This window comes from Budorcas taxicolor, chromosome 7 (genome assembly GCF_023091745.1).
Source record: "Budorcas taxicolor isolate Tak-1 chromosome 7, Takin1.1, whole genome shotgun sequence".
NCBI lineage: Eukaryota > Metazoa > Chordata > Mammalia > Artiodactyla > Bovidae > Budorcas > Budorcas taxicolor.
Window position 1 is genome coordinate 17,998,592 of NC_068916.1, and position 136,439 is coordinate 18,135,030.

General features: G+C 52.0%; 11 protein-coding genes across 14 annotated transcripts in view; 7 read left to right on the forward strand and 4 right to left on the reverse strand.

Moving 5' to 3' along the window:
- Nucleotides 1–19,868: 19,868 nt before the first annotated feature.
- On the reverse strand, nt 19,869–22,419 carry TNFSF9 (TNF superfamily member 9). The gene is made up of 3 exons (XM_052644390.1): nt 22,156–22,419; nt 21,461–21,497; nt 19,869–20,326 (listed from the first exon to the last, which is right to left on the reverse strand). The coding sequence occupies exons 1-3, from the start codon at nt 22,417–22,419 to the stop codon at nt 19,869–19,871; spliced, it is 759 nt and encodes a 252-aa protein (XP_052500350.1).
- A 15,836-nt stretch (nt 22,420–38,255) lies between these two features.
- TUBB4A (tubulin beta 4A class IVa) lies at nt 38,256–43,374 on the forward strand. Its single transcript, XM_052643097.1, has 4 exons — nt 38,256–38,363; nt 38,883–38,991; nt 39,101–39,211; nt 41,781–43,374. Exons 1-4 carry the CDS (start codon nt 38,307–38,309, stop codon nt 42,836–42,838), a joined length of 1,335 nt encoding a protein of 444 aa, XP_052499057.1. The 5' UTR covers nt 38,256–38,306; the 3' UTR covers nt 42,839–43,374.
- Nucleotides 43,375–51,946: 8,572 nt separating this feature from the next.
- On the forward strand, nt 51,947–61,484 carry DENND1C (DENN domain containing 1C). The gene is made up of 23 exons (XM_052643653.1): nt 51,947–51,963; nt 52,813–52,877; nt 52,978–53,021; nt 53,174–53,223; nt 53,838–53,957; nt 54,039–54,108; nt 54,294–54,374; nt 54,470–54,535; nt 54,638–54,691; nt 54,804–54,914; nt 56,044–56,144; nt 56,251–56,296; nt 56,403–56,504; nt 56,594–56,719; nt 57,690–57,794; nt 58,562–58,652; nt 58,753–58,793; nt 59,264–59,335; nt 59,936–59,980; nt 60,051–60,158; nt 60,351–60,430; nt 60,573–60,780; nt 60,891–61,484. The coding sequence occupies exons 1-23, from the start codon at nt 51,947–51,949 to the stop codon at nt 61,482–61,484; spliced, it is 2,397 nt and encodes a 798-aa protein (XP_052499613.1).
- Nucleotides 61,485–61,991: 507 nt separating this feature from the next.
- On the reverse strand, nt 61,992–64,102 carry CRB3 (crumbs cell polarity complex component 3). The gene is made up of 4 exons (XM_052644301.1): nt 64,021–64,102; nt 63,054–63,130; nt 62,402–62,545; nt 61,992–62,063 (listed from the first exon to the last, which is right to left on the reverse strand). Exons 1-4 carry the CDS (start codon nt 64,100–64,102, stop codon nt 61,992–61,994), a joined length of 375 nt encoding a protein of 124 aa, XP_052500261.1.
- A 2,803-nt stretch (nt 64,103–66,905) lies between these two features.
- On the forward strand, nt 66,906–80,671 carry SLC25A23 (solute carrier family 25 member 23). Of its 4 annotated transcripts, none has more exons than XM_052642535.1 (11): nt 66,906–67,161; nt 68,225–68,351; nt 68,914–69,001; nt 69,290–69,401; nt 70,469–70,627; nt 70,717–70,869; nt 71,060–71,167; nt 72,474–72,641; nt 77,583–77,733; nt 78,741–78,921; nt 79,485–80,671. In XM_052642535.1, the coding sequence occupies exons 1-11, from the start codon at nt 67,006–67,008 to the stop codon at nt 79,696–79,698; spliced, it is 1,617 nt and encodes a 538-aa protein (XP_052498495.1). In that variant the 5' UTR covers nt 66,906–67,005; the 3' UTR covers nt 79,699–80,671. The 4 variants fall into 4 exon arrangements, with proteins under 4 accessions (XP_052498495.1, XP_052498499.1, XP_052498497.1 ...); XM_052642539.1 differs by having other exon boundaries at nt 79,590–80,671; XM_052642537.1 differs by having other exon boundaries at nt 68,297–68,351.
- A 2,477-nt stretch (nt 80,672–83,148) lies between these two features.
- On the forward strand, nt 83,149–90,716 carry SLC25A41 (solute carrier family 25 member 41). Its single transcript, XM_052643581.1, has 7 exons — nt 83,149–83,349; nt 83,599–83,754; nt 84,275–84,427; nt 84,964–85,071; nt 88,832–88,999; nt 89,083–89,230; nt 90,305–90,716. Exons 1-7 carry the CDS (start codon nt 83,149–83,151, stop codon nt 90,475–90,477), a joined length of 1,107 nt encoding a protein of 368 aa, XP_052499541.1. The 3' UTR covers nt 90,478–90,716.
- A 1,405-nt stretch (nt 90,717–92,121) lies between these two features.
- Nucleotides 92,122–103,594, forward strand: KHSRP (KH-type splicing regulatory protein). The gene is made up of 19 exons (XM_052642643.1): nt 92,122–92,394; nt 94,234–94,330; nt 94,906–94,944; nt 95,291–95,330; nt 96,213–96,262; nt 96,836–96,907; nt 97,637–97,694; nt 97,983–98,157; nt 98,339–98,437; nt 98,777–98,875; nt 98,996–99,098; nt 99,673–99,773; nt 99,868–100,012; nt 100,091–100,251; nt 100,339–100,448; nt 100,864–100,952; nt 101,035–101,235; nt 101,341–101,418; nt 101,497–103,594. The coding sequence occupies exons 1-19, from the start codon at nt 92,137–92,139 to the stop codon at nt 101,772–101,774; spliced, it is 2,253 nt and encodes a 750-aa protein (XP_052498603.1). The 5' UTR covers nt 92,122–92,136; the 3' UTR covers nt 101,775–103,594.
- Nucleotides 103,595–119,112: 15,518 nt separating this feature from the next.
- GTF2F1 (general transcription factor IIF subunit 1) lies at nt 119,113–125,528 on the forward strand. The gene is made up of 12 exons (XM_052642842.1): nt 119,113–119,218; nt 119,306–119,352; nt 119,837–119,909; nt 121,103–121,296; nt 122,113–122,283; nt 122,763–122,947; nt 123,507–123,660; nt 123,746–123,927; nt 124,023–124,096; nt 124,183–124,321; nt 124,503–124,620; nt 124,716–125,528. Exons 1-12 carry the CDS (start codon nt 119,207–119,209, stop codon nt 124,918–124,920), a joined length of 1,554 nt encoding a protein of 517 aa, XP_052498802.1. The 5' UTR covers nt 119,113–119,206; the 3' UTR covers nt 124,921–125,528.
- Nucleotides 125,529–128,389: 2,861 nt separating this feature from the next.
- On the forward strand, nt 128,390–128,936 carry PSPN (persephin). Its single transcript, XM_052644358.1, is given in 2 exon segments — nt 128,390–128,620; nt 128,622–128,936. Coding segments are annotated over 2 exon segments (546 nt in total).
- A 257-nt stretch (nt 128,937–129,193) lies between these two features.
- Nucleotides 129,194–130,840, reverse strand: ALKBH7 (alkB homolog 7). Its single transcript, XM_052643913.1, has 4 exons — nt 130,621–130,840; nt 129,831–130,004; nt 129,619–129,743; nt 129,194–129,450 (listed from the first exon to the last, which is right to left on the reverse strand). Exons 1-4 carry the CDS (start codon nt 130,822–130,824, stop codon nt 129,288–129,290), a joined length of 666 nt encoding a protein of 221 aa, XP_052499873.1. The 5' UTR covers nt 130,825–130,840; the 3' UTR covers nt 129,194–129,287.
- Nucleotides 130,841–134,837: 3,997 nt separating this feature from the next.
- CLPP (caseinolytic mitochondrial matrix peptidase proteolytic subunit) overlaps nt 134,838–136,439 on the reverse strand; it is a 5,185-nt gene continuing 3,583 nt past the window's right edge. Inside the window, exon 6 of the mRNA XM_052643618.1 lies at nt 134,838–135,185. Within this exon, the coding sequence (XP_052499578.1) occupies nt 135,016–135,185 (170 nt within the window). The 3' untranslated portion in view covers nt 134,838–135,015. The remainder of the gene's footprint in view (nt 135,186–136,439) is intronic.

Genomic DNA, 136,439 nt, shown 5'->3' on the forward strand with positions numbered 1-136,439 from the left:
GGCAGAACATTCTCTGACAAAAATCACAACAAGATCTTTTATGACCCACCTCCAGGAGTAATGGGAAAAAAAAGAGACCTAATTAAACTTAAAAGCTTTTGCACTGCAGAGGAAACCACAACAAAAATGAAAAGACAACACTCCGAATGGGAGAAAATATTTGCAACTGATGCAACAGACAAAGGGTTAATCTCCAAAATATACAAGCAGCTCATGTAGCTTAATATCAAAAATTAAACAGCCCAATCTGAAAACGGGCAGAAGAACTAAACAGACATTTCTCCAAAGAAGACACACAGAGATACATGAAGCACTAATTATTGAAGAAAGGCAAAACTACAATGAGGTATCACCTCACAAGGTTCAGAATGGCCATCACCAAAAAATCTACAAACAAAAAATGATGGAGAGGATGTGGAGGAAAGGAACCCTCTTGTTCTGTTGGTGGGAGTGTAAATTGATACAGCCAGCATGGAGAACAGTGTGGAGGTTCCTTCAAACACTAGAAATAGAGCTAACATCTCACCTAGCAATTCAACTACTGGGCTTATACCCTGAGAAAACCATAATTCAAAAAGACACGTGTACCCCTATGTTCACTGCAGCACTATTTACCATAACCAGGATATGGAAACAACTTAAGTGTCCAACAACAGATAAATGGATAAAGATGTGGTACACATATACAATGGAATACCGCTGCTGCTGCTAAGTCGCTTTAGTCGTGTCCGACTCGGTGCGACCCCAGAGACGGCAGCCCACCAGGCTCCCCCGTCCCTGGGATTCTCCACACGAGAACACTGGAGTGGGTTGCCATTTCCTTCTCCAATGCATGAAAGTGAAAAGTGAAAGTGAAGTTGCTCAGTCGTGTCCAACTCTTAGTGACCCCATGGACTGCAGCCTACCAAGCTCCTCCGTCCATGGGATTTTCCAGGCAAGAGTACTGGAGTGGGGTGCCATTGCCTTCTCTGCAATGAAATACTGCTAAGGCATAAAAAGAAATGAAACTGGGTCATTTGTAGCAATGTGGATGGACTAGAGTCTGTCATACAGAGTGAAATAAATTAGAAAGAGAAAAATAAATGTCATACATTAACGCATGTATATGGAATCTAGAAAAATGGTACTGATGAATCTAGTTTCAGGTCAGAAATAGAGACACAGACATAGAGAACAGACCTATGGACATGAGAGGGGAAAGAGGGGGGATGAAATGGGAAATTAGGCTTGCTATAAATTATAATATGTAATTTATATGAATTGTAATAGATAACGAGTGGTAACTTGCCGTTTAGCACAGGGAGCTCAGCTTGGGGCTCTGTGATGACCTAGATGAGTGGGATGGAGGGTGAGGTGGAGGGATGTCCAAGAGGGAGGGGGTATAAGTATACGTATAGCTGATTCACTTCGTTGTACAGCAGAAACCAACACAACATTGTAAAGCAATTATACTCCAATAAAAATATTTTTTTTTAAAGATGTGACTTCCAGTAGAACTTGAGCCTCACTATACACTCATTGTAACACATTAGCATGCAAATGACACACTCACTAGAATTATGACAGTTGACAATTGCATGACAATCTGAAAAGCCCATATGAGGACCAAGAAGGAATTCAGGCTAAGACCCAGCACTGGTCCCGGCAACCAATTCAATAACGAAAGGAATGTGGGGGCTTCCCTGGTGGCTCAGTGGTAAAGAATCCACCTGCCAATGCAGGAGACACAGGTTCAATCCCTGCTCCACAAAGATCCCGCATACTGTGGAGCAATTAAGCGGGTTCACCACAACTATTTTGCCTGTGCAAAACCCAGGAGCTACAACAACTCAGCCCACATGCCTTAGAGCCACGCTCCACAACAAAAGAAGCTACTTCAATGAGAAACCTGTGCACCGTAATAGAGAGTATCTCCCTCTCACCATGACTGGAGAACAACTATGAGCAGCAGCAAAGACCCAGAACAGCCAAAATTAAATACATAAATAAATGTTACTAAAAAAGTATTTGCTAGGCAATTTGTAGATCTCCTTCGGGTCAATTGCTGAAAAATTATCGTATCCCTTTAGTGGTGTCTGTGGGTTAGTCTCTCAGTTGTGTCCATCTCTATGCGACCCCATGGACTGTAGCCCTCCAGGCTCCTCTGTCCGTGGGATTTCCCAGGCATGAATACTGGAGTGGGCTGCCATGCCCTTCTCCAGCTTAGTGGTGCTTAGTTGTCTTCAGTTTTCATGTTCCTTGAAATCTTGCTTTGCTGTTCACATTTGAAGAAGTCACTTCCTCCAGTCTTTACTCCCTGGCTTTGGGAGGGAAAGGGCTTCCCAGGTGGTGCTAGTGGTAAAGAACCTGCCTGCCAATGCAGGAGATGTAAAGATGCAGGTTTGATCCCTGGGTCGGGAAGACCCCCTGGGGAAGGAAATGGCAACCCACTCCAGTATTCTTGCCTGAAGAATCCCACGGATGGAGCAGCCTGGCAGGATACAGTCCACTGGGTCCAAAAGAATTGGACATGACTCAAGCACCTTAACACACGCTATTGAGAGAGAAAAACCTTCACCAGCCAGCCCAGTCAGGATTCTGGAGCTGTCTCAGACCTTTTCCATGAATGCACTCCCTTCACACTTCTTGTTCCCTCTTGTGGGGGATTCTTAAGATTGGATTGTTTGTCGTTCAGTCGCTAAGTCATGTCCGATTCTTTGCCACCCCCCGAACTGCAGCACTCCAGGCTCCTCTGTCCACCACTATTTTCCGGAGTTTGCTCATGTCCATTGAGTCAGTGATGCTATTTAATCATCCAGTCTTCTGTTGTCCCCTGCTCCTCCTGCCCTCAATCTTTCTCAGCATCAGGATCTTTTCCAATGAGTCAGCTCTTCACATTAGGTAGCCAAAATATTGGAGTTTTTCACCTTCAGGGTCAGTCCTTCCAATGAATATTCAGGGTTGGTTTCCTTTAGGATTGACAGGTTTGATTTCCTTGCAGTCCAAGGGACTCTCAAGTGTCCTCTCCAGCACAGTTCAAAAGCATCAGTTCTTCGCCGTTAAGCCTTCCTTATGGTCCAACTCTCACATCCGTACATGCCTGCTGGAAAAACCATAGTTTTGAATAGATGGACCTTTATCGGCAAAGTGATGTCTCTCTTTTTTAATATGCTTTGTAATATGACCCATAGGTTGCTCGTAGCTTTCCTTCCAAGGACTGGATATCTTTTCTTAATCCTGCAAAGCTAAGCTAAGAACTGAAAGCCTCTCGTTTGCTTTCCCTCAGGTGTATGTGTACTAAGAGGCTAAGAGGTGTCCAGCTATTTGCTACCCCATGGACTGTGGTCCGCCAGGCTTCTCTGTCTATGGGGTTCCCCAGGCAAGAATACTGGAGTGAGTTGCCATGCTCTCCTCCAGGGGATCTTTCTAACCCAGAAACTGAACCCAGATCTCTTACATCTCCTACATTGGCAGGCAGGTTCCTTACCACTAGCTCCCTCTGGGAAGCCCTAGAGTGGTTCCCTGAAATGCCTGAGTTTATGTGCTTTCTCCTTACTCCCCATATTTATTGAAAACCTGCTCAATATTGAGCACTGTCGTTGAGGCCTGGGATTCATCAGTGAACTTCGGTGAACAGAAACTCTTGCCTTCATGGACCTTAGCATCTAGCAGGTCAAGAGTCAGTCTTGGCATTTTGATTCCACTTGTTTGGCTTAGTATAAACAGAATGCTAGATTTCTAATTTAAAAGAAATAGATATGCAACAAAGGTTATTGTATAGTCCAGGGAGATATAGTCAATATCTTGTAATTTTCTATAATGGAAAATAATTTCAAAAGTAATGTATGCATGTATGTATAACTGAATTACAAAAAGAGAATTCTACTTTTTGAAATTTAGTAATGTTTATTTTTTTGCCAATTTTTCTAAATGCCCTATAGACATGTAATAAGAATGTATGAGATACAAAATTTTAAATATATTTGTGTAGGGTATAAAGATTAATATAAATAGAAATCTATTATATTTAAATTATTGTTGACATCATTCAAGATGCTCCTATTCTTACTTTTCCTGCCCTTGATAAAATATTCTCAGAAAAATGTTAATATGTCTTACTATGATTATATATTTCTTCTTTTCCCTTATATTTCTTTTGATTTTTGCTTTATGTATCTTTGTTTCTTTGTTGTTAGGCATCCCATGGCTTATGATGTCTGTCTTCTTTGTGAATAGTACCTTTTATCATGAAAAACATTCATCTTTGTTTCATTTAAAATTAAATAAATGAGTAAATTTAATAAGAGTTGGTCTTGGGACTTCCCTGGTGATCCAGCAGTTAAAACTCCACACTCCCAATACAGGAGACCTGGTTCAACCCCTGGTTAGGGAACTAGATCCTGCCTGCCACAGCGAAGACCCCAAGTACCACAAATAAGATCTGGGGCAGCCAAATAAATTTAAAAACATAATAATAAAATGTATTTTTTTTAAAAAGTGGGTCCTTCTAGTCTGTACTTCATCCTACATACTTCATTGTCCCCCTTCCCTGGAGCTAGAAGTCTTCTCTAGGTACTGAAGATGCTTCATATTATTAAATCCTCCCCACAAACCCTCAAGGTAGAATGGCAGATGGTATGTCTCAAAGATGACTGCCATAGCAACTCCCATACCAGTGGGCCTTTCTGCAAGTGGAACTTGCCCCTCCAAAGTCAGTTTCTCTACCTCTTTGGACCTGGGTGGACCCTCAGGAAGATTAGCCCAATGGCAGGTGACAAAGTGACTCTCAGGTGTAGTGTTGAACTATCCTGGAAGCCTCTACTTCCTGCCTCTTGGCATCCATCTGTGAGCCTGCCATGCCATGAGAAGCGATAGAGAAGACAAGGGCAGGTACATCATTTGATAGTGCTATCTGAGCTGAGCTTTCCCACCATCCATCGAAGGTGAAGCACCTATGAGGGAACAAGCTTCCAGATGGTTCCAACTTCTAGTTATTCAAGTCACCTCCACCTCCAACCCTTTGAGTTTTCCCAGCTGGACACTAGACATTGTAGAGAAGAAAATAAGTTGTTCCCAGTGTACCCTGCCCTGATTCCTGACCCACTGAATTCATGAGCATAAGAAAATGCTTGCTGTTTTGTGCCAAACCCTTAAAGCTACACATGCTGCTGCTGCTGCTAAGTCGCTTCAGTCGTCTCCGACTCTGTGCGACCCCACAGACGGCAGCCCACACGAGGCCCTCATAATGTCACCAACATCATCACTCCCCAGTGCTGTCCACCACACTGGTCTTTCTGGACCTCAAATATATCTGACTTGTTTCTAGGATGTATGCACTTGCTGTCTCCTCTACCTGGAATGTTTTTCCTCAGATATTCCCGTGTCTTGAATTCCCATCACTTGAACCCCAACTCATCTGTTATCTTCTAGAGGCCCTGGTGGTCCAGTGGTTGACTCCGTGCTCTGGATGTAGGGAGCCTGGGATTGATCCTTAGTCAGGGAACTAGATCCCACATGCTGAAACTAAAAATTCACATGTTGCCCCTAAAAGATCTGACATGCTACAACTAATCCTGCATGTTGCAACTAAAGATCACACATCCCACAGTTAAAGAAACCACATGCTGCAATGAGGGCTGCCCAGGTGGCGCTAGTAGTAAAGAATTGCCTCCCAACGCAGAGATGCAAGAGATGTGGATTCAATCCTTGGGTAAGGAAGATCCCCTAGAGTAGGACGTGGCGCCCCACTGCAGTATTCTTTCTGGAAAATTCCATGGGCAGAAGGGCCTGGGGGACTACAGTCCATGGAGCAGCAAAGAATTGGACGTGACTGAGCACTAAGCTAACTAATGCCTGCAATGAAGATTGAAGATCCCACTTGCTGCAACTGAGACCCGGTGCAGCCAATTAAATAAATAACATTTTTTAAAAATAGCCCTGGCCATCATCATCATCATTTGTTTGGTGCTGCCAAACAAATTAATTAATTTAAAAACACTTCACTGGGGTTCTGATTTTTTTACTTTGCTTTTCTGTTTGGAGTGTCACTGTAACTACTGAATTGTAAGTGATGGGAAATAGTTGCATATGTTATTTTGGGGTGTGTTATTTGCATCATCATCATCAAAGTTTCATTCTCTGAAACATCCCCTATATATGTTTTTTCATAACATTTGTGTTAGCTAATTTTATGTCAACTTGGCTAGGCCACAGGATGCAGATACTTGGTCAAATATCAATCTAAATGTTTCTGGGAAGGTGTTTTTTATACGCAATTAATATTTAAATAATTAGACTTTGAATAAGCAGATTACTCTCCATAATGTAGGTGGGCCTTGTTCAATCAGTTGAAAGCCTGAAGAGAACCAGACTGAGGTTCCCCCAAAGGAAGAAGTAATTCTGCCTCCAGACTTCCCTTGGATTTGAGACTACCTCAGTTCTTCCCTGGCTCTCCACCCTGCTGGCTTGCCCTCTAAATTTCAGACTTGCAAAATTCTATAGTAGTATAAGTCAGTTCCTTAAAATAAATCTCTATATTCATACATATCTTGCTGGTTCTGGAGAACTCATTAATATGCATTCATACAATATAAAATTATTGTATTGGGGGTTATCTAGAACACAGATCAGCAACCTTTTCTGTAAAGGTCCAGCTCCCTGATAGTTCAGATGGTAAAGAATCTGCCTGCGATGCAAGAGGCCTGGATTCAATCCCTGGATCAGGAAGATCCCCAGGAGAAGGGAATGGCAATTCACTCCGGTATTCTTGCCTAAAGAATTGCATGAACAGAGGAGCCTGGAGGTTTACAGTCCATGGGGTCACAAAGAATGAGACACGATTGACTAACACTTCCTTACTAAGTATTTTAGGCTTCACAGACCATACAATTTCTGTCACAGCTACTCAACTCTACTTTGAAGCATGAAATCAACTAAAAAAAAACACATAAAAAAGGATCATGGCCACATTCCAATAAAAATTTCACTTGCCTGGTGGTCCAGTGGCTAAGACTCCATGCTCCGAATGCAAGGGTCCCAGGTTCGATTTCTGGTCAAGTAACTAGATCCCACATGTCACAACTAAGACCTGGTGCTGCCAAACAAATTAATTAATTTAAAAAAACTTCACTGGGGTTCTGATTTTTTTACTTTGCTTTTCTGTTTGGAGTGTCACTGTAACTACTGAATTGTAAGTGATGGGAAATAGTTGCATATGTTATTTTGGGGTGTGTTATTTGCATCAGTGTTTTATCTCTATTAATGTTAGTTTTCATTCCAATCCCAAAGAATGCTCAAACTACCTCACAATTGCACTCATCTCACATGCTAGTAAAGTAATGCTCAAAATTCTCCAAGCCAGGCTTCAGCAATATGTGAACTGTAAACTTTCAGATGTTCAAGCTTTAGAAAAGGCAGAGGAACTAGAGATCAAATTGCCAACATCCTCTGGATCATCAAAAAAGCAAGAGAGTTCCAGAAAAACATCTATTTCTGCTTTATTGACTATGCTGAAGCCTTTGACTGTGTGGATCACAATAAACGGTAGAAAATTCTGAAAGAGATGGGAATACCAGAGCACCTGACCTGCCTCTTGAGAAACCTGTATGCAGGTCAGGAATCAACAGTTAGAACTGGATATGGAACAACAGACTGGTTCCAAATAGGAAAAGGAGTATGTCAAGGCTATATATTGTCACCCTGCTTATTTAACTTCTATGCAGAGTACATCATGAGAAACACTGGGCTGGAAGAAGCACAAGCTGGAATCAAGATTACCAGGAGAAATATCAATAACCTCAGATATGAAAATGACACTACCCTTATGGCAGAAAGTGAAGAGGAACTAAAGAGCCTCTTGATGAAAGTGAAAGAGGAGAGTGAAAACGTTGGCTTAAAGCTCAACATTCAGAAAACGAAGATCATGGCATCCGGTCCCATCACTTCATGGGAAATAGATGGGGAAACAGTGGAAACAGTGTCAGACTTTATTTTTCTGGGCTCCAAAATCACTGCAGATGGTGACTGCAGCCATGAAATAAAAAGACGCTTACTCCTTGGAAGGAAAGTTATGACCAACCTAGATAGCATATTCAAAAGCAGAGACATTATTTTGCCAACAAACGTCCATCTAGTCAAGGTTATGGTTTTTCCAGTGGTCATGTATGGATGTGAGATTTGGACTGTGAAGAAAGCTGAGTGCCGAAGAATGGATGCTTTTGAACTGTGGTGTTGGAGAAGACTCTTGAGAGTCCCTTGGACTGCAAGGAGATCCAACCAGTCCATTCTGAAGGAGATCAGTCCTGGGTGATCTTTGGAAGGAATGATGCTAAAGCTGAAACTCCAATACTTTGGCCACCTCAGGCAGAGTTGACTCATTGGAAAAGACTCTGATGCTGGGAGGGACTGGGGTCAGGAGGAGAAGGGGACGACAGAGGATGAGATGGCTGGATGGCATCACCGACTCAATGGACGTGAGTTTGAGTGAACTCTGGGAGTTGGTGATGGACAGGGAGGCCTGGTGTGCTGCGATTCATGGGGTCGCAAAGAGTTGGACACGACTGAGCAACTGAACTGAACTGAACTGAATGTTAGTGCTCATCACTGCATATAAAAAAACTTGGATGTATTGATGAAACACATTTTTATTTTTATACTGGCATTGTAGACACTTAAGAAAGCTGTTTCTTACAGTCTTGATTTATTTTTTTTCCTTAAAAATCTGGAATATAATCTTATATCATTTACTGGAATAAGCAGGACAAAACATTTGAGTGTAAAGCTCTCCCAGTGTTTTGGATTTATACCATTTCTTTGATAAATGAACTGCATACCACTAGTACAGATTTAGTATAGCTCTGACAATAAGTTAATCGTGGATAAACTTTTCTTTATTCCATTAATACAAACAGTGGTTTATTTAATAATCATCAATGAAATAAATGTGCCTGATATTCATTTTAATAATTACAGTGATAAATTATAAAATAAAAACCAGCAGTACAATTTTTAGTGAAGGACTTAATTTTCCACACAAGTTTCAGTGTTTTTAGTAGTCAATTCTATGTATTTTATATAAATAGAAATACATATATATATATTACACATAAAAAAAGCTTCTCAGGTGGTTGAGTGGGTAAAGAATCTTCCTGCAATGCAGGAGATGCAGGAGATGTGAGTTTGGTCTCTGGGTCGGGTAGATGCCATGGAGGAGGTCATGGCAACGCATTCCAGTATTCTCACCTGGAGAATCCTCATGGACAGAGGAGCCTGGCAGGCTACAGTCCATGGGGTTGCAAAGAGTTGGCTATGACCGAGTGGCTAACACTTTCACACGTAAGAAGAGTTGCCTAAGATTAACTTAAAAGATTATTTACAGATGGAAAAGTGATTGAGTAACTATTTAAGTAAACTTACTGCCCTGCACAGCTTTCTAATTTTATTTATCTGGTCCAGCAGTTTGCTGGTATCTGCTCACTTGTTGCAGAAGAATCAGGGCTGGCAGTGGATGTTGCAGAAATCCCAAGTGCAAAAGATTGACTGATGTTTGTACCAGGTACAAAACCGGCAGTTTTCTTTTTGTTCAGGGCTGTGTCTACTACCCTGGAACATCATATTTTCTGTATTTCAGTTCCAAGACTGAGATGTCTTGTTAAATTGACATTGAATGATAGAATTCAATGTTTTCATAATATAACAGTCCTTTTTTATAAAGGTGTACCTGAGTTAAGTACACTGCTATTAACTGATTCTAATCATGGGCTTTTTAAAGAGGAAAAAAAATCCAAGAATCTGCAGAAGTCTAAATTTAGCCTATTGTCAAAAGAATCTGGATTTATAACCTCTTTATAACCATTTTCACCAGTTTCCTTTCATTTTAATTTTTTTGAAAATAAACCACTGCATGACTTCCAAGCTGAAAATTTGCATGTATGAGATACAAAAATTTAAATATATTTGTGTAGGATATAAGATTAATGTAAATTAATATAAATAGAAATCTATTATATTTAAATTATTAATAACACCATTCAAGATGCTCCTATTGGTTTTTTTTCTGTACTTGATAAAATATTCTGAGAAATGTTAATATGTCTCACTATGATTATATACTTTTTTCTTTTCCTTTATATTTATTCTGATTTTTGCTTTATGTATCTTTGTTTCTTTGTTGTTAGGTGTCTAGTGGTTTATGGTGTCTATCTTCTTTGTGAATTGTATCTTTTATCACTGAAAATATTCATGTTTCTTTTATAAAAAATAAATTAAAAAAAAATTTTTAATGAAAGAAAAATTGCATACTACTTTAATTTACAAATTGTTTTTCAATCAAATATCCTGATATTTTGTTTCTTTTCCTTCAGGGTGTTTAACTATATTACTGCAGTAGCAAAAGTTCTTCATTTAAAAAATCTCTACTACTAATTTTAAAGTTGATTTGTGTTAAGTAAAAATTAAATCATACACTGCAAGTTGTAGGAAGACTTGTTTTAAAGCATCCAATGATAGAGATTTGACTACTAAGTTTGATCTGTTCACTGTTTAACAATTTTAGACTTGTGGCTTTCTTTCTTTGGTTTGTTTGCTTTTGCTTTTGCTTCTGTGCTGTGCTAGTTTGCCATGTCACAACTGCACTGTGCAATATTACGGTAAGGGCTGAGAAAATCTTTATGGATGCAATATGATTTGTGATATACTTCTCTCAAGTTCTCAGTGATTTAAATGTAATCAAGCCTTCTGCATTTTGAAACAAAAAGCAGGTTTTCCAGGTGACTATTTTGATAAGTATCAAAATAATAATTTATGGTGTATTCTTGTCGATTCACTTTGAATTTATTTATATATATATATATATATATATATATATATATATATATATATATACTGCAAAAAAGGAAACTTCACTTACAAAAACAGTTAATGAACATATTAACTGTTAATTAGAACATAAGCTACCTGAGAGAGAACCCATGTCTGTTTTCTTTCCCCAGGAATCCCTAGCACCTAGTACATTTAAAACTTTCAGTAAATATTTGTTGAACAAACAAATGAGAGAATGAAAAAGTATTCTTTAATCTCACTTTGGTAGGTCAATCCCTTTGCACTTTAGTATCTTTGAACTTCAAAGACAATGGCATTTAATCTTTAAACTTTCATCTTTCTGGGAGCTTAACTCAAATTCGAGGGCATATCCTTTAAGATTTTAATATTGGAGAATTTAAACGTCATTTAATCTGAAAAGATATTTCTAGGGAAATGACTTTAGCTTGTCTGGAGTCTTAGTTGTTCTATCAGCTCTATTTCTTCAGGTGCCGATTCTTTTCTGATTTGCAGAGTTTAAAATGTTTCTTTCACAATGTTGACCTTGGTCATATGCCTGGCGATTCTTAGTTCTCTGCTCATCTTTTGTTTGACAATTTCAGGGACTTCCCTGGTGGTCCAGTAGTAAAGAATCCACCTGCCAATACAAGGGACATGGGTTTGATCTCTGGTCTGGGAAGATTCCACATGCTGCAGCTACTGAATCTCATATTCATCTAGAGCCCATGCTCCACAACAGGAAAAGACACCACAATGAGAAGCCAGCACTCCACAACAGAGTGGCCCCTACTCATGACCACTAGACAAAGCCCAAGTGCAGCAACAAAAACCAGGCACAGCCAAAAATAAAATAAAGAAATGAATACAATGCTGGGAAAGACTGAAGGCAAAAGGAGAAGGGAATGGCAAGGATGAGATAGCATCACCGACTCAACGGCCATGAATTTGAGCAACCTCTGGGAGACAGTAGAAGAAAGAGGAGCCTGGCATGCTGCAGTCCATGGGGTCGCAAAAAGTCAGACATGACTTATTGACTCAACAACAACAAAATGTTTTGTTTTATTAAGTAATTTTAAAAAAAAGAAGAAGAAGAATGTTCCACTGCCTGTTCTATTTGTTATAAGGTGACTCAGAAAAGGAGTCAAGTTGTAACATATTGGATATATTTTATTCACTGATTTGGCCAAGGGGTAAATTATATCAGTTGGATCTGCTTAGAACATGTTGCTGTTATCTAGTTTGACTCTTTGCAGCCCTATGGACTGTAGCCCTCCAGGGTCCTCTGTCTATGGGGTTCTACAGGTAAGAATACTGGAGTGGGTTGTCATTTCCTTCTCTAGGGGATCTTCTCAGTCCAGGGATTAAACACACATCTCCTGCATTGGCTGGCGGATTCTTTACCATTGAACCACCTGGGAAGCACACTTAGGACATGGGCCAAAGAATGAGTACAGCTAATGTAGCTTTACCCATGTTTCTTTCTCTGTGATCACCTTGATAAATGCCCCCAAACTTCCTCCCATTTCTTAAATCCACACACACTACCTTTGGGAAATTTCTAGAACTGTCCCAGCCTCTGAGGATGCGGTTTCCACCACCTGTTCTGTTTCTTAATAATCCTGATCTCCTCTGACTCATCCTTAAATGAATACATCCAACTTACATTCACAATATGGCAGGGGGAAGCAAGGAGAGAAAGCAAATGACAAAGCAATAGGGGCCAAATATGAACAGTGAGTGAATCTGGGTAAAGGTAATGTTGGTCCTTTTGTTATTTTCTTTAAATCTGAAATTATTTCCAAATACTAAATTTTTTCAGGACAGTATCTCTTGAGACAATCCCAAATTCTTCACTTGTTACTAATTTCAAGCCACTCTGATTCAACTTGATTCGATCACACCCCTAAATATAGTCACCAGTGAATCTGATGATTCAAAAGCTGGTAAACATTTTCAGTTCTCATCTTAACTGACAGCAGTATCAAACACCACTGACCACTACTTCCTTCTAGAAAGAGATTCCTTGGAATCCTCATTTTCCTCTCTCCTCTTTGGCTGCTCCTTTTCAGACTTCTGTGCAACCTGGCTTCCCACTGAAGCAGATTATCTATTGGATAATAGGGTTCCTCAGCCCTTGATCTTAAATATTTGTTTGTTTACTTATTTATTTGGCTACACTGTGTCTTAGTTGTGTCGTAAGGGATCTTTCCTTGCTTTGAGCGGGCTCAGTAGCTGTGGTACATGGACTCAGTTGTCTTGTGGCCACGTGGGATCTTAGTTCCCCAGTTGAGTTCAGTTCAGTTCACTCACTCAGTCTTGTCTGACTCTTCGCGATCCCATGGACTGCAGCACGCCAGGCTTCCCTGTCCATCACCAACTCCCGAAGCTTGCTCAAACTCATGTCCATCAAGTAGGTGATGCCATCCAACCATCTCATCCTCTGTTGTCCCCTTCTCCTCCTGTCTTCAATCTTTCCCAGAATCAGGTCTTTCCCAGTGAGTCATTTCTTCGCATCAGGTGGCCAAAGTATTGGAGTTTCAGCGTCAGCATCAGTCCTTCCAGTGAATATTCAGAACTGATTTCCTTTAGGATGGACTGGTTGGATCTCCTTGCAGTCCAACCAGGGTATCAAACCCACATCTCCAGCATTGCAAGGTGGATTCTTAACCACTGGACCACCAGGGAAGTCTCAGCCCTCAATCTTAGAACTTCTTCCCTGCCACGTCTTTACTTTTCTTTCTGAAAGAGCCCGTGCTCCTCCACAAGAGAAGTCACTGCAATGAGAAGCCCATGTACCACACCAAAGTGTAGCCCTCACTCCTCACAACTAGAGAAAGCCCGTGCGTAGCAACAAAGACCCCGTGCAGTCAAAAATCAAGAAAACTTTTAAATTAAAAAAGAAAGACATGGGGGACACAGAAGGGCTTCTGTGCCCAGGAGCCCCACATAGTCCTGCTTGGTTCCAGGATCTAACCAGCTAATCTGAAATGTTGTTGCTGTTGTTCAGTTGCTAAGTCATGTCCAACTCTTTGCCATCACGTGGACTGCAGCACAACAGGCTTCCCTTTCCTTCACTGTCTCCTGGAGTTTGCTCAAATTCATGGCCACTGAATTTGAGGCCATCCAACCATTTCGTGCTCTCTTTCCTCCTTCTCCTCCTCCTGCCCTCGATCTTACCCAGTATCAGGGTCTTTTCCAGGGTCTGACCTCTGTCTTCATAATCCTTTGCCCACAGGATAAAGCTTTGGGCTGTTGTCATCCGCAAGCTTGGATGATCTGACCCCTCAGTCTCCTACTTCTGACCTTTTATACGTGCTGTTCTTCCTACCAGGAATTCACTTCACCTGAGACACTTTGAACCTTAGTTACCATCTCTCCGTGACCCAACTGATGTGATAATCACAACAGCTTCTACATATTGAGTCAAATACCAGGCACCATGCCATTAAACCCATTAACTGACTTAATACTCCTAGGAGCCCATGAGATACAAAACTTTTTCCATGAAGACACTGAGCCCAGAGAGGTGAAGGAACTTGCCCAAGGATGCACAGCTTAGCTAGCACTGCTTGAACTCAGCTCTGTGTGACACTAAAATGCCTGTGCTGTGTGATCCAGCAATCCCACTTCTGTCTACAGATCCTGAAAGATTGAAATCAGAATCCCAAAGAAATAATTTGTACTTTCAGCCTCACTGTAGCATTATTCACCACAGCCAAAAAAGGGAAGCAACCTAAGTGTTCATGGTCAGATGGATAAAGAAAATGAGGCCCATTCATACAATGGCAGATAATTCAGCCTTAAAAAGAAAGGAAATTCCACTGTATGTCACAATATGTTTGAACCCAAAAGACCTTATGCTCAGTGAAATAAGTCAGACCAAGAGGGGACACGTGCTGCCTGATTCCACTTCTATGAGAAATCTAAGAGTCAATTTATAGAAACAGAAAGTAGAATGATGGTTGCCAGAGACCAGCAAGAGGGGGAAATGGGGTGTTGTTGTTCAATGGGTATTAAGTTTCAGTTACACAAATTGAATTTGTTTTGGAGATCTGCTGTACAGTATTACCACTATAGTTAATAATACTCTGTAGTGCACTTAAATTTTTGTTGAGGGTAGATCTTATGTTATAATCTTAACACAATTTCTTTCTTTTTTTTTTTTTTTAAGAATGCTCGGAACTTCCCTGGTGGTTCCAGTGGTTAAGAATCCTCCTTCTACTGCAGAAGCCATGAGTTCAACCTCTGGATGGGGAAATAGGATCCCACAGGCTGAGTGGCACAGCCAAAAAAAATGTTTAAGTAATAAAAAATAAAACATGCTCTGCAGACCCATCCCTGCTCCTGCCTCACTGTAGTTCTCCCAAAACACATACAATCAACGCGCAAAGTTGATGCAAGGCATTGGGCTTCTCCCCTCTGCCTTCTCCATGTCCCACCAGGACATGTCTCCTCCCTCCTGCTTTGGTGGGAGGGGCTATGGATCTCTACTTAGGGATCTCAGACTCATCCTCAACATAACAATATAACACTGGAATCCCAAAGCCACTAGGAAAGACAGAGAGAGCCTTGGGGGACTGCATCCTTGGAGACACTGTCTTCGAGGTCATTTGGCAGAATAGAACACACCCCAGAAGGAAATTCCTGGGAGCACACTCAAGTTTCTCCTGTCCCACCCACAAGAGAACACACTAGATGTTGAATAGTGTCCCCCCAAAATTTATGTGCTTCCTGTGAGTAGCCTAGCTGCAAGGCAAGGAAAAGACCCTGATGCTGGGAGAAGGCAAAAGGAGAAGAGGGCAACAGAGGATGAGATGGCTTATGGTGAACGATGTTAGAGTCGTGATCTCCAAAGAAAAAGATTTAGCTTTGGGATCAGGGACCAGGCTTGATCACTCAAGAGCTTTTGTGTAGAAGAGTTTTATTAAAGTATGAAAAGGACAGAGAAAGCTTCTGACATTGACATCAGGAGAGGGATGGAGAGTGCCCCCTTGCTAGTCTTATCAAGGCCTTATATACTTTTACCAGACCAACTCCCACAACATACATCTTAAATTTAAAAGATTAGAATTAACAATAGAAAGGTCTTACCAGAATCACTCCCATGTAAAATAACAAGATTAGCCAAAAGGTTCTTGTTAAAAAGGACAAACATGCCCTTGAGCAAGATATATTGTTGTTATATAATCCTTAGTATGGAGCTTAAGATGAGTTGTTTCTTGTGTAATCATCAGCTTTAGGCTTAAAGAAAATAACATCTTATGTGACAGACTAAAGAATGTAGGGGGAAAAAAAATTTGTCCTTTTTCTCCTCAAGAGCCCCAGACCCCTTTCTCCTCCTCGGGGACCCCAGACTTCTTATCAACCTACCTGAGAATTAACTCTCTCAGTTGGATGCCATCACCGACTCAGTGCCTTCCCTGATATCAAGCTCAGTTGGTAAAAAATCCACCTTCAATGCAGGAGACATGGGTTCAATCCCTGGATGGGGAAGATCCCCTGGAGAAGGGAATGGCTACCCACTCCGGTATTCTTGCCTAGAAAATTCCATGGACTGAGGAGCCTGGTGGGCTATAGTCCATGATGTCATAAAAGAGTCAGACAGGACTGAGGAACTGAGCAGGCACAAACAGAAACCGAGGCGGCTCCTCTGTGACACCAGGGTTTTGTGCTCTCGTTCACACATCCCCACCCATCTCTCTCTGCCCGTGGGCCCTTCCATGCCTCTCTCTCTCATACAGCTTCCAGTTCATGACTAATAAGAGCAGCAGGGGGCCAGGCATGCTGCATTCCTGCCAAAGAGATCTGATTGGCCCGCCTTGAGTCATGTACCCACACTGACCAATCAACTGTGCCAGAGAAGTGGCACCACATGGCACCAGAGATGATCGCTGAAATTGGAAACAGCCAGTGTAGCCAGGAGAAGGAAATGGCAACCCACTCCAGTACTCTTGCCTGGAAAATCCCATGGACAGAGGAGCCTGATAGGCCACAGTCCAAGGGGTGGCCAAGAGTCAGAGGCGACTGAGAGACTTTACTCACTCACTTCACTCAGTGTAGCCAGAGACTGACCAATCAGATTTGAAGTTGGCCCCTGGACTACACCCTTCCCCCACAAATCCCAGGGGTGCACTCGGTGTTAACACTTTGGATCCTGGGTTATCAGAGCCATCCTAGGGTCCAGAGGAAGCTTCCAACAAAGGAGTAGTTAGTAGTAGCTGTCGCTCAGTCGTGTCGGATTCTTTGCGACCCCGTGGACTGCAGCCTACCAGGCTCCTCCATCCACGGGATTTTCCAGGCAAGAGTACTGGAGTGGGGTGCCATTTCCTTCTCCAGGGGATCTTCCCGACCCAGGGATTGAACCCAGGTCTCCTGCATTCCAGGCAGACGCTTTAACCTCTGAGCCACCAGGGAGTAATAGGTATTTGCCAATTAGCATAGAGCTAGTTTCCAGGAAGCTAGGCTTCCCTGGTGGCTCAGACTAAATCGTCTGCCTGCAGTGTGGGAGACCTGGGTTCGATCCCTGGGTCGGGAAGATCCCCTGGAAAAGGAAATGGCAACCCACTCCAGTACTCTTGCCTGGAAAATTCCATGGACTGAGGAGCCTGGTAAGCTACAGTCCATGGGGTCACAAAGAGTCGGACACGACTGAGCAACTTTGCTACTTTCACTTTCACTACTAATTTAATGATGTGTGTGGGGGTGTGTGTTAGTCACTCAGTGCTGTCCAACTCTTTGTGACTCCATGGACTCCCTGGGTTCGATCCCTGGGTTGGGAAGATCCTCTGGAGAAGGAAATGGCACCCCACTCCAGTACTCTTGCCAGGAAAATCCCATGGATGGAGGAGCGTGGTAGGCTACAGTGCATGGGGTCGCAAACAGTCGGACACAATTGAGCAACTTCACTTCACTTTGATGGCTCAGAAGGTAAAGAATCTGCCTATAACGTGAGAGACCTGGGTTCAGTTCCTGGGTTGGGACGATCTCCTGGAGAAGGGAATGGCAAACCACTCTAGAATTCTTGCCTGGAGAATTCCATGGACAGAGGCTGCAGTCCATGACGTCACAAAGAGTTGAGCATGACTGAGCAGCTAACATTTTCACTTTCATGCCCATATTCACGGTTGTCAGTTCAATGTCAGTTCTGCTCACTCAGAAGGGATGTGGGGAATGGAAGGAACTCTTTGAGGAGTAGAGATGGGTCAGGCAATGAAATTCATCTTCACTGCCCATCACACACCCTCCTGGCTGTCTAGCACAGGCAAAGCTCTTCCCCTTCCTCCTTACCTCCACCCCTCCTTTTAAGTCCCCATCAAGGTCACCTGCTCTATGGAAACCTCCCTGTCCACCCCAGCCCCAGGAGCCAAGGTCCATCTGGTTTAAATGGGCCAAGGGGCAGATTTTCATGATGGGAAAATTAGCGGGGGTTGGGAGAACTGGTCAGGACAGTGGTGTGCTGGCAAATGTTTAACAACCAGCTCTCATGAAGTAGAAAACTGAGGAACTTCCCTAGTGGTCCAGTGGCTAAAACTCCACGCTCCTAATGCAGGGGGCCTGGGTTCAATCCCAGTCAAGAAACTAGATTCCACATGCCACAAATGAAGATCTCGCGTGCTCAAAGAAAGACCAAAAGATCGTCAAGTGCTGCAATTAAGTCTCAATGCAGCAAAATGAATAAAACAAAATTAAAATTTTTTAAAAGGAGAGAATTGAATCTGTATTTATTATAAATTTTATTGGCATAAATGTTTAGCAGGCAACCTCCAGCGATAAAATAAGATACTCCCCACTGCAAATTCCATACAGCCAAAACTGAGTGTCACAGAACGCCTTTCTCATTTTTTTTTCCACTTTTGTAACCCAAAGCCAATCTATGCTTGCAGGTGAGAAACAAGCAAATGGAGGTTGATATTTTCCTCTAGACACGGAGATGGAACGAAACAATCAAGATGTGTGTTCACACTTCACTTGCTTTTTGATGATGCTTGGAACTTCTTTGCTAAATCAGATAATGGTTTGACAGCACTATAGAAAGACTTCCTCGATTTTTTTGTGTGCTAGTCACAATATAACAGTTACAGGCAAAACCCACATAAATGTCATCTACATGGTGAACATCTGTTTTCCCAGCACTTTTGAGTGTAGGCAATCAACAAATAATACATCAAATCGGACTTGTAAGCTTTGTCGCTTCCCCTAGTGGAAATACTATCACCATGGTCCATTTTAAATTTCTAGTGTGGTGACACTGAACACAGAGCTGGCAAGCAATGTCCTGTGAAACGGAATTACACAGTATTTCCACTATCAGATACAGTAGAGGTGAACTATCTCAAGGGCATAGAAATAATATCACGAGAATAACAAAAATCCCATGCCTAAGGCACAGGGCAGTTTGAAGCCTCAAGATAACTCACATTGTCTAGTAAATGTACAGTACATAGCAGTCATAATATATAAAAATATTTTATTATCCAGCATCAGGTACCACCTCACACCCTCCCGTATGTCCCTGTTACATGGGGTCACACACAGTCATAGTGTAAAGCCAGCATATTAGACCATCAGCTTGGCAAAAGCTGGAGGTTTTTTCTTGTCTTGTTCCTGGCTGGATCCCCAACACCTAAAACAGTGCCTGATAAATTTTGCATGAGTGAATAAAGCTCACACAGCATAGATACTTGGACCCCCTCCCACAAGTTAGCCCCATGAGTCCCATGGAGTGGGGAGGAGAGGGGTTGGAAATGAGTCTCTATTTCGCACATATTAACATAAATAAGGATGGGGAGAGGGTCTATTTTATTTGCTCCTATTTCTCTAGCCCTGTACAGTGCCTGGCATGGAGCAGAAGCTCAATAAATATCAGTTGAATGGATTAATATAATGTACAGTGTCTGAGCTCAGCTCAGAATAAATACCGAGGGACCCAGAGGATCCTGGAGGAAGGGGGTCAGCAGCACTGACCCCCGGCCAGCCCAGTGAGGTAGAGGAGCTGGGTCCCATCACCTGGGGCCCCAACGAAGGAAGGGAAGATGCAGTCTTGTTCGAGGAGGTGACACCTAGGCCTCGGGTCACGTGAGCTTTGACAAGGGGAGTCCACTGGGAACTTGGGCGGCCACGCGGAAGAGGCCCCAGACCGTGGATTCGGCTGAGAGCTGCCAGGAGAGAGGCTCCTGGATCGTGGGGCGCAGGTGGACGCTCAAGCGCTGCCCCGCATCCAGGTGCAGCAAGCTGCTCCGGAAACCAGCTGCTGAGTTCCCCGAGGGTGGGGCTGGCAAGTCCAAGGTGAGGGTTAGGGCGGCCCCGGCTTGGTGAGGCTGCAGGTCCAGGGCCACGGAGACAGAGTCGGAGCTGTTGGGGCTGCCGGCCATCACGCGCTTCAGAGTCAAGTGCAAGAAAATATAGTAGACTCCGGCCTCGGGGACCACCAGCTCTTGGGTGCGCTTGTCGTAGCGCATGCCTGGCGCCAGAGTCACACCTGTCAACCCCGGCTCGCTACGCCACTGCACCGGCCCTTCGGTCAGTCGTGCTGTGGGAGGGGAAGGTGGGGTACACTGAGCAGGTGTGCATAGCTGGTGAGCGGGGAGCATACCCTGGGAAAGGAGGGGAGCGGCTCTAAGGGAGACGCAAAAGTGGGGAGGAGTGTGTGAGAAAGATAAGGGAGCTCAGGGAAGGAAGAGGGTCTCGAGGGAAGTGGGGCTTGAGGAGGGGAAAGAGGGGCTAAGAAGGGAGGAAAGGATTCGGGGGGAGGGGGGAGAGACTCAGAAAGCTGGAGACTGAGGAAGCGGAGAGGAGAGAGGGGGTGTTGGTGGAGGGAGAGAGACTTCCAGGAACCAGGAGCAGGAGGACATGTAATGCCAGAAAGGATGATGGAGGGGAAAGGGGGCTCCTAGGGATGGGAGGAAGGGGTTTGGAAAGAGAGGGGACAGGCAGAAAGGGGATAGAATGGAGGGACTCCGAGAAGGAGGCGGGACGAGAGGGAGAGGGCGGGGAAGGGAAGCTTGTCAGGAAGGAGCGAGGACCCTAGAGGAAAGCTAACGGGAGAGAGAAAGGGGTGGAGGGTGAAGAAGGAGGGAATTTCAAACAGAGGAGAGGATGGGGTGAAGGTCTCCTTAAAAGAGACGCGAGGAGGTTGCAGGAGAGTCCGGAAGGGGGAGGGAAAGGGCTGGGGGGAAGAGTCCCCAGAAGGCGGAGAGGAAAGGGCGACGGTCTGTAGAGGGAGGATGAGGAGGAGAGTCTGGGAGAGGGAGGGTCAGAGGGAACCGGGAAAGAGTCTCCCTAAGAGGGAGGAGGAGGGTCTCCGGAAGGGGGGAAGGGAAGTGAGTAGGAAACGGGGCTTCCAGAAGTGAGGGAGGGGAAACGGTTGGGGAGGAGGGGTCCGGATCTCCCAGAGTCCAGGAGAGGGAGCCGACCCCGCTGAGATTTGCGCGGATCCAGGCCCAGCCTTAAGGGGCCGGGGGTCTGAGGTGGGCACAAATGGAGGTCAGAGAAGGAGGAGACCCGGAGAGGGAGAGCCGAGGTTCTAAGAGGGTAGGGGGAGCTTTTCAGAGAAGGCAGGGAAAGAGGGTCAGACTGGGTCAGAGCGGGGGGCTTCCCTCTCCCGGAGTTCTCCCACTTAGTGCATCCTCCTCCCGCTCCCCCAGGTCTTTAGGGGGCCACTCACCTCCATCGGCCACCACCAGCTGCGCGAACACGCCCTGCTGAGAGAAAGGACAAACGCAAAGTGAATAAAGGTCCTTCTGCTCGCAGCACGCAGCCCCTTGGAAAGTGGGGTCCCCGGGATCTGCGCAGGCCTTGAGCCTACAGTCTTTATGGTCCCTTCCCTTCGCGTTCCAAAAGAACCATCCCGCGCGCGCGCGCGCGCGTACACACACGCGCTGCCCCAGCCCTGGCTGTCTGCAAGGAGAGGACCCCGAGGACTTAGGAGGGAAATGAGGAGACAGTCCCTCCAGGGGGCTTGATACTGCAGAGTCTTGAGAGGGAAAGGAAGGTACCCTAAGGGTCCGGGAGAAAACCGAGGTTCTTTGCGAGTTACGAAAGAAAAGGGAAACCCCGCGATGGTTGCAGACAGTGTCCCTCAGGGTGCGCATTGGTGAAACGGTCCCCATCTGAAGCCCGGGGTGCAGATGGGGTCTCACGGGGGGTTAGGATTAGAATGGTGCCCCCCTGGAGACCTGGATAAAGAATTAGTGACCTCAGAAATCCAAGAAGGACCGGGGGGGGGGGGGGGGGGTAGGTCTCTCCACCCTCGGCCTGGGACGCAGAAAAGACCTTGCGGGAGGCGGGGACGCGGATGGAGAAGGGGTCCTGGGGCTGGGTACGGGTCTCTCTCGGGGTCTAGATCGGGCAGTATCTCACCTGCGGAGAGTTGGGGAGGCTGGCGTGGGGGTCGGAAGTCTGCTCCAGTCCCACGGGGAGAATCGAGCTGGGCGCGGGACTGGAAACCGGCGAGGCAGGAGTCCCGGGGATGCCCCAGACCCGCACCACGCAGGTGGCGCAGGCAGCGGCAAGCAGCAGCAGCGCGGCGCTCAGAGCCCAGGGCAGCGGGTTGCAGACGCGACCCGGGGGCGCTGGCGACCGCTGGGCCTCAGGGTCCGGGGTGGCGAGGGTGCTGGAGTGCATGGCCAGCTGCGGGCGGCTGCGAGTCGGGTCCTGCGCACCGCCCTTTATAGCTAAGGCCGGCTTTCCGGGGAGTGGCCGGTGGGGATCCCAGCGACCCGCTGGGTAGGTTGGTTCCCGCCCGCCCCGCCCCTTGCGGCCCCGCCCCGCCCTCTCCACCTTCGGTCCAAACTTTCCCCAACTTTCTCTTCCCTGAATGTCTCTGTCTCCTTTTCTCTCTAGCTCTCCACGCTCTGCTCCATCAAATCCTCCTGACCCCCAGTTATCTCTCTTGCATCTCCCTGGTTATCTCTTCGCCTCTCTGCTTCTCTCTCTTGTCTCTTTCCCTGATTCCTTCTCCCTCCCTAGCGCCCCCCCAGCATTGGTGCCCCTCCAGGGCTCCCCTAAAATCAGCACTTCTTCGGAGGAGTCAAAAGAACAGCCAGGCCTCAGCCCGCTTGTCCTCTGGAGGATAAGTCCTCCCAACGGAACCCCGAGTGCCCTGCTCAGTCCTCTCTCTACTTCCCTCTCTTTTCCCGGGACCCCGGACCTTCCGTGGCCTGCCCCCACCCACCCACCTAGACGCTTCCCGTCAGGGACTCCCTGGACCCCACAAGCAAAAGGCTGGAGAGTCCAGGTGGAGAAATTCCCCTTGTAGGAAAGGGACAACCTTGAGTGAGGCGGAGGAAACTCAAATTTCCCGTTCGCGCTCCCGTGGTGTCCGCGGGGGCGGGAGGAGGAGCGGAGATGCGGCCAGAACTCTGCCTCAAAAGAGGAAGCAACCGTGGATTGACAGATGGCCAGCCCTAGAAAAGCCCTGGGCTCCCAGAGAAGCCCGGCTCACCCTAGACCAGCGGGGTGGACCTCGCCATCCTTCTTCAGGTCTCACTTCCCCTATAGCGCAAGGGAGAATGGACCCGGGAATTGATCTCACCCGTCCACCAGCGGCCCAGGAAATGGGGGGAGGGGTGTTTTGGTTAAACGGAACAAAGATCGGATACCGGCCCTGTATTCAACCTTGTATTATTAAGCCTCTCTGAGGAATTAAAAGGAGAAAACACTAATGATACTGGCTCTTGTTGACACCTAGGTGTAAAACGCTTCCGTTAATACTAGCGGTTTATAAAAAAGCGCTGTGCCCAAACCAGCATCACCTGGGGACTTGCTAGCTCTGCAGATTCTAGCACCTCAGCCAGACCTATTGACATTCTGGGAACTGAAGCCCTGCAGTCAGTGTCTGAAGGAGCCTTCAAGAACATTCTGACACTTGCCCAAGTTGAAGAACCCACTGCGTTGTACCAAGGTTGTTCCTTCGCATCTGCTGTCCCCTACACCTGGAATGTTCTTTCCCCCAGATCTGCGGTCAGCTGTCCTTCTGAGTAAAGAGGAAGAATTAAGGTCCAGCGCCTACTTTTACTGTCTCCCCAAATCTCACTGCAGCCATAGTTAAGGGACTGTTTTAAAACCTAAACCAAAACTTGTCAGCCATGGGGTGGAATGCCAAATACACATTCCCTAGCAAAATACCACCATCAACCACCGTGTCTCACGCCTCAGTTATTGGTGACCTCCTGCCAACTCCAAAAGAGATGTGGTGGGTGGCAACTAAAGTAGAAGCGTTGGTTGAAAGTAAATTCCCAAAAGAGATACCAGCTCTGCTCCCCAGTAGGGTGGAAACACAGCCATTTCTTGGTTGCTTTTTTTTCCCCTCCAGACCACGGAAATCTCAACATTTCTGGTGGGAGGAATGCAGTTGATAATAGAAGAATCATGATAGGATCATGCGTGAATCAAATGTGTGAACTTGAATGCAAGAGTTGAAACTGTCCCACCTTGACCCTCGCCCCCAACCCAGGAGCCAGGACCTGAAAGATGGGGATGGTGGGATCTTTTCTCTGAGGAATCTGACCAGCCAGGAAGATAGATACAAAGATTCTGAGGACAACGAGGTTTTACCAGATACTATCGCTCTGCCAAGAAGCTCACAGGCCACGGGCCGTCCAAGAAATTCACAGGCCACAGGCCGTTCTATTTATTATTAAACCCCACCCCAAGGCAGCTCACAGACAAGGTTTGCCTAAGCTGACGAAAAAGAGGAATTCAGAGAACTCCCAGGCACCGTTTCGGACAACCCAAATGAAAGTGTCTCTCTCTCAGGCCCCAGTTACATCACCCCTTGAAATTTCCTTACTAGCAGTTTCCACCACGTGAGATATTCTTGTTCGTTTGTTTACTTGCTCGTGGTTGTTTTCCCCCAAGAAACGGTTAAGTCCCAAAGAGGAGTATCTTCGCCTGCCTAGTTTCCATGCTACCTCCAGTACCTAGAAAATTATAGGCCTTGATAGTATTTACTGAATAAAGGAATGAATAAAGTATAATAGTTACCAGCATGGATTCTAGAGGTGGAAAACCTCAGTCCACTGACATTTTGTGTGTTTTCATTTTGAGGCAGCTGGGAAAATTCAAAATAAGACTCCTGACAGGTACAAATCATGTGTGAAATTCAAATTTCAGTGTCCACAAATAAAATTGTATCAGCACACAGCCACGCTCATTCGTTTCCATACAGTCTATGGTGATTTTTGCAATGTTCCAGCCAAATGGGGTAGTTACAACAGAGATTGTTTGGCCCACAAAGCCCCAAATGTTTACTCTCTCTGGTCTCTCAGTGGAAAGTTTGCTGCCCCCACTCTAACAGTCTTGCATTTCAGCCCTCCAGTTTCTTGCTGTGTGGTCTGGGGCAAGCTGCTTCAGCTCTCTGAGCCTCACTTTTCACATCTGCTAAATGGGAATAAGAGTAAACCTCAAAGGGTAGCTGAGAACTTGCTGTGAGCAGTGACAGGCCCATGGCAAAGCTCATTCCAGGTGAGCTGGATCACTGAGTTTTCTACAATTCCAATGGCTGGAGGAGTAAAAAAAACCTGAAACTCCAAAAGTCAAAGTCACAGTCAAGGACTTCCAGTGACTTCTGAATTCTAGATGCCAAGGGACTTAGCAGAATTCTGTACACCCCCTCTAGGGTAGGGGAACAAGGCCTGGCAGCCTGGGGAAGGCACAGGCCGCAGCCAGGGAGCACCATGACGCATTGTTGTGGTCGGCACATCTGACATAGACAGCCCCGCCCACCATGGAGCTCTCAGCATCAGTTGCCTCGCACCACATGGTTCAGTAGTCGCAGCTCTGTGCTCAGCTGTCTCCCCAGGGGAGAGTGGGCCCTGGTTTCCCTCCCCTCTGGGGGAAGGACCTGAATTCTCTCACCATTGCCATTCCAGGGCTCAAGGGAGGGATTGGGCAGGAAGTAGTTGGAGGGGGGAGGATCCTTCTCCCCTCTCAGAGGCCCAGCAAACAGGCACCTCCTCCAGGAAGTATGCCTTGATTTTTCCTAGCCAAACTCACCTCCTTCTGAGTTCCTGACTGCCTGCCATCCTGTATGAAGTCCATTGGCCTGGATCCTTCGAGTCCCCACAGGCAAAGCCTGAAAGAGATCTTTAGTGATTACTGGGTAAGTGCACAGTGAGAGAGCATGGGACCCAGTAGGGGGCTGTAAACCAAGAAAAGAAGAAAAATGAGAAGAAAAGAACTGAGTGAGATTGGTTTTGAGCTGAGGGAGTGTCCACATGTGTTGAAGGAGGAAATTGAAACTGAGAGAGGAATCACGTTCTCCAGGTTAGGTCTCTAGAAAAGCTGGGTCCGAGTCTCCTTGGTCCTGGGGAGGCCAGGGAAACACAGACCTGGCATGTGAATGCCTTTGCCATATTGTGTAAACATGGCAAGGCACGATGGTGCTTTTAGACTTCGTGGAGGTAGGGTGCTCACCCAGCTACTGTTGAACTGTGTGTTTCCAATGTAATGAGTGTTCAGGATAAGGAAAGTGGGAGTGAGGGGATGTGCCTACACGAGTGTTTCTAGTTGAGGGACAACAATGGCACATGATCCCATCTCTGAGCCTTGCTTTTCACACCAGCTCCAGGAGTTGGTGATGGACAGGGAGACTGGTGTGCTGCAGTCCATGGTGTCGCAAAGACACGACTGAGCGACTGAACTGAAATGAGAATAAGAGAAGGTCTTGGTGCATAGCTAGCTTTAAATCCCAATTCTGTCTCAAAGCAAATGGCTTCACCTCTCTGCCTCGAGGTTCCCATTGGGGAAGTATAGCTAATACAGGGACCACCTCCTAGGATTACTGTCCAGAATCGGAAGCCAGAATGGCACCTGGCATACAGCAAGTGCTCTCCGGCACGGTTGAGGCTGATGGTCTGGGGCCTCTGTGTGACTTGTAGGCGGGGATTTGATCCTGTAGGTGAAGCAGCAGAGTCCAGAAACGAGTGTGTATGTCTGGGCCAAAAGAGAGGCAGGAAGAATTCAGAATGGAAATAGTCAAAAGTGTCATCTAAAGAGAAATGGTCAGATTATCACTCATAGAATCAGTCCAGTAATCAAGCCATGGGGGAGGTTGAGTCATCTATTTGGGGCTCGATAGAGATCTCTAAGGGCTAAGAAAACAAAGAATGCGGATTTGGTTTCAGAGCAAAGACATTTGCATAGCACATATCTAGAAGGTTTATAAGAAGCTTAGTGGGGGGGGGGGGGGGGGGGGGCTTCCCTGTTAAGACTCTGCACTCCTAATGCAGGGGGCCTGGATTCGATCCCTGATCAGGGAACTAGATCCCACATGCTGCAACTAAGACCCAGGGCGGCCCAATAAATAAGTAAATTTAAAAAAAAAAAAAAAGGGAAGGAAGCTAGAGGTATTCAGGAGAATTATCTGCAAAAGAGATCATGAACCTTCCACTGTATAAGCTTCTGCCCACTTACATTTTCCACATTTGCTTTGTCTTGGTTTGTGTGTGTGTGTTACATACAGAATCGTGGTCAAGTATGAGTACATAGAGAAAGAAACCAGTGGCCACACACGCACAAATTTTAAGAGATAAAATTAAAAAGAGAAAGACCCGAGCTATTTGGAGGAAGGGAAAATTTTCACACCAGTGACATCAAAGGTAGGAAATGGTGTTTCCCTGCTAATGGCAGTGGATGAACACAGGGATGGGGAAGGCCCAAGCATACCAGGGCAGGCCCGGGGTACCCCTCAGAGGGCCCGGTCCCCGAGAAGCCAGCTCACTCTGCTGGGAAGCAAGCCAGCCTGTCCCAGGAAGGAGGCCCCAGCACGGCTAACACCTGGAAGGGACTCTCCAACTGACCCAGAAAGGCAGCCACCAGGCAGACACTTGTGTACAAGACATCCCGATTCAGGCAGTACACAAGTACACAAAGACAGACACACAAACACACCACACATACAAACACTGAGACACATAATCACAGATACACAAGAGTAACCACCAAAGCTAGCCACAGACACACACAGAGACACAACAGATACATATTCAGAGCATATACACCCAAGAATATAAGTACACACAATAGCAGACCCACAATCATAAGCATACCAAAACAGTGGTGGGGATACACCATACAGGCATACACACAGTCACACAGTAAGACATGCCTAGAGATGCAATACTAGACACACAGCTGCCCAAGCTAGCCACAAGAGCGCAAAAGGACAGATTCATGCCCAGAGTCACACACACCCACTAACATATAGCCTGAAAGAGTCTTGAAGGCTCTGGGATATGCATTCAAAGACACACAGTATCAGATGCCCAAAGACCACCAAAGGCACTTAAGTGACTGACACAGGCTGACCTGGAAAGACTGGAAAAGAACACAAATACAAGGGAGCACAACCAAGGAAACCTAGGTCCCGCCCCCAGGGAAGATCCAGGGTTTTTGAGCCACTAAAGATCCACCCCGCCAGGCTCTCCTTCTGGGGCCTATCCCTCCCTCCCTCCCTCAAGGAAACGCTGGGTCGCTTTCCTTGGCAGTGTGGGCCGCGGGCGACCCCTGGTGGACCCGGCGCCTCGGTCCAGGGCTTCACGGAATGGGCGGGTGGGAGGAGGGTGTCTAGGCTGAAAGGATGAAAAGATGCTTCGGCGTTTACTGAAAAACTTAGAGAAAGGAGCGTAGCAACAGGGAAAGGGAGACACCGGAGCCCGGCTGGAAACGGACCAGACAGGGTCTTGGACGCGGCAACAGGGCGTAGGAAGCTGGAGTGGGACTGAAGACCCTCACCCATCCCCACTCGGTGCAACCCCGGGTCCCCGCGGGGACGGTGCTCCGGGGACAGTAAAGACAGGGTAAGCCTGGAGGCGAATTCCCATTGGCCCGCGGCGGACCAATGAGGAGCGGCGAGGACTCCCGGCGTGGCGGAGAGGGACAGGGCAGCCGTTGATGGAGCTGGAAGGGTCCCACCTGCCCAACCAGGCTCTCAGCCGGAGAATGACCACCAGGGAATCGCCCAAGGTCTGCAATCGCCAGCACGGAGACGTCTCTCCCAGCAGGACTCTCGTCAACTCCGATATGACTTTGACCCGCGGGACCCTGAGAAAGGTGGGCTTGACCCTCGCAGTGCTGCCCCAGTCTCCCAAGCCCGGCCCACTCCCAAGCCCCACCACTTCCCCGTCAAACTCCGTAAGCCCTTTCCACTTCCCTTTCTCCCAGGCCCCGCCCACTCTCCCGCCCTCGGTATCCCAAGCCCTGCCCACTCATCAGCCCCTCCCACTTCCTTGTCATTCTCCCTAGGCCCCGCCCACTTCCTAGCCACCATTGTTCCCAAGCCCTGCCCACCCTCCAGTCTGCCCACTTTCCCGTAAGCTCTGCCCACTTCTTAGACCAACTTCTGAGGCCTTGCCCATTCTCCTGGCCCACTCACTTTTCTACTTTTCTCGGGCTAGCACTGCCCTCTCCCCAGGCTCCGCCCTTTTATTGTCTCCCTAGTCTGACTTTCCTGGAGACTCCGGTCTCTGAGTATTTTGTCCTGGGTTACACTTTTCCAGCTCTCTGCCCCATTCCCAGTCCAAGTCTTTGAACCATCCCCACTCCTAGTCTGACTTTCCTGGAGTCCTCTGGTCTCGGAGCATTTTGTCTGAGCACTTAGTCCCCACCGACTTTGTTCCTCTCCACCTTCTTCCAGACCCCACTCAAACTTTCGAGACCTTACCCCCAAATCAGTCAAGTCCCTGAATGGGATAGGACTCCCAACTAATGGAGTCAGGGAGGCCTCAGTTTCCTCCAACCCTTAGGCCATCCTCAGGAAGGTTCCACCCCCTTGGCCATTCTCGGGGTTGCCCTGCCCCCTTGGCCATCTAATTACTGGCCTGCAATGGGACCCCTCCCTGCCCACCTTGATCTTTACCATTCAAACCAGCCTCTCCCCCGCTGTGACCAGATCGCCTCTTGAGTTCTAATCCCAATCCGGGTGGGCATGCCAACCCCTTGGTTCCCCACAGGCAATCAACTTACCATATACCATCTTGGCCTTGCCTGAGTTGGTGGTCCGATACCAGTGCCTGTGGCCTGGAGACCCGCGCAGGACACCCCTGTTCCATCCGCTGCCACACTCCTGGACTGCCAAGCTGTTGGTGGCTTTGGACTTATTCTGTCTTATGCTGGGTGAGCCCCCTCCCTACCATCCTTGAGCGCCTGCCCCATGTGGACACCCAAGAAGCCTTGGAGGGAATTTGTCTTCCTGTGTGTCTTTATCTGAGGTTTGCTAGGCCTGGGGCTGGCTGCCTGCCCTAATGTATATACTTGGGACATTCGTGTCATCAGCATGTTTCTGGGATGTCTGGGTCAATGAGACTCTGCGCGAAGGGAGCAGAAAGGGACTCTCCACAAGAATGGATTTTGTGTGCTTACCTGTCATCCTGGATCTGGATGCTGGGGTCAACATCCAGCTGCTCATCTTTTTTTTTTCAGTCTTGCATGTGACTTTACGTGCTGTAAGTCTCCTTGAGTCGTGTATCTGAGTCTGTCTATGTGTCTGTGGTGGGAGGTTATGTTTGTACTATATATATATCTGTGTATGTTTTGACTATGTGTATGTTGTGTGCAAGCCCCATCTGTATGTCTGGGGCTGGTCTGTGTTGCACTCATATCCATGTGAATGCATAATTCTGTGTGTGTATGCACATGTGTGCATGTATGCGTGTGTCCCTTTGGATCCCTGAGTTGCATATTGTATTGCAGTGATGCCTGCTGTATTGGCTTGGTGGCGGGGCGCGGTTCACTGTGGGTGACTCCTATGCATGCACTTGATCTATGGGAGCCCGTGACTATGCATCTGGTGGTCCATCCAATGGTATTTGTGTAGCCAGCTTTGTGTCTGGGTCTATATGGGCCTATGTGTATTGTGGGTATACTGTTATATGTCTCTGTGTGTACATCTGAATCTGGGTGTCTGGGTCAGACTGTGTGGTTGAATAATTGTGTGTGTCAGATTCTGGGTGTGTGGGTACCCATGTGGCCTGGGCTTGCTTGGGGTCCAGATGTGTGGCTGGCATAGACCAGTGTACCCTCAACTCCCCAGTGGGTAGAACTAGTGACCAGAGCTCCTTTGCTGGGATGCGGAGGCCAGGCTGGGACACTAGTTTGGCCCTTCCAGCCCAGAGAGGGAGCTGGGGATGGTGAGAGGTCGGGTTCCAGCTGCCTGACTCCACTAGGCTTCAGTGGATGATAGAGTCAAGACAGGGAGGGAGGCCTGGTATAGGCTTGTAGAATGAGCAGGCCTACACCGGCTGGAGACAGGCCCCCTGGTCTGCCCGACTTCAGGATAGTAGTGTCAGGTGAGGGGCCCCAGATGCTGCTCACACACAACTTCGCTACCATTTTCTCCCAGCTCGATCAGCCACAGAACCATCCACATAGGCATGAAACACACACAGATACCAGACACAACCACACACACCAGCGCAACCCACACATCCGTGGATACGATGTATAATCTCTTTTTTTTCTGTCTCTCTCATACACACACACAGACATGTACTCATGAGCACCACAAACACCTATTCACACCACATACACATGACATAGACATAGCTATCCATCAGCACACATACACATTCACACACAAAGACACGCAGAGCCACAGTCATACACACGTACATGCATCCGTGAAGACACACACACATACGGAAAGAGTGAGCCCTTCCACCCTTATCCCTTCCATCATTATCCTTGCCCCTTACCCACCTGATTCCCAAGACCCCACCTGTTGAATGGGTCCCTGGGGCTCTGGCCTCCTCTGGCCTCCTGGCCAGACTGTATTCCCCGCCCATGTGCCCATGTCCCCATGTCCAGGCTGCTGGGAGGACAGACTGGCCAGAAGGCCTAAGGCGAGTCAACCTCAGGTGACCCGTCCATGAGTGGGGTCATCTCCACCCCCTGCAGTCAGCCTCCCCATTGTGCTGAGTGAGACCGGTTTGCTGGAACCCCACATCCAGGGCTTCTTTTGCAATGACACCACCATCCAATACCCCCGGATGGCCCATTACATCATCGAAGACTCGGTACTCATGAAGATGAGCTTCTTCATCTCCATCTTCACGGTAAGAGGCTGGCCACTTTCACCTCAAGCTGTGGTGACACGCTATGAGCGAGTTCACCCCTTTTTCTGGCACAATGGGAACCCCCATGGATTATAGATCTAAAGCAGGAGTAAATACAACTTCTTTTTCCTACTGAAATGGGACATTTCACTGCTCAATGGCATAAAACCCCTTTCCTTGAGGACAACGTAAGCCCCCACTTTTGACTTAGTATGGGGGAAAGAACCCCCTCTCTGCCTTAGGCATAGAACAGGAAGTTCAGCCCCACCTTCCCCCAGTAGACTGGGAAGCCCCAACCCTTTATGCAGAAGGCAGGAAGCAGCCCTGCCCCCTGGGAAGGTGGGAAACCTCCTCCTTTCAAACATGGAACATCTTGCTTCTTCCTCCTGGTGACAGGGGATGTTCCACAATTTTCCAGCATTTGGGTGGAAGCCCATCCTCTTTACCTGGTATAATAGGAAGTCCTGCCGTTTTCAGATATGAGACAGGAAATCCTGCCTATATATGACATAAATTAGGGAGATGTCCCACCTCTTTTCCTGGTATGACAGGAAGTCCTGCCCTTTTTACATATGGGACAGGAAATCCTGCCTATGTCTGACATAAACTAGGGAGATAATGTCCCACCTCTTCTCCTGGTGTAACAGGAAGTCCCACTCCTTTCAGATATAGGACAGGAAATCCAACCTATGTTTGACATAAGCTAGAGCCACGCCCTGCCTCTTTTCCTGGTATATTGAAATCCTACCCCTTTCAAATATGCCCCCCCCCCCACCTTTCCCTGGTGATAATGGGAAGCCATATTCCTTGGCTTAGGAGTCTTGCCCATTTCAGACACAGGGGTGGGAGAAGTCACCCATTTGTGTGTGTGTGATGGAATGAGAAGACCCACACTTTTGGCTGGTTTAGTGGGAAACAACAGCCTCCCTTCTATATGCGATAAAGCGTGGAGGATTTCCCTCCCTCCTTGCACCCTCTGCCCTCAGTAGTGACCCCCTCACCCATCCACTTCGGCCCCACAGATCAGCCTGGGAGAGCTGATTCGGGTCAGGGGCCTGCAGCTGAGCTCACCAGCCTTCATGAGCAGTGCTTACACGGCCATGATCTACAAGCAGCTGGGCGCCTTCATCTTTGGCGGCCTGGCCAGCTTCTCCCTGACCAGTATCACCAAGATAACCACAGGTCAACTGCGGCCCCACTTCCTGGCCACATGCCTGCCTGATCCAACCTCCTTCGACTGTGAGAACGGCTACATCACCAACTACAGCTGCACAGGGCATCCTGAAGATGTCCTCGATGCCAGGCGTGTGGGTGGGCAGGGAGGAGAACCCAGGAGGTGTTCCCACCCCACCCCACTCCACCCCCAGCTGATATCCATGCTCCCCCTGCCCATCCCCTAGGATGTCCTTCTATTCTGAGAATGCCTCCTTGGGGATGTATTGCATGGTGTATCTGGTGGTGAGTGTTGGTGGAAGGTGAGCTGCACACCCAGCAAGGCCAGAAAATGCTCCATTGTTCCCCCTACCCCCACCATCCCATGGTCAGTGCCCACAGTGCCAGGCACAGCTCCCACAGAGCTTGTGTGTTCCCCGAGTCAGAAGGGCAAGAGTGGGGTTGGCCCATCTCCTCTTAAGATTCATTCAGCGTCCTGGTCCCAGAATAGCAACTTGCAGAACCCTCTGTCCCCCCCCCCCCCCCGCCACCGGCCCCTGCCCTTGCAGCTGGAGAGGGCTCATGCCAGGCTGGGTCTGTGCCCAGGACTGGGCTCCACCAAGGACAGCAGAAAGGGAAATCACCCAAGACCCAGCTGAGGTGAAGATCTAATATTTAGGTAATAAAATGGCAGGAAGGGAAGGGGGGTGGTGGGAGTAGGGCGGAGGGAGTTGCCTCTGGGAAGGAGCCAACAACCCAGGAGCATAGATTTGGGTGGCAGAAGCAGATTAGAGCCAGCCCAAAGCACCCAAGCTCAGTGGTGGGCAGACAGAATGACACAGAGGCTCCAGCCACTGGGGCACGTGACGGTCACACAACTGCCTTTACACCAGCAATGTTTTCTCCCTGAAAGCGGATTCAGCTGCCAGCTCCCCCAAACCATCCCTGCCCCTTTGCATTTTAAGACAAAGTAATTACAGCTTCCTGTAGTGATAAAAGCGCAGGGTTTTGGAGGTGGATGTACATGCTGTATTCCCAGCCGCAACTTTGTGTGACACTAGGTGAGACCTTGAACCTCAGTTTCCTCATATGTTTGGAAATAGCACTTGCCTCCTAGAGGTGTGGTTTCATGAGTTAACACATAGATGAACTGATATCCTCAAAGGACTTAGAACAGGATCTGGCCTAAAGGTCACTATTAATCATTAATAACAAGCAAAACAGACTCCCTTCGTCCCCGGGATGGGGCGGTGGTTGGGGGACTGGGTGCACGCCAACATGCCAACGTGCACAGACAGACCACACACAACTCAGAGGCCGGCCTTGGTCTGATTTTTGTACGGAGTGGACAGTTTCATGAACAGAATATTCTGGATCTCGAGGAATTCCCCCACCTCTTAAGTGTCCCTCAAGTGCCCACAGTTGATCTCTCCCTGAAACACACAAGCACCACTGTCCCGTTCTTCTTGCTCATCTCAAGGAAGTAAATTTCACCTGATGGGATTTTTTGTTTTCTGTTTTCCATTTCAAAATCAAGAGCCCAAACTCTGCTCCTTGAGGGTTCGCTGATGAGGCCACCCTGCTTCGATTGGAGACCTGACGCAGGAAGTGGCAGTGCCCACTCACAGCTTGAGCCTACCCGGAGGGTCTCACCTGACTCTTAGGAAATCGTTCACCACCTAACAATTCTCCCAACGCTAGCATGTAGTTAAGAGCACACAGGTCTCTTACAGTGATGGACACAGCCCCTACCCTCTTTAGAAGCTGAAATACATTTCCATACAAAACTGGCAGGTTCAGATAGAAAACAAAGGTGGGCACAAAAATGCAGCCCCGGGGTGGAGTCCCTCTGATGACCCTCTCCCAGGGTTTCAAGGCACTGCCACCCGCCTTCCAGCTCTACATACAGGCCGGTTCCTGGGGACAGAAAATCTGGCTCTTACGGCCCACCATCCAGCTCCTTTTCTTGTCCCTGGCTCTGCTGACTGGCTACATCCGGGTCTTGGACCACTGGCACCACCCCTGCGATGCTTTCTTCGGCTTCTTTCAGGGAGCTTTGATGGCTTTCTGGGTAGTAAGTGATGCCATGGGACACCTGGGTACAGGGAGGGTCTGCTTGTCTGGGAGCCCCTGGCACTCCTCATCTCCCAGGAAGGGAGTGCAGGAGAGGCCAGACTGGAGTGGGGGGATGGCCATGGAATGAAGGTGATGTCAGCCCACCACAACCTCTCTCGGCTTCATCCCTGCAGGTTTTCTACATCTCAGGCAATGCCAAGTCCCAGAACCACCTATGCTCTGTGTGCCACGTTCCTCCCCACTTCCCCTCTCTGTATTCCTACCCCCCGGACCCTCAGGGAACCCAAGGCATGCCCTGATGCAGAGAAAGACAGAGGGCACCCTCTGCTTTCCAGGGCCTGTGCTCCCCAGGGGGGCTGTCCCTCCCCAGATGGGCTAGTCCAGGAAGCCCCACCTGTTTGGAGCTCAGTCCTGACCCCAGATCAGCCCTGCCCTGGAGGGGTGACACAGGAAGTCCCATTTTCCTGGGGCTGAACCCCAAATTAGCCCTTCCCAGCAGGGCCACTTCCACTTCATGCTTTTACGTTTTCTTGCTATATTAAAGAATGAAATGCCAACACCGGGTTTATGAATTCTTGAGAGATATTAACATGGATTGATAGACTTTGTATATCAATCCGGGAACCATGTCCCAGGGATCAATTGTAACGTCTGATAATCTCGAAACTCTCAGTCAGGTTTCTCGACTTTGGTTATTGCTGTTAGTTTTCAGGGCCAGATAATTCTTTGCTGCAGGGGCCATTTCAGTGCACTGTAGGCCAGTGAGCAGCCTCCATAGACTCCACCCACCGGGTGCCAATCACAACCCCAGGTTGTAGTGGAGGGGGAGTCAGTCCCAGCTGAGAATTTCTGGGTTAGGGGATTCTGTGGAGCTCCCTCAAGAGACCGCGCTCCATAATTATCTGACCGACTGAAGTCCCAGGATGCTACACATATTTAAATAACAGAAGAAGTAATTCACTGATCCTGGGGTGGGGGCAGGGGTCACATTTGTATGATCTGATCCATCAGGAATTTATTTTGATGTCTTCTTGTTGTTGTGTTAGTCATTCAGTCGTGACCGACTCTTGGCGACCCCATGTACTGTAGCCTGCCAGGCTCCTCTGCTCCTTTGAAAATTCCTTGCCTGGAATTTTCCAGGCAAGAATACTGGAATGGCTTGTCCTTTCCTTCTCCAGGGGATCTTCCCTAACCAGAGATCAAACCCCTGCAGTGCTCTGGTGTCTAGTGTGAACCTAAAGGTCCAACTCAATTTTGTTTTTTTCCTCAAATAATTAACACAGGATTTCTTAGCCTTGAACAGCAGTCCCCAACCTTTTTGGCACCAGGGACTGGTTTCGTAGAAGACAATTTTTCCATGGACCAGGGCGGGTTGGGGGAAGGTCTGGGGACGATTCAAGCACCTTACATTTCTTGTGCACTTTATTTCTATTACTATTACATCAGCTCCACCTAAGATCATCAGGCATTAGACCCTGGGGGTTGGGAACTGATCCCTGGCCTTGAGCCCTATTGATATTTGGACCAGATAATTCTTATAGTAGAGGGCGACTGTCCTGCCTGTGCACCCTAGAATGCTCAGCAACACCGACTTACCAGGTGCCAGTAGCACACCCACATACACACACACGCGCACGCAAACCATTTAGGCATAACTAAAAACGTCCCAGGACATTGCCAAGTGTCCCTGCCCTGTGGAAAACCACAAAATTGGAAGCCACTGGTGAGAACTGTGAGGTCCCAGCCCTTCCAAGGGCCTGGCCAAACCCACCCCTACCCCGAAGTAGCCAGAAGCCACAGAGGATGTGGAGGCTTCCTGGGATGTCAGAGCGGGAGGCTGCCAGCAGAAGCCGGCCCCAACAGGGGCAGCACAGGCAGTCTAGCCCAGTGTCACAATAATAATTGCAATACCAATAGCTACAACTTACTGTTCACTCTCCCGGGGGACCCTGGGGCGGGCTTTCAGGCCCTCCCAACTGCCTAGAGGGCAGGCATTCTTGATGGCTCCATCTTGCAAGAAATTCAGCAGGGGGAGGCCAAGTGACCTGTGCAAGGTCATGTACTAATCACAAATGCAAAGGCAGGGCGATGACTTGTAATAAATTGTAACAGTGGAACAGGAAGGTGCCGAGCTGGGGGGAGCAAGGCAGCCCCCCACCTCGGAGGGGCCCTCTATTCCCCTGCAATCTGTAATCCAGCTATAAGTTTTTTTTTTTTTAACTTTTTTAATTTTTGATAGAGAATGAAGTCGCTCAGTCGTGTCCAACTCTTTGCGACCCCATGGACTGTAGCCTACCAGGTTCCACCAACCATGGGATTTTCCAGGCAAGAATACTGGAGTGGGTTGCCATTTCCTTCTCCACAGCTATGTCTTAATCACTGATGTTCGACTCCAGGCAACGCTGAGGATGACCCCACCTGCGACAGACTCAGAGCCCAACAGAGGCGTCCGGGAGGAGTGCACAGTCCCCCCCCCCCCACCCCCGCGCGCACCCCAACACACACACACACCTCCGTCGGCTTCCAGAAGCATCCGCAGTCGAACATGGAAGGCAAATCGTGGTTTTACTTACTACGCAGCTTCAATAGAAGTCCAGCAGGAACCGACCGCCTCCCACCTCCCCAAACAGACGGCTCCTCTGGAGCGGCCAGTTCGGCCCCTACCATGAGCCCTCGTGGTTAAGGTGAGCATTTCTGGAGAACGACAAGGAAACGGAATGGGAAGGGAGGCTTGAGCCGGAGAAACTGAGGCAGCGTCGTTCGCGGCGGGGGCGGGAGCGGGGAGAGGCTGAATCTCCCCGCTGCGTGTTTACCGGGCTCTCTCCCTCCCTCTCGGCCACCCCACCCGCCTCCCCACCCAATCCCGGCAAATCCCAGGTTGCCAGGCCGGGCTGGCGGCGGGAGGGGTGGGACGCAAGAAGAGGGTACTGAGCGCGCCCGAGAGGCCTCGCCCCCACTGCCCGGAGCTGGGGGTAAAAGGGGGTCCAGCGCATCCCCATTCCCGGGAGGCCTCTAGGAGGCAGGGGAGGGATAGCCTTCCCTCCCTGCACCCTCCGTGCCGGGGCGGGACCAGGGGGCGGAGCGGGCCGGTGACCGGGCCGTGACGCGAGCCCCGCCTGCTCATATAGAGGCGCCCCCGGGGCGCAGGAACCGTGCTTCGCCGCCGCCTTCGCCGCCGCAGTTCGCAGCATCAGCACCAGCGCCGCCGCGTCCAGCATCAGCGCCACAGCCATGCGGGAGATTGTGCACCTGCAGGCCGGCCAGTGCGGCAACCAGATCGGAGCCAAGGTGCGCGGGGGGGCCGGGCCCTGGGAGGATGCCGAGCTTGGTCCACTGAGCCCCGCAGCGCTCCTCCACTGTGCGGGGGCCGGGTCCCCCAGGAAGCCAGCACCCCAGGGACGGTGGGGGAGGGGCGCGAAGGGCAGGGCCAAGCTGGGAAACAAAGAACTGATGGGGGTGGGGCCCGGCCTTCTGTCCGCTCGCCACAGCTGGCTTCACAGCTGGCCCGCTGGCCCCTCCACAGGCACAAAGAGACCCCGCCCTTGCCCACGGCAGCAGCCAGGGAGAGCTGCCCCCACTGGCCGTCTTGGCTGGGGTGTTGAATCTGCTTCACCCCGCCCCCACCTCTCCCTACTTGCTGCCTCATCCTCGCCTGCCCACCCTGCGACCCGGTCCCCCACTCACCTTGCTGGGGGACAGGTGGCAGCCAGGGAGGTGATTGGGGATCCTGAGCTCAGAAGACGGAGGTGGGGGAAGGCCTGGCCATTGACTCCCCCTTCTTGGTCCTTTCCACCTCCCCCTCTCTAGTTCTGGGAGGTGATCAGTGATGAGCATGGCATTGATCCCACGGGCACATACCACGGGGACAGTGACCTCCAGCTGGAGAGAATCAACGTGTACTACAATGAGGCCACTGGTAAGGGGGCAGAGGCACCTGGCCAGAGTGGGGGTGGAGAGGGCCTGGGAGGGGACTGGGTGCTGGTTTCTGGAGTTGACCAAGCTGCTGTCCATCTGCTTCCCTGCAGGAGGAAATTACGTGCCCAGAGCTGTCCTGGTGGACCTTGAGCCAGGCACCATGGACTCTGTCCGCTCTGGGCCCTTCGGCCAGATCTTTCGTCCTGACAATTTTGTGTTTGGTGAGTCACCATGAGGTACAGGCAGGGAAGCACCCCCCTCCCCCCAATTCTTTCACTTCCACATGCTTGGTGAAAATTCTCCACCTAGCATCTAGACTGAGGAACTCAGAGCCAAAGCGGATACACAGGCCACTGTGGGAATCCAGGGGAGGCCTCTGACACAACAGGCGAAGTGCAGGGTAGAGAAGGCTTCCCAGAGGAGGTGGCATTTTAATTTAACCGATGGACCTGAGCCAGGCTGCAGCATTCAGATCCCAGCTCTGCCACTTCATGCAGTCGACAAATACTTATTAAGTACCTACTGCATACCCCAGGCCCTACTGTACCCACCCTGGGAAAATAGCCAAGAACAAAACAAACAAAGCTCTGTCCACCCCTGCAGCTGACATCCTGCTGGAGGGAGCTGGAAAGATAAATAAATGGGAAGAGAAGGAAAAAAAAGTCAAACTCAATCACTGATTGGATCCACTGGGTGATTTTGGACAGGCCCTACAATCTTCCTGCGCCTCAGTCTCTTGATCTTTAGAACAGGGTTAATACAGAGACTTACTTTTCAAGACTGTGAGGCTTAAAGCCACTAATAAGGAACTCAGAACAATGCCTAGCACAGAGGAAAAAATACATAAGCATTTGATGTTTTGTTGTAGGTTTTGTTATCACTGTCATTCTTAATGATGTCTTCAGCCTAAAAGATAAGTGGGACTTGGGCTGACCAAAGGGCAGTGAAAAGAGGAAAGGTGTGCAAGACAGAGGGAACAGCGTAGGCGAAGACAGTGGACACACTTGCAGCCCTCAAGTTCAAGGGCATGCACACACTGAACAACCTTCTAGGAAAGCTTTCCTCATACTTCTCAGTCAAGCTTCCCAGGGACTTCCCAAGTGGCGCTAGGGGTGAAGAACCCACCTGCCAGTGCAGGAGACATGAGAGACCTGGGTTCCATCCCTGGGTCGAAAAGATCCCCTGGAAGAGGGCCTGGCAACCCACTCCAGTATTCTTGCCTGGAGAATCCTATGGACAGAGGAGCCTGGCAGGCTACAGTCCATAGGGTTGCAAAGAGTCAGACACGACTGAGGCAACTTAGCACATGCACTAGGTCAAGCTAAATACACACGCCCACGTGACTTCAGAGCCCGGGCTCTCCCTCCCCCAGCACCTCTCCTCCTCAGTACACAGTAGTTTAATCTGGAGCCTCGGGATTGACAGGACAAGCTATGTGACCTTGGACAAGTGACTTCCCCTCTCTGATTTGAGAAAGATTCAGGAAGATAAAGATGATTCTGTGTGGGTAGGGCTCACAATAAGTCCTCAGGAAATGGCTGTGGAGAGACTCCATGAGATTGGCCAAAGGCTGTGAGGGATTCTTGGGTGAGCAAGGGTGGCTCCAGTCGAGCCAAAAGATTCTGTGGCCTCTGAGAGATAAAGTAGGGGGAGGTGGTGGTAAAAGTGTGGACGCAGGAGCCAGACCAACACTTCAGACCCTTTTCTTTTGGAGGAGGTGACATTGGACAGAGACCTGAAGAGAGTTTCAGTCATGGGAATACCTGAGAGGGAGAGCATTCCAGGCAGCGGCAGCACGTGCAGTGGCCCTGGGGCAGGAACAGTGAGGAGGCCCATGTGACTGGAGCAGGGAGGAGGGGAGGACAGGGAGGGGATGGCGCAGGTTGTGTAGGACCTTGTGCGTTGCTGGGGAGACTGGTTTTTATCCCAGGGAGATGGGAGCAGGGAGAAGGGCAGCGGGCAGAGGAGGGGTGGCACCTGACGTGGGTTTTCACAGGCGCCCTCTAGTGGCTTCAGGGAGAACAGATTGTGGAGAGGCTGTAGGCTGCTGCTGGGGGAACCAGGGCAGAAGGCACTGTTCTGATCCGGATGGGTGATAAGGGGGCCGGTCCAGGTTGGAAGCAGAGAAGGGGGCAAGAAGAAATAACAGCTCACCGAAATAACAGCTCACAGAAATAACAGCTGATAGTCTAATCCTAATCCTTGTCCTCTGGAGCTTGCATTCCCCTGCAAGAGTACAGAAATAAGCATAATTAATAATTAAAAAAACGAGTTTATCAGCCCTGTGGAGAAAAATCAAGTATGGAAGAGGAATTAGAAATGGGGAGGATTTGCAGTTGTATAGATTCATCAGGCAGAGCCTCTAAGTCCTAAAGGAGGGAAAGGGGGAGGAGCCACGTATGTATCTGAGGGAACAGCACTCCAGGCAGAGAGTACAGCGATGCCAAGGCCCTTGGCAGGACCAGGCTCGGTGTGCTGGAGGAACAGCCAGGAAGCCTGTGTGTCTAGAGTGGAATGAGCGAGGGGGAGAGCGGGAGGAGGGAAGGATATTGGGGGGGCAGTGGACCACAGAAGTCATACAGGACCTTGTGGGACTAATTCTTTCCAAAAAAATGTCCTTCTAGCTGCTAGGTGAAGGGAAGCAAGGATGGAACCCCAAAGAACAATTCATAATGAATAGTAATAATAATAATTTTCTTATTACGATTTAACTACTAGATGACTGTGGGTGGGGTGGAGCGTGGGATTTCCCCGTATCAGCCTGGGTGTCCCCTCCCTTTCCTTCTTCAGGCCAGTCTGGAGCCGGCAACAACTGGGCCAAAGGCCACTACACAGAGGGCGCCGAACTGGTGGACGCCGTCCTGGACGTGGTTCGGAAGGAGGCTGAGAGCTGTGACTGTCTGCAGGGCTTCCAGCTGACCCACTCGCTGGGTGGGGGTACAGGGTCTGGAATGGGGACCCTCCTCATCAGCAAGATCCGCGAAGAGTTCCCCGACCGCATCATGAACACCTTCAGCGTGGTGCCCTCACCCAAGGTGTCGGACACGGTGGTGGAGCCCTACAACGCCACCCTGTCCGTGCACCAGCTGGTGGAGAACACGGACGAGACCTACTGCATCGACAATGAAGCGCTGTATGACATCTGCTTCCGCACCCTGAAACTGACCACCCCCACCTACGGGGACCTCAACCACCTGGTGTCGGCCACCATGAGCGGGGTCACCACCTGCCTGCGCTTCCCGGGCCAGCTCAACGCCGACCTGCGCAAGCTGGCCGTGAACATGGTGCCCTTCCCACGCCTGCACTTCTTCATGCCTGGCTTCGCCCCACTGACCAGCCGGGGCAGCCAGCAGTACAGGGCACTGACTGTCCCTGAGCTGACCCAGCAGATGTTCGATGCCAAGAACATGATGGCCGCGTGCGACCCGCGCCACGGCCGCTACCTGACCGTGGCCGCCGTCTTCCGGGGCCGCATGTCCATGAAGGAGGTGGACGAGCAGATGCTGAGCGTGCAGAGCAAGAACAGCAGCTACTTCGTGGAGTGGATCCCCAACAACGTGAAGACGGCCGTGTGCGACATCCCGCCCCGCGGGCTGAAGATGGCTGCCACCTTCATCGGCAACAGCACGGCCATCCAGGAGCTGTTCAAGCGCATCTCGGAGCAGTTCACGGCCATGTTCCGGCGCAAGGCCTTCCTGCACTGGTACACGGGCGAGGGCATGGACGAGATGGAGTTCACCGAGGCCGAGAGCAACATGAACGACCTGGTGTCCGAGTACCAGCAGTACCAGGACGCCACGGCTGAGGAGGGCGAGTTTGAGGAGGAGGCTGAGGAGGAGGTAGCTTAGGGCGCCTCTATCACTTCACCTCTGCACCCTACTAGGAGGCTAACCTTTGACCGCCGAGAATCCCCGCTTCACCTCCCAGCCTGACTCACCTCTGACCCTACAACCTTGCACCTCTTCCCCTGGCCAACTGTTGACCCTTGAGCCCCACTTTATCCCTGCCCTTGAGCTCTCCCATGTTGAACACCCCCCCCCCCATGAGCCCTGCTTTACCTCCAACCCCACAAGTCCCACCTTTAATTCCGTGATCCCTCCTTCACCCCTGACCTCTCTATCTTTGACCTCCCCTTAAGCCCCTCCAGCCCCCTTTACACCCACAGACCTATAAACCCTGATTTGCCCCCTCCCTCTGAGCCTCTCCTCTCTTCTCCCATGTGCCTCACCTTTTATCCCACAAGCCCCACCCACCCTCTAATCCCTGCTTCTCTTTGGATCCCCTGAGCCTCACTTCTCTAAATTGACTCCCCTCAGCTCCTGCCAACCTTGGCTTTTCAAGGGTGCTGCTGGGGAGAAAGAAGCCCTGGAGCATGTGGACAAGAGAGGCTGTTCCCTGACCTTCCCCACTGCCTCACTCTCAATAAAGTAATTGTCCTGCCATGTTTCTGCCAAGTGTATTTCTCATCGCCCCTCCTCTCCCTGCGGGATGGAGTTGGGAGCTGAAGGGACTTTTAATCTGGGGGTGGACAGTGATTTCAGAGTCAGACTGGGTTATGCTACCAACTCAGTCTCCAGTATTGAGCAAGATGCTTGCCTACTCTGAGCCTTGATTGCTTCACCTATAAAATGGGCTCATGTTTTCCCCCCATGCCACACCTCAAGGATTTTTGTAAGGACTCAGGGCATAGTACCTGGTACTGGGTGGGTGCTTAGTGATGGAGGTGCCACCACTCTCTGTGGGGCATCTTGCAAGTATGGAACATTGGAGGGGGAACCTCTAGGAAAGGGTGCCGGGGAGATGGCAGCCGTGGGTAGTGCCTCAGGGGCAGTCCCGCCAGGGTAATAGTCACAACACTGAAGCACTTTGATGGGCCTGATACATGTCTTATAACCCTCACACCAACCCTGTAAGATCTGGGCTTTTAGAAAATTCCCTGGTTCTGGATGCAGTTTCTACCAATGAACCTAAGCAGGCTTCCCTGGTAGCTCAGCTGGTAAAAAAATCTGCCTGCTATGCAGGAGACCCCGCTTCAATTCCTGGGTCAGGAAGATCCCCTGGAGGAGGGCATGGCAACCCACTCCAGTATTCTTGCCTGGAAACTCCTCATGGACAAAGCCTGGTGGGCTACAGTCCACGGGGTTGCAAAGAGTCGGACACGACTAAGCGACTAAGCACAGAGAGATAATGAACCTAATCACCTCTGGGTGATCCAGAGGTTAGGACTCCTTCCTTTCACTGCACAGGGCACAGGTTCAATCCCTGGCTGGGGAACTAAAATCCCACAAGCTGCGTGGCATGGCCAAAAAAAAAAAAAAAAATCTGAGCTTTTAGACAGTGTATCAGTTAGCTTTTGCTGAATACAAACTAACCGCCCAAAAAAATTTAGGGGCTTAAAGCAACAGCAATTTTTTATTTTGCTCCCAAATCTACAGTTTGGGCAGGGCTTGGAAAGGTAGCTTGTTGGTGCTCCCTGTGGCATCAGCTACAGAATCTTCTTTGAGGCTGAGAGGTCTCCTTTCAAGGTGACTGACTCACTCACCTAGCCACCAAGTGGATTCCTAGGGGCTCAGGAGGGTGTCTGGACCTCTCCATGATCTGCCGGGGCTGGGTTCCTCCAGCAGCAAACATCCCACTGCATTTTTCTAACAGCTTTAGAGGTCACTTGCTGTTCTGAGGACTCTAATTGAAGTGTTCACAAAGGCCTGTCCAGATTCCAGAGGATAGGTTGTAGACTCCAACTCCTGAGGGCTGAGTAGCAGGATTCTAGAAGAGCATGTGAAACAGAAGCTACAACTATGACCATCTTTAGAAATTACAATTTGCAGCAGTTTCTTGCCCACGATCCCTTGGTTATGAAGCAGTGACCTGGGATTCAAACTGATAGTTTAGGTCAAGAACTCTGATTGCACTTTATCAGCAGTGTTCAGTGTGGGAGACTCTAGGCATATTAAGCAGAAAGGGATTGGATACTCAGCAGGAGGGCCCTGCTGAGCCCCCAGGCATCCACTTGGCAGCTGTATGAGTCATTTAGAGTGAGGATTTAGGGGCTTACAGCATCTCTGGAGGGGCTCAGGGAGACAGCTGTAAGCCAGTGCTGCTTAAATTTGATGTGCAGCAGAGTCACAAGAGGACTTCCCAGGTGGCACTAGTGGTAAAGAACCTGCAGGAGACATAAAAGAAGTGGGTTCGATGCCTGGGTCCGGAAGATCCTCTGCAGGAGGGCAATGGCAACTCACTCCAGTATTCTTGCCTAGAATTCCATGGACAGAGGAGCCTGGCCGGCTACAGTCCACAAGATCGCATAGAGTCGGACATGACTGAGTGACTCAGCACAGTATAGCACAGAGTCACCAGGAAAGTTTTGCATGAACACAGCTTCCTGTGTTCCACCTTATAATCTCTGATTCAGTAAGGGGGAGGGGGAAGGGGGAAAGCTGCATTTTTAACAAGCTCCCAAGTGATGCTGATATTGCTGCCTATGAGGCCCTCTTCGGTGTAGCCCTAGAATAGGTTGGAACACCACCCTGGGAGCTGCTTCCTCTGCAGACTGGAGAATCAGAGGGCTGCCACCGGAAATAACTGAGTTAAAAAAACACCACCCTAACACCCACAAAGCCCCAGAGACAGGTCCACTAGGACACTGAACAAAATTAATTAAAATGAACTTAAAACTATTTTAAAATAATTAAACACACACACACTGTTCTGTCTCACTTCTACATTCCAGATCTCTCAGGAGCATGGCTCATGGGTAGAACCTAATCAGCATCCAGAGCCAGAGCTGCAAAGAACTCTGGGCAACGTAGTTTTTCCCCCAACTTCTGGTACACAGGAAGGCAAACCAGGAGGGAGAGAGACAGAAAGAAAGCGAGGGATGCTGAAACCCAACCAACTTTTCCCACCCAGCTCTTCCACCAGACCACCAGCTCCAGACGGGGCCCCAGCCCCGTCCCTGGGTCCCACTACAGCCAGGAAGAAGACAGCCTGGGAAATCCAGCCTGCAGCCACCCCCATCTCAGCAGGCTCAGCACATCACTGGATGGTGGAGCAGAAAGATGAACTAGGCAGCAAGCTTGGCTGTCTTTATTATCCTAAACATAACGTGGCCACAGAAAAACTCCTTATTGTTGTTGTCTAGGCACCAAGTCATGTCCCGCTCTTTGCAACCTCATGGACTGTAGCCCACCAGTCTCCTCTGTCCATGACATTTCCCAGGCAAGAATACTGGAGTGGGTTGTTGTGCCCTCCTCCAGGGGATCTTCCCGACCCATGGATCAAACCCACATCTCCCAAGTCTCCCGCACTGCAGGTGGATTCGTTACCACTGAGCCACCGGGGAAGCTCTTGTAAAGCAATTATTCTCCAATTAAAAATAAATTTTTAAAAAGTAAAAGATTAAAAAAAGAAGTTAGCCTTGATTCATGGTTTTCTAGACCCAAAACATTCTTCAGCTCTTTTGCTGAATCCAGTTGTCTCTGTCTCCAAAATGTGTCCTGAATTTGACCCCTCCTCTCCTCCCCAACCCACTCCAGTATTCTTGCCTGGAGAATCCCATGGATGGAGGAGCCTGGCAGGCTCCACGGGGTCACAAAGAGTCAGACACGACTGAGCAAGTTTACTCCGCCCATCTACACTCTGGTCTAAGCCGCCATTGTTGCTCACCCAGTCAATTCCCTTCATCACTTCCCTGGGCTGCTGCTGCCTGCCACCCCACCCCCACCCCCACCCCCACCCCCACCCCCACCTCCGCCCCCTCCCCCAGTGTGCAACCTCCTCCCACAGCAGTCAGAGCAGCCTTTGTATGCAAATAATAACCCTCCCACCCACAACTCCCATCTTACTCAGACTGAAACCCAGTCTTCTCACCTTGGCCTCTACTCTGATGATGACAACTTCATCACCTTCCCCCTCCCTCCTGAAGCTGAAAGTACAGTGGCCTTTCTGTGCTCAGCTCAGTGCAGCTTCAGCACCTTTTCACAAGCAGTTCCTGCTCCTTCTTCCCTCAGGTGTGCACATGGCTGGCTCCTCCTTCTCCACAGGTTTCAGGTCAAAGGACACCTCCTCAGAGCAGCCTGGCCCTGGCGACTCTAAATTATAGGTCGCTTTCCCTCCATTTTCTCCTATCAGGTGTTTCCCTGATAGCACCTATCACTAACGCAAATTATCTTGTCTATTTCTAGTTTCTTTTGTCTGTCCCCCTTCCCTCCCCACTGAAAGGTAAGCTTCAAGGAACCTTGTCTGCCTTGCTCACCACATGTGTAGACCAGTTTATGCAACTCAGACATTCAGTAATTATTTGCTGAACGAAGGAGCAAGCGAATCAATGAGACTTCACAACACAGTGTGAGGTGTATTCTTTTCCTCCTTTAAAAAAAAAAATTAAATAAAGATGTACGGGGCTTCCCTGGTGGCTTAATGGTAAAGAATCTGCTTGCCATTGCAGGAGACATGGGTTCGATCCCTAGTCCGAGACGATCCCACATCCCACAGAGCACCTAAGCCCAAAAGCCACAACTACTGAGCCTGTGCTCTAGAGCCCAGGAGCCACAACTATGGCAACTAGACAGTAGCTCCTGCTCGCCACAGCAACGAAGACCCAGCACAGTGAAAAATAAAGATGTATGAAGTGTATTCCTTTATTTATTGGCTGCACCATGTGGCTTGTGGGATCTTGGTCCCCGACCAGGGTTTGCACCCCTGCCCTCCACAGTGAAAGCACAGAGCTCTAACCACTGGAATGCCAGAGAATTCCCATGTTTTCTCACTTTCAAAGGAAGGAGACAGGGATGTCCCTGATGGTCCAGTCACTGGGACTCTGATTTTACTGCAGGTGTGAGGTTCCGTCCCTGGGCCTGAACTTCACCGCCTGGGCAGAAATTTAATCCCTGATCAGGAAACTAAAATCCCACTAACAACGTGGTGACCAAAAAAAAATTTTTTTTCATTTTTAAAATATTTATTTGGTTGTGTTGAATCTTAGTTGAGGCACGTGGGATTTTCACTGCGGTGCATAGACTCTCTTGATGTAGCTCTTGGGCTCAGTAGTTGTGGTGTGGGGACTTAGTTGCTCTGAGGCAGGTGGGATCTTGGTTCCAGACCAAGGATCAAACCTTCATCCCCTGCATTGCAAAATGGATTCTTAACCACTGGACCACCAGGGAAGTCCCTAAATTTTTTTTTTAAATTTTAAAGATTAAGCAAGAAAACAAAGACACAGGGAAGGTGGAAGGTGGCTTCTAAGATGACCCTCAATAATGCCTGTCTCCCTGTTCACGCCCTTGTGTTCTCCCCTCCCATTGAGCACAGGCTGGACCCGGAAATTTCTTCTGCTCAACAGGATATGACAAAGGAGATGGGATGCTCCTTCTCAAACTGGCTTACGAAAGCCTGTGATTTCTGCCTTCATGAGTTCTCTATTGCCTTTTCAGCTTGCTTGTTGTGGGGAAGCAAGAAGCAGGTTGGGAAGGTCCCCATGGCAAAAAAAAAAAAACAAAAAAAAACTGAGTGTAACCTCTGATCGACAGCCAAGCAAGGAACTGGGGTGCTCCGTCCACAATAAACTGACTCCTATCAACAGCCACCGTGAGCTTGGAGGCAGATCCTTTTTTGGTCTGAGGCATCAGAAGGGACCACAGCCCAACTGACACCTTATTACCGCATACAGAGCCCATAGTACAGGACCCAACTCAGCTGTGTCCAGAGCCCTGGCCCCCGTAGAAATTTTCAGATAAATGTGTGCTTTTTAAATATTTGTTATTTATTTGGCTGTGTCAGGTCAGGATCTTTGTAGCACATTCACTGTGGCAAGTGGGATCTTCAGCAGTGGCATGGGAATGCTTAGTTGCAGTATGCAGGATCTAGTTCCCCGACCAGGGATTGAACCCAGTCCCCCTGCATTGTGAGTGCAAAGTCTTAGCCACTGGACCACCAGGGAAGTCCGTAAATGTGTGTTCTTTTAAGCCACAAACTATAGGGTGATAGGTTACATAGCCAGACAAAACTAATTCAGAGAGGTCAAATGACCAGCCTAAGGTCTAAAAGATGTTAAAGACCTAAGTCAGGTCTTGAACCCAAGTATCTCTGACTCCAAAATTATTCTCTTAATCAATTTCCTGACCCATCTCCCCTAATCATGGACAGAACATACCAAAAGCTTGATTCAGATGTGACTTTGTACTAAATATATCACGTGAAATCTCTCACTGAACCTTCGTGGGATCTCTGAAACAAGCACCGTGTTTATTTATGATACAAATGCATAAATAGGGGAATTCTCTGGTGGTTCAGAGGTTAAAACTCCATGCTTCCACTGCACAGGGCACGGGTTCAGTCCCTGGTGGGGAGCTAAGATAATGCATGCTGCACAGCGCAGCCAAAAAAAGATGCAGAAACAAGGACAGATGGGGTCCCACTTTCTCAAAGGGGCATGAGCTCCTCTCTCATTCCCACCCCACGGGTCTGCCATTGGATTGCACTGGACTGAATTCCAGAAATGAAGAAAGATTTGAAATATCTCTGCAAAGGCTATGCCTTAGTTCATTCCAGCCATTAACAGAACACCATGGACTGAGTGGCTTATCAATAACAAACATTTCTTTCTCGCAGTTCTGGAAACTGGAAGTCCAAGATCAAGGTGCCAGAAGTTATGATGAGAGCCTGCCTCCTGGTTCACTGATGGCAGTCTTCTTGCCATGTCCTGACATGATGGCAGGGGTGACAGATCTCTCTGGCATCTCCTTTATGAGTTTGTTGGTGGTGGTGGTGTTCAGCTGCTAAGTCGTTTCTGATTCTTTGCAACCCCATGTTGCCCCCTTCTCCTCCTGCCCTCAACCTTTCCCTGCATCAGGGTCTTTTCCGGCAAGTCGGCTTTTCACATCTGGTGGCCAAAGTATTGGAACTTTCAGCTTCAGTCTTTCTAATGAATATTCAGGGTTAAGAGGAGACTAATCCAATTCATAGGATTCACCCTCATGATGTAATCATTTTTCCAAAGACCCACCCCCTACCTCCTAATACCATCACCTTAAGGGTTAAGATTTAGCATTGGGAGTTCCCTGGTTGTCCAGTGGTCAAGACTCTGAGCTTTCACTGCCATGGCCCTGGGTTCAATGCCTGGTCAGGAAACTAGGATCCATCAAGCCTGGCTCTTCACACCAAAAAAAAAAGAGAGAGATTCAGCATATAAATTCAAGGGGCCCCACAAATATGCACTCTATAGCAAGGCCTCAAAGGGTGAAGCAGAGAAGGATGGCCCGAGTATTTTGTATCCCTGATCCCCAGCCCTGGCTTAGATCCAGCTCCCCTTGGAGAGAAAGGGGGGATCAAGATGTGATCAGCCTCATCCATGCGCATCTTGGCTGGAGGCCTTGGAGGGCTGTGTCTGTATGTATATATCTGTGTGTGTGTTCATACGCTTATGCAGTAACTTACCCCCACCACCCAGAGTGGAAATACCCTTGTACCCACAGTCATGTGGACAGGCACAGAAGGAAAATCCCCAGTCATCCACATTCTCACGCAGCCTGATGGAGCAGACACAAATTCTACAAGCACACGGACACCATGTTCAACCCCAGATACCCCAGACCATACCAGGTCACATGCGGACTTGTGGAAATGCACGCCTCTATCCACACAGACATTCTCAATATCTTGCAGGGAGCCAAAGAGTCTTGAAAACTCTGCAGCATTTTGGCTTTGTGGAATTTTTTAAAAAATATTTATTCATTTCATTTGGCTGCACTGGGTCTTAATTGTGGCATGCAAACTCTTAGATGTGGTATGTGGGATCTAGTTCCTTGACCAGGGATTGAACTCAAGCCTTCTGCATTTGGGAGGGTGGACTCTTAGCCACTGGATCACTAGGGAAGTCCCTGTCTGTGGGATTTTGCATGTATGTGCATGACCATAAATGTCTCCTGCCTTGGTGCTTTCAGGTGTGTCTGCAGATCTCTGTTTTTCAACATGACATCTGTCCATCCAGGTGTCTGTCTGTTTCTGAGTCTGCAACACTGCTTGGGTGTGTCTCTGACACTATGTGTCTGTGACACGCAACACTGCTGCGTGTCTGCATGTGTGTGTGACTATGTCCAGCTATGAATCTGACTTGAGGCTGAGCCCTGACTGTGTCTGTCCCTTTGTTTCTGCGCTACATCTGTGCCCTCTGCATTTCGGTCTCTTGTCTGCCTCTGTTTCTCTGATATTCCATTTGTATTGACAACTGTGGTCACTGTGTGTGTGTCTGTTGTCTCTGTCTGGAACTGTTTGCTGGGTGCAGCCTGTGTGTTATCCCCCTGCACCTGTCATCTGGATGGACAAGGACTTCTTTATGTATGTGTTGTCCCTCTGTACTTGTCACTTCGTGTCTGTGACTATGTGTTGCCTTTACAGCTGGCTATCTCTCTGAGTCTGTCTGCAGTCTGTGACTGTTCTGGCCTGTGTGTGTTGGTCACTTCCTGGCCATTGTGTGTTGCCTGCGTTCTGTCTGCTGTCCATCCACCTTTCTGGTGCCCCCCTCTGTGTCCACTCTCCAATCCTGGCTCCCTCTGGTGGTCCCATGAGGAATGGCCAGTGCGGATGGACCAAAGGGAAAAGAGTTAAGGGAAGAGGAAGCATTTTAGGCAAACTGTGAGTCCTGAGCGGCTACACAGAAGGGAAGGCTTGGGTGTAATGGTGGGGTCCACACATGGCCCAGCCTGGCAGACCTGGGGGGCGGATCTGGCCTCTCAGCCTACAGACCTCTTGCCCACCCATCCTGCGGAAGGCTAGAAGGCAAGATGCCTGGGTCTCTCACAGTGGGTGGGGGCAAGAGCCTTCCTCTGGGGACGTCACCCGTTAAACTTCCTCTCTCAGCCACACAGGAAGCTGAGACGGCTCAGGGCCCAGCCCTGAGAAAGCACAGGCCCCCAGGACCCCTGGGGAAAGGGTCCCGCTGGGCCAGCCCTTCAGGGACCATGGGATCCACAGCTGAGTAAGCGCTGCCCCCTCTCCCATCCTCTGGACCAAGATTCCCAGACCAGGCCTGGGCTGGGGCTGAGGGGAGCAAGGCTGGGGCAGGCCGGGGAGGGACCGTGAGGCACAGGGGCAGGTGGCTGGAATCAGAGCAGGACTCAGCTGGCCTACAGTATGGACTCTGCTCTCAGGCACACTCAGGCCACTCTGGGACTTTCCCCAGTCTCTCTCTCCCTCTCCCTCTCTATGATTAAGTTTGTTGCTCTGAGCGTGTGCCTTTTGATACATCTCAGTGATGGGGAGTCTGGCTTCCGGGGTCAGCAGTGGGGGAAGGGGGACTCTGTGTGTCCATGTGTGTGTGTGATTGATTGTGTGGGATTTACGTCAGTGTGAGGATGAAGCTCAGCGTGAGGAGGTCCCCATGTCTGGGGCAGTGTGTCTGCACTCCCTCTCCATCCTTTCTCTCTGTCTCTCTCTCTCTGAGCCCAGTCCCCGAAGCCTCTGCACGGTGGCTGGGGGGAGAGGGCCAGGGGAGGAAGGCAGAGATTACAGCCTTTCCAGGAGGATCAGGGCACACTGCCCTCTTTCCTTGGATAGGAAACCTGGGGTCAGTCGCCAGGGCCCCATGAAGTCTTGGGGCAGGGCCTCGCACATATACCCAGTGACCCGACCAGCTATCCAAGAAAAGGGGGGGTGTACTGGCTCGGCTACACACACACAGTCTTACCTGGAGAGTCCGATCTTTTCAGTCAGACACTGTATAGAATCGTGCACACACACACATACACACACACACATAATCACGCACGTGTGCAGACACACACAGAAGCAAGTCCCTGGACCCAATAAACCCTTTTCTGTCCCACAGAGGGGGTCCCCCTGCCCTGTTTGATTGGTTCTTCGAAGCAGCCTACCCTGCCTCCCTGCAGGAAGGTGAGTCAGGGGCCATCGCTCGGGAGGTGGGGGGGTGGGGGGGAGGGGGAGATGAGGGTGGGCCTGGGACCCTGAACTTAGTGGCTCATTTTCCGTGCAGATCCCCCCATCCTGCGCCAGTTCCCCCCAGACTTCCAGGACCAGGTATGCAGGCTGGCTCCTTTCTTCCCCTGGGGCCAGGGCCTGTTCCCCTGGGGGAGGGAACCCAATGTCTCGGACCATGGACCACCCCCGGGAGCTCTGTGGTGGGGCCCAACCTGAGTGGCCAAGCAGTGTGTGCTTCTCTCCATCCCCAGGAGTCTATGCAGATGGTGCCTAAATTCTGCTTCCCTTTTGATGTGGAAAGGTATGGAAGGAAGCAGACACCTGAGGACGCAGGGATCCAGACCTCTCATGGACCCTCAGTACTCAAACACCCAGAGACTCAGACAGCAGAGCTCCTATGCCCAGGGGCCTAGGGACTCAGACACCCAGGGAATCTGACAAATAGTGACCTATACACAAAGGGACTCATTTACCCAGGGACTCAGGGTTCCAAAGGCCCAGGGATTCAGGGGCCCAGGGATCCAGGGGTCCAGGGACCCAGGGCCTCAGGGACCCAGGGACTCAGGGAACCATGGGCTCAGAGATTCAGGGATCCAGGAGCTCAGGGACCCAGGGCCTTAGGGATCTAAGGACTGAGGGGCTCCAGGGACTGAGGGACCCAGGGGCTCAGGGACCCAGAGGCTTTGGGATCCAGGGACTCAGAGAACCAGGAACTTGAGGGATCCAGGGACTCAGAGAATCAGGGACAGAGGGACCCAGGGACTCAGAGAACCAGGGGCCCTGTCAACTAGGGACTATGTGCCCAGGGCCCCAGACTGATGGACACAGTATGAGGAGCACTGACACGGGCGTGGAGGGGAGAGGCGTTCACACGGGTGGGATGCCCAGGTCTCTGAGAGCCTTTCCTGCTCCCAGGGAGCCCCCCAGCACCGCTGTACAGCATTTCACCTTCGCGCTCACGGATCTGACCGGCACCCGCAGGTTTGGTTTCTGCCGCCTGCGGGCTGGTGCTCTCAGCTGTCTCTGCATCCTCAGGTGTGGGAGATGGGAGTCTGGGGTGGGGGTTGGGGCCTCTGCCCAGGGGCACTCCATGGAAACTGTGTCCACTCTCCACAGCCACCTGCCTTGGTTTGAGGTATTCTACAAGCTGCTGAACACAGTGGGGGACCTCCTGGCTCAAGACCAAGTGAGACCAACCCTCCCTGTCATTTCTGCAGGAGTCCCAGCCGCGCCCCACCCCCCACCACCCAAGCCCTCAGCCTCCCAGGCCTGACCTGGGCCCCTTGACTCCTCCCAGACATACCCAGCCTGAGTCAAGACCCTCAGAGTCCCCAACCCACGTCGTGGCTCAGATATCCCACCCCCACCCAGGTCTCAGAGGTGGACGAACTTCTTCTAAATCTCCTGCAGCAGCCCCTTCCTGGGACCCAGGCCTCAGTAGGTCTGGACCTGGTGAGTACTCCTCACCCCTGGGCGGTGGCGGACCGCCGGTGGCAGGAGAGGCTGCACCCAGGCCCTGAGGAGTACGCCGTACATCTCTCCCCCAGGGCAGTGGAGTAAGGATTGCCAGTGCACAAGGCCTGCAGTCCCCTGTCCCTGGGAAGAACACGTCGGTGAGCAGGGATGGGGAACCCTGGAAGGTTGGGATCCACGTGACGACAATCCACTGACTGATCGGTCCTCTCCCTCCCCCCATTCCCCCAATCCCCCGCCAGCTTTCCTGCTTCGTGGCTCCCGACTCCGGCCGCCTGCCATCCATTCCTGAGAACGTGAGTGGAGACCCCGGGAGGGAGCTCTGGGGGAGGGTAGAGGTCCAGAAACCAGGAGGGGGCTGTGAGATACTATGGTCCCTTGTGTCCAGCGTGTCTCTCTGTTCTTCAGAGGAACCTAACGGAGCTGGTGGTGGCGGTGACCGACGAGAACATCGTGGGACTGTTCGCCGCCCTCCTGGCAGAGCGAAGGGTCCTGCTCACGTCTAGCAAACTGAGCACAGTGAGGCGGGGGTCGCAGGGCCAGGGAGGGACAGAGGCTTCGCTTGGCCTCTGGAGGCGGGACAACCAGGGCGGATTCCTAGCTCTAACCCCACTAGGCGAGACCAGAGGACAAAGTCCTGGCTCTGCGCCTTTGAAGGTCGTGGTTGCGTTGAACCCTGGTTCCACCTTCTTGGGGGAAATCCTAGGGGGATGCTGTGTAGTCTGGCTTTGGTGCGCTGAGTCCAGGCTCCACCCACTACGGGCCGGAACAAGACTGGCTCCACCCCACGAAGGGTGAGCGCTGCTGCTGCTGCTGCTAAGTCGCTTCAGTCGTGTCTGACTCTGTGCGACCCCAGAGACGGCAGCCCACCAGGCTCCCCCGTCCCTGGGATTCTCCAGGCAAGAACACTGGAGTGGGTTGCCATTTCCCTCTCCAATGCATGAAAGTGAAAAGGGAAAGTGAAGGCGCTCAGTCGTGTCCGACTCCTAGTGACCCCATGGACTGCAGCCTACCAGGCTCCTCTTCCCATGGGATTTGCCAGGCATCCGCCCCTACCACCAGGAGGAAGGACGGGGGAAATGGAGGCTGCATGCTGGCCCCACCCCTAGGGGCGGGACTAGGAAGGGACTGAATTCGAGCTCCACTTCTTTAGGGGTGAGGTCAATGGGGCTGAACCTTTGCTCCACCTCTAGAGGTGGGACCAGGGAGGGACTGAATTCTAGCTCCACCTCTTTAGGGGTGGGGTCAGTGAGGCTAACCGTTGCTCCACCTCTCGAGGCGGGACCAGGTCCGGCTCAATCCTAGTTCTGCTTCTTTCCGGATGGGGTTGGTGGGCTGGGTCCTACCCCTAAAGAGAGTGATCCGGAGAGTTGAATATTGGCTTCTCCCCCTAGAGAGGAAGAGACTAGCACGTGCCGAGTCCTGGCACCACCAGCCCCCAGCAGTGTAATTTGCAGAATTATTGGCCTTCACGTGAAAGTGTTTTGAGTTTTCACTTCTTACCCAGTATTCGCTGAGGAAGGGAGTGGAGGGGGACAGGAGACTGAGGACGTGAGAAATGAAGTCGGGGGAGCCACCGTCCCAGAGAGGAATCCTTGAAGCTGGGAGTCCAGGCTCTGACTCCAAGGTCCCCTCCACCCGTCCCCAGCTGACCTCCTGTGTCCACGCGTCCTGTGCTCTCCTGTATCCCATGCGCTGGGAGCACGTGCTGATCCCCACGCTGCCGCCGCATTTACTGGACTACTGCTGGTGAGGGGCGGGGCCTGGGGAGGGAGCAGGGCTTGGGGAAGAAGCCTGGGGTCCTAGGGACCCGGGGGCGGCGCCTGCGTGACCGGGCCCCCTCGGTCGTCCGCAGCGCGCCTATGCCCTACCTCATCGGAGTGCACGCCAGTCTCGCTGAGGTAAGCGGGAGCTGGCCTGGATGGCACGGGCGGGCGGAGTGTGTACCCTTCCCCGCCCGAGATACTCGGGCCCTGAGCGGCCACCCCCTCCGACTCCCCAATGCAGAGAGTGCGGGAGAAAGCCCTGGAGGACGTCGTGATGATGAACGTGGACTCCAATACCTTGGAGACACCCTTCGACGACGTGCAGGCGCTGCCCCCAGACGTGGTCAGTGTCGCCCGCTCCCCAGCCTCCTGCCTCATCCGGTAGGCTAGGCTCAGCGCCGGCCCGCTCAGCGCTGCCCCCTTGTCCCCCAGGTGTCTCTACTGAGGCTGCGGCTAAGGAAGGTCGCTCTGGCCCCTGGGGAAGGGGTGTCCCGTCTCTTCCTCAAAGCTCAGGCCCTGCTCTTCGGAGGGTACCGCGATGCGCTCGTCTGCAGCCCGGTAAGTAGCAGGAACGAGAAGGGAGCAGCCCCGTGGGTGCCTGCAGGATTCGGAATAATAATACCCATTTTGTAATGGAGTGCTTACTTTGAGCTTCCGTTTGAGTGCTAAGTCGCTTCAGTCGTGTCCGACTCTTTGCGACCCCATGGACAATAGCCCTCCAGGCTCCTCTGTCCATGGGATTCTCCAGGCAAGAATACTGGAGTGGGTTGCCATTTCCTTCTCTAGCGCTTCTGTTTGCTCATCTGTAAAATGGGACCACAACAGTACCCACCCAAAAAGGTCATATGTGTCTGAAATGCTCGGACAGTGCTTGGCACATTGCAATAGATAAACGCTAGGTTTACAGTTGCTGTTATTATCTCAATGCTCATAACAATACAATGAGAGGGATACTATTATGGTCCCAGTTTACATATGAAAAAACCAAGACTTGGAGAAAACCCACAGCAGGTGGGTGTTGAAGCCAGGGCTTTGATCTGCTGACTTTCAACCCTGACACCCTCCCCACCCCTACCCCCAGTTTCTCACAACTGTTCTATAAAAAGGTTGTCGGAGAATTCGATCATTTGAGAATCTGATGTTCTAGTCAGCTCTGCCGGAAACTGTCCATTTCTCCTCCTCCTCTGTCTCCGCTCCATTCTGGCCTCCCTTGTTTGTTTGTTGCCTGAATCAGCGCTCTCATCGAGTCACTGTAAGTTCCCTCTCCCGGTTCTCACCCCCGCGCTCCATAGTCTGACCTCCTCGCAACCGCCAGAGGTCACTTAGGAGTATGAGTCAGGTCCCATCTGCCACCCCGCTCCGGGTAAAAGCCCAGATCCTCCCTGCTGCCCATGAAGTCCTGCTGGAGTTCAAGCACACAGAGGCACTCCATCAATGTTCGCTGCACAGATGGACAGTAGAATAAGGAAGGCAGAATAAGGGATCCAAGACAGCCGCGAGGAGCTTAGAATTCGACTCCTTCTTCCAGGGCCAGCCTGTCACCTTCAGTGAAGAAGCCTTCTTGGCCCAGAAACCCGGGGCGCCGCTGCAGGCCTTCCACCGGCGGGCTGTGCACCTGCAGCTGTTCAAACAGGTGGGCCAGAGCCTTGGGGGCGGGGCTGAGGCCGAAGGGGCGGGGTTAGGGGCGCTGATGCGCTCACCCCAGAGGGCGGAGCCGGGGCTGGAGGGATGGACGCCTGGGTTCACTGGGCGGGGCGAGAGTTGGCCCTGCCGGATCCCCCACTCCAGGGTCTCCGGGGTGGGAGAGACATGAATTCTTGGGTCTCTGAAAATGGAAGCCCTTGACCTGAGTTCCTAGGGATAAGCTTTACTTCTAGGTCCCTGAGGAGATTGGGCTGGAACCAAATTATTGAGTCCTAACGCGGGGGCCTCCTGGATCGAGGATGGAGGTTCATGTCAGACTCCCTTTGCGGGGAGGGGAGGCAGGCCGGCCTTTTGGACCCCAGGGATGGGGGGAGGGGGAGGGGGAACCGGACATTTGGGTTCTGGGAAGAAAGTTGGATGAACTTCAGTGTCCTTCAGGGTGAACTGGCTTCTAGGGTCCCTGGAGGTGGAGTCGACCTCTTCCCAGGGTCATTGAGAGGAGGCAGGCATGTGTGGAGTGGCAGTCTTACTTCTCCGACCCTGTGAGCGAGAGTCTAGTGCCTGAAGACAGATCCTGACTTGGGGTGGAGAGGGGCGGACCTCTGACTTGCTGAGTTGGGCTCCAGACTCCTGGAGCCTCATGTTGGGGAAGGGTGGGGCCAAGGATGTCTTCTATGTCTTGTTGGGAGTAGATCCCTAGACCTCGAATTCTAATGTTTGGGGCACCCTGATTTCCTGTTTCTCCCACACGCCCAGTTCATCGAAGGCCGACTGGAGAAGCTAAACACGGGTGAAGGCTTCTCAGACCTCTTTGAGCAGGAGATCACTTGTAGTGGGGCCTCCTCAGGTAAGCTCTGCACCTGGCCTCAGAGGCCCCACCTCACCAGCACCCCCACCTAAGCCCACCCACCCTGAAGATGCTATGCTCTCTGCTCTCTTCTCTGCAGGGACACTCCGATCCTACCAGCTTTGGGCAGACAACCTGAAGGTAGTAATACCACTTTTAGTGTTTATCACAGGATTAAATTAAACCCATAGCCATCCTCACTATGCCCATGTATAGAAAGAGGTGAAAAAAATCAAGACTCAGGGAGAGGGACTTTCCTGGCAGTCCAGCAGTTAGGACTCTGCGCTTCCAATGCAGAGGGCAGGGGAGTTTGATCCCTGGTCAGAGAACTAAAATCCCACATACCACACACACACAAAAAAAACACACAACAAAAAACCTGTATGCCTATGGTGATAGTTATGCAACTACTGTAAACCTGCCAAAAGTCATTGAGTTGTGCAAGTAAGGCAAGTGACTTGTATGGTATGTAAATTATAACTCAGTTTTTTAATTTAATAAAAAAGAAAATTCAGAGAGGGAGAAAGGTTTTTCCAGCGACACACAACCCAGGTGGGCAGGTGGGGTCTGGGATATGCCTATGCCTCTCTGCCTTGGCTTTCTCTCCACAGAAAGGTGGTGGCGCCCTTCTGCACTCCGTCAAGGCCAAGACCCAACCAGCTGTCAGGAACATGTACCGCTCGGTGAGGCTGGGGTGGACAGACCAGTTACCAGGGTGACCAAGCCAGAGGATGTTCTAACCTTCTGTTTAGAGGACAGTTTATCAAACTGAACCAGCAGTTAAACCAGTTGCAATGTTTCCTACTTTTATTTTCCATTGACTGTGTTCTTTCCCGTTTGTCAGATCATGTCTTTCCTATTTAAAAATGATCACCAGGATTCTTTGGCAAACATCTCGGGGTATTCCTTCTGAGACACTAACATTCCTGCTTGCACGCTTAGTGTTTTGTTTTTCTCCCAAATCCAAAAGTTTCCTGGGACCAGCTCCCGCAGCTCGGAACCGTCTGTTGAATTTTTATTCTTTGCTCTTCTTTTGAACACTGATTTTTTACAGCGTTCCAGCTTTGCCACTCCCTGTTTCATTTGGGGGTTATCTCCTCGAGGAATATTCCTTTTATATTAGTCAAAGAGGCATGTTTGTATTGACTCCTTAGCTGGTACAGGGGGATTCTGAATGGATTTTGAGTCACCCATGAGCAGATGGCAAGATGAATCTGTCCTCAGGGGTGGAGGGCCTGGTTCTCAAATACCCATGTCAAATCACTCTTTCGGTTCCTCCATAGGCAAAGAGCGGCTTGAAGGGTGTGCAGAGTCTTCTCATGTACAAGGTAAAGTCAGTGGCCAATGCCAGGGGACAGTGGGGGGAAGCAGTTCCTGGCTTACTCACCCTCTTCCTAGGAAGGGGACTCTGGCCTGCAGAGGGGGGGCTCCTTGAGGGCCCCTTCCCTCACCAGCCGCTCAGATCGTCTGCAGCAGCGCCTGCCTATCACCCAGCACTTTGGACAGGTAAGCCCCCTCCCACTTAGTGCCAATGCACACACCTGGAATTATCACCAAGTCCTTCTCTCCTTCTCTGCCTCCAATCAGACATCTCAACTACCCCCAAATGGGATGCCCACACCATCCCCCATTCACAGAGCCCCCTGATTCTGTAGCTTCTGAGGCCCTGCCCCCAGGCCCCAAATGTGTCCTTTGCAGAACCGGCCCCTTCGCCCTAGGAGTCGCCCCAGCAGGAGACTCAGGCTGGAAGAGAAGCCCTCTGAGTCCCTGGAAGAGACGTAAGACTCCAAGGCAGGGGATTGGAGGGAGGGTAGTGTTGGAAGTGGGGGCCAGGACTGATGGGAAAGTGGGTCCCCAGACTCCAGACACTTAGGGCAGCTGGTCTGGGGCAGAAACCTGAGGCTGCCCATCCTTACCCAGGACACCCTCCCTGAGCCCAGAGGATGCTCAGGACCCGTGGGCAGAGGAAGCGCTGGACAGCAGCTTCCTGGGGTCTGGAGAAGAACTGGATTTGCTAAGTGAGATATTGGATAGCCTGAGCACGAGAGCCACGCGGACTGGTAGCCTGCGGCCCAGCCAGAGTTTAGACTGCTGCCACAGAGAGGACTTGGACAGCTGCCTCAGCCTGGTGAGAGCCCCACTCCCCGGCCCCCCAGTCCCTCCCCATTTGTCCATCCAACCTGCCAGCGCCTGCTTCATCCAAAGGCCAGCAATCTGCCATCTCCCACCCCCACCCAGCCTGACATACCCGGAAGATCGAGTTGGCAAGCAGATGACGACAAACCTCCAGAGCCCCAGCCCCTGTCCCTGCTGCCTCTGCACACCCCTCAGCCTTTGGATGCCACAAGCTCCGGGAAGCACCCCACTTGCCAACTGCCTTCAGAGGCCAGCCCAGAAATTGAGTCTCCATCCCAGTCTTTGACAGCTTCTGCAGGCCCCAGCAGCAAAGGGTACCCTGGATCCTCTCCCACTGAGCCCCAGCCTCTCCGCTTCTCCCCTCCCCATGAAGCAATTGAAGATCCCACAGCCCAGGAGGAGCCCTGCTCCCAGCTCTTGGCAGCACCCAGCCAGCCCAGCCCTCCAGAAAGCCCCCGACCTGAGCCCAACTTGGGTGTTACCTGGACATCCCAAGCCCTTGATTCTTTCTCGGATCTGGGTTCCTCAGAGAACCCCAGAGCCCTGCCTTCAGAGGGCCTGCCCGCAGTTCACCTCCAGCCCCTCGAGGAGCCAGAAGCCCCCAGGTCCTCAGCTTCACCTGCAAGCAACTGGCAGGAGCCCCAGGCCAGGAGTGGGCCCAGAGTCGCTGAGCTTAAAAAGTGTTTTGAAGGTTAAGGACCAAGGATCTGGGAGAGACTCTGGCCCCTTGTTAATAAAGCCTCAAGAGCCCAAAGCTGGATTTTCCTGTTGAGTTTATCTGGGAGCCCTCTTGTGCTCAGGAACCCACACCACTCACCACCTCCCTCCTGAGGCAACCTCAGGCTGGCTCTGAGGTCCAGCTAAAAGCCCCTCCCTTCCAGGAAGCCCTCCCAGCCCCTAGGGCCCTCGAGAACTTAGAATTCCTCTCCCAACAGCCTATGTGCCCTGTAGGAGTCTCCTTCATCTAGGCTAATTCCTACTCCTACCAGCCCACAGGAAGGTCTTATAATATCTCACCACCCACTATATAGATATATGTGTAAAGTGAGCAGCCTCAGTGTCCCCTGCCCTCAAGGGCACAGTCTTAGAAGCACCTTATTCCCTTCTATTGTTAAGCACTGGATGGGTTTGATTGCCCAGAGAGGGCTCTGCCTTCCCCCAAGGTCACACAACCAGGAAGGGTAATGGGTAGAGGGAGGGGACCTAGATGGGCAGGCAGCCCCGCACCGTCTCCTTGGAGTCCTGGGGAGCCCGGGCCTCAGCTGCGTGGGAGAACTGAAAGGAAAGGAGAGGGGGGGAGTGTCGGGCCTGTGCGGCAGCGGGACAGATAACCGATGGTGCAGCAAGCGAGGAGGTGGGTCCCCAGCCCTGGCACCCCAACTGCAGGCAGAGTCAAGCAGAGGTGGCATGCTTCGCAGAGCCCGCCCGGCAGGTGCCCCGCGGCCCCCCAAGTCCTCCGGAACCGTCAGAGGCTGGTATCTCAGTGGTTGTGAGAGAGCAAGTGCCGGGCAGTCCTGAGCAGTGGTGGCGGCTGTGGCCAGCCCCAGCCTTCAGATGAGCCGTTCCTCAGGCGGCAGCTTGAGGTTGGGGGGCGGTGGAGCTCGGGCACCCACCTGCTCCTCACTGCTGGGCCGGTAGGTGCCCTCCGTTTGCCTCTTCTCCCGTAGCTTCCGCACCAGCAGGGCCAGACCCACAGCCAGGAGCAGGGCAGCCAGGAGAGAGAAAACCACGATGATGGCGGTGATGGCCTCCTGTGACTGCGTGGGAGGGGGGATGGGTGTGAGTTACCCCTGAATCTGGACATCCTGTCCACCCTCCTGACCCGGAGAAGCCTCTGGGGATGGTAATCCGCTCTCCCTAACACCTGCTGCCTTGGGTGACTGGGTTCCTTCCCCCAGGGTTCCTGATCCCCATCTATCATACCTGGGCTCCTGGGCTCTTCCACCTGCTGTGTCTGGGGTCCTCCTTCCAAGTGCTGCCACACCTAAGCTTCTAGCTCCCCCTTCCCCCTGCCTGAGAGGCACAGGGGGCTCCTGACCTTGCCAGGCTGGGTATTCTTGCTCACTCCCTTCCAGGCATTCTTGGTCTCCCCATTTGCCAAGTTGGCCTTCTGATCTCTCCCATAGGGTTCTCCAATGCCTCCCCCCACCAAATCCAACAGTCACCCCTGAAAGTCTAGGCCCTGCCATCTGCTACCTGAGGGACTCTTCGATAAAATCCCTTCTGCCCTCCTCCACTATACACCACCCTCCCCACTCAACTCACCAGGGCTCCATTGGAACCAGGGCTGGGGCCAGAGGGCGTAGTGGTGGTGTTCACACTTGTAGAGGTCGTAGAAAGTGCTGGGGAGTGGTAGAGAAGACAATGCCAAGTTGCTCAGTCATGTTCAACTCTTTGCGACCCCATGGACTGTATAGCCTGCCAGGCTCCTCTGTCCACCGGATTTTTCAGGCAAGAATACTAGCGAACCCAGCTCCTCCATGGCAGGTGGATTCTTTACCTGCTGAGCCATCTGGGAAGCTCCAGAGAAGATAAATGAACCCCCATCTATTCCTTCCCATCTGGAAACATCTTCATCATCCTTGGGCATTTCCCCTCACTAGAACTCTGCCCTTCTGAGACTTTCATTCTGTGGGTACCCTCCATGAAGGGGATGGCCTCATTGATTTTGCTTCTCTGGGGACCCCCACCCCTGGTAGCCCAGCAGCGAGTAATCAACCAACAGCAGTTTGCAGTTTGCACTGAGTTGGGGGCTATTATAATGGACAGTGTCCGGAAACCCAACCCTTCCCCCCTACAACCCACCTCCCCGGCCCTCCCTCAGCCCTTAAGGAGCTGGGCGGATCCTGTATTTCCCCGGAGTGTCTGACTCACACACCTCCCCCCAGGCACCCGAAACTAGAATAGAGGGCAGAAAGGCAGGGTCCACACCTTAGGCCAGTCTGCTCAACCTGGGCCTGAAGCCCCAGGCAGGCTTCCTCCTGATTCGCATTTCCCAGAGTCCTCAACCTTACTGAGACTCCGGCCCCCAGGCCTCCTCTCCCAGCAGCTCACAATTCCACCCAACTCAGGAATTCTCCTAGACCAACTCCAACCTTCCAAGGAAGCTCGGACTCTATCGACTCCGTCTCCCAAGGCATCACATGCCCGCTCCTGGGTTCTTGACCTCTCAGTGTTGCAGGGACATAGCTCTTCAGAGCCCAGACCCCCAGCGCCCGGGACCGGTACCTACCTTGCCCCCCGACCCGGCCCCAGCGGGCCAGCAGCAGTGGCAGGCCGAGCGCCAGGAGCGGCTCCAGGCTCGGGCTCGCCATGGGCCAGGTGACAGGCTGGTGGCACAGGGAAGGGGCTTGTCGCGGGTGCCGCTCCTACCGCATCTCCGACCGGGGGTACCTTCGACCCCGCACCTGGGAGCTGAAGGAGAAAGGCCAGGGCGTGGGGGAGGGGGCCGGATCCAGGCACTGGCCCCTGGGAGGGGCGACCCGTGCCGGCCACCCGCGAGTCCCGCCCCGCCCCACCGCCAGAGGTCAGAGATTAAAGATTAACTCTGGGCGGCGCGTTCATGGGCTAGGGAAAGAGGAAAAGGAGGGAAGGGGGGAGGGGGCGGCAGGCCCAGCCGCACGACCTGCCTCCTTACCTGGTCCGGGCGTCTTCGACCTCGCTCTGCGTCTGGATGCCGGTCCTTCGCTCGAACCCTCGGTACGTCGGTCAGTGGCTGGGTCGCACTGTTCCAGCTCCGCCCGCTCACGTGACCCGGAAAGTTTAGTCACTCACCTGGGAGGGCAGCGCACTTCCGGCTTCTGCACCTGAGCCTAGATGAGAGGGCGGGGCCTAGAGGGGGCGGGGCCGCGCCGCGGACGCACCTGTAACGGGAACCCAATCCAAAATCCGAAGGCATAAAAAGAAGTGTAAGCGCGCAGGTGTAAAAGGGGCCTCTCACCTGCACTGCAGGTACACCTGTAGAATTGTCCAGGTGTGGAAACACACAGGGCATGGAAACATCCGTGTGTGAAGCACTCCTGTCTTGGGCAGACCGGGATGGGGAGCCTCTAAGGAAAACACACCTATGTGGCACACACCTGCATGAGAGCTAACGTGTAAAGAAGACATCTGCATGGAAGTGTAAGAACGCCGATGGGATACATCTGCCCTGAAACACATCTATTTGGAGTATAGCTGAATGGAAGCCTGCCTGGGGGAAAAACAGCTGTAGAGAACACACCTGCATGTTAAACACCTGGCTGACGCACTGTGACGCGGGGCACATCTGCTTTGGGAATGCATCTGCATGACTCACCTATGAAATGAACAAGACTTGCCGTGGAGGAATTGCCGTGTGGAAAGACATTAGAAACACCTGTACAAGACACACCTGCATTGAAGTGCGCCTGTAGAGGACCCAGTTATATGAAAAAGCCCCATATGGATGGATATTTAAATGGAATACACCTGTGGTGGGGGAGGCTGTGTAACGCATTCCTGGGTGGAGGAATCCCTGTTGAGACACATACTTATGAGGTGGAGGAAACAACCTTGCAGGAGGGACAGCTGCATAGAACTGAGCTCACGTGGGAGGGAGACCTGAGCACGCCTGCGTGGGGCACACTAACATAGAAGCACATCTGAGGGGGGCTCGTGTGTACTGAGATCCACCTGTCAAGGATGCACCTGTGAGAAACCATTTGTTTGGGACATTTCCGTGCGAAAATACCTGTATCCCCCTGTGCTCTAGGGCACCTGCGAGGGCCATCTGTGAATGAAAACGTCTATGAGGAGACCCTCTATAAGAGGCTTTGTCTGGAACACACCTGTTAGGGCACACCTATCTGGGCATTTTGCCAGGGAACCATATTGCCCTCTCAGCTGTATCTTTGGATAAAGGACGATGGTAATAAGCGACCCCATCCTGCGGACTCTAGAGTGAAGTGTTACGGTTAAGGGAAAATTAATCCCTTCCAGGTCATAGATCAACGATGGGTAAGAACCCCAGGTCTAGTGAAATCTCTGCTTTGCCCCTTCCTGGGCATATGAACTGGGGTGAGCGGCTTAACCTCCTATTTCCTCATCCGTGAAGTGCGAAAGCCAGTCCCACCTACGTTTTAGGGTTTTAGAGAAGACGACGCGAGAGGTGAGTAAAAGACCAGGCTTGTGCAACGCAATGAATCAACGTTAGCTATTATTATTATTCGCTGTCAAAAGGCCTGGGCGCCCCTCCCCCTAATGGTGAATCGAGAAACTGCGCCCGAAACTAGTGGGAGGGACCTTCAGCAGGTGCACAGAGCGCGACAGACTGGGGGCCCGCCTTCAGTTACGCGGTCCTTATCCCCAACCGAGCCTGGGACTCCTCCCCAGGCAAGTCCGGAGAGAGCAATTTTCTCGTTGTCCGGATCAGGTCGGGGCCCCTTTAAGACTTCCTGGAGAGTCCCGAGCCGCGGGGCCGAAGGCTGCCCTGGGTCAGAGGGGAGGCCCCGCCTAGGTGGGTGGGAGAGGCGGGACGGGCGGGCGCAGCTTTTGCGGCTCTGGCCAATAGGAAACCGACTTTGCAGCCGCCTGGCGCGTTGATCTTCCGTTTCCCAGGCTGAGTGGAACCGAGAAAGGAGGCGCACGGGCGGGATGACAGCACGGCTAGATATTGTGCTTCAGTGGCCGCGTAGGGAATGTAATTGGAACGGGCGTGCTGTTGCAGGCCTAGATGGCGCGGAGTTGGTCCGTGAGAACGTCTAGGAAAAAAGAGAACTTTAGTTCCTGATGAAAATTAGTAGAGGCAGGAGGTCAAGTGGAAAGGGATTACGTAACCCAATCCTGGAGATCTCCTTACCTCGCCTCCTTGGGCAGAGGGTAAACTGAGGCACGTAGAAAGGAGCTCCGAAACCAGACCTGAGATATTGCTCTCTCCAGCCACTCCATTTCCAGAATGAATGTGGTGCTCCCTAGGTTGTGCTGATACCGGGGCATCCCTGACCGCCCCCCACCAGCTCCGCCCTCAGCCCCCTCCCCCCCAAAGCGGGTCGGGGGAGGAGAAGCAAGTTCTGGCGCGGGCGGCGACGGCTAGCAGTCACCGCCTCCTTCAAGTGCCGGAGCCCGGCAGGCAGCGCGGAGGCTGCGGTGGCAGTGGCCGCGGAGCTGGCCCTGCAGGGCCCCGGGGGGGGAGGGGGAGCCGTCAAGCCCCCGCTGAGGCCGCCGCTGCTGGGCCTCCCCTCCCCCCCGGGCTGGCGCCATGCGGGGGGGCCCGGGCGAGGCCGAGCGGCGTCAGCGCTGGGGTCGCCTCTTCGAAGAGCTGGACAGTAACAAGGATGGTCGCGTGGACATCCGCGAGTTGCGCCAGGGACTGGCCCGGCTGGGCGGGGGCGATCCGGACCGCGGCGCCCAACAGGTACCCCCGCTGGGATACCCCTCCTGATGCGTGGCGCTGGGCCCAGTTGGCGCCTGGTAATCTGAGCCCCTGAATGGAGCGCCAGGAGTCGCCCGTGACAGCCTGTGCTGGACTCCAGGACCCGTGCCTAGCTTGAGCGTCCCTGTCTCTTTGCCCGTGCCCGCCCGTGTCCGGGCCTGACGGGATCCCTCAAGACAGGACCACCGAGGCCCCACGCCTGCAGTTCAGCCAAACCCAGCCCCCTCCTCCCTCTGGGTGGAGGATGTCTGCCAGGGAATGGGGCCACGTGCGCTTTACTGCCCACTGCCCGGGACACACCCTCCTCTGAACTCTTTGCACAACCCAAAGACATGGCCTGCACCCACCTACAGGAAACATGCCCTCCCTTCCCTCCTACCCGGCTCTGGGCACCCACTACTCTCCCAGGCAGCTGCCCCAGACTCTCTGTTTACATTCCCTTCCCTGTCCTTTCTAAGACTTGGCTCAATGCCCCAAGTTTTCCCAGCCAAGGACCCACTCCTATCTGAGGCTGCCCTCCGCTGGGGATGCTCCTATCCAAGCAGGAACTTGACCCCAATCCCTCTACATCTGAAGACTCAGATGCCACTGGACTGTCTCCATAGCACCCTGAAACCTCCAATCACCCTCCCACTCTACAGATGGGCAAACAGAGGCCCAGTGGATGCTCAGTGCGGTTGTGTCCTTGCTACCACATTGCCCAGTGCTGTCTCCAGTGAGAGCTCTTGAAACTGCCATGCAGACAAGTTTTTAGAAGAGACAGCTGGAAGGACAGGCTTGCAGAAACAAGAGCCCAAGTCCACCTATCTACTTCCCAGCTCTGTAACTTTGGGCAAGTTACTTGACCTTGACGAGCCTCATTTTGCTCGCCAAGAAAGTTGGATGACTGCTGTCCACCTCACAGACCTACCATGGCCTTGGGCATCTTGTTGAGGGGAGAGCCGATGGCAGAGTGATGGGCCCAGACTCCTGGGACATAAGCTTGTTATGCCCTACATTGTGGGAGCAGCTTAGAGGAGCTCCCTCTGACCTTTCTCCCTGCCAGGGCATCGCCCCTGAGGGTGGCACTGACCCAGATGGCGGCCTTGACCTGGAGGAGTTTATCCTCTACCTGCAGGAGCGGGAACAGCGCCTTCTACTTCTGTTCCACAGTCTGGACCGGAATCAAGATGGTAAGGCCCAGGGATGGGGCTGTGGGGCCCTTGGAGACCCCAGTGGGGTTAGAACTGGCAGTGCCAGGAGGAAGCGGGGAGGGCCGCTTCTCCGTGATGACTCACAGGCTATTTCGGGAGCTCTCCTCACCCTCAGCTAGGTGGTTCTGGGCCCAGCTGGCCTATCACACCTCCTTTTCCTAATGGGGTGGGACCCTATTATTTATAAGTCTTATTATTTGTGGCACAAAGATTCCTCTCCCCGCATTGCTCCTGGATTCCCTGTGAGACAGAGCCACCCCCATCGCATTTTCTGGATGTCCAATGTGGCCTCAACTCCCTGTGGCATGGGGACCCCAATAATTACCCCTGGACTTAATCCTTCATTCATTCAGCAAATGCAAGTCCCTCTCAATATGAACCAATTCCACCTCTCTGATCCCAGTGGGTCAAGGGCCCCTCCCCGCAACCCTGCCACACACTTCACCTTGGGTTTCTGCGTGCCCTGGTCTTGTTAGACATCCCCAATCCAAGCTATTCTGGTCCTCTGACTTGAGGTCCCCTCCTCGGGCCCCCTCCCCAGGTCAGATTGATGTCTCTGAGATCCAACAGAGTTTCCGAGCCCTGGGCATTTCCATCTCGCTGGAACAGGCAGAGAAAATCCTGCACAGGTGAGTGACTGGGTCCATAATCCCAGGTAACTCAGATCTCCAAGACCCCCTTAGCCACCTCGAGCCTCTGAACCCTGGACCCAATCCCAGGGAGGGAGTGGAGCTGAGATCTTGGGCCATTTGCTTTCCCGCTCGTAGCCTCAGTGTGCCCCTCTGTAAAACGGGGGGCCTCGCAGTGCCAAGGAGCTCTGTCTCCTCCCCAAACCAACCAGAATCTCTCACCTCCCTCAACTCACCTCCCTGCCCCAGGCACTGATTCTGTCCCACCTGTGCCCCTCCCCCCACCAGCATGGACCGTGATGGCACCATGACCATTGACTGGCAGGAGTGGCGTGACCACTTCCTGTTGCATTCGCTGGAGAACGTGGAAGATGTGCTGTATTTCTGGAAGCATTCCACGGTGAGTTGGGGGTGACGATCCCAGCCTGATGGTTGCGACCTCTTTTCCCCATGGCATAGGGGCAGGAGCTGGATCAGCACTCTAGTGGGAGGAGCCACTGGGAGCAGCCTGAGTGTGAGGTTCTGCTCTCCGCTTCCTTCATCTGGGGCTCTGGGACTGATGGGAGCTGATGGGAGCCCTTTAGACTTACTGCAGGGCTTTGGGGAGGTAGGCAAGAGAGGGCTCACCAGATGGGGCCTCTGGTCTGCCACCCTCTACCTATGCAGCTCTCCTTCTGCTGGTTTCTAGTTCTGCCCAATAAAGAATTCTGCTGCTGAAAAGACAAGTTAGGAAGCCACTGTTTTTGGAGGGTCTGATGAGATCCATTAGAATGAGGGAAGAAGTGCTCTGGATTGTCATTTCTGGGGTGGGAATCCCTGAGTGATGCTTCTGATAGAATCTGATGGCATCTGGAGGGGATCCATCCTTGGGATCTGCTGAGAATCTCTTGAGAGATCCAGAGATTCCCACCCTGGGAGACCTATGAGGGTGTTGGTTAAGAAGTCCACAGGTGAAGATGCTAGAAGACAGATGATCTCTGTGGGAGAGACCCCTGGGGATCAGGGGGAGACCCCAGGAGAGAGCCACTGGGCTCCTGATATGGGAAGCCACTGGGCTCCTGATATGGGAAGCCCCTGGGCTCCTGATATGGGAAGCCACTGGGCTCCTGATATGGGAAGCCCCTGGTAGGATCTTGTGTGGCCCTGGAGGAATCTTCTTCTGGAATCCTTATGTGAGAGACCCTTGGGTGGAATCCTGCCTAGGGATTTCATTAGCCCTGGAGGGATCTTTATGGAGCAGAGGCTTGAATAGGAGGCTTTGATGGGATTGGGTGGAGGTCCCCAGGAAGGACATTACCTCTCATGGAGACTGCGGGGCTAGGTCGGGTAGGGATCCGAGAGAGATCTCTTGGATTGGTGGACTCTCTGGGTATCCTGGAATTCATGGCGGAGACACCCCAGTTTAGAGCAGAGTCACCTCTCCCCAGCCTCAGTGGGTCATGACACCCCCAGCCTCTGCATCCCCAGGTCCTGGATATTGGCGAGTGCCTCACTGTCCCAGATGAGTTCTCAGAGCAGGAGAAACTGACTGGCATGTGGTGGAAGCAGCTGGTGGCGGGCGCAGTGGCGGGGGCCGTGTCCCGGACAGGCACAGCCCCTCTGGACCGCCTCAAGGTCTTCATGCAGGTGAGAGGCCCTCGAGAGACCCACCCCCTCCTTTCCCAGGCCTGGACCTCTGGAAGGGACCCCAAAGCCACCTGTCTCCCCCAACCCAGGTCCACGCCTCCAAGACCAACCGGCTGAACATCCTGGGGGGCCTCTGGAGCATGATCCAAGAGGGGGGCGTGCGCTCCCTGTGGCGTGGCAACGGGATTAATGTGCTCAAGATTGCACCTGAGTCGGCAATCAAGTTCATGGCCTATGAGCAGGTGGGGGCAGGTGTGGGGAGGCATGGACTGTAGACATGGGGTCTGCAGGATTGGCCTGGGAGTGGGGGAATGTCTGTGGGTCCCTGGGAGTGGGCATCTGCTCCCCTACGGGTTGCCCCCAGCAGGGCAGCAGAGGGGAACTTCAAGGCCACGGAAGGCTAAGCCCTGAGGTCCCTCTGTGTCTCCTCAGATCAAGCGGGCCATCCGGGGGCAACAGGAGACCCTGCATGTGCAGGAGCGCTTTGTGGCTGGCTCCCTGGCTGGCGCCACAGCCCAGACCATCATCTACCCCATGGAGGTGAGGAGCAGCCCTGGCAGAGACCTCGTGGCACTGTGGGAGGTCTGCAATCACCATTTCACTCCAAGGTGTGAAGTGGGATGATCCGCTTCACGTTGATCCACTAAGCATTGGGTGATCACTTCGTCTCTTCCTGATTCAGACTCATTACAGCAGTGCTGTTTCTTGTGTAGCTGGTCTGGACATCACAGTTTGACATGTGATTTCTGGGGACAGTAGTGGTTTGTTGGTTTGTTGTTCAGTCGCTCAGCTCAGTCATATCTGACTCTGTGATCCCATGCACTGAAGCACACCAGGCTTCGCTGTCCTTCACTATCTCCAGTTTGCTCAAACTCATGTCCATTGAGTCAATGATGCCATCCAACCATCTCATGCTCTGGATGAGAAGGTCCCCCTTCTCCTCCTGCCCTCAGTCATTCCCAGCATCAGGGTCTTTTCCAGTGAGTCAGTTCTTCACATCAGGTGGCCAAAGTACTGGAGCTTCAGCATCAGTCCTTGCAATGAATAATCAGGGTTGATTTCCTCCAGGATTGGCTGGTTTGATCAGTGTTGGTTTAACTGTTTAGATAACAGTTGTGGGGGCCAGCCATTGATGGATATGCCTCTTCTAAGGATCCTGGTTTCCAGGATGCTTGTCCCCAAGGGAATCATTTCCAAGTGAAACCGTTTTTGGAGAAATCATTTCAAGTTTCAGGTTGTACCAGGCATCAGTTAGGATTGTGAGTGATAGAAAACCTAAATCACATAAATGAAGTCCAGAGGTGAGCAGTCCAGGGATGGTATAGTGGCTTCAGAATGTTGGAGAACAAGACTCTATCTTGTTCTACCACCTCAGCATGTGGCCCCCTCCTTATGGACCAAAATGGCTGCTTGTGCTCCAGTTACAACGTCCACATTCCAGCCAAGAAGGAAAAACAAAGGAAGGCACAGCTCCCTGACCTTAAGGATGCTTTCTGACAGCCTTGCATCCTTCTTCACCTTCATCGGCTAGGACTCAGTCACATGGCCACACACCTAGGGAAGCTGAGAAATGTAGGCTATACTTCTAGAGGCTGTGTGCTTGCTGAAAATAACAGATTCTATTGCTAAGGGTGAAGATAACAAGATATTGGGAGACGGTTAGCAGTGGGTGCCACATGCAACCTTAACAGTTTGTCGGTATAGAGTTTGGAGGCAGAAGATAGATTCTAGAGCAAGTGATTCTTTTAATTCAGTTATTCTCAGGGTGTCTCCACCCAGCTGTCTTCGTTCCTGGATGTTGTGATTCCAAAGGCAGCTTTTCCAGGGATAATCAGGTTCTCCCCAGGTGCTGAAGACACGGCTGACCCTTCGCCGGACGGGCCAGTACAAGGGGCTGCTGGACTGTGCGTGGCAGATCCTGGAGAGAGAAGGGCCCCGTGCCTTCTACCGTGGCTACCTGCCCAACGTTCTGGGTATCATCCCCTATGCGGGCATCGACCTGGCCGTCTATGAGGTCTGTGGCACTCCCTTCTCTGGGGTCTACTCTCCCTGGGGTCTGAATCAGCTGACCTCCATAGCTACAGGTGGAGAAGCAAAGCACCATGGGCCATGGGGTCCTGGGGAACCTTTCCAGGCATTGCATCCCCACCCACTGCGACTCTTCCACTTCCTACCACAAGAACCTTCCATCTGTAGTTTGGTCTTCCCAGGTCTCAGGACATGTGAAAGTTGGGGACCACTCCAGCTCAGAAAATCAAGGGAGCAGGCAAAGATGAACTTCAAAGATGCCCATCTCCTCCCAAAATGTGGGTCAAACACGCCTCTACCTCCAAGCTAATGTGTTCTTTAAGGCCTGCCCATTCATCACGATAAAATCCACACCCCATGGTCAGCATCTTGGGACCTTTATCAGGAGAGGAAGGAGCTGGGAGTTTTTGCTGTTTCTCTTCCAGGGACCTCATCCATTGCTTCTCCCTTCTCCTGGCAGGATCACCAGGTTCTCCCAATTACCACAGAAGTCCCCAGGCATCCCTGCCCCAATGTTTGTATCCAGCCCAGCTCCCTGGGTGGGCAACCTGTCCAGTTGCGAACTCAAAATGGCCCTGGGCTTGGCTGAATGCTTTGCTGTTGCCATCTTGAATTTGTTTTTCTTTTTCTTTCTTTCTTTTTGGCTGCACTGGGTCTTCATTGCTGCACTCAGGCCTTCTCTAGCTGTGGCATGCCAGGGCTACTGTCTAGTTGCGGCGCACAAGTTTCTCACTGCAGTGGCTTCTCTTGTTGCACAGCACAGGCTCTAGGGTGCATGGGCTTCGGGGGTTATGGCACTTGGGCTCTAGATCTCAGGATCAGTAGTTGTGGCTCACGGGCTTAGTTGCCCTGTGACATGTGGGATCTTCCCAGACCAGGGATCAAACTCATGTCCTTCGCACTGGTAGGTGGGTTCTTAACTTCTGGACCACCAGGAAAGTCCCATCTTAAAATTTTCAGTAATCTTTGAACAGGGGACCTCCCGTATTTTTATTTCCCACTGGGTCCCACAAATGACATAGCTGGTCCTGATCTGAGATCCCCCATACATGCCAACCCTACCTGCCCTGCCAGCACCCAGCGTCTACATAGCCAAATGAGATAAAGCTTCATTCATTCGCTCATTCGTTTGTTGGTTTAGCAACTGTTTCCTAAGCACCCATCAGTGCCTGGCACTGTGCTGGCTGCTGCATCCAAGGTTGTTGTTCAGTTGCCAAATCGACTCTCTGTGACCCCATGGACTGCAGCACACCAAGCTTCCCTGTCCTTCACTATCTCCCTGAGTTTGCTCAAACTCACGTCCATTGAGTCAGTGATACCATCCAACCATCTCATCCTCTGTCACCCCCTTCTCCTCTTGCCCTCCATCTTTCCCAGCATCAGGGTCTTTTCCAGTGAATCAGCTCTTTGCATCAGGTGGCCAAAGTATGGGAGCTTCAGCATCAGTCCTTCCAATGCATGCATTCAAAGAGTACAACCTAATTCTTGTCCTCCTGGGATGCCCCTCCAGTGGACAAAGAAGGCAGTAAACCAGCAAATAAATAGTTTCAGATCGTGAAAAGTTCTCAGAAGACAACAAAGAGAATGTGTAATCAAAAGTAGCTGTGGGCAGGAGTGGGGCATTGCTGGGAATGCCTCTGAGAGGTGGTGATGGAGTGATGTGCTGAATATATATCAAAAGAGAGTGTGAACAAAGCAGAGGGCACAGACAATGCCAAGGGCCAGACACAGGAATGAATTAGGTCTCTTGAAGAAGTGAAAGTCTCTTTTTTTTTCTATTACAGCTTATTACAATATATAGAACGTAGTTCCCTTGCTATACAGTAGAACCGCGTTGTTTATTTTATATACTATAGTTGGTATCTATGGGCCTTCCCTGTAGCTCAGATGGTAAAGAATCTGCCTGCAGTGCAGGAGACCTGTGTCCGATCCCTGGATCAGGAAGATCCCTTGGAGAAGGAAATGGCAACTCGCTCCAGAATTCTCTTGTGGAGAATTCCACAGACAGAGGAGCCTGGTGGGCTACAGTCCATGGGGTCGCAAAAAGTCAGAATCGACTGAGCTACTGACACACAGATTGTATCTGCTAATCGCAAACTCCAAAATTATCCCTCCCCCTTCACTTTTCCCTTTTGGTAACCATGAGTTTTTTTTCTGCATCTGGAGTCTTGTTTCTGTTTCATAGATAAGTTCATTTGTATAGTATTTTAGACTCCACATACAAGTGATATCATATGGTATTTGTCTTTCCCTGTCTGACTTACTTCACTTAGTAGGATCATCTCTAGGTCCATCCACGTTGCTGGAAATGGCATTATTTCATCCTTTTTTATGGCTATTAGTCCATTGTACCATCTTACATGGTACTTATTTAAGTAAGTACTTATATGGTCAGTGGACATTTAAGTTGTTGCCCTGTCTCAACTATTGTGAATAGTGGTACATGTATCTTTTCAAATTATAGTTTTGTCCAGATATATGCCCAGGAGTGGGATTGCTGGATCAAATGGCAGCTCTATTTTTTAAGGAACCTCCATACTGTATTCCACAGTAGCTGTACCAATTTATGTTCCCTCCAAAAGTGTAGGAGGGTTCCCTTTTCTCCACACCCTCTCCAGCATTTGCTATTTGTAGACTCTTTAATGATGGCCAGTCTGACCAGTGTGAGGTGATACCTCACTGTAGTTTTGATTTACATTTCTCCAATAATTAGCAACATTGAGCATCTTTTCACATTCTCATGGGCCATCTAAATGTCTTCTTTGGAGAAATGTCTTTTTAGGTCTTCTGCCCATTTTTTGATTAGATTGGTTGGTTGTTTTGCTGTTGAAGAGTGGAAGTCCTAAGTGGCCGGATAGAGCTGACATAGCAAGGACTCAAAGATCACAAGTTTGGGTTTCTCCCAAAGGTGATAGGAAGCCATTAAGACTCCTGAGCAGAAATAACACACAACCTTATTTCATTCATTCTTCACCCTAAAAGGGATTTCAGAGGTCTAAGTAGTTTGAGAAGCCCTCTTGACATTTCAAGATCTTAGTTAGTCTCTTAAAGACTCTGAGAAGTCCTGCAGAAACATGACTTACTCTTTTTTAAGTACAGTGTTGGCCATACTTATCCAAGTATCAAAACCTCTTTTTAACATGACTGTTCTTAAAAACTCATTAAACACCTAGTTGGCTAATGCAGCTCTAGCCCCAAAGTCAGTATAGTAAACACTTCTAATTTGCCCCTTCCACACCCAGACCAGACATCACCAATCCATTACCACACTTGAGTCTCTCTCAGCACAGTTCTGGGAAGCCATTAGCAATGGATTAAGATTGACTCAGGAAATGCAACCTATGAGCCTTTCCAGTCCCAGGGTCAGAAAAAAGATCCTGGACTTTTTTTTTTTTTTCCCGAGGCCTCACAGAAGGCTTCAGAAGGGATTGGCCAAGAGCATAGCTCTGGACTTGGGGGTGACTCTGAATGCTGTCACCTTTATCTTGTGGCTTTGGGCAAGTAACTTCCCTTGAGCCTCAGTTTCTCATCAGTGAAATGGGGATAGTAATTGTTATTTAGTCATATCAGTCATGTCTGACTCTTTGCAACTCTACGGACTGTAGCCTGCCAGGTTCTCTGTCCATGGAATTTTCCAGGCAAGAATACTCGAGTGGATTGCCATTTCCTTTTCCAGGGGGCCTTCCCGACCCAGGGATCAAACCCACGTTTCCTGACTGGCAGGGGGATTCTTTACTGAGCCACCAGAGAAACCCATAAAATAGGTCTGCTGCTGCTGCTAAGTCACTTCAGTCATGTCCTACTCTGTGCGACCCCAGAGACGGCAGCCCACCAGGCTCCCCCGTCCCTGGGATTCTCTAGGCAAGAACACTGGAGTGGGTTGCCATTTCCTTCTCCAATGCATGAAAGTGAAAGTGAAGTCGCTCAGTCGTGTCCGACTCTTAGCGAGCCCACGGACTGCAGCCCACCAGGCTTCTCTGTCCATGGGATTTTCCAGGCAAGAGTACTGGAGTGGGGTGCCATTGACTTCTCCATTAAAATAGGTCTAATTGGGCTAAAATCAAGGTGTCATCAAGGCTTCTTTCCTTTAGGAGGCTCTAGGAGAGAATCTGTTTCCTTAGATTTTCCAGTTTCTGATGGCCCACGTTCATTGGCTCATGGCCCCCTTCTCCATCTTTAAGGTCAGCAACATAGCCTCTTCCCCCACCTCATGTCTCTCTCATGTCTGTTTCTGTCATCACATCTCCTTCTCTGACTTTTAGAAGGTGACATGTGATGACATCAGGCCCACTTGAAAGCTCTAGCATAATCTCCCACCTCCGGATCTTTAACTTCATCCTATTTGCAAAGTCCCTTTTGCCAAGGCAGGTATCCTATCCACAGATTCCAGGGATTAGGGCAGGAACAATAGGGGGGCCATTATTCCACATACCAGAGAGGGTCTGTGTGAGTGCGCACAGTTGCATCTGACTCTTTGCAATCCCAGGGACTGCAGCCCACCAGGCTCCTCTGTCCATGGGGTTTTCCAGGCAAGAGTACTGGAATGGGTAGCCATTCCCTTCTCCCCAGAATCTTCCCCACCCAGGGATCAAACTCAAGTCTCCAATATTGCAGGCAAATCCTTTACCATCTGAGTCATCAGGGAAGCCCAGAAAGAGTCTAGGTGAGGTTTTTTTGTTGTTTTTTGGCCCCATGGTGCAGCAGGCATGTGGGATCTTAGTTCCCCGACTAGGGATGGAATCCAGGCCCCCTACATTAGAAGTGCTCAATCTTAACCACCAGACCACCAGGGAAGTCCCCTTTAGGTGAGGTCGAAGCAAAAGCCTGCTTGGCTAAGACCAACTATCACAGGATACAGAAGCCAGCCAGCAGGGTCCTGGTGTCACCTAGCTCCAACCCACCCTCCTTCCTTCTCCACCCCTCCCAGACCCTGAAGAACCAGTGGCTCCAGCAGTATAGCCACGACTCAGCTGACCCGGGCATCCTCGTCCTCCTGGCCTGTGGCACCATCTCCAGCACGTGCGGCCAGATAGCCAGCTACCCACTGGCCCTGGTCCGGACCCGCATGCAGGCCCAAGGTGAGGCCTGGGTGGGACAAGGAGACAGGGAAGGTCTCACAACTCGGGCCCATCTCCCCATCCCCCAGCTCTTCCTCCTGAGAAGGCAGAGTCCCAGGCTGGGATCCTCCTGGAATTTGGATTGGCCTTGACTCAAGCCCTGACTTTTCTCTGGGCCTCAGTTTACCCTTTTGTGACACTGGAATGGGAGCCCTTTATCCTAAGCAGGAGAACAGACACAGTCAGTACTGGGTGAGCATCCCAGCGATCTCAGTTGGGAGGCAAGCTTTCTGGGCTGGTTCTTGGAGTTCTCATTTGCAAGGCTGGGTTATAGCCAGGCCAGGGAGCAACAGGGCCAGGCTACAGGCTACAGTTGTTCTATTGTGTTTCTCTGGATTGGTTTTTGAGGTTATTTTTCTTTTTTCTCCCCCCTACTATCCCTCAACTTTTTTTTTTTTTTTTTTTGAGAATTTCTATGGGGATTTTAGCATTTGTGTGTTGGGATTTTTGCCAGGGGTTATCTGCGCGTAACACGTATATAGTCTCCCAACCCTCAAAGGGCTTCCAGGCTGAGAGGAAGGTGCTGAATAAATCATCCCAAAATTAAGTATGGATTTAGGGTTGAATGAAGGGGAGGGGAAAAAAGCCAGACTCAGACTTGGGGCACCAAGGAGGGCTCCCCTGAAGAGCTGGTTTGGGATGGAGAATGGAAGGATGAGTCAGAGTTTAGCTGAGAGAAGGAAGGGATGGAGCTCCAGGAAGAGGACACTTCTGTGTCCTCTCCCACCTCCCCCTCCACACATACCTGCTCTGCTCATCATCCCCAAATGGGGCCCTCCAGATTGGGGTGAAAAGTTGAGCAGCCAAGTCCAAGGCCAGTAGAAGCCCCAAACTGGAGTAGTAGGTTCCACTGTTAGTCCCTCTTGCTGCAATGACCACCTGGCCCAGCCCTGGTGGGGGTGGTGGGGAAAGAGGGGGAAGTGAGAGGGGGACCTCTGGCCTTACCTGACCTCCCCACCCCTCCCCAGCCTCCATTGAGGGAGCCCCCCAGCTCTCCATGCTGGGTCTCCTCCGTCACATCTTATCCCAGGAGGGCGTGCGGGGCCTCTACCGGGGCATTGCCCCCAACTTCATGAAGGTTATCCCTGCTGTGAGCATCTCCTATGTGGTCTACGAGAACATGAAGCAGGCCCTGGGGGTCACGTCCAGGTGAGGGACCCAGAACCTACCCCCGCACCCCCAGATCCCTCACCTCAATCATGATGTCCCCCCACACCTGGGCCACTGGAGACCGACAAGACAGCCAGTGGATCCCAGGTCCTCCCCCCACCCTACCATTCAAACCACAGGATCCCCAGACTCCAGCCACTGGATCCCACGTTTCCCTGTCCCCTCACCCCCGTACTGAGTGCTGGACCTCCATGTCTTAACCACTGGATCCCCCACAAGCCAGCTAATGGATCCTGACACCCCAACCACAGCAGCACCTACCCAGTATCTAACCGCCCCCCCCCCCACCAGCTGCCTCAGGCACCGGATCCAGTGTCCTCAGGCAGTGCTGGATCCTAGATCCCCAGCCCTAAACTGGCGGATCCTAGATCCTCTGCTTCGAGTCCTGGATCTCCAAGCTCAGCCACTGGACTCTGGATCTCAAGAAACCTCAGCCACGATATCCTGACAATGCAAGGCCTAGATCCTGGGACCCCATCCACTGGATCCTGAATCCTCTCCCTCTAACCACTGGATTCCTGAATCCCTTTACCTCAACACAGGGTCCCAGATCCTGCTGCTTCAGCTCCCCAATTCCCACATTTCAAGCATCATTCCCTCAACACCCCCAACCATGGACTCCAGATTCCCAAGCCCTCATCTTCCAGATCCTCACTCCTCAAACCACATTCTCGAGAACCCGATGGCAGAGGAGCAGTTCCAGGCGACTACAACTGTAGGACCCCAGATCTCTGGACTGCAGGCACTGGACATTGAAACTTCACCCATAAGAGGTGGACCCTGCCACCTCTAGGCACTGGGTGCCAACCCCTTAACACCTGATCTCTGACCTGAACCCTCCCAGGCACTGGACCTTGAAAACCCAGAGCCCCCAGCTAGCTCCCACTAGGCCAGTCAGCACCCTGGATCCCACACACCCCTGTTCCAGACACATACCAGAGACCTTCCCCCATGGCAGAAACCCCACAGTCTATGGAGCCTGCAGGAAGCCCAGGTCCCAGGCTCCCAGCTTGAAAACCTACAGGATGTGCCCACAGTCCTGACACAGCTGACGCTGGCAAGGGGAGGAGACATCCCTCCCAGGCCCTGCAGAGACGCTGGACCCCCAGCTCCCTAGCATGGACATGCCCCTAGGCCTGGGGAAGGGCCGAGGTGGGGGGAAGGGCGTGCTCAAATGCTCCTCCAGCACTCTGTTGGTCTCACATCCTCTTCCCACCTATAGGCTGATCACAATCCCCAGAGCCTGGCTCCCTCTCTCTTAGGGCCAGCAAGCAGGCAATCTGAAGCTGGGAACACATGAAGGGGACCCCACACGCACACACATCCCAGCACTGCCAGCCCCTCCCCAGGCTTCAGAGTTGGAAACCAAGGATGCAAAACAAAGCCCCAACCCCCTAAGCCCCCAAATTCACTCCAGGTCTATTTTTCTACCAGAGAGGAGTTGACAACCCATCCCCCCTACTTACCCCAGCCCCCCACCCTGTACATTCTGCACTTTATATTTGGATGCTGAGCTTAGTATCATTGGGGAACCCCTCTCCATTCCTTCCAAGTCCTTGGGGAACCCCATTCAAGGACTGTGAAAGAGGAACTGGGATGTTTGGGAGATGGGAGGACCCACTCCCCTAATGCTTCCACCTCCTCCACCTACATTGCGCCCCACCTCCCTGCCTGTGCCCTGCCTGTGTGTGTTATTTCAAAAGAAAAGAACAAAGGAATACATTTTCTAAGCTCTTTCATTGTGGTTTTTACTGAAAGGGGGTGGGTGGATGTGGGAGCACCTCTAACTACTCACAGGGAAGACACATGGGTTGTCATCCATCATTCACGGAGACCAGGAAATGACTCCATGAGCCTCAGTTTCCACATCTGTAAAGTGGGTGCAGGGGCAAGTCCACATTCAAGAGCCCTCCTAATTTGTCCTGTATGTTTTTCTAATTACACAAGTGTGTCCTTTTCCTTGGGCTGCTGTAAAAAGTTATCAAAAACAAGGGGCTTAAAACAACAAGAAAATTAAATATTTTTCTATTGTGGTACAATACACATTACATAAAATTTACCCTTTTAACCAATTTTAAGTGTTCAGTTCTATGACATTAAGTACATTATATTGTCATGCAACCATCCCCACCATCCATCTCGAGGACTTTCTCATCTTCCCAAACTGAAACTCTGTCCCCATTAAACACTCACTCCCCATCCCCTACCCCAGCCCCTGGGCCCACCATCTACTTCCTGTCTCCAGATTTGACTCCTCTGGGACCTCCTAGAACTGGAATCATGCAATTATTTGCCCTTTTCCATCTGGTTTATTTCACTGGGCATCTTGTCCTCAAGGTTCATCCATGTTGTAGCAGGTGTTAGAATCTCCTTCCTTCTGAAGGCTGAGTAATATTCTATTTTAGCGCTTCCCTAGTGGCTCAGTGGTAAAGAATCCACCTGCCAGGAGATGCAGGTTCGATCCCAGCAGGAACCTGCAGGAGACGCAGGTTCGACCCCTGGGTCGGGAAGATCCCCTGAAGAAGGAAATGGCAAAGCCCACTCTAGTATTCTTGCCTGGGAAATCCCACGGACAGAGGAGCTTGGCCGGCTACAGTCCATGGGGTGGCAAAAGTGTGGGGCACGACTTAGCAACTAAACAATGACAACAGCAAGGGTGGTCGAGAAGGTAATGTTTGAATAAAGAGTTTTAAATGGTGAGGGAGGGAGCCATGGGGATGCCTAGGGAAACAGCATCTCAGGCAGAGGGCACAGCAGGTGCAAAGGTCCCCGGGCAGCATCATGCCTGGTGTGTTGAAGGAACAGCGAGGAGGCCTATTTGCAGCAGAGTGAGCAAGTAGGAGAGAGGGAGAAGGGGAGGGCTGGGAGGGGATGGGGCAAGTAGAGCAGGACTTTGTGGGCTGCGAGGAGGACTTGGGCGGGTAGGTGGAAGCCCTGGAGGGCTGTGCGCAGAGGAGGGGTGGGCCCTGACTCAGGTACTCATGCGCGCCCTCTGGTGGCTGCTGCAGGGAAGACAGACTAAACCGTTAGGTCTGGAGCAGGGGGAACAGGGGTGCAGGCCACTGCGCTGGTCCAGGTAAGTGACAAGGGGCTGCACCAAGGTGGTAGCCATGTACATGATAAGAAGCAGTCAGATTCTCGATATACTTTGAAGATTAAGCCCACGGGATGTAGTGACAGACTGTGCAAGAGAGAAAAGGAGGAATCAAGGATGACATCGTGGGTTTTGATCAGACAGTTTGGACAATGGAGATGCTCCCAACAAAGACCCTCACTGGATCCTATTGACAACGCTGTGCGGTAGAGTCAGTCATGACTTCCGATCTCCAGATGGGGAAACTGCCGCTCCGAGAAGTAAAGCAGGTAACCCAAGGGCACACAGCAAGAAGAGTCTGAGATGGAATCCAAACTCGGGGCCATCTGACTCCAAACCTATGCCCGTGTTACTTCAGGGACTGACGGTGTGTCTCTCTCTCAGAACTCTAAAGGCTTCCCCTTCTCCCCCACTTCCATCTCCTGTTGACGTGACAATGAAAGGCAGTGTGTCCGTTTCCTGTGGCTGCTGTAGCAATAGACCACGAACTTAGTGGCTTAAAACAACACATTGTTGTGGAGGTCAGAAGCCTGACATGGAGCTCACTGGGCTAAAATTAAGCTGTCAGCAAGACTGGCCCCTTCTGGAAGCTCCAGGGGAGAATCAGCTGACTGGCCTTTTCCAGCTTCTAAAAAGACCACCTGCATTCCATGGCTCGTGGCCTTCTTCCTCGCATCCTCAAAGTCAGCAACAGCCTGTGGAGTCTTTCTCACCTCCAATCCCTCTAACGCTGACCCTTCTGTCTCCCTTTTCCCTGTTGAAGAACTTGCAAGATTACATTGAGCCCCTATGGTGAATCCAGAGTCATCTTTCCATCTCCTCATCAGCTGATTAATAATCTGAATTCTATCTGCAAATCTAACCCACTCCCTCTCCCTTATATTGCCATGTAACATAACACATTCATGGGTTTAGAGCGATTGGGATCTGGACCTCTGGTGGGGTGGGGAGACACTCACTCTGTCTGCCATATGCAGTGAGGTCACAAGGGCCACTGTGACCTCATCATCCCCTGGGACCCAAATTTACAAAGCACCCCTCCCACACAGTTGCTGGATGGACCAACCTCTGGCCAGAGATTTGAACCTGAGTGTCCTGACCCTCCAGCTATGATGGGAGCCCAACCAGAGCAAGCTCAGAAGCCCAGCTCACGGGTCCAGACCCTGTTTAAGAGGGTCAAGGCCTTCTTCACCAAAACCGGTCCCCCACCCCCACCCCCAGCCCCCTCCCGGAACCTGGGCTGTACCCACGTGTACGGGTATGTGTTTGGGCACCTGGGGGAGAGAGAACCAGAGCATCCCCCATCGCAGCAGGTGAGCTTGGCAACCACAGGCCCTGAAGAACCTGCAGCTGGAACCGTAGAGGGAGAAGGTCACCCTACCGGCCCCCTCTGTATGCCCCACTCCCCTCCAGGCCAGCCTGGGTGGAATGCCACCTGGAAGCTGTGGGGACCAGGGCAAGCCTTGGACTGGAGCCAAGGGGGAGGGGAGGTTCTAGAGATGTGTCAGGAAAAGGACCTCCAGCCTGAATGAGTGTGGGTAGGAGCTGGGTCTGTCCTGCAGGTGCTGGACACAGGGGAGCAGCTGATGGTCCCTGTGGATGTCCTGGAAGTGGATAATGAGGGAGCCTTGTGGAAGTTCCTCCTCTCGGGAGCCATGGCTGGGGCAGTGTCTCGCACGGGCACGGCCCCTCTGGACCGTGCCAAGGTGTACATGCAGGTGTGTGGGGACTATGGCGCTGGGGCCATTGGGCTGGGGATGGATGGAAGTGGAGCTGATGGAGTTCAGGGAGGGGGTGAGTATGTAAATCAGAAAGAGGGACAAGGGTGGGGTTGGGAGTGGAGTTGGAGTTAGAAGGGGCAGGACTTCCCCAGCAGTCCGACAGTGGTTAGGACTCTGCGCTCCCACTGTAGGAGGCACGGGTTTGATCCCTGGTCAGGGCTTGCTAGGTGGCGCTAGTGGTAAAGAACCCACCTGCCAATGCAGGAGACATGAGACGTGGGTTCAATCCCTGGGTTGGGAAGATCCCCTGGAGAAAGAAATGGCAACCTGCTTCAGTATTCTTGCCTGGAGAATCCCATGGACAGCTGGTGGGCTATAATCCATAGGGTTGCAAAGTGTCAGACATGACTGAAGTGACTTAGCAGGGAACGAATGTCCCACATACCAAAAGGTGGGGGCTGAATGGAGATGAGGCGAAGGGCTCCTCAGAGGGCTGACGCGGGCTCCGTATTTGCAGGTCTACTCCTCCAAGAAGAATTTCATGAATCTGCTGGGAGGTCTCCGGAGCCTGATCCAGGAAGGGGGCATCTGTTCACTCTGGAGGGGCAACGGTATCAACGTGCTCAAGATTGCCCCGGAGTATGCCATCAAGTTCTCTGTCTTCGAACAGGTAGTGGGGAGGGGATGATCTGCTTTCCCCAGCCCCACCCTCAAGCCGTCACCTCTCTGGTACCCACGACCCCCTAAAGCTCAGATTTTTATCCAAAACATACTTAAAAAATTTTTTTTAACTTATTTATTTTTGGTGGTGCTGGGTCTTCGTTGCTGTGCCTGGGCTTCCTCTAGTAGCGGCGAGTGGAGGCTCCTCTTTGCTTTCTCTAGTTGTGGTGTGCAGACTGCTCATTTCGGTGGCTTCTCTTACTGCAGAGTAAGGGCTGTAGGGCTCTTGTTGCAGAGTAAGCCCCATCTAGGGCACGGGGCTTCAGTAGTTGCGGTGCCTGGGCTTAGTTGCCCCAAGGCACGTGGGATCTTCCCGAATCAGGGATCAACCCGTATCTCCTGCCCTGGCAGGCAAATTCTTTACCACTGAGCCACCAGAGAAGCCCCCAAGACATATTTTAGTTCTCCAGGTCCCACACCTCTTCCCCTGGGTGAGTTTCAGGAAGGAAAGAAGGCTAGTTCTCACATTCCTCTCTCCCAACCCAGTGTAAAAACTACTTCTGTGGAGTGCACGAGTCCCCACCCTTTCAGGAACGTCTCCTCGCTGGCTCTCTGGCTGTGGCCACTTCCCAGACGCTCATCAACCCCATGGAGGTAAGAGTATCTGCCCTATAGAAGATGAAGTAAGATGATTGGGTGGCAGCTGCTAGGGCTTCTTCCTTCCCTGCCCCCTCCTCCTCTTTATCGTAAGACACATATCAAAGTTGTATTCCAGATGGCTTACACAGTCATCTCAACACTATTTACTGAATGGGTCCTCTCCTCTCTATCACCAATGACAAAAGATGCCACCTCTGTCATTTACTAAATTCTTATATGTACGCATGCTCAGTTGCTTCAGTCGTGTCCGACTCCTTGCGACCCCAAGGACTGTAGCCTGCCAGGATCCTATGTCCGTGGGGATTCTCCAGGCAGGAATACTCGGCGGGGGGAGATCCCCCTCCAAGGGATCTTCCCGACCTAGGGACCGAACCTGCAGCTCCTGCACTGCAGGTGGACTCTTTGCTGCTGAGCCACTGGGGAAGCCCCAAATTCCTAGATGTCTTGGCATGTTTGTTTTGGTGGGGTTTGTTTGTTCTGTTTTGTTGGCGTTTCACCTGACACATGGGATCTTTAGTTTCCCCACCAGAGACGGAACCTGTGCCCCCTGCAGTGGAAGCTGGACCACTGGACCACCAGGGAAGTCCCTGGGTTTACTTCTGACGTTTCTCTTCTTGGGTTCAATCCCTGAGTCAGGAAGATCCCCTGGAGAAGGGAATGGCAACCCACTCCAGTATTCTTGCCTGAAGAATCCCCATGGACAGAGAAGCCTGGTGGGCTACAGCCCATGAGGTCGCAGAGAGTGGGACATGACTGAGCAACTAACACTTTCACTTTTTCTCTTATCACTTGGGTTCTCTTCATGCACTTCTAATTCTCTTACATTTTAAATGATCTAATTTTTTTTTAATGAGTAGACTTTATTTTGTAGCAGTTTTAGGTTTACAGAAAAATTAGGTAAAAAGGGCAAGAGCATTCCTATACATCTTGGCTTACATACGAAGTTTCCGCTATCATTAACAACTTGAATCTGGGTGGTACATTGGTTACAACTGATGAGCCAATATTGATGCATTATTATTAACTAAAGCCCATGGTTGACATCAGGGTTCACCCTTGGCGTTGTGACTTGCTACGGGTTTTGACAAACGTATGACATGCAGCCGCCATAACAGCGTCACGCAGAAAAATTCCACCGCCCTAATGGCTGCACTACACGTGTTCACCTCTCCCTCCTTCCTCCCGTCCCTAACACCCACTGATCATGTTGCTGCCTATGTAGTTTTGCCCCCTTTTTTTCTTTTGGCGGCACCCCGTGGCGTATGTTCAACAAGGTATTTAAACCCTCCCCCCCTGCATTGGATTAGGGTCTTAACCACTGGACACCCAGGGAAGTCCCAGGCTTGTTATTATGTCTTATTATTCTCCATTCCTTATCAGTTTTTCAGGCTATTCTCCATTGATTTTTTTTTTTTCCTTTTAAAATGTTAGAAGTAATCTGCCTTGTTCAGAAAACAAAACCACACACTGGTATTTGTTTTTTACTCATTGACTCTGAACTCAAATGAGTTTAGAGATTATTGCCATCTGGTGGCTCAGGTAGTAAAGAATCTCCCCGCAATGCAGGAGATCCAAGTTTGATCCCTGGGTCGGGACGATCCCCTGGAGGAAGCAACGGCAACCCACTCCGATATTCTTGCCTGGAAAAGTTCATGGACAGAAGAGCCTGGCAGACTACAGTCCATGGGGTTGCAAAGAGTCAGACATGACTGAGCGACTAACATTTTCATTTTCACTTTCTATTCAGTATTGGGTCTACATATCCAAGAATGCATCCATTTGGTTAAGTCTCCTTTGTCGTCCCCTAAACAGTCTTGTAAAGCTTCCTTCCTATAATTCTTGCCCTTGTCTGGTTGAGTTTCTTCGTATTTTTATTTTTGAAGTATAGTTGATTTATAGTGTTGTGTTAATTTCTCCTGTATGGCAAGGTGATTCAGTCATACATATACAATCTTTAATAAATATATTAATGAAAAAATATATCTTTTCCATAGGATTTATTAAAGGATATTGAGTATAGTTCCCTGTGCTATACAGTAGAAGTAGAACCTTCTTTACCAATCTATATATAATAGTTTGCATCTGTGAAGTGTTTTTATTTTGATGGCTACATAACAAATCACCACACTCAAGAGCTTTTAAAATGATATAGATTTATTATCTCATTGTTTCCCTGGGTCATGTCTGGGCACTGGCTAGTCGGGTCCTCAGTTCAGGATTTGATGAGGTGGAAATCAAGGTGTCAGTCAGTTGGGCGACCAATGAACCCATCTGAGGCTTGGGTGTCCTCTGCCAAACTCCCTGGTTGTTACCAGCATTCAGGTTCTTATGGTTGTAGGACTGAGAGTCCTCAACTCGCGCCCTGTGTTCCCTGCCCTGTGGTCCTCTCCATAACAGTTTGTTTGAGACCAACCCTAGGGAACTCCCTGACGGTCTAATGGTTAGGATTCCACACTTTTTTCACTGCCATGGGCCTGAGTTCAGTCTCTGGTTGGGGAACTAAGATCCTGAGAGAGAAGCATGGCCAACATATAAAAAACCAATCCAAGAGGGTTTCCAATCCTTCAATCTCTTCTTCAAACTCTTTTAAAGGGCTCACCTGATTGAGTCAGGCCCACTCAGGATGATTTCTCTTGATTAACTTAAGTCAACTGGTGACACAGGAAGCTCATCTCTGTGATAACCGAGATGGATGGGATGGGGGGCAGGTGGGAGGGAGATCCAAGAGGGAGGGAATGTAAGTACATGTAAAGCTGATTCACTTCATTGTACAACAGAAACTAAGGCAACACTGTAAAGCAATGATATGCCAATTTAAAAAACCTAAAAAATAAATCAAGTTAACTGGTTAGGGGCTTTATTATATCTGCAAAATCCCTCTGCCTTTGTCCTTTGTGTACCCTGAACCAAGAGTCACAGTCCATCAGGCTCACAGGTATAGACCATTTTCAAGGGCAAAGGGAGGCCATTAAACAGAGCATGTGTATAGGGGGACAGGAACCATGGGGACCACCTGAGAATTTTGCCTAGCGCACAGAGTGTGCTGTCTTTTGCGCGACTGTTGAGTTGCCAACATTTTCATTTTATGAAATGTTGGGCATTTCATAAAAACTCCAGTTTCTGGCTTCTTTGGGAAAACTGGCAGATCTGCCTACCTGAAGTCCAGGTAGGGCGAGTTTGGCTGGGTTAGGGCCGCTGCAGACCCCACCCAGCTCAAATCACTTCTCTCATTCTCTTTTTTAGTTTTATTTATTTTCTTGACTGTATCTCACATCACACAGGATCTTAGTTCCCCATGCGTGCATGTTAAGTCGCTTCAGTTGTGTCTGACTCTCTGCGACCCCATGGATTGTAGTCCACCCGGCTCTTCTGTCCTTGGGATTCTCCAGGCAAGAATACTGAAGCAGGTTGCCATTTCCTTCTCCAGGGGATCTTCCTGACCCAGGGACTGAACCTGCATCTGTTATGTCTCCTGTGTTGACAGCCGGGTTCTTTACCATTAGCGCCACCTGGGTAGGCCCCTTAGTTCCCCAACCAGGAATCAAACCTGTGCCCACTGCAGTTGAAGCATGGAGTCTTAACCACTGAACTGCTGAGAAGTCCCTCCCTCACCCTTTGGGTTGAGAATACTTACAGGCCAAGGCAGCTGGGTTTGAAACCCAGCCATGTGCATTCTTGAGCAGTTGCCTCCTGTGCTGGGGAGTCATCGAGGCGATTAGCTCAAATAAGCTGTCTTACTCCTCATCCTCCCCAGGTGCTGAAGACGCGGCTGACCCTGCGCCGGACTGGCCAGTACAAGGGGCTGCTGGACTGCGCCAGGCAGATCCTGGAACAGGAGGGCACCCGTGCCCTTTACCGTGGGTACCTCCCCAACATGCTTGGCATCATCCCGTATGCCTGCACCGACCTGGCCGTCTATGAGGTGTGGGTCCTGCAGAGGGGTTGGCAGGGGTGGTGTGAACCCAGGCCCATGGAGAGCTTCCTCCTGGCCTTCTTCTCTCCTAGATGCTCAAGTGTCTCTGGCTGAAATCAGGCAGGGACATGAAGGACCCTAGTGGCTTGGTCAGTCTGTCGTCTGTGACACTGTCCACCACCTGTGGACAGATGGCGAGTTACCCGCTGACTTTGGTGCGCACCAGGATGCAAGCCCAAGGTCAGCTTGGCCCTTTTAGCAACCTCGCATACCACCACCCCTTGCGTCTACTCTCTGAACTTTCTCATCACCCCCCAAACACACACACAAACTGACTCCCAGACACTCCATATCTGATCCTGGCCATCTCTACTGACCCCTGAACCCACCCAAACTTACACTCACCCCCAAACCTGATCCCAGTCCCTTCAATTAACCCTACATATCACTAAAATGAACACCCAGCTCCCAAAGGACTCCCACAAACCCTGAATATGACTCAGGCCCCCACACTGATCTCAAGACGTATAGTTCCCAAATGACCCCCAACTTGTCCAAATCAGACTCAGGCCGCATCTGGCGCCAAAAGGCAAATCATTCCTAAATATTCGAAAACTGACACTTAGACATTCCCAAACTCATAACCACCTCCCCCAATATCCTGGGAACTCCCCAAATGTGCCTCCCACAAATGGGCTCTCAAACCCCTAAACAAATCCTCAAATACCCAAAGAGGTTCTTAGCTTACCACCCTGAGCTTGAAAATGTCCCCAAACTACCCCTTAGCACACTGCAAAGCTCTAGCAGATCTTTGTTGTTGTTCAGTTGCTAAGTTGTGCCTGACTCTTTGTGATCCCATGGACTGCAGCCTGCCAGGCTTCCGTGTCCCTCACTATCTCCTGGAGTTTGCTCAAACTCATGTCTGTTGAGTCGGTGATGCCATCCAACCATCTCAGCCTCTGTTGCCTCCTCCTCCTCCCACCCTCAATCTTTCCCAGCATCAGGGTTTTTTCCAATGAGTTGGTCAAAGTACTGGAGCTTCAGCTTTAGCATCAGTCCTTCCAATGAATACTGAAGTTGCAATGTTTTCTAAGATGTTCCCTAAAACAAATCCTGAAAATTCCTCACTCTCCGTAAATTGACCAATTTCCTCTAAAAGGCTTCCAAGCTTCTTTTCAACTAACACCCCAGACCCTCTGCTCCTGGCTTCAGTCCCCAACTCCCAACATTCCAGCGCCCGACCCTCCACCCCCCCCCACCCTTGATGCCAAGTCATCTCTGGCCCAGGTCCTGAGCTTGCCTCTGTCCCCACAGACACTGTGGAGGGTTCAAACCCCACCATGTGTGGAGTCTTCCGGAGGATCCTGGCCCAGCAGGGCTGGCCAGGGCTGTACCGAGGCATGACCCCCACATTACTGAAGGTGTTGCCTGCAGGCGGCATCAGCTACGTGGTGTATGAAGCCATGAAGAAGACCCTGGGAGTATAAGCAGTGAACTAGGCGACATACCCTGGGCAGAAATGGAGGGGAAGATCCAGTGTCTCCTGGCCCCAAAGGGCCTTCCAGGCTCGGGACCGAAGGCAGACTTTTCAGGAGAAGCAGGCTGGTTGCCTGGGTCAGAAGATTCCTGGTGCCTCCTCCCCTGGGTGCAGCCTGGGACTAGTCTGGACTCCAGTTTGGCTTGCTACGACTTGTCCTGGTTCCAGGGCAAAAGGGTGAACGTGGAGACAATGAGGAATAAACAGATGGTTTCTGCTGGCCATGTCTGGAATATCTGAGTTCAGGAGGGCAGCTGGGGATCTGGATACCTGGGTCCTGTGGAGGGCGGGGGGAGGAGGGAGGAAGGGCGGGAGTACCTTGGGCCTCTTAGTCTTGAACGGGAATTGGAAGCCTGGAAGACGCCTGGGTCCAGAAGATAAACTGAGGGCCTAGACCAGAGCTTGGAGCTCGGATCCAAGGACCTTATGTGAAGCTGGTGTAAGGTGTCGAATTAAGAGTCTAGGATCCTTCGGTGCTAGGAGGAAATCTAGACCCTTGAGTTGGCAGGAGAGCTGGTTCCATTTCTGGAAGAGAAGTAAGCACTCTAGATCCCTGGATGGAAAGAGGAGAGGGTATGAGAGGATCCCTGAGTTTCCTCTTGCTTTGGGGCCACCCCACCCCCGGAAGCACCCGTCTCCAAGGCCTCAAGCAGGCCACGTGCCTGGCTTACCCGGCCGGCGTCCGGGGACTCTAACCCAGACGTCAGGCCTGAATTCCTGCAGCCGGTGGCCAATGCCCACGTCGGCTGCCATTCAATCCGGTTCCGGCTAATCCCCTCCCGGCTTCTGGTGGCTGACTCCGCCCCAATGCAGCGGCGCTTCCACTAGCTCCCACCAAAACGGGGCACCTCCATTTCCTTCATTGTCATTTGCCTAGGGTGAGGTCAGTCACCTTACACCCTCCCCCGCCACTCAGCCATTGGCTTAGATGACGGGACTAGAAAAGGATTCTGGTTAACGCTAAAGTAACTCAGTCCTAACGCAAGCGCATCACACCGACCTCGCCAGAGATTGGCTTAAATTAATTGCCAATCTCTGTAAAGACCGCCTTCCGTGTGTACCCATTGGCTTGCGTACACGACGATCTCACTGGACGCCCACCCAGCCCGTTCAAAGAAGTCTTTCGCCAGACTCCTCCTTCCTGTCCGCTTGACTCTTAGGAGCCGTCAATCCGGTTCAGAAGCCGCCCCGCGATTCTGGAACTCCCGCTTCATTGGGCCTTCGGCCGCCCCCGTCACCTCAATTTGCCCGCCCAAAGCCGTCAGCCCGCAGCCCATTGCCTCCCAGAGCTGTCGATCTCGCGGTACCTCCCGCCCACTGCCTCTCGCGGCACTCCGATTGGCCGCTCGCCTCCAGAGCCTGTGATTGGTGTCCCGGGAGGGGCGACCACCTCCCATTGGCCCGGCGGCGCCGTCCGTCAAGCCGGCGACCGGAGGGGGCGTCCCTCTCCGCCCCCCTCCCCCCCCCCCCCGCATCGTCTTCCCAGCCGCTGGCTTCCCAGAGTGCTCCGCGGCCGTGTGGAGCGAGGCCTTGTTCCCGCGTTGAGCCGCCGCTGCCGCCGCCTCCTCCTCAGCTTCAGCCTCCGCGTCAGGCCCGGCCCCGCCGCGCCATGTCGGACTACAGCACGGGAGGACCCCCGCCCGGGCCGCCGCCACCCGCCGGCGGGGGTGGGGGGTCCGGAGGAGCCGGGGGCGCCGGGGGAGGCCCGCCACCGGGCCCGCCGGGCGCGGGGGACCGGGGCGGCGGCGGTCCCGGCGGCGGCGGCCCGGGCGGAGGGTCGGCCGGTGGCCCCTCGCAGCCACCCGGCGGGGGCGGCCCGGGAATCCGCAAGGACGCCTTCGCAGACGCCGTGCAGCGGGCCCGCCAGGTGAGGAGGCCGCGGGCCGGAGGGGCGCGCGGGCGGGCGGGGGAGGGGGCGGGGTCACGTGCGCGCGCGCGGGGTCGCAGGGGGGGGCCGGGGCCGCCACGGGGTCACGTGGGGCGGTAGGCGGGGGCCTGGGCCTCCCCAGAAGCCTGGAGTGGGGCACTCCCCCCGGGAGTGCCCCCCTACAGGGGGGAAGGGTCGTCTGGGAGGGGTCACCCAAAAGCGGCCCCAGAGTGTGCAGGGTCCCCTGCAGCGCGGGGACTCACTTTGGGGTTCCCACCCTTTAGGACACTCTACTCGTAGAAGCAGGGGTTCCGCCTTCCCGGGAAGGTCTTTCTCTGCTCCCATCTCCCCATCAGGGCAAAGAGCCTTCTTTGCTCCCAACTTAGTCCCTTTTCTGCCTGGTCCCCAGGAAGGAGGGACTTCAGGGGATTAAAAAAGTTCTTCCTCTTGAACCTGGAAAGTAGAAAGGGGACCCTGTGGCTGCCAGGCGGTGGCCAAGCGTTTCGTTGAAATGGGGAGGGTAGGCCTAGGGACTGACTCTTTCTGATGCTTCAGGTCATTTGCAAGCACCCTATTTCTCTTTTGGGGAAAGAAAGGAAGGGTCCCACCGCTGTGTTCTGGGGTGTGATGACTGCATGGAGGTTTCACATGCTGATGTGTGACCTCCCTGGCACCCCACGGCCTGAGGGGAAGAGGCCCACAAAAAGCGAGGACTTTGCCGCCCTTTCAAAAGGAAACTGACCGGGCTCAGGCCATCGAGTGCTTTCTCAGTCAGAATTGCCCCCAAAGCCTCCAGCACAGGGAGGTCCCATTAGGGGAACGCCCTGATCCCCTCCCAGTGTGGTCTGTGGCTTTCACCCTAGGCATGCGATAGAGTTCTTAGGTGCAGTTGATATGATTGACCCCTCACTTCCCCACCTTTACTGGCTTGATTGAGAGGCAGCTAAAACAAGGGGAGGTGGTGGTCTCTGTTTGATTGGATAAGACCCCATCTGGGCATCCCAGGAGTTTAGGCTTCAAGTTTTTTCTTTTTTTAAGTTTTAGGTTAAAATATAGATCCTCAGCTCATGGTTTGTATCTCTTTGGAAAACTTGTAGTAATCCTACCAGCATACTCTGGTTTTAAATTTATTGGGTTGGGGTTTATTCAGTGTTTGTGTGTCCAAAATGTAACACGTGTTCGGGAAAGGGCCTTTTGTTTTGGTCTAGATGAGGGTTTCAGATGCCTTAAAGCAAACTTCCCTAAGATTTGTTCAACAAATGAAAAAATTTTGAGGGTGTGCTCTTGAGCATCCCAGAGGCCCAGGTGTTTGGCAAGGAAGTGTCTGGAAGTTCTCCCTGGTAGAGGGCACCTGAACTTTTGCTCCTTTCATCCCTAGAACAAGTCAGTGTGGGTTATCCTCTGGCCAGGAACAGTTTAGGTACAAATTTGATAGAGAAAGGGAGCTGCTTTGAAATTCCTGGAACTCCTAGAAATGTCTTAACCAACAGTGAAAGTCGCCCAGTCGTGTCCTACTCTTTGCGACCCCATGGGCTATAGAGTCCATGAAATTGTTCAGGCCAGAATACTGGAGTGGGTAGCCATTCCCTTTTCCAGGGGATCTTCCCAACCCCGGAATCGAACCCAGGTCTCCCACATTGCAGGCAGATTCTTTACCAGCTGAGCCATCAGGGAAGCCTTAACCAACAGGCTCATCCCTAAATCCAGGGAATGCCACTCCCAGGCCAGACAGCAAGACCTGTTGGGGATTCATGAACCAAAGAGGTGAAAGGTTGACCTGAGCACCACAGAGGCTGGCTTTGGGTGGTAATTCTTCTCTGCTCGCAACTTCACTTCTAGATCGCAGCCAAGATTGGAGGCGACGCAGCTACCACAGTGAATAACAGCACTCCTGATTTTGGTTTTGGGGGCCAAAAGAGGCAGTTAGAAGATGGAGGTAACTACCTGCCTTGCTGGAAGGGCTGGGGGCAGAGAGTGAAGTGCCTTTGTTGGAATGTGGTTCTAAGTGGGGGGAGCCCGCTGCCATTTGGTGTTTTAAAACCTCAGCAATTCCAGCTTTGTTCGTTCTTTTTGTCTGGGCTGCTGTCCTGAAGTATCAGGTGGCTGAGAGGAGGGCAGGTTGATTGTGACCAGGTCCAGGTCGTAAGTTTTCAAGATTGTTCCTCCTCTTCTAGCAGCTAGGCTTCTCTTAAGGCCCCATGTCAGTGCAGTGTGGCTGACCTGGAGGCACGCAGCCTAAACTGTCAACTCACTGATCAGCCTAACTTCCCCAAGGCTGATTTGGATCTAAGCTGGAAGGACTGGGGTCACCATCATTTTCCCCCTGTTATAAAGGGCTCTTTATCCCTAAGTGCTGGTGGTAAGATGAGGTCTCTTATTCTCCTGTCTTGCGTCTGATGTTGAGGGGGGGGGGCAGGAGGCTTGTTTGCCAGGACATGTGGCACCAGCATTAGATTTGAGGCAGCTGTGGGTGGGTAGGCACTGCATCTGACATCCTCTTTCTTTTCACAGACCAACCAGAGAGCAAGAAGCTGGCTTCCCAGGGAGACTGTAAGTCCACTGGGTGACACTGGCAGAGGCTGCTACAGGATCTTAAGAGATTTTAGCAGGAAGTACTCTCCAGAGGGGAGCTGGAAGTACTGAGCAGACAGCACCTCTCCTTTATGGAGGCTCTTGGTGTCCCTCCAGGGCCCATGAGACCCCAGAGCCTGGATCGTGAAGCAGCCACCTTTGAGCATGGCTGTTGTGAGGTGGCCCTGTTGTGCTCACTCAGGGAGGCTTGGAGGCACTGGGATGTAGCTTGTTGTCCCTTGCATGGCAAGTGTGCCCAGGGTGTGGTGTTTGGGGTCCCAGAGAGGAGCTGGGCCAATCTGTCCTTTGGGTTTTCTCTTTTCAGCCATGAGTTCTCAGCTCGGACCCATTCATCCTCCCCCCAGGTAAGTGGTGGGTTGGAGAGCAAGTTGTTTCCTCGTTGTCTCTGGCCTTTCTTGCTAACTGGAGGGAGGGCTTTGTCTGGGTGCCTGGTTGTACAGGGCTTTGTCTTACTTTCTGGTCAACCAAGGAGAAGACTGAAAGGCAGAAGGAGCTTCGTTTGTCCTTCCTACTTGCTGTCTGTGGGGCCATAGGGAGCATAGGGCTGTGGCTGTTAGCTGTAATGGGGAAGGGGTTCTCTGTGCACCTTTGTTCCCTTTGTTGGATGGGGATTCTCAGAAGCCCTGCCATCCTTCCTCCTGGAAAAGCCTGGGGACTGGCCCTGACCTCTCACCTGCTTCTGCGGATTCTTGTTCCCTGAGAGCTGGGGTGGGGGTGTGTTCCTTGCCTACCTTTTTACCCTAGAGCATTCTTTCTGAAGGACTGTGTTTGTTTTTTTTTTTTACTATTAGCTAAAATTTTGGGAAATGCAGTAAAAACCACTCACTAGAAGAATGAAGTGAAAAAGATACAAAACTGATTTTCTAAGTTAGAATCTATAGGTATTGGATGACACTGTCAGATTGCTGTGAAAGTGTCCCAGGTTCTCACTCTTGCCCTGAGTCGGTGGGCAGCACTGGTCCAGTGGGTCATGCTACCCCAGGCTAAGCCTCTTGTGGCCCAGAGTGGGAAACGGGGCCCCCGAGAGGTTGGGTGGTCTTCTGTGGGGTGAAGGAGCCCCCATGCACTTGTCAGACTCTGCTTAGGCCTGTGGGGGCTTGGTCCCTATGTTGCAGGAGGCAGGGTTTCTGGTTTTGAGGGTGTTTTTTTCCAGGAAGCTCTCTGGCCCTTCCATCCTCTCTGCTTCTTCCTGACTTGAGGCTGACTCTCATTGTTTCTGTTTGTAGGACTTCAATGACAGAAGAATACCGGGTCCCAGACGGCATGGTGGGACTAAGTGAGTGTGAACTGCTGTGATACCGTGGTGCCCATTAACCCCTGCCCTGTGTCCTCCAGGGCAGTCTCTCAGGAGAGCGCCTGCCAACCCTGAGACCTGTGGTCTGAAGGAGCCAGTGATTGTTTTTTCCCCTCATTACATATGGTGGAGATACATATTTATATATGTAGTTTCTTTTGTGGTTGGAAATCCCAAAGATGAGTCTGTTCATATTTTTTTTTCCTTCTGATGCCTTTTCCTCTCCCTGTCCCTCTGACCCAGGCCCAGGCTCTAGGGCAGGTGCAGGAAAGGGTGAGTGGAATGGGGAGTGATTGCCTGGGCAGCCCCCCCCCACCCAGCTCAGAGATCTGGTGACGGGCACCAGAAGGGGCTGTGCAGAATCATAGAGGCAACAGGAGAACTGAAGGAACCTGATGTGTTGTGCGATTTTTGTTTTTCGTTTCTGTTATTTTTTTCTTTTATTTTGAAGGAGCTGTTTTGTGCTTCCTCTCTCATCCATTCTCTGGGCAGGGGGGCTCTCAGCACCAGCCTCCGCCCATCCATCTCTGCTCTTCTTTCTTTTTCTCCACCCAGTCATAGGCAGAGGAGGTGAACAGATTAACAAAATCCAGCAGGACTCAGGCTGCAAAGTCCAGATCTCTCCAGGTAGGAGCGCTAGAGCTGGGTGGGGATGGGTAGCTGTGCTGGGGCTCTTAGCGCTTTCTCTCATGATCCCGAAAGCTGCAATTGGATGGAGGTGAAGCGGGCTGGTGTTACTGAACATGTTGTATGTGCCGCCTTTGCACAGTGCCTCAAGGTGTAGCTGCAGGCCTTGTCTCCCTCTGCTTTCCATGAGCGGGGAAGGCTAGAATCCAGTATAGGGAGCTGCACCCCGCATCCCACTCTGACTGTGTTGCCACCTGAGCTACAACACCTTGTGGGAAAGTGTGAGGCAGGGGAGCTCCTTAGGAAGGACCGGCTTGAGGTCAGGCCTTTGCTTAAATCCAGTCCTGCCTGCACCTTGGCAGGTACCTGATTTGCAGGGGTTTCTGAGTGCTCACCCTGCCTGACACGCAGTACATTGACTGGAAGGTGCTCACGTGGGTGGTGATAGAAGGGGCCCAGTTGGGATCTCTTGGAATCTGCTTCTCCTTCCATATTATCATCACTAAAAGGTTTGCCTCCTTTGCTAGACGTCAAGCTTCCTCATCTTGGCCGTGCATAAAGCACCCTCAAGTGTTTGGGAGGTAAATTGATTTGTCAGGGTGCTGTACAGTGGCAGAAGTAGCTGTCAATTGTTCCTGGAAATCTCATCTCCATGGAAGGTCCTTCTGGTTGTCTGCCCAAGACATTGACTCAAAAAAGTGCTGATCCTCTCTCCGCTCCTCTCTCCAGACAGTGGTGGCCTACCTGAACGCAGCGTGTCATTGACAGGAGCCCCGGAGTCTGTGCAGTAAGTTTCTGGCTGGGCCTCTTATGACAACGTGGGTGGGCGAAGCCCTCTGGATCCCTTTGAAGTTTAGGGTGACTCCCACACCATGTTCCTCATGTCCTGCCTGCACCGGCGGGCTGCCTGACATAGTGAGTCTTCTGAGATCTGGGGAACCTGGCCCAGAATAGCCCCAGCCCTGGGGATGGTCCCTCTGTCAGACCCAGAGAGGGGGTTAGAACCCCCTTTCCTGGGAGCAGGGCTGAGCCTCCAGGCAAGCATTCAGAGAGCACCTGTGTTTTCCCTTTCCAGGAAAGCAAAGATGATGCTGGATGACATTGTCTCCCGGGGCCGTGGGGGCCCCCCGGGCCAGTTCCACGACAACGCCAACGGGGGCCAGAACGGCACAGTGCAGGAGATCATGATCCCCGCGGGCAAGGCCGGCCTGGTCATTGGCAAAGGCGGGGAGACCATCAAGCAGCTGCAGGTGAGGGTGCAGGCTCCTCCCGTCCCAGGACAGCCTCCTTCCCGTGGCTGTGCCTGTGCACGCCACTGCCCCCCGCCACCGAGCCAGAGCCCTTCGTCCTTTTGGACCAGGTGTGACCCGCTTCCCCATGCCCCAGGAAGTCCTTGGAGAGTTCAGCACTAACGCCACTCTGGTTGTACAGGAACGGGCTGGAGTGAAGATGATTTTAATCCAGGATGGCTCCCAGAACACGAATGTGGACAAACCGCTGCGGATCATCGGAGACCCTTACAAAGTGCAGGTGGGTGCCCCAGGGCCGAGGGGGTGGTTCTGGGGAGCAGAGAGAGGGCAGCGGGTAGGCTGGAGATTGGATGCAAGTGGAGAGATTTTCTAGAGCACTGGCTCTGAGGTCGGTCCTGGACTCGTTCTCTGTTGAGCTCACTCCCAGCCGTCTGTATATGAGCAGGTGGCCTCAACTGGCCTCAGTCCAGAAAGCCGGGGTGCTCACCATGTCCACCTCTTAGGGCAGTGGGTAAAGATCCTGGCAGCCTTGTGTTGGTCCTTAGCTCTGGCCTGTGACCCTGGGGCATGCAGTGAGGCAGCAGTGTTCGTGCAAGCACCACACTTTGTATGTTCACAGCAAGCCTGCGAAATGGTGATGGACATTCTGCGGGAGCGTGACCAGGGTGGCTTTGGAGACCGGAACGAGTATGGGTCCCGGATCGGCGGGGGCATCGATGTGAGTGCGGGCCTCTTGGGTGGATGGAGTGGCAGGGGTGGCGGCTGGCTTGTGGTCAGTAGGGGGACTGCAGACAGTGACAAAGCCCAGCTGATCCTCCTTCGTCCCGCCCGCCCTCAGGTGCCAGTACCCAGGCATTCTGTGGGGGTGGTCATCGGCCGGAGTGGGGAGATGATCAAGAAGATCCAGAATGACGCTGGTGTTCGGATACAGTTTAAACAAGGTCAGGGGCTAGCTGGGATCTGCTGAGACTCACTCTTGGGGTCCAAGGCGGGCAGCTTGGCAATGGAGTTACTGTCTGTGGTGGCGTCATTACTCCTAGACCAACGGGACATGGCTTGTCCCCACTCGGGAGCAGCCCCGTAAGAAGGTGAATGACAGGCAGGCTTCCCAAGTTGAAGAGTAGTGTGTGTTCCTCTCCTGTCAAGCCGTCTCTCCCTCTCCCCTCTCAAGGGCTCTCCTGACAGGCCACCTGGGCCCCTAGGTGAGGTTAGCTCTTGAGGCCCTAGCTGTGGGCTTCTGCCCAGTCCCAGTGGATTTTGGGGAGGACAGACTCCCCCGTGCTTTTTGAGAGATTTGTTGTCCGTTCTTGGTTCTGCCAAGTGCATCTGCTAGTTCTGGGGGCACCAAGTGCAGGAGGGATCCTCATCTGCTCCTGAACACATGAAAGGCAGCCAGCGGCACTTTGACATGTTTCAGACATGGCTCGGGCCAGCGACCGCCATGAAGAGGCAACATTGGGGGTTCGGAATAGCGCGTCTCTTGTAACTGTTTTTTGTTCTCCTTTGCTGGCTCAGACGATGGGACAGGTCCTGAGAAGATAGCACACATCATGGGACCCCCAGACCGGTGTGAGCACGCCGCGCGGATTATCAACGACCTCCTCCAGAGCCTCAGGGTGGGTGGTGTCAGGTGTGCTAAGTGGGTGGGCTCTAGTGGGAGGGCAGGCTGGTTGCCTGCATTAACTGTTCCATCTCTTCTCTGCCCTACAGAGCGGTCCCCCAGGTCCTCCAGGGGGTCCTGGCATGCCCCCAGGAGGCCGAGGTCGAGGCAGGGGCCAAGGCAACTGGGGCCCTCCAGGCGGGGAGATGACCTTCTCCATCCCCACCCACAAGTGCGGGCTGGTCATCGGCCGAGGTGAGTGGCTCCTCCACAGGCCCCACCCGTCCCCCCACTTTCCTCCTGCCCTCAGCTCACTGCCCATGGCTTCTGCAGGTGGTGAGAATGTGAAAGCCATAAACCAGCAGACAGGCGCCTTTGTAGAAATATCTCGGCAGCTGCCACCCAACGGAGACCCCAACTTCAAGCTGTTCATCATCCGGGGCTCACCCCAGCAGATCGACCATGCCAAACAGCTCATTGAAGAGAAGATCGAGGTGGGCTCAGTTCAAGGGGGGTTCTGGGTACCTGGGCCCAGCTCCTCCTCCTGTTCCGCTGATCTCGTCCACTTTTCATTCCTCCAGGGTCCCCTCTGCCCAGTCGGACCAGGCCCGGGGGGACCAGGCCCTGCCGGCCCCATGGGGCCCTTCAACCCTGGGCCTTTCAATCAGGGCCCTCCGGGGGCTCCCCCTCAGTGAGTATTCCTGCGGACTCCTGGGATGTGGGGGTCACAGTGTTGGCAAGGAGGCCGGCAGGCCCTGTGTCCGTGTTCCTTACCTCCAAGAAGGCCATTCCACCTTGCAGAGGTGCCAGACAACTCTGGCCAACCCTTGTTTTAGAGACAACATTTTTAAAAGGTGCTGTGGGTGTTGCTCTAGGTCTCCACTCCACGTGTAGATCCTGTAATCCTGTGTGGTGTGGTGGGGGATTGTCACAGCCTTGAGTCCACGTGGCCTATATCCCTTGCATCAGTTGTCTAACGCCTTTACCTGGGCCAGGAATCTGCAGTTCCACGTAAGGGGTGCTCTGGGCCCCCTTCCAGGCTATGGCCGTCCTCTGCAAGGACCCTGGGGTAACCTGGCTCACGTGTCCCTCGTTTTCACCCTCAGTGCTGGAGGCCCCCCTCCTCACCAGTACCCACCCCAGGGCTGGGGCAACACCTACCCTCAGTGGCAGCCGCCTGCTCCTCATGACCCAAGTGAGTATAAGGATCTGAGCAGGGCAGAGGGGAGGGGCCGGTTTCCTGGCCAATGCTTAGCCTGCACACTCTCTGCCTACAGATAAAGCCGCAGCCGCCGCAGCCGACCCCAACGCCGCCTGGGCCGCCTACTACTCACACTACTACCAGCAGCCCCCAGGCCCCGTGCCCGGCCCGGCACCAGCCCCTGCGGCCCCACCCACCCAGGGTGAGCCCCCTCAGCCTCCACCTGCTGGTCAGTCGGACTACACTAAGGCCTGGGAAGAGTATTACAAAAAGATCGGTGAGTGCGTGAGCCGCCACAGGAGCTCCGGTCAACCAGGGAGGGGTGGGCGAGTGGGTGGCCACATTCCCACCTGTCCTCTGACCTCGGGGCCTGCCCCCACAGGCCAGCAGCCCCAGCAGCCTGGAGCCCCCCCGCAGCAGGACTACACGAAGGCCTGGGAAGAGTACTACAAGAAGCAGGGTGAGCTGGCAGGCCGCAGGGGTGGGACCAGGTGTGCCGGCCTCCTGGTCTGCTCACCCACCCTCTGCTCCCCCACAGCTCAAGTGGCCACCGGAGGGGGTCCAGGAGCACCCCCGGGTTCCCAGCCAGACTACAGTGCTGCCTGGGCTGAATATTACAGACAGCAAGCCGCTTACTACGGACAGACTCCAGGTCCCGGCGGCCCCCAGCCTCCACCCACACAGCAGGGACAGCAGCAGGCAAGTGGGAATTGCCACCCTCCTCCTCCTCCTTTCTCCTTCCAACCCCCGGCCACCGTCCATCCTGCCTTAGTGGGTAGCGCCGGAAACCCCTTCCCCTGCGGGGTGTGTCCTTGATGCCTGCAGCGGGGGCCGTGTGGCCAGAGGTCTCCGGGAGCCCCCACGAGCTGGGGGAAATGTGCGCTGGGTCCAGAGGTTAAAGAAGAGGCCTCTCCGCCGGCCTGCTTGTTCCTGTGTAACGCTGTCGTGATGCTGGGGGAGAGCGCGCAGCAGATAAAAGGAGGAACTGTTGAACTGGTGGGTAGTCCTGGGGGTGGGGGGTAGGCCATCCGCTCAGCCGGAGGTCGCCGTCCCGGCTGCTGACTCGCTCACTCACAATCTGGCCACTTGGGAAGAAAACGGATATTTTTGCCCCTCTCTGCATTACTCTCATGGTTTTTGTTCTTTTGATTCTTTTATTTTTAAACCCACGATCTCTCCCCGCGTGTCCAAGTGACTGTGTGTGCTGCCAGCTGCCCCGTGGGGCCCGGCCACAGCTCTGGGGGCCGGGGGCGGCGCCAAGGGGCCCGGCCGCAGGGCCCGCCCGCCACGCCCAGGCTCGGCCTCTGCTCTCGCGCCTGCGCCCGCCTCGTGTCCCAGTCTTGTCTGTGAAGTGGGCATGACGATCGCTGCCACCTTCCAACCTACCTCACAGGGGTGTTGTGGGGACACCGTGATCTCTGGTTGTCATGTCGTGATGCGCCGGGAGCTGCCCGCCCGCCTGCCTTCCTGAAGACACAGGGCACCCCTCTCCCGCCTCCCCCCTCCCCAGCCCTCAGTGCTTCTCTCTTGCTCTCTTGCTCTCTCTGTGCGGCCCCTGCTTCTTCCTGTGTCATTCTCCTCCATCTCAGAGCCAGTCTGACTGAAGCCAGTCCTAGAGCACTGACTAGACAGCTACAAACACATCCTTCCAGCCTGCGCTTGCCACAGGCTCAGGAGAGGGGCTTCCTGGCCCCCTCCTTGCCACTTTCCCCCCAGTCTCCCGCGCCCCGTCCCCCTCCCCACCCCGTAGTGACCAATTCCTATCTCTTCCCTCTCCGCAGGCTCAATGAATCGAATGAATGTGAACTTCTTCATCTGTGAAAATCTTTTATTATTTTTTTTCCATTTTGTTCTGTTTGGGGGCTTTTTTTCGTTTGTTTTTTTCCGTTTGTTTGTCGAGAGAGCGATGGCTGCCAAGGGGGGTGCCGGGGGAGCCCTCCCTGTGAGTGGCTTGGGGGTCGTGGCACAGGCAGTGCCAGGCTCTCGCTCTCTTGCTCATTCTGTGTGTCTCATATGCTTTTTTTCTTTCAAAATTGGGATCCTTCATCTTGAGCCAGCCAGAGAAGATAGCGAGAACTAAATCTCTGCAAAAAAAAAAAAAAAGTTAAAAACTAAAAAGCAAAACAAAACTTATAAAATTATATATATATATATATATATAAATCTCTATCGTCCCCCACCCTGCCCCAGCCTTCCTGAAACTGCCTCTTTCAGGAGAAAGCAATTCATTCACTCCCTGCGACCACCCTTGGCCCTTTTCATGTTTTTAAAATAAACTTTTAAAAAAGGAAACAAAGTCACTCTTGCTATTTCTTTTTAGTTAGAGCTGGAACATTCCTTGGACCAGGTATTGATGTTTAGGAAAGCCCATCCTCCACCCTGTGCCAGGCAGCCCCTCCCTCAGCCTTCTGCTGCTCCTCTCGCTCCTCTTCCACCCAGCTCCGCTCCCCCTCGCCCGCTGCGCTGCCCCTCCTGCCCCCTGCCCCCTGCCCCCAGGACTGGTCTGTTGTGTTTCATTTGTTCAAGAGGACATGGAAACTGAAAACAATTGAGAACAAAAAAACAAAAAATTGTATGGCAGTTTTTACTTTTTATCGCTCGTTTTTAACTTCACAAATAAATGGTAACAAAACCTCCCCAAGTCTGCCGGGTGCCGTCTCTCTCTCTCTGTCTCTCTCTCTCTCCCCCCCCCCCCCGCCATCCCCCCCCATAGAGTTTTGAAGCAGATGTTTGTTCTTTATAGATGTTGTAAAAGCCTGATAATGGTGATTGGAAATTATAAGCTTTGTGTTGTATTGGGTTTTTTCCTTTATTTTTTTTTATTTTAAAAAAAGAACAATTCTAAGAGATGATAGTTTTCTGCAGGCGCATTGTGCTTTCCTAACTCTCACCACCCCTACCCCCCCATTTTTTGGTTAAATAAAGTGCTTTTTGTCTAAAACTGCGTGCCGGCCGCAGTTGTGTTTCTAGAAGGAAACAAGTTGAAGAGGAATAAGGCTTGGCCAATGAGAGATGGATGGGGGCCCCAAAACCTTTGCCTGAAGTCTGGTCTTGACGGAAGGGAGAAGCAGGCAGAGCCCCAGCAGTGCAGTCCCCCACTCCTTCATCCCCAGCATTTGTCCCACTGGGAACTTGGGGAGCAGGGCACTCAGGAGGGTCCCTGGGGACAGGTGTTCCCATGGATACGGCCTGCCACTGCTAGAGCAAACCCACACCAAGCTTTGTGTGATCTGGTCCTCACTGTGGCCTGTTTGGCTGGCGAGCCCTGAGGTGGAAACCTGGCCTGTCCCAAGGAAGGACATCTGTCCCAGGGGTTGGCAGCCTCAGGATGAGGACGGGAGATGAGAGAGCGGTTATGGAGGACTCCTTGAGCTGTCTGGCCCAGGGTCATCTAGAGGCGTACTTTGATGGGAGAGTTCTGGGAGGTGTGGTCGAATTCCAGCAGGGGAAATCAGGTGTCATGGTGTGGGGCTGTTCGCGGCCCTCTTGACCTCCCACTTGAGGCTCCTTAGGGACCTACCCCTGTGGGAGTGGCCCCCAGTCAGACATTTGTGGGCCCAGGAAAGGGAGAAGGTTGTCACCCTGGGGTTACAGCCTCAGTTTAGATTGGAACCCAAGGCTCCCCTCACCAGCATCTCACCTCAGGCAGTGCACCTGCTCTGACTTCGGGTGAGGGGGATGTCAGGGCCCCTGGCCCTCCTGACTCCCTGCAGGCTTTCAATGACAGCAGCACTTGGCAAAAATGTTTTCTGGAACTTTGGCCAAGATGTAGACAAGGGGTAGCAGAGGGGGTCAGTTCAGAGTAGAGCGAGGTCATGGCCTCCACACCTCTTCCACACACCACCAGGGAAGAACAGGTTCCCCTTCCAGTTGCTAGGGCAGGACTGGTCGGTGCAGCCCCAGGGCCACACGGATGAGGGGAGGGGGAACTGGGTTAGAAAGGCCATGCATTACCACTGGGCACTCAGTCGGCTGCACAGACTGCACGGGGGCGCTGTCCCCTGGGACAACCCATGGGATGGGGATTGTGCCAGGCTGGCTCACTGCCTTCCCACCCCACCCATGGTGCTCCAGGCTCCTTCCTCTCACTTTGGATTTTACCTTTGGTTGTGGGAGGGGACCAGGAATGGCACCAACGTTCTCTTACCTCCGTAGCAGCGTATAGGAACTGCATGGGTCACTTCAAGAGTTAAGAGATCCCTACTTCGGGGGACATCCCTGATGATCCAGTGGTTAAGAATCCAGCTTCCAATGCAGGGGACACAGTTTTGATCCCTGGTCTGGGAACTAAGATCTCACAAACCATAATGCAACTAAGCCCGCACGCCACAACTACCAAGTCCGCTCTCAGCCTGAGCTCTGCAACAAGAGAAGTCCGCGTGCCACAAGTAGAGAAAGCCTGTGTACCGCAGCGAAGACCCAGCACAGCCAAAACTCCAAACGGAAACAAAGATACTCCTGCTTTCTACACCTTGAGGACCCATGGCCGCATCGGAGCTGAGCTGTGCTTGACTGGTTGCCATGATCCTAAATTTTGTAACATCCCACAGAGAAGAAAATGGCACCCCACTCCAGTATTCCTGCCTAGAGAACCCCATGGACAGAGGAGCCTGGTGGGCTATAGTCCATGGGGTTGCAAAGAGCTGGACATGAATGAGCAACTAAACTACCTCCACCATATTCTAAAACATACTTAATGTTGTGGTTTTGGAGCCATTCTGTTCAGACCCGCAGCATCACCTCTGGTAATCCACACAGCTGCACCCATTCTGCCTAATGGAAGAGATTGAACCCCACCCCCACCCCCCCAGTGTATGTGCTTGGAGAAACCCAGGCAGGCCCAGAGTCTGGGACCCAGGTAACAGTGTAACCCCTGCTCTGTTTCAGCTGGACTTGGTCCCCTGGTGGGGCCTGGGATTGCGATGGGGGGATGGTACTTAGGCTGGGAGCAGGTTCTTCGGGTAGAAGGTCAGGACAGGTTCATATAGGGTGTAGTACGTCTCCAGGTGCTGGCGGAGGGCTGCCTCAGTCCTCTACCCAGCGTTCCACTTGGCCCTGGCTTAGGGCTCTCTGCATCATCGTCACCATCGAACGATGACGACGTTGACGTTGGGGGCCCAGCCCACCTGGGCATCCCTGACTGGTTGAGGAAGAGGCTGAGTGAGGTGGCCTCCTGTACCCACCCCTGCCCCAAGATCAAGGATCAAGGGTGGTGCTGCGCCGGTAAAAAACCAGGCCCCCTGGGTCTGTTTTACTCTTGTCATTCCAAGTTTTTCTTCTATGTGTTTGTGTTTTGGACAGGTAGGACGTTGGCAGAGCTCATAAGCCAAACAAGACCAGTGGGAAAGGGTGAAGAGTCTCCTTGCTGCCCCCAAGCACCCAGTTTCACCCTCCCTGGATGCAATCAAGTTAATCTGTTTCTTGTGTCTCCTTCTGGAACTGTTTGGGCATATACCAAGCAAATTTGGTTCTGATGTTATTTTCCCTGCTTTTTCATATACATGGTAAAGACACTGATTTGCCCTTGATTTTATTCACTTAGTAAGCTGGAGATGGTTGTGTATTTGACACACAAGAAAGGTACTGATTATTTAATCACTAGATTTTATTCTGTTCTATTGTTGCTTCATTTAGTCACTCAGTTGTGTCGAACTCTTTGGCGACCCCATGGACTGTAGCCCAGTCTGTTCATGGGATTCTCCAGGCAAGAATACTGGAATGAGTTGCCATTTCCTCCTCCAAGGGGTCTTCCCCACCCAGGGATGGAACCTGAGTCTCCTGCATTGCAGGCAGATTCTTTTAACTCCAAGCTGCCAGGGAAGCCCATTCTGTTGTATGGATGTGTGTCACAGTTGACTTAATTGGTTCCTCGTTGATGGGTATTTGGATTGAAATATTCCTTTTAAAGGGCTTTCCTGGTGGCTCAGGTGGTTAACAATCCACCTGCAATGCAGGAGAACTGGGTTCCATCCCTGGGTCATGAAGATCTCTTGGGGAAGGGAATGGCAACCCACTCCAGTATTCTTGCCTAGAGAACCCTATGGACAGAGAGAGGAGCCTGTTGGGCTATAGTCTATAGGGTTGCAAAGAGTCGGACATGACTGAGCAACTAAGCGCACACACGTTCCCTTTAAGACGGATTTAAGCAGTTTTCCATTGCTTTCCTCTCACGCAACCACTTGACTGGGGAAAATACAAGAGTTGTCCCCTCCTAACTCCAGGAAGACCTCCCAGGATCTCCAAGGCCACCCAGCTTCATTCATTGTAACAGAAATGCCCATTTCGAATCACTAAGAGGGACTTCCCTGATGGTATAATGGAGAAGAACCTGCCTGCCAGTGCAGGGGACATGGGTTCAATCTCTGGTCCAATCCCTGAACCCCACCTCCTAGTTCTTCCAGAATTTCCTTTCGAAATAGAACCTGTCAGCACATTAAAAAACAAAATAACAACAAAAAAACCCCACAGCCCAGTGGGATTCATTCTAGGAAAGCAAGGACGATTCAGTACAATTTATTGTGTTACTATCTTAACTAAAGAAAAAGTCATCTGAGAATCCTTTTAAACAGAGAAATAGCAATTTAATTGACAAAATTCACACATTCCTGATTTAATTTAAAAAAAAAAAAGGAATTGATAAACATCCTAAGCCAGCATCTTATTTAATGGAAACTTTCATTCTGAGTAAAGTTGGGAATAAGATAAAACTGCCCACTCTTGGGACTTCCCTGGTGGTCTGGTGGCTAAGACTCCACCCTCCCAATGCAGGGGGGCCCAGGTTCGATCCCTGGGCAGGGAACGATATCCCACAGGTCACAACTAAGAGTTTGTATGCTGCAGCCAGGCACAGCCAAATAAATGTATAAAGTCACAATAAGGAACACCCTGGCAGTTGAGTGGTTAGGGCTCAGTGCTTTCACTGTCAGGGCCCCAGTTGCATCACTGGTCAGAGAACTAAGATCCTACAGGCTGGGCATCACAGCCAAAAAAAACAAAGGCACAATAAAGTAAAAAAATAATTGACAAACGGGGGGGAGAGGCAGCGGGGAGGAATTTTGCAACCTATATTACAAACAGCTAATATATAAAGAGTTCCCAGAATTCAAGAAGAAAAACAGACCAACAGTCCTCTAGGATGGGAAAACATGAGCAAAAGATATAGACTGTACTGAAGAAAAGAAACTGGCCCAAAACTTTAGAAAAGATGCCCAGCTTCATTCATCGTAAGAGAAATGCCCATTTAAAACCACTAAGAGGGACTTCCCTGATGGTACAGTGGATAAGAACCTGCCTGCCAATGCAGGGGACATGGGTTCAATCCCTAGTCCAAGAAGATCCCACATGTCTCAGAGCAGCTAAGCCCATGGCCACAACTATTGAGCCACAACTATTGTGCATTCCAGAGCCCCCTGAGCACAGTCTTAGCCACTGGACCAGTGGGGAAGTCTGAGGAAGACTTCTTGACACTGATATAAAATATTAGAGTATACTGTAAAGTTAAACGAAAAATGAAGCCTGGTGTATATGGAATGCTAGTTTTTATGAGGAGGGACACACACACACACACACCTATATTTGCAAAAAGAAACATCAGAAAGGACAATCCAAAACATCATGAAAATGGTTGCCTATAGGGAGGGGAGGGCATAGTTAGGGGCAGGAGTGACTCTACTTTTTTATGTGACTTTGAAATCAAGTATGCTGCATATGCAAAATTTTAATTTAAAAAAGCAATCCCTGAATGTTGAAAGCCAAGCTGAAATGAATGAACCCTGTGTCAATGTCATGCTGCAAATGCAGGGAGAAAATAATTATCACTAGGGACCCAGTGTTTTTGTGGTCCGTCCACAGGGAGAGCTATTATAAGGAAAACCAGAAAGTGTTAGTTGCTCAGTTGTGTCTGACTATTGTGACTCTAGGGACTGCATACTGGAGTGGGTTTGCATTGCCTTCTCTAGGGAATCTTCTTGACCCAGGGATTGAACCCCAGTCTCTTGCATTGGCAAGCAGATTCTTTACCATCTGAGCCACCAAGGAAGCCCAAGGAAAGCCATAGCTGCAAAGAAGTCTTAAACTTTCTATGGTAGTTTAATTCTCAGTAGTTAATATTGGTATGCTACTTATTTGGAAACTATTTTGCATCTAATTTAATAATGCAAATGAGAATATCAGTGGTTTTAGGAAGCAGACTTTTTAGGGAAAAGAGAAACGTAAAACACTGTGATGTTAAGTGTGAGCTGGAAACAACAGTATGAACTTGTGATATATATATATATATATATATATATATATTTTTTTTTTTTTTTCCTATCACAAGTATGTGTTTCCTGGCCCTGTCTGCTGGAGAGGCCTGGAAACGATGAGCACCTGTAGCAATGAGTGCCCCTGGGCCCCAGATGGAACACCACTGCCCAGGGGCCTCCAGGAGAAATGGCTGATTCCAGGGCTGGGCCAGAAATGGGAAAGGTGGAGGGTGGGAAGTCTTGCACAGAAAGAAAGCGAGAAGATGAGTGTGAACTGGAGCTGTGTCCTGGAGGACACCGTGCAGCGTGAGGGAACTCCTAGGCCCGGAATGAGACACACTGAATCACAAAAAAGAAGACCGACTACGGCCATCATCAAAAAGTCCACAGACAGTAAATGCCGGAGAGGCTGGAGAGAAAAGGGAGCCTCCTACACTGTCGTTTGCGAGTGTGAATGGGTGCAGGCTACTATGGAGAACGGTAGGTAGGTCCTCAAAAACCTAGAAACAGAGCTACCGTAAGACCCAGCAATCCCATTCCTGGGCACATATCTGGAGAAAAGCATGATTCAAAGATACATACACCCCTGTGTTCACAGCAGCCCTATTCACAATAACCAAGACATGGATATTTAGGAAGCAACCTAAATATCCATCTATAAATGAATGGACAAAGAAGATATGGTCCATATACACAATGGAATATTACTCAGTCATAAAAAATGAAAGAAATAGTGACTTCCCTAGTGGTACAGTGGCTAAGACTCTGCACACCCAATGCAGGGGACCCGGGTTAGATCCCTGGCTAGGGAACTAAAATCACACATACCATGCAGTGTGGCCAAAAAATAAAAATTGGAAAAAGAATGAAATCATGCCACTTGCAGTGACATAGAAGGACCTAGAGATAATCATATAAGTGAAGTAAGTCAAAGACAAATGTCATATGGTATCAGTCATATGTGAAACCTAGTTTTCAAAATGGCACAAACGAACATATTTACAAAACAGAAACAGACTTACAAATATTGAAAACAAACTTATGGTTTCCAAAGGGGACATGTGGGGAGGAGGGGAAGGATAAATCGGGAGCTTGGGATGAACGTATACACAGTATTGTATACAAGACAGATAAGCAACAAGGACCTACAGTACAGCAAAGGGAACTCTACTCAACATTCTGTAATAATCTATGTATGTCAGAAAAGAATCTGAAAAAGAATGAGTATATATATAAGCGAATCATGTTTCTGTATACCTGAAACCAACACAATGTTGTAAATCAATTAGACGCCAATAAATTTAAATAAAAGAAGACTTACTTTAAATACTTTAAATTCACTTATTTTACTGAGATGGTCCGGAGAAGGCACTGGCAACCCACTCCAGTACTGTTGCCTGGAGAATCCCATGGGCAGGCTGCAGTCCATGGGGTTCCCTAAGAGTCGGACACGACTGAGCGACTTCACTTTCACTTTTCACTTTCATGCATTGGAGAAGGACATGGGAACCCACTCCAGTGTTCTTGCCTGGAGAATCCCAGGGACAGGGGAGCCTGGTGGGCTGCCGTCTGTGGAGTCGCACAGAGTCAGACACTGAAATGACTTAGCAGCAGCAGCAACTAAGATGGTAAGGATGCAAGAGAACAAAACACAGGAAGACAAAATAATGAACCTCACTGTCACCACTGGGGGCAGCTAGGATACCCTCAACCCCTCAGTCTGAAAATGGGCTCTTGGAAGGGAGAAGATGAGCTTGTGTCCCACCTGTCTGGCAGGAACCAATATATTTCAAACAGTCCTCGCTGAGGAAAGACATTCCTTCTTTAAGGGAAGAATGTCAGCTAATTGATGTGGGGGAAACAAATGAAAGTTACACATTTCACATCAATTTGGAATATGATGTTACTGATTCCGATCAGCAATGAATGAATCTGTAAGAGAAGGGGCCGGCGGGGGTGTGTTACAGCAGCCCCTGATTGACCCTCTATCTTAAATTGGTGAGGGCTGTCACACCAAGTACCACAGTTGGATGACTCCAGCCACAGAAATTCCATTTCTTAGAGACTTCCCTGGTGGTCCAGTGGTTGAGAATCTGTTTGTCAAGGCAAGGGACGAGGGGTTCAATCCCTGGTCCGGGAATTCAGATCCACGTGCTGCGGAACAGTTGAGCCTGTTGACTGCCAAGACTGAGCCTGTTCTCTAGAGCCTGGGAGACTCAACTACTGAAGCCCGCATGCTTCAGTTGCTAGAGCTGGTGCTCTGCAACAAGAGAAGGCGCAGCAAGGAGAAGCCTGCGCACCACAACTAGAGAAAAACACACTCACAGTAACCAAGATCCAGAGCAGCCAAAAATATTTTTTTAAAAAAAGAAATTCCACTTCACAGTCCTGGAGACTAGAAATCTGCGACTGAGGTGCTGGCAGGATGGAGTCCTTCGGAAGCCTCTCTCCTTGGCTTGTTTTCTCCTTGTGTCCTCAGTGGCCATTCTGTGCCTGTGTAAATCTCCTCTTTTTAAAAGGACACCGGTCATATTGAGTTAGGACCGAGACAAAGCAACCAATCACAGTGGGCCAACCTTACTTCAATCCCGATTAAGACAAGACATGAAAAGAAAAAGATTTTGAAGTGTTCACAGGAATTTCCCTAATGATTGGTTATTTCACGACAGGGAGGATATTAAGGTGTAATAATGGAAGCATGATACAATTTTACAAAGGCTTTCACTTTTTAGGAAATATGTACTAAAATATTCATGGATTAAAAAGAAAAGAACAGGAACTTGCCTAGTGGTCCAGTGACTAAAACTCCACTCTCAGTGCAGGAGGCCTGGGTTGGGGAACTAGATCTCACATGCTTCAACTAAGAGTTCTGTAGCCACAACAAAAAATCCCGCCTCCTGCAAGGAAGATTGAAGATCCTACGTGCTGCCACTAAGACCCAGCGCAGCAAAACAAAAAAAAAAAATTTTTTTTTTTATTTTCAAGAATGAAGGATGTCCCCCAGCTTCCCTAGTGGCTCAGACAGTAAAGAATCTGCCTGCCAATGCAGGGCGCATGAGTTCCATCCCTGAGCAGGGAGATCTCAAATGCAGAGGAGCAATGAATCCTGGGAGCTGCAGCTACTGAAGCCCTAGAACCTGAGATCTGAAACAATAAAAGCAAGTACCGCAACAAAGAGTAGCCCCCACTGTCTGCAGCTGGAGAAAAAGCCCGCTTGCCACGACGAAGACCTAGCACTGCCATAAATGAATAAATGCATTTCAAAAAACGTTCATTGACTGACTTGAGTCCACGTGTCACTGCCTGTGCTATTATTGAAGACTTTGAATTCTATCCACTTCCCTTTTCTACCTTTTTTTTTTTTGAAAAAAAAAAGAAAGGTAATGGTAGCAGTTTGGGAAATGGAAAGCGGATGTCACTTGCCATGGAGGCAACTGTGAAAACAAATACAAGCCAGGGCTGACGGCCTGGTTCTGATGTTGGGCACGCATTGCAGGAGACGTGGCCCTTCCTCGGAGCCAGATGAAGGGTCCGACAGGACCTCTCCACCATCTCGGCAGCTTCCTGTGAGGCTATACTTAGGAAAAAGTTTGAAAACACATGTCATTTACTTAGGAAAAAGTTTGAAAACACATGTCATTATTATAAAACCTACTTCTGGAACTTCCCTGGTGGTCCAGTGGTTAAGACTCCATGCTTCCAATGGAGAGGGCATGGGTTCGATCCCTGGTTGGGGAACTAAGATTCCCACATGCCTCAAGGCCAAAAAATGAATAATAAAACATTCTTTTGTGAACTTCCCCAAATCATTGGTCTTACAGTATAGGTGATCCTTAGGGAGAAACATGAGGCTCCATAACTGGGCCTTCTGTCCCTGGGCATCTTGGGGAGACTGTTCATGGATCTCCTGTACAACCTGACCTGATGCAGATAGTCAGGGCTACTGGTGTCTGGTCTGGTCTGGCCCACTGGCCCTCAAGCCTACTGCTTCCTGGGGGCTTCCTGTGTGCTCATTCAACAGACGCTTCTTGGGGACTTCTCTGGTGGTCCAATGGTTAAGACTCTGCATTCCCACCTCCAGAGGGCACAGGTTCAATCCCTTGTGGGGGAACTAAGATCCCACATGCTACAGAATGTGGCCAAAAAAGTAAAAAAACAACAAATGCAACAACTACAACAACAAACAGTTGCTTCTTGCCATGAGCCAGGCCAAGTTCTAGACAAACAGCTAAGGACCCCTCGGTTCCCCAGAGCGTGTGTTCTCAGGATGGGGGCAGACGTGACTGCCGTCAACTCAGAAACAGACGTGACAGTTTCCCTGCATCAGCCTCACTAGCAGTGAGGAGATGCTGGTGGTATTTCTGTGCACAGACAAGGAAACAGGCTAGGAGTGTTGACCCAGAGTGGACATGTGGAGACAGCAGCTGAGTGTGACCTCAGCCCTGGTCTCAAAGGCTCCAAGGCCAGCACGTGAACCAGGCCAGCCCACTGCCACCCACAGAGTAGGGGCCAACCTCAGAGAATGTTCCCTGCTTGGGCCTCAGTTTTCCTGTCTGTAAAATAGGGATTCTGGTCTTCTAGGAATGCCGAGGCAGTGTCTAGCTCTGGCTTCCTGTGAATTTCAGCACCTTTGTCCCCCCAACAGCACACAGAAAGCAGGAAGAATAAAGGGAAGAATTCCTGGGCATCATGTTCTTGTGGAGCTTCAGCCTCAAGCCAGACTCACTGCTCCAACTCACACCAGCCAGAGTGGCCTGAAACAGGTTCAAAAGCCAGGTAGGATCAGGGCTGGAGGTCTAAGCTGGGTGGCCTTTTAACGCAGACCCTAGATGCACCCTAAGGCAGGGGTCAGATGGCTCACAGAGATCAAAATTCTCTGTAAAGAAAACCCACTCTTGGGACTTCCCTGGTGGTCCAGCGGCTAAGCCTCAGCACTCGCTATGCAGGGGATCTAGGTTCCATCCCTGGTCAGGGAACTAGATCCCACATGCCACACCTGAGAGTTCTACATGCCACAACTAAAAATCCTGAATGCCACAACCAAGGCCTGGTGCAGCCAAAATAAATAAATATGTTAAAAAAAAAAAAAAAAGAAAGCCCACTCTTGGAAATTCCCTGGTGGCCCAGTGGTTAGGACTCCAAGCTTTCACTGCTGAGGACACAGGTTCAGTCTCTGGTCAGGGAGCTAAGACCCTGTTTATTTTCATTTTCTCACTTCTTAGAGCCACACGGGTACCAGAGAAAAGCACGTGTGCTGTGCTTCTTAGCGTGAAGCTACCACATGAGCAGGATCCTAAAGGGGCCTCCGTAAAGAAGAGGGAGCTGGCGGGTGTAGGGGGGTGGCAGGGAACAGAGGGAGCACATCCCGTCCACGTGTTAAAACCGGAGCCCTGGTCCTGCCTTGGCTGCCTGAATGGTGTGACCCAGGCTAGCTCCCTGATCCCTCTGTGAAAAAGCAGGGTGCATGGAACGTTCCGGAAGATCAGAGTTCATCTGTGCAGAGTGTGGAGAACAGTGCTGGGCTGGTGAAAAGCTTCGGAGGACTTCAGGCTGCAGTTGCCATGGGGACCAGCAGGCTCCCGTGTTGCCAAGTCAGGCGTTTTTTTCAGGAGGAGCCGGGAGTTTTCATGTGGCATCTCTGGATTTTTGAAGGTTGGCCACGAATTTTAAAAAAATGTGTGAAACGGTGAATAGTCCAAACTGAACATGTCAGTGGATCACGTGGGATCCGAGGCCCTGGGGGTTTTGCAGCCTCCGTCCTGATGCTTTCAACCACCTGTGGAGACCATCCAGCTGGCGTGAGTGACTGGGCGTCTACCCTAAGCCAGGTGCTGGCTAGAGTCATTCATTAGCTCGGCCTTTGCCCTTCAAGCTCCCAGGCCTGGAGAGGGACCCACTATTTGCCTTTTACCTTCATCACAACGATCCGGACAAAACTGCTTCAGTAGAGGTGCATACAGAGGGCAGGATGGGGGGGCGGGGGGTGGGGGCCAGCCCCCTGCAACCTTTGTCTGATTCCTTCCCCATGCCTGGAACCTGAATGCGTTTCTACCGCATTCAGCAAGCCCAGCAAGTCCTAGGAAAGCCTGGAGGCCCCTAGCCTGCCACAGTTTCTCTTTTCCTGCCTGGTGTGCTGCAGTCCCTGGGGTCGCAAAGAGTGGGATATGACTTAGAGACTGATCAACAACCTCTCCGTGATGTCATTCTGTTTTCTGTTCTTCACTGCACTTTTCGCTACCAGAAATTCTGTTGTATTTTGCATGGAAGATACTGCTGGTCCCTGTCCCATGTGTCTGGTGAAGTCCAGATGACTTAGCTTGTCCTTAAGAACTATTTTGGGCACAGGAGTTTGAATAAATGGATAAGTGGGGAGCTACAGTCCATCTTTACGACCCAGAGGTGATGCTAAGCCCACCTGCCACTCAGTGGGCAAATAGTTTGTCTACCAGTTGCCAGGGACTGTATGGAAAGTGCAAGTGTTAGTCACTCAGTCGTGTCTGACTGCCATCCCATGGACTGTAGCCTGTCAGGCTCCTCTGTCCATGGAATTCTCCAGGCAAACATACTGGAGTGGGTAGCCATTCCCTTCTCCAGGGGAATCTTCCTGCCCCAGGGATTGAAACCCAGGTCTCCTGCAGGCAGATTCTTTACTGTCTGAGCCACCAGGAAAAGGATTGACTGTGTAGGAAGATGTTAAAATGACTTTGTCCTCACCCTTGAAGAGCTCACCTGGGGGTCTAGACACTTCCAACCACCTCCCTACCATCCCCTAATTAACACAAAACTCCATTTCCCTGTCATCAGCTCCTCTCGCCTGGCATCTCCATCCAAGGTGTGGATGAAGCCTGGTTTCCTACCCTCTTGGGTCACTCACAAAACACTCAAACTCCTTGGCCTGCCTCAGCTCCTGGGGGAAGCTGTCAACGAGGAAGCCCTGGCTCTCTGGGCAGGACAGCATGTGGATGCTGATCACATCAAGGATGACTCCCTGCGGAAAAGGGGCGGCTGCATTCAGTGCCTGGGGGCCCCTCACTTACGAGGTCACCTAGGCAAGTTCTGGCGAATTCGGGGGAACATTGGGTGGGTGCCCTGGATCCTGAGTCAGCTCTGATGAGCTGGGGTCTTTGGGGGCACTTTTGAGAATGGGGCTCAGATACTGTCTGCTGGAGTGGGGAGCGTCTGCCCCACGCCAGGCTTGTTGGGCTCCTTTGCTCATGACTATCATGAGGAACTGGGATGACCTCCATCTTATTGTGAGGAACTGGGGGCAGAAGGGGCCACTGACAACATGCCCAAGGTCACAAAGTGAATAAATACTAGCTAAGTTTACTGAGAGCTTCCCAGGTGGCTCAGCAGTAAAGAATCCCAGTGCCAATGTAGGAAATGTGGGTTTGATCCCTGGGTTATGAAGACCCCCTGGAGGAGGAAATGGCAACCCACTCTGGTGGGTTGCCTGGTAAATCCCAAGGACAGAGGAGCCTGAAAGGATAAAATCCTAAAGAGTCTGACACAACTTAATGACAAACAATAAACGAAGTTCACTAAGTGCGTTTTAAGGGCCAGGCACTCTGCCAAGCCCTTTAAAGGAACGAAGTCATTCACCCCACACCCCAGCCTTCTGTTGAGGGTCCAGCTCCTCTCCCATTTTACAGTTGAGGACACAGAGGCTCAGTTGACAAAGCAGCAGCCAGTGTCCCCTGCCCTCAAGAGGCCCCTCGGCTCCTACATCCTCCTGGGAAGCCCCTCCCAATGGGCCCCCTCATCCCTCTGCTGCCGTGCCTGGGAGCTCTCACTGTGGGCACCAGGATCCCCTGCAGCAGGAGGTCATGGATCTTCTGGCCCCACCGGGTGCCCCGTTGGGCCTCCTGCTGCAGCAGCTGGCCCAGCCCCATGTGGCAGAAGCCGTACTTGGTTGCCATGTATTTGCACTGTGTCCCTTTTCCGCAGCCTGGACCGCCCATCACAAAGACGATAAGGGGGACTTAAGGATGTCTGCGTGCCTGAGGAAGAGGGACAGGGGAGAGGGGCTGGTGCCTGTAGGGGTCAGTTGGTGCTGAGGGGTTGTGTCCACAGTTACAATGGGTGACGCTGGACACATGTCTGCTGGCAGATCTATTTCTGCCCTAGGGTGGTATCTGGGGGTGTGTGTCCACACCCAGTGATATATCCAGGCACGGCACCCATTAATACTGCTATAGGTCACGTGGATGAGGTGTGAACCCAAGCAGGTCAGGCCCTTTGTGTGCAGCCTCTCCTCGAAGAATCACCCCTTTTTACAGTTGAGGAAACTGAGGCTCTGAGACAGACAGGGACTTGTCCACCCCTCCAGTCTCATCCCATACCACCCTCCCCTTTCTTTACTGTTTCAGCCCAGTTGGCCTCCTTTCAGACCCTTGTACTCATCACCTCCCTGTTGCTCCTCCCCCACCCCCACCCCTGCTGGAAGTCCATACTGCAGTCCCTTCAGGTTGCAGCTCACCCTTCAGCTAATCTCTGTCTAAAGAGCCTCCCACCCCATTGTTCCCAGTCTCAAAACCCTAATTCCCCACCACCCCACAAAAAAGAATTCCATTTCCTTCAGTAATGGCCACTATCAGTAATGAGTCTGCCCGTTTACTTGTTCTTGTTTGTCTCCCCGGTCAGACTATGTAGTACAAGAGCACAGAATCGGTTTGTCTTCCTTGTCCCTGTATTTCTAGTACTTGGCATAGTTTGTGACATAATCGTAGCAAGTGAGGAATAGATAAATGTCCATAACTATCAGAAACATCTATGGAGACCTGTAGTTTATAGTGCTGGCTTCCTACAGTCCCCAGGGACTTCCCAGAATCCAGCGCAGCAGGTGCTAAAAGTGAAAGTCAGTCAGTCAGGCAGTCTGTCAGTCGTGTCCGACTCTTTGTGACCCGTGGAATTCTCCAGGCCAGAATACTGGAGTGGGTAGCCTTTCACTTCTCCAGGGGATCTTTCCAATCCAAGGATCAAACCCAGGTCTCCCGCATTGCGGGTGGATTCCTTACCAGCTGAGCCACAAGGAAGCCCAGCAGGCGCTAACGTGGATCACTGAATACCTGACCCTGAGCATGCGAAGTTGTGTTACAATAAGGTAGGGGGCCGGGAGGAAGGGCGTGTGCACACCTGGACTTGAGGAGGGGTTACCTGCATTCTCCCGCCCTCCATAACCTCCTTCCCTTCTCCCGAGTAAGCCAGCCACCCCCGCGACGTTTCCCTTCTTCTGGGGCCTCAGGGGCCTCTGCCTACTTGGGGCAGTTTGGACTTGCACAAACCCAACCCGCCTGAGGCCCGTGGGGTGAGCGCGCTCCATCCCCTACACAGGCCCTGACCTCTCCTGGTTCGGTTCAACGTCACAAGGGCCCCTGGCCCGATTATTTGGCGAGATGATAGGGCTACCCCCTGGGGCTGTGGGGAGAAATGAACCCCAAAGAGGCTCAGGTAGAGCCGCAGCAGTCGGCTGCCAAGGAGGCCTCGGTTGCTGTGGTAACGCGACCTCCCCGGACTCACTTCCGCAGTAAAGTGGCGCATGCGCAAATGGCCCGACAGGCCGCGAGGGTGGCGGGTTTCCTCCCTTCCTTCCCAAGATACCCCGCGGTCCTGAGATGTAATGTCACTGGGGGCGTCTCCACGTCACCTGATTGGGTTATCCGCGTGATGAGGTTATCGGCCTGATGGGATTATCGTGCTATACAAACTGCGGGCCGCCAGAGCGCTAGATACAGAAAGCGCTACCTTCAGTTGGGAGTAGGTTGCTTCCCCTAGGCCTGCGGGAGGATTTCGATTCCGGTTTAGGCGGCTGCGCAGGCGCAGACTTGGCACAGGCGGTCTCAAGCCAATCGCCGACCCAGTGCCGCCTCCGGATAGCTTTCCCCAGGATCGGTTGTATCCCGGGCCGGAGACCCGACACCTCGAGGGCGGCCTCCGAGGGACGCGCACCCGGAGGGAGGCGTAAAGAAAGGTTCTGATCGGACCCGGGTCAATCGCCCATCGCCCATGGCGGCCCTCGTAAGTGTGCGGCCAGGCGGTTCGGCTGCGGTCCCGGAGGTGGCCTCTGTAGCCTCTCACTCACTGTCCTGCTTTCTCTCCCCTCAGGGCCCCAGCAGCCAGAATGTCACTGAGTATGTCGTCCGAGTTCCCAAGTAAGTCCCTGACCCTACCAACCCCCTCTCCCTCCAGAAAAGGATTAAAATCTCGAGGCTCCAGGAGTGTCTGATTCTTCTTCCAGGGCTGGGGTTGAGCCGAGGCCTCTGGGGCATCACTGTTTTTTTAATAGAGTGAATGAATAAGTACATTAATATACAGTAACACGCAGCCTGCCTGCCTAGGATTCCCTCAGCCAGGAATGACAACAGTGACTCTACTGGGTGGATTCTTTTTGATCCTGCGAAATTCCGTTACAGTATTTTCCTCCTTCAGGAGGCAGTCCCTGCCTGTCCACCCCCCTGCCCAGGGCTGAGTTCCCAATTATCCCATCTTGGGTTCCCAGAAATATTTGTCCCTAACTGATCTCTGGGTTTTTTTTCATGGGTCCCCAGCGTTGCCCCGCACAAAGAACTGAGCCTGGGAGGGTTTACTGAATTAATGAATGATTAACTGAGCACTGCCTCTTTTTGCCCATACCAGAAATACCACCAAAAAATACAATATCATGGCTTTCAATGCAGCCGATAAAGTCAACCTCACTACTTGGAATCAGGTAAGTCCGAGTTCTGAGGGTGTGAGAAAGCCTGACCCTGGATTTGATGTAATAGTTGCTTGGTTGTGATAGTAACCGAGGCTTAGGATCCTCCCCTCTCCCCACGTGCAGATAAATGATAACTAAGGCCCAGGCTGAGCCTCTGGGCACCCCTGAGGACAAGATATGTGTGGCCTTGCAGGAGGCTTTCTCCTGAAATTTGTGCCCACTGATGGGCATTCCAGGTCGAGATCTATCTGGGCAAGAGAGGAGGGGGCTGCCTCCTAGAGGTGACTCAGAGCCCCTATTGTTGGAGAATCCAGAGCGGTCTTTAGAAACTGTTTTAGTTGCAGGCTGCTCTAGCAGAATTCCAGAGACTGGGTGGTTTGTAAACAACAGACATTTATTTCCCACAGTTCTGGAGGCTGGAAGTCCAAGATCAGGGCGCCAGCAGATCTGGTGTCCTGGTTCATAGCTGGTGCGTTTGCACTGTACTCTCACCTGGGTACACAGCACTCTGGAATCCTTTGTTAAAGAGGGCACTTATCCCACTCCTAATAGGCTGCAGCCTCACAACCTAATCATCATCTATCAGAGGCCCCGCCCCCAAATACCATCACACCGGAAATTAGGTTATATGCATTTGGGGAGAATTCCCTGTAGATGCAGCGGTTAGGACTCCAGCTAGGACTCTAGCCCATTCACTGCGGGGGGCCTAGGTTCCATCCCTGGTGGGGGAACTAAGATTCCAGAAGTCCGAGATCACAGCCAAAAAGAATGCATTTTGGAGGCACGCAAACATTCATCCATAGCAGAGGCTATTAAAGGGTTACAAACAGTCTGTAAAGAGATTTGTCCACTGTGGGGTCGAGGGCAAGTGAAGGGAGAACAGGGCAGAGGTGAAGGCTCTGGACCAGGTGAGCCTGTGATGGGGTTTGCAGCAAACAGGTTACGAGAAGTTATTGGACTCTGGGGTGTCTTTTTTTTTTTTTTTTTAATTTTTCATTTGGAAATAACTTCAAACTTTCAAAAAGCTGCAAAAACAGACATCGCAGCGGGCTTTAGACAGATCCCTTCACCCACATTCACAGAGCCTCTTTTCGCCAAGCGGGAAGTTGGCTCTAAGGGTCCACCGCTCAGCCTGCGGGGAGGAAGGGGTGTTGTTGGATGGGGAGCAGGCTGCCTGATGAGAAGTCTCGCCTTCCGTCTCCCAGGCCCGGCTGGAACGAGACCTGAGCAACAAGAAGATTTACCAAGAGGAGGAGATGCCGGAGTCGGGCGCCGGCAGCGAGTTCAACCGCAAGCTCCGGGAAGAGGCGCGGAGGAAGAAGTATGGCATTGTCCTCAAGGAGTTCCGGCCGGAGGACCAGCCCTGGCTGCTGCGGGTCAACGGTAAATCAGGCCGAAAGTAAGTGCCCCTTCCCACCACTCCCCGGTACCCTCGGCCGAACTTCTAGGTCCTGCGGCTGGGGGTGACAGCTCATCCACCCATGAAGGGGTTTTCTTGGGGAAGATGAGCCAAGGGGATGCTCGAGTGTGTGCTAGGGATGCAGGAATCCCGGCCTGCCGTCCTCCTGCGCCCAGCCAAAGACTGCCCAGAGCTGAGGGTTGGGAACCGTGGGGGAGACAGAGATTAAGGGAAATGAAGGGCACTCCGGTTGAACAGCGAGCACGAAGGCGTGAAACATCGAGCCCCAGGGACTGTCACAGCGCACGACAGTGGCAGAGTGGGTGGACTGAGAGGGCTGAGAGTGCCAGGGCACAGCGGGACTGGGGGTAGGCTGGGGCCCAGGGCAGCCTGAAGGCTGTAGGTGGGGAAGGGGCACTCTGTAAGACTGCCTCCACATGGTGGGGCAGAAAAGGGGAAGGATGGAGGCCCGGAGGGAGCTGGGCTGGCAGTGCTTCAAGGAGGATTCCGGAGGGGAATCCAGAGGGGTCTGACACTAGAGTCCTGTGCTCTTTACGGCCCATCTAACAGGTCCTTCCAGAAAGGACCGTGTCGTGTATAGTGCACAGGAGCCCTAAGTCTGCTCTGTGAGGGCAGGAAGCCCCCCTTTTCCAGATGTGGGAATCCAGGCTCAGGCAGTCAGTGGGCCAGCCTTCCAGCCTCAGGTTTTGCTGGGAGAACCCAGGTGGCCCTGGAGAGAGGGATGCAGGGGGTGTTGTCTGGAGGTGGCACTGGTCCTTCTTCCCCACACAGACTGTGCCCTTGAACTCCCTGCAGGTTCAAGGGCATAAAGAAGGGCGGCGTGACAGAAAACACCTCCTACTACATCTTCACCCAGTGCCCTGATGGGGCTTTCGAGGCCTTCCCTGTCCACAACTGGTATAACTTCACGCCGCTGGCCAAGCACCGCACACTCACGGCCGAGGAGGCTGAGGAGGAGTGGGAGAGGTGAGTGATGGGGCCACGCCTGGAAAAGGGCTGCAACCCCCCGACGTTGTGCCTGGCTGGGAGCTGGGGACTCAGCGGTGAGCAAGCCAGATCTCTCCACTGCTCAGGAGCACCCAGTCCAGGGGGCAGATGGACTGGAGACAGCGGGGAGAGGGACTGGAGAAGTGGGGAGTTGGATCCGGTGCTAGGGTGTCAGCATCACACGAGACCTTCTCCTGAGGGACTCTGGGCAGACAGGGAACCAAAGGAGGGCCAGCTCTCCCTGTGTGCTCTCAGGGTCTTTCTGCCACGTGCTTGTGTCCCCACGTGCGGGGGCAGGTCGTCCCTCTCATCACCTAAGTTGTGTCAGTGGCTCTCCCTCGGGGCACACCTGGTGGAAGTGCAGGGAGGCACCAGTGGATGAGGCCCACTCCCAGAGGGGGTCCCTGGAGCCAGGCCCGCTGCCAGCCCCTGCTGTAACACTGCCCCCCGCCCCACAGGAGAAACAAGGTCCTGAACCACTTCAGCATCATGCAGCAGCGGCGGCTGAAAGACCAGGACCAGGACGAGGAGGATGAGGAGAAGGAGAAGCGCAGCCGCAAGAAGGCCAGCGAGCTGCGCATCCACGACCTGGAGGACGACCTGGAGATGTCGTCGGATGACAGCGAGGCCAGCGGCGAGGAGGGTGAGGCAGATGTAGCCAGCCCTGGGCAGCTGGGGCCGCGGTTGTAATTAATTCAGGTCTTGTGTGATGACTCAGAAAAGTGAATGCCCCTGAAAGGATTGCTTGGTTACTTGCAGACCCCTGGACCCCCCCAGGAGCTTGGCCGCTGGGGGAAGCACCAGGGTTGGTTAGGAGGCCCCAGGAAGGTCTTTCTCGGCCATGGCCTCGCCTGGGATTTCCATGGGAATGGCCTTAAGACTGGCCAGTTTGAGTCGTGCCAGCAGCCTCTGGGCCAAGGGGTGGTCTCTGGTTGTCCGGTGGTTGGCTGGCCCAGGTGATTTAGGGCAGCGATGGCGGCCCTGAGTGTGAGTTAGAGAAAGGGGTTGTCTAGGGGTGTGAAGTTGGGATTGCTTGCTTGGCGGTGGGTGATTGGTACAACCCTGGGCCAGCTCTCTGCCTCCTGGAGGAATTAGGGTCGTTCCTGGCATCACCACAGCTCCTGAGATGTCCAGGCATCATTAGATACACACAACACGATTCATGCCCATCTGAGCCCCTCAGCTTGTCTATCCTTCCCCAGGTGGCAGAGCCCCCAAGGCCAAGAAGAAGGCACTGCCCAGCAAGGGGGGCCGGAAGAAGAAGAAGAAGAAGGGCTCAGATGATGAGGCCTTTGAGGACAGTGATGACGGGGACTTCGAGGGCCAGGAGGTGGACTATATGTCTGATGGCTCCAGGTGAGGCAGGCGGGAGGCGGGTGTGAGACCCTGGGCCGGCCTGCAGACGCGCTCACTCACCCTCTGCCCGCTCTCTGTCTTACAGCAGCTCCCAGGACGAGCTGGAAGGCAAGCCCAAGGCCACGCAGCAGGAGGAGGGCCCCAAGGGCGTGGATGAGCAGAGTGAGAGCAGCGAAGAGAGTGAGGAGGAAAAGCCACCTGAGGAGGACAAGGAGGAGGAGGAGGAGAAGAAGGCGCCCACACCGCAGGAGAAGAAGCGGAGGAAAGGTGGGTTGGTCCCTCTGAGGCCCTGATCTGGGACAGGGCTGAGAGCTGGCTCAGGGGTCTCCGGTCCTGACGTCCCCTCCTCTGGCCCCTTGCAGACAGCAGCGAGGAGTCCGACAGCTCGGAGGAGAGTGACATCGACAGTGAAGCCTCCTCGGCACTCTTCATGGCAGTAAGGCCCAGCCGAGGCAGGGCTGGCCAGGGAGGACGGTGGGGGGCCCCTCTCCTGACATGTATGCTCAGTTGTGATCTCCACAGAAAAAGAAGACGCCCCCCAAAAGGGAGCGGAAGCCATCAGGGGGCAGTTCCAGGGGTAACAGCCGGCCAGGCACGCCCAGCACTGAGGCAGGCAGTACTTCTTCCACCCTCCGGGCAGCCGCCAGCAAGCTGGAGCAGGGTGAGTAGTACCCCGCCATCCCACCCTGCCCGCCCTACCCCGTTGTTTACCCCATCCTGGTCTTCCTGTTCCGCATCCTCTGAGCCCCTTGCACACATGATCCCAGCACTGTCCCCCCACCCCCCTACCCAGTGGTCCAGCCTCCCAGACCTGGTCTCAGTCCCACCGCCACCTCCCACAGGGAAGCGCACCAGCGAAACGCCGGCAGCCAAGCGGCTGCGACTGGACACCGGGCCCCAGAGCTTGTCCGGGAAATCCACTCCTCAGCCCCAGTCTGGGAAGTCAACCCCCAGCAGTGGGTAAGTGGGCGAGCACAGCAGGGGCCGGTGGGGGGTGGGGGTCAGGGGGCTCAGGGACAGAGGACGCCCGCTGACACCCAGCTCCCCACCTCCAGTGACGTTCAAGTGACTGAAGACGCCGTGCGCCGCTACCTGACACGGAAGCCCATGACCACCAAGGACCTGCTGAAGAAGTTCCAGACCAAGAAGACGGGGCTGAGCAGCGAGCAGACAGTGAATGTGCTGGCTCAGATCCTGAAGCGCCTGAACCCTGAGCGCAAGATGATCAACGACAAGATGCATTTCTCCCTCAAGGAGTGACGCCCCCCCAGTAAACATGCTCTATTTTCCACAATCTCAGGGTCTTCATACCCACACTCGCTGCCTCTCGTCCCGCCGCCTGTAGACACGTCTTAGGACTTAACCCTCTCCTTAGCCCCTCAGCCTCCTCCATGATTTCTTTCAGCTCTGTCTTTCACTTGGCTGGTTCTCTCTTCAGCTGTGGCTTATCCACCCCCTGAACCCGTTAAAAGTAGGGCTTCTCAGGTGGCTCAGCGGTGAAGAATCTGCTCTGCCTGTGCAGGGGACACAGGTTCAATCCCTGGGTCAGGAAGTTCCCCTGGAGGCAGTAGCACCCCACTCCAGTATTCTTGTCTGGGAAATCCCATGAATAGAGGAGCCTGGTGGGGCTACAGTCCATGGGGTGGCAGAGTCGGACATGATTGAGCACACATGCACAAACCCATAAGTACTTAGTGTCACTGTCTTTCAGTTCTGCAAAGTATGTTTCTCTTTCAGATCAGTAGGTCTATTTTGAGTGTATGGCCCCTTCTGTTTTTGATGCCTTCTTTTCCATTGTTAGTTTAAACATCCTTGTCTTACAGTCTCCATCACACTCACCTAGTACACTCACCTAGTACCTGAAGCAGACGGGCATCCTGTTGTTTTCGGACGCCTCTTTATGATCGTGTTTGTGACCTGGGATAGGGGACTCGTTCCTAGTTCCAGGCTCTGTCTCTGGGGCTCCTGGCAGGCCTGCTTTGCAGGCAAGTTCTTTTTTTTTTTTTAATATTTGTTTTTATTTATTTATTTGACCGTGCTGGGTCTTAGTTGCAGCATGTGGCAACTAGTTCCCTGACCAGGAATCGAACCCTGGGCCCCCTGCATTGGGAGCATGGAGCCTTAGCCACTGGACCACCAGGAAAGTCCCAGGCAAGTTCTTCCAGATGGTTTTTGCATGTGGCCACCAGGTGCCCCAAAAGTGGTTTTTAGGTGGCGCTAGTGGTACAGAACCTGCCTGCCAATGCAGGAAACATAAGAGACCCGGGTTTGATCCCTGGGTTGGAAAGGCCCCTGGACAAGGACATGGCAACCCACTCTAGTATTCTTGCTTAGAGAATCTCATGGAGAGAAGAGCTTGGCGGGCTACAATCCCTAGGGTCGCAAAGAGTCGGAAATGACTGAAGCGATTTAGCATGCACACACGCCCCAGGTGTGTCATTCTAAGATTCTCAGCTCTTGATTCTGTCGCAAATGGCCACAAAATCCCAATCCCCTGTTACTGGTCTTGGCATCTGGACACTACTTTTCAACTTCTCAGTGGGGTTTCTGGAGCTTCCCTTTAGAGTCTCACAAGTTGCTAAGGCGTTTATTTAATCAAGTATGGCTAGGCATTCTGTAAGCAAGAGGGTTCTTTGAGTTCGTGGAGAGTCACGTTGCTGGAAATGGAACTTGGCAGCAGGAACAACGTTGAAACCCCTGTTTGAGTGATCTGGCTGGTGGCAGGATGCTGGAGATGGCAGGTGGAAAACCTCCCCACCCAGTTCTACAGGCCCTTGGCTGCCAAGTCAGAATGCCTGAGATGTCTGGCTAATTCCCAGGAATGTCCCACTTCGTTCCAACCTCCCTCCCATCCTTCCGCCAGGACTTTTGTGAAGGAAGTGCCTGCCCCTTACCCTGACAATTTCACCCCTGCTCTGCCTGCCACGTGGACCGAGGTCTGAGGCCTCCCCCACCACACCGGTCTGTGTGCCCCAGTGGTTCAGATCAGGAGCCTTGCATTCAGCAGGACTTGGGGTTCAAACCCCACCTGTGTCTCTTAATTCTGGGTGACTTTGTATAAGTGACAGTCCTGCCACCCACACCTCCCATCTGAAGGTAGTCTCAATAAGCAGTTGAGAAGAAAAAAGCACACCAAAATCACTGAAGCAGTCCCACGTGGGTGGTGCTGCGGTCCTTTCCTACTTCTTGATACAAAGGGCAGTGAAAAGCCCTGAGCTTGCATCTTGGCTCACCTGAAATGGATGAGTTCCTGAAGCACGTGTCCTGGATCAAAGGGATGGGATTGGTAGTTTCTGTAGCCAGTGTTCAACTGCCACTGGTTTATACTGCTACCAACAGGCGTGCCCAACGGGTAAGCAGACTCTGACGTTTGCCAATCTTAGAAGCAGTTTCACCTGAGTTTTAATCTGGTCTTGCCTGCATTGAGTTCAGGCACCGTGTCAAACCTACACAAGTTGCTTGTATTTCAGGACCTCCCTGGTGGTCCAGTGGTTAAGGCTCTGGAGTCCCAATGCAGAGACACAAGTTGGATCCCTTGTTCAGGATCTTGCATGACATAGGACATGGCCTAAATTTTTTAATTGAAAATAAAAAAGATGTTCTCATTTCCTTTGCCTCGAGCATTTTGTGCGTGCTTAGTCTCTCAGTCGTGTCCAACTCTTTGCAACCCCATGGACTGTATAGCCCACCAGCCTCCTCTGTCCATGGGATTCTCCAGGCAAGAATACTGGAGTAGGTTGTCATTTCCTTCTCCAGGGGATCCTCCCAACCCAGGGATTGAGACCCGAGTCTCCTCCATTGCAGGTGAATTTTTTGCCACCTGAGCCACCAGGGAAGCGTCTAAGAGGCTCTTAACTGCTCGGTACCAGCCACCCTGCTACACACTAAATATGTCTTCTGTCTGTCCTCAGGACCTCATGTGGGAGGGACTCTGTTAGCCCCATTTCATGGCTGAGGATGGAGGCTCGCTTCCCCAGGGTGATGGAGAAGGGCTGAGAGATTACTGGAGCCAGGGCGGGGCTTAACCTCTCCTCCTGCTTTGATGCCCTCCAACCCCAGGTAGGGCTGGGGTCCCAGGGGACTCAGGTTGGCCTTCCAGAGACAGGAGTCCCTGCAGGGTGAGTTTCTTGCCCCTGGTGTCCCAGCTCTTGGCAGTCCCCAGGCCTCTCCCTTTTCCTGTTTTGATACTGCCTGGGCCAGACCCGGAGGCAGGGCATGATGTCTTAATCCTCTAGGCAGGAGCCATGATGGATTCCCCGTCAGTTCACCCACCTCTTCCCTGCATGCACATCCGCTCTACCTGGTGCACAATGTGGGGGCTACTGGGCCCCAGCACCCTGCCCGAGAGGGGAGGACCCCCACTGGGAGACCAGTGGGGCCCCCCAACCCTCCCTCCAGACAGCAGGTGGGGTGGGGACCCCGAGTTGCCCTCCCTGAGCTCGGCCCTGGCTGCCGACACAGCACTCATAAATCAGGGGCTGGAGGGGGTGTTGGAAATGGGTCTGTGGAATGTCTGGATGGGATGCGTGTGTGAGGGGGTGTGCGCCCTTAACTCTTGGAAGGATGGGGTGTGGGGCAGAGGAGCGGGGCTGCCTGGGCCTGAGGTGTGCGACGTTGGAACCATCGCAACGAGCAGCGGCCGGAAGTGATGAGGTTAATTCCCCAGCTCGGGCAGAGGGGATAAATTGAGGGTGCCGGGCATCTGCATCCTCAGGACCTGCCCATCACCATGGCCACAGGAAGAGTCTTGCTAGGCTCTCTCCTTCTCCTGATCCTCCACTTGGACCTTGGTGGGAGCCAGGGGGCCTGGGAGGCTCTGGTGGCGGAGAGAGAGCTCTCATCCGAGCCAGCGGTGGACAGAGAGACCCAGAGGCCACAGCTGGGTAAGGACTCCTGGAACCCTGCGTGCTCCCCAACTCCTTTCTGCCCAGACTCTGCCTGCTGTCAGCTGCCCCTTGTCCCCCACAGGGGCCCGCCTGCGCCGAGCCCTGACCAGCCCGTGCCAGCTGTGGAGCCTGTCCTTGCCCGTGGCCGAGCTGGGCCTGGGCTACACGTCGGAGGAGACGGTCATCTTCCGCTACTGCGCCGGCAGTTGTTCCCGCGGAGCCCGCACCCAACACGGCCTGACGCTGGCCCGACTGCGGGGCCAGGGCCGAGCCCATGGAGGACCCTGCTGCCGGCCCACCCGCTACGCCGACGTGACCTTTCTCGATGACCGCCACCGCTGGCAGCGGCTGCCCCAGCTCTCGGCGGCGGCCTGTGGCTGCGGTGGCTAACGATGGCCGGCCCGGGGCCCTGCAGCTGCTGGAGGAGCTCAGCTGACTTATTTACTGGAGGCCCAGAGGCCGAGGTGAAGAGAGGGGAAGGTGGGCTGGGGCCACCAGCAAGGGGCTCAATAAAGGAAACTGCTTCTCTAGCCTTGTGACTGTGTGTTCAGCTGGGAATGCTCCTGGTCGGGGGAGGAGGTGGTGGGGGGAGGCAGGTGTGGTCCTGGGCTTCCCAAGCAGATCCTGGCCTTCCTGCAAACAGCTGGCAACAGGAGGCCAGCTTGTCCATTCTCCAGCATTATTCACAACTTTATTCACAAACACGGTGTCCTGAACAGCTTGGGGTAATGGTCCAGGAGCTCAGCAGGCTGGGGGCGGCTGTCCAGGCTCCCCCGGCCCCATCCCTTCAGGGAGGGAGCGGCAAATTACCGAGATGCGTCGGCCCCGGGGAATCCGACGCTCCCCAAAAAAGGACTCTTCATCCCGAAGGATCTCGTGGGAGAAGTCATAACGAGCCGAGCCCCTGCAGGAGAAAACAGAGGATGTGGCTGGTGAGGGCGGCCCTAGTTCCAGGCAGACCAGCCCTAGGGGTAGAGTCTGCCATCAGGGCTGAACGACAGAAGGTGTTCCAAATGTTGAGTGGGTGTCTTGTGAGTTACTGGTGCAGTGCGGGCTCCTTGGCTGCCAGTACCTAAGGATGTAGAGGGAGCCCGGCTCCAGCAAGAGTTCCAGCCACTCCCCCGGCTCCTGGGTGTGCACCAGTCGCATGACACTAGGAGACAACAGAGACAGGCCGGCAATGGTGGATCCGCAGAACTGGAAGAGGGGACATGGCAGAGGGTGGGTTTTGGCCTGGCCAGCTCGCCCCCAGCTGGGAGCTCCAAGCCACTGCTCTCTGCCCACCTTGATGCTGTCCACGTGTGGCTTGATGTAGCCCTGAGGTTCTAGGTCCAGCACGTGCACTGAGGAGAGGAGGGTCTGGCCAGGTCCAAAGGCGGCTGCCTGCACACGCCGCAGGATGGCCCGGCTTGCCTCTGACCAGCGCGACTTCTCTGTCTCTCGGAAGCCGTGGATGGCCTGCCCAGAGCGCTCAGGTCAAGCCTGGAAGCTTCCAGGGGTGGGGAACAGGGAAACTGAGGCATTGCCCAGCGCTGGGGAGGGATTGGTGGGGAGGGTGGTGGAAGTGCAAAGGAAAGGCCTGGTTTTTCCAGCATGACACTTGACCCCACCCTCAACTTTCAACTTTGATCCTATCTACCCCATGATGTTTTCTCAAATCCCAACCCCTACCAGATCTGGGTCTAGCCTTAGTCCTTTCTACCCACCATCAGGGTCCAGTTCAGTCCCACATTGCGTCCCTAACGTTGGCCTGGTTCCCATATTCACAACTTGATTCACCGGGTCCCCTGTCTCCCCCCCTCAACCCGTGACCCTCCCTCATCTCGCTCCACACCCGTTTCCATCCCTAACTTTGGTCCTGTCCCCCACACACCCTTCGGTTCTGCCCCGTTATGGCCCCGCCCACATCTCCAAAGCGCTCTTCCAGCCCCCAGGACCCGAAGCATCAAGACCGCGCCCCCATCCCAGGCCCCGCCCCAGATGTAGCCCCGCCCACCCGGCGCTCCACCCCGCCCGGCCTCTAACGTCCCAAGCCATGCCCCTGTGGCTCCGCCCCCAGCGCTGCCAGCCTCACCGCATCCCAGTGGTCGTATTCGTATCTGCGGCGGCGCAGCTCGGGTTCCAGCTCGCGGCTCAGTGTCTCCTCCTCGGCCGCGCTCAGGAAGCCGGGCCGCACCACGGCCGCGTCTTGTAGGCGGCTCAGCACGGCTGCGCCCGAGCCCCGCACCCAGCCCTGCTGGGAGACCGTTCGCAGTACCACCTGCCCACCTCCGGCCATAGCCCCGGAGCCGGGTCTTGGAAGAGGGTGGGGTCAGGGCCACGCCCCCTCCCCAAGGTCATTGGCTGTGACTGCACTGAGTCCCTCCAGCAATTGGCCTTCCTCAGAGTCCCGCCTCTCGCTCAAGGTTACTGGTTGTTATTCGGCTCGTCCTCTCAAGCTATTGGCTCTTCCCAGAATCTGCCTCCTCTCCGGCGCTATTGGGCCCTTTCGACCACAGAGACTCAGACTACTAGTTGTGCCTCAGGTCCGTCTTCCAGAGGGCGGGGCGGAGCGGTGGTGTCAAAGGCTAGGTCGGCCCGGGGGTCAGAGGTCAAGGGTGAGAGAAGGATTGGGCCAAGGCTATGAAGTTAAGGTTAGAGTCCAGTCAAGCTGAGCTGTAGGAGTTAGGGGAGTGACATTAAGGCTGTGGTTATGGGGTGGGACCAGGTTTGTGGACTTACGGGTTTCAGTCAAAGGTCAAGGCGAGGCGCCTCCCATCCCGAACCCCACCCCCCCACCCCCCATCCTCATACAAACAGGCTGGCTTCCAGTTTAAAACAGTATATAAACTGTTTTGGCCTTCCCTCATAGCTCAGTTGGTAAATCATCTGTCTGCAATGCAGGAGGCCCGGGTTCGATTCCTGGGTCGGGATGATCCCCTGGAGAAGGAAATGGCAACCCACTCCAGCATTCTTGCCTGGAGAATCCCATGGACAGAAGAGCCTGACAGGTCCATGGGATCGCAAGAGTCGGACACAACTTGGCGACTAAACCACCACAACCACCATAAACTGTTTATGTACTTTGTTTGTGTGTTTTAAAACAGTATATAAACAAAAATTCCTCTTCCTTTAAAGGCAGAATTGGAATGTCACCATTTTTCAGCCCTTATTGGGCTGAAAATTCTAGACAAGGACTATCATCTGCTCCAATGGCATGGAAACAGGGACAACTGGTTTTAAAATGTCTCCCGCTAGAAGGCACCCTCACTCCAAGGTCATTGACGGAGAAGCGGAACCTGAATGGACCAGACTTGTCTAGATTCAGACGCCGGGTACCGGAAGTACCAAGGACAGAATCGCATCCTCAAAATTCAGAGGGAAAGTCCGTAAGACACACGACCCTGTTTCTCCAACAAGTTAAGTTCAAGAAAAGAGGAGAAAAAGAGGGAGAGAAACATTAGGAGATTAAAGGGGAAAACCGCAATAACAAGACACTTACAGATTTATCAACCAGTGGCAATGCCTGCACCTTATTTGGATCCTGATTGGAAAAATTAAAAAAAAAAAAAAGTAGTGATCACCAGGGAAATTTGGACGCGGTTGAATATTCGACCACAGTAAGCATTATTTTTTTCTGGTTGAAAATGATGTTGTGGTTGTCTTTTTTAAAGATTCCTTGTCCTTTATTAACCTTTTTTGAAAGTTCTTTAAATTCTGTAGCACTTTACAGTTTTTAAAAGTTTCACATGCATGATTTCATTGACTCTCATAATACCTTTTAAAAAAAAAAATCCCCTACAGCTATATTGCCCCTCCTCCTTCCCTCTCCCCACTGGTAACCACTGGTTTGTTCTGTGTCTGTGCGTCTGTTTGTTTTGTTTGCTTTATTGACTAGTTTATCTTTTAGATTCTACATAATAGTGATAGGCTAGAGAATGTCTGTCTGACTTAACTCACTTAGCATAATACCCTCCAAGTCCATACATGTTGCTGCAAATGGCATTATTTCATTCTTTTTTATGGCTAATATTCCATTGTGTATATGTACTGTATCTTCTTTATCCATTCATCTGTTGTTGGACACTTAGATTGCTTCTTTATCTTGGCAGTTGTAAATAATGCTATGAACATTGGCAAATAGTGTCTTTTTTTTTTTTTTTGGATATATACCAAAAGGAGTGGAATTACAGGGTCATGTGGTTATTCTTAGTATTTTTGAGAAATAAAATTACTTATCCTTTTAGAAATACATATTGAAATATTACAGATGAAATGAAAAGCTGGGATTTGCTTCAAAGTACTACAGAGCCATGGTAGAGGCTCTGTAGAGGCAGGGGAGGGACGAGTCATGATCAGCTATGAATTGGTGTGGTGGGTACATGAGACCTCATTCTAGTTTCTCTACTTTTTTCTCCTATTTTAAACAAAATTACTGCAGGTGTTTTTTGTTTTTTTTGTTTTTTTTTGGCAGCACCGGGTCTTCATTGCTGTGTGGGCTTTTCTCTAGCTGTGGAGAGCAGGGTTCTAGGGCATGTGGGCTCTCTAGTTTTGGTGCACAGGCTTCTCATTGTGGTGGTGTCTCTTGTGGAGCACGGGTTCTAGGGCATGTGGGTGGGCTTCAGTAGTTGTGGCGCACAGGCTTACTTACTCTGACTTACTTTTAAACCTGTGTCCCTTGCACTGGCAGGCCATTCTTAACCAATGGACCACAAGGGTCTTCTCCACTTCTGTATATATTTTAAATTGCGCAGAATGAAAAAGTTCAACCAAATGTAATTGATGAATGAAGCCAAATTAAAAAGTCCTCTATATTAAAAAAAAAAAAAATTGTTCTTTGCTCTGACAGCAAAATTCCTTGAAAAACTTGTCCAGCTCCTAGTATTTTCCAGTCCCTTCTCTCTGGGTCCACTCCAACCTGGCTGTTGGCCCCCTAGTACTAAAAGTGGTCTTATTGAAGGCCACTAGTGATTTCTGCAGGGCCAAGTGCCATAGCCAGTTCTTAGCCTGACTGCTAACTCATGGACACACTGAAGTCCCCTCCATTTTTATTCCCAACCCTGGGTGTGGGGTGGGGGCGGAAGGGGAGAGGCATGATAGACTTCAGACATCCGAAATCAACTCTTGATCCTGACCCCTGCTCCTCCCCACAGCTCTCCTGGAAACATCTTATCTTTCTGGCTGCTTTGGGCCAACACTTAGGAGTTTTGGGAGATTTCGTTCTCTCTCAAATCTCACATCCTACCTGTAAGCCCTGCCTTTAAAACCTGGCTGGAAACCGACCTCTCTCACCATGTGGCTGGGGCCAGGTCACCCTCCTTCTGGGTGGTTCCAAGTCTCCTCACTCCAGGTTTCTGTGCTTGCCGTCCTCCACCCACCACTCTGTGGTTCCTTTTTCTTTTTTGGCTGTGCTGGGTCTTTGTCATGGTGCAGGCTCAGGAGTTCCAGCCCTCGGACTTAGTTGCACTACGTGGGATCTTAGTTCCCTGACTAGGGATCGAACCCAGACCCCCTGCACTAGGAGTGCAGTCTTAGCTACTGGACCACCAGGGAAGTCCCCTGTTCCTTTTCTTGAAACCCTCCATGGGGCATCTCCCTCCTATCTCAGACCTGCTGCTGTTTAATCACTGTCGTGTCTGACTTTTTGCAACCCCATGGACTGTAGCCTGACAGACTCCTCTGTCCATGGGATTGTCCAGGCAAGAATACTGGAGTGCATTGCCATTTCCTCTTCCAGGAGATCTTCCCAACCCAGGGACTGAATCTTGGCAGGTGGATTCTTTACCACTGAGCCATCTGGAAATTCCTACCAGACCTTTTATGATCTATACTCCTCTTCTTCCTGCTCTTATCTCTACTTTTCCCCTCACTCACTCCCTCCCTCCAGCCACCCCAGCTCCCTCATGGTTCGCCTCATGTGCCAGGCATAGTCCTGCCACAAGACCTTTGCACTTGCCATGCCTTCTGCCAGGACTGCTGTGTCCCAAGATAGCAATCTGGCTCCCCCCACCCTCACCTCCTTCAGGTCTTTGCTCTAATGTCGCCGTCTCGGCAAGGCCTCTGCAGGCCACCTCATCTAACTCTTGTCACACACACCCGACACCGCATACCTCCTGCCCTGATTAAAAAAAACAAAAACAACGGTCTACTTTCCCAAGAATGTAAGTTTCTTCAGGATGGGGACTTCTGTGTCTTCTTCACAATAAGCTGTGGCCTCTGGAGTGTCATGCATGCTCTTAGCTCTGCTCAAGATGAAGGTCAAGGTGAAGGCACACGTGAGCCAGGGTAGACACCAGAGGGAAGGCGCCAGAGCCGGGAGCAAAGGCTACAAAGGTTTAATTTAAAATCACAGTGTCTCAGCTGGGCTACCCACCCACAGGGGCACCCCCAAATCCACAGTTCCTCAAGGGGCCCCTCCAGGGTCAGTGTGGAGGGGCTCACAGGCCGGGCGCCTCTGCTCTCCCTGGGAGGGCGAGAGGGAGGCCAGTTCTCAGGTGCTGGCTGGGGCGGGTTCTACCGCTGTTGGCTCCCCTGGCTCCTTCTGTACCAGCTCCGGCTCGTCCTCCCCATCCTGTGGGGGGTGGACCAGAACCTTGTCCAAGATGCCGAACTCCTGGGCCTCCATGGGGCTCATGTAGCGGTCCCTCTCCATGGCCGACTCTGCAGGGGGCGTACAGGCAGGATGCGGATGGTGAGGAATGGACACCCAAGGGCCACGTTCCAGTCCTCAATCAGCCCAAGTCCACCCTGTGTGACCCTGGCCTCCCCATCCCTGTGCCTTGAGTTTCCCTACCAGTAAAATACCTGTTTCTTTCTTTTTTTAGCTTGTTGATGTGTAAATACACATCTAGGAAAGGGCACAGATTGTGGGAGTGGGCAGTGTGGTGATTTTCAGACTGAACCACCCATGCGGCCAGTACTCAGATCAGACCCTCCAAACCCTGCTGGGGACACATCCAGTTGCTAAGTGCTGCCCCCTGCCCCCTAACAGTGGCCTAATGGCAGAGAGGTTATGCCAGTTTTTCGCTCTTTAAATACACAGTCACAGGGACTTCCCTGGCAGTCAAGTGGTTAAGACTCCACACTATCAATGCAGGGGTCCTGGGTTCCATCCCTTGTCAGGGAACTAGGTCTTATGTGCTGTAGCTAAGACCTGGTGCAGCCAAATTAAAAAAAAAAAAAAAAAGGACTCCATACTTCCACTGCCAGGGACATGGGTTGGACCCTTGGTTGGGGATTTTGCATGCTGAGCAATGTGGTAAAAAAAAAAGAAAATTAAAGTTAATTAATTAAAAAAGTAAATAAACATATAACCAGAGTGTTTACTCCTTTTCCCACTCAGCACTGTTTTGGAGATTTATCTAGGCTGTGGCCCAGTCCTTGTGGCTGTGTAGCGTTCCGCCTCATGAATATACCACCGCTGGCCACTCATTATGCTGTCAGGCACTTGGGTCTTTCTCCATTTAGGACTGTAGGAACTGGACTACATTTCCGTCTGCATCTTCGGACAGAAGCGCTTGATTCCCTTGGTTACACGCTGGGCAGAGGAACCAGGTGTCTTTCTGGGTGTTCACCCTCAGAGCCCTAACAGCTTCCCCAAGAGGTTGTACTTATCACTGTTGCCTGCAGTGGATAACTGTCCCAGCGGCTCCACGCTCCCCTCAGCACTCGGTGGTATCAGTATTTTCTATTTGAGCTGCTCCAGTGGATTGAAATGGAGTAGGAAATGGCAACCCACTCCAGTATTCTTGCCTGAAGAATCCCATGGACAGAGGAGCTTGGAGGGCTATAGTCCGTGGAGTCTCAAAGAATTGGATCCAACTGAGCACACACACCACAGTGGACTGAAATGGTATCTCATCAGGGCCTTGATCTGCCTTTCCCGAATAACTGATGATGGCATTATCATTTTTT

What these genes read in the sequence shown, in the direction of transcription:
- TNFSF9 (XM_052644390.1), bottom strand. Translation starts at nt 22,419, where the DNA reads ATGCACTCCAGCACCCTCGCCACCCCGGACCCTGAGGCCCAGCGGTCG. An exon ending in GCCTCCCCAACTCTCCGCAG is followed by an intron (nt 21,498 to 22,155) that starts GTGAGATACTGC and finishes CCTTTCTCTCAG; the next exon opens with CAGGGCGTGTTCGCGCAGCT. An exon ending in GCTGGTGGTGGCCGATGGAG is followed by an intron (nt 20,327 to 21,460) that starts GTGAGTGGCCCC and finishes CCCCTCCCACAG; the next exon opens with CACGACTGACCGAAGGGCCG.
- GTF2F1 (XM_052642842.1), top strand. An exon ending in AACGGTAAATCAGGCCGAAA is followed by an intron (nt 121,297 to 122,112) that starts GTAAGTGCCCCT and finishes AACTCCCTGCAG; the next exon opens with GTTCAAGGGCATAAAGAAGG. An exon ending in CGCCAGCAAGCTGGAGCAGG is followed by an intron (nt 124,322 to 124,502) that starts GTGAGTAGTACC and finishes CACCTCCCACAG; the next exon opens with GGAAGCGCACCAGCGAAACG.
- CRB3 (XM_052644301.1), bottom strand. Translation starts at nt 64,102, where the DNA reads ATGGCGAGCCCGAGCCTGGAGCCGCTCCTGGCGCTCGGCCTGCCACTG. An exon ending in CTGGTTCCAATGGAGCCCTG is followed by an intron (nt 62,546 to 63,053) that starts GTGAGTTGAGTG and finishes CCTCCCACGCAG; the next exon opens with TCACAGGAGGCCATCACCGC. An exon ending in GGCCCAGCAGTGAGGAGCAG is followed by an intron (nt 62,064 to 62,401) that starts GTGGGTGCCCGA and finishes CTTTCCTTTCAG; the next exon opens with TTCTCCCACGCAGCTGAGGC.
- SLC25A41 (XM_052643581.1), top strand. Translation starts at nt 83,149, where the DNA reads ATGGGAGCCCAACCAGAGCAAGCTCAGAAGCCCAGCTCACGGGTCCAG. An exon ending in CGCTCATCAACCCCATGGAG is followed by an intron (nt 85,072 to 88,831) that starts GTAAGAGTATCT and finishes CATCCTCCCCAG; the next exon opens with GTGCTGAAGACGCGGCTGAC. An exon ending in CACCAGGATGCAAGCCCAAG is followed by an intron (nt 89,231 to 90,304) that starts GTCAGCTTGGCC and finishes CTGTCCCCACAG; the next exon opens with ACACTGTGGAGGGTTCAAAC.
- KHSRP (XM_052642643.1), top strand. Translation starts at nt 92,137, where the DNA reads ATGTCGGACTACAGCACGGGAGGACCCCCGCCCGGGCCGCCGCCACCC. An exon ending in CCGTGCAGCGGGCCCGCCAG is followed by an intron (nt 92,395 to 94,233) that starts GTGAGGAGGCCG and finishes CTTCACTTCTAG; the next exon opens with ATCGCAGCCAAGATTGGAGG. An exon ending in AGAGTATTACAAAAAGATCG is followed by an intron (nt 101,236 to 101,340) that starts GTGAGTGCGTGA and finishes CTGCCCCCACAG; the next exon opens with GCCAGCAGCCCCAGCAGCCT.
- DENND1C (XM_052643653.1), top strand. An exon ending in ATGCGCTCGTCTGCAGCCCG is followed by an intron (nt 56,720 to 57,689) that starts GTAAGTAGCAGG and finishes TCCTTCTTCCAG; the next exon opens with GGCCAGCCTGTCACCTTCAG. An exon ending in TTTGGGCAGACAACCTGAAG is followed by an intron (nt 58,794 to 59,263) that starts GTAGTAATACCA and finishes TTCTCTCCACAG; the next exon opens with AAAGGTGGTGGCGCCCTTCT.
- SLC25A23 (XM_052642535.1), top strand. Translation starts at nt 67,006, where the DNA reads ATGCGGGGGGGCCCGGGCGAGGCCGAGCGGCGTCAGCGCTGGGGTCGC. An exon ending in GCCTCAAGGTCTTCATGCAG is followed by an intron (nt 70,628 to 70,716) that starts GTGAGAGGCCCT and finishes CCCCCAACCCAG; the next exon opens with GTCCACGCCTCCAAGACCAA. An exon ending in CCATCATCTACCCCATGGAG is followed by an intron (nt 71,168 to 72,473) that starts GTGAGGAGCAGC and finishes GGTTCTCCCCAG; the next exon opens with GTGCTGAAGACACGGCTGAC.
- TUBB4A (XM_052643097.1), top strand. Translation starts at nt 38,307, where the DNA reads ATGCGGGAGATTGTGCACCTGCAGGCCGGCCAGTGCGGCAACCAGATC. An exon ending in GCAACCAGATCGGAGCCAAG is followed by an intron (nt 38,364 to 38,882) that starts GTGCGCGGGGGG and finishes CCCCCTCTCTAG; the next exon opens with TTCTGGGAGGTGATCAGTGA. An exon ending in TCCTGACAATTTTGTGTTTG is followed by an intron (nt 39,212 to 41,780) that starts GTGAGTCACCAT and finishes TTCCTTCTTCAG; the next exon opens with GCCAGTCTGGAGCCGGCAAC.
- ALKBH7 (XM_052643913.1), bottom strand. Translation starts at nt 130,824, where the DNA reads ATGGCCGGAGGTGGGCAGGTGGTACTGCGAACGGTCTCCCAGCAGGGC. An exon ending in AATACGACCACTGGGATGCG is followed by an intron (nt 130,005 to 130,620) that starts GTGAGGCTGGCA and finishes CGCTCTGGGCAG; the next exon opens with GCCATCCACGGCTTCCGAGA. An exon ending in CACACGTGGACAGCATCAAG is followed by an intron (nt 129,744 to 129,830) that starts GTGGGCAGAGAG and finishes CCCCTCTTCCAG; the next exon opens with TTCTGCGGATCCACCATTGC.